Source organism: Leucopleurus acutus (genome assembly GCF_964270905.1).
Source record: "Leucopleurus acutus genome assembly, chromosome: 4".
Taxonomy (NCBI): domain Eukaryota; kingdom Metazoa; phylum Chordata; class Mammalia; order Artiodactyla; family Delphinidae; genus Leucopleurus; species Leucopleurus acutus.
In genome coordinates, this window is record NC_139146.1 from 117556140 (window position 1) to 117678814 (window position 122675).

Here is a 122675-nt window from a genome sequence, read left to right on the forward strand (position 1 = left end):
TTCCTATTTGAATAAGGCTTAAATTAGTGTGTTGCTTGTGTTTATTTCACTGATACAAAATTACAGCCTTAAGTTTGGTGCTTCAGATTTACACATTTTTTTGGCAAAATATGAAGTGTTTTTCTTTAAAAACAAGCAGACCAACTCTGAATAATGATTACAAGCTCATTGGGTGTCAACAATTCCCCTTTATTTTTCAGAACCAAAGTCAAAAGTCATCTCTTTTGTGAGGATTTCCATTCTGGCTTTGCATACTTTTATTAATTGTATTATTTTCTGTAAAATACCTGTACGTGTATGCGTTAGTTTGCTAGGGCTGTTGTAAAAAAGTACAACAGACTGGGTGGCTTAAACAACAGAAGTATATTTTCTCACTATTCTGGAGGCTAGAAGCCCAAGATCAAGGTGTTGACAGTGATGGTTTCTATTGAGGCCTCTCTCCTTGGCTTGTAGACCACTGGCTGTCTTCTCCCTGTGCCTTCAGGTGTCCTTCCCTTTGTATGTCTGTGTCCTAATCTCCTCTTCTTATAAAAACACCATTCATGTTGGATGAAGGTCCATCCTAATGGCCTCATTTTACCTTAATTACCTTTTCAAAGACTCTATCTCCAAATACAGTCATATTCTGAGGAGGAGTTAGGGCTTCAACATTTGAGTTTAGCCGGACACAATTCAGTCCATAACAAATCCTTTGCCAACTAAACTATTTTGCTCTCAGCATTTTTCATACCAAATACGTTTTTTTCCAAATCTAATTTTATTCTTCCATGTAAGGGATAAAACATTTTATGTAGTCAAATATGCCCATCTTTCCTCCAATTCTTCAATTACAGTTTATTTTTTGTTCCGTTTATTTATATAACTTTAAAGTATCTTGAGCTTATTCAAGTGAGAACCTAGTTGTTATTCCTCTAAATTTTTAACTAATTATCCCACCATCACCTTCTGAATATGCCTTCCTTTACTCAGTTGAGTAATAATAACTAAATAAATAATAATAACAAATGAATAGTAAAATAAATAATAAGTAAAGTTGTATTTTTATGTAACTCTGTTGTTTTGCACCCAAGACCTGTATATAGGTTCAAACCTTCACCAGAACGAATGGCAGAATGCTTCTTTATGTTTTCAGTCGGCACATCCCTCAGTCTGTCTGGAGGCAGCTGAGGATGGTCACTTGCAAGTGGCCCTACTTCCCTCCTTGCTCTGGTCTCCTCTGCTGCCCCCCTGGGGTCCAGACTCCACCTCACTTCACTGCTAGCTGCTGGGGTTGGTGGAACCATTTGCTCTTGGCATCTGAGACAGGTAGGATGGATTTTTTCCCCATTGTCCTGGAGGGCAATGCATCCTTACAACCTTCAGAGATCTGATGGGTACGGAGGCTTGAAATAGCCGTTCTGTTGAGTGCAAGAGGGAGTTGATCAGAGAAATGCAGTGTGATTTCTGGGCAGGGCTGAGACCATTTGAGGTTGGTGATCATGAATTTGGAGTGGAAACCAGCAACTCCATCCTGTGCATCTCTTCAGTGGGGACTGGAGAGCTTTGAATTCTTTTGTGTGGGGATTGAAAACAAGCGGAGTGGAGAGGTTGAAATCAGAGGAGAGATGGAGACAGTGGACAAGAGAGAAAATACTTCACCCTCTTTGAGGAGGGAGGAGAGGAAAGGGAGTGTGCATGTACATGTGTGTACGTTTGTGTGTGTGTGTGTGTGTGTGTGTGTGTGTGTGTGTGTGTGTGTGTGTGTGTGTGTGTCGGGCAGGGGGCATGTGCAGAAACTGAGGGAGTCCCTGCCTGACATGTCACAGTGCCCTCCTTCTGACAGGGGCAGCGGAAATGGGAGGATACCTCTCTCCCATCCCTTTGCAACCAGGACCAGGTCATATGTTCCAGGCTCCCTCCATCTGATGCTGACCTGGGACTTTGAATCTGGAACAAGCAGCTGTTCTTTGCAACTGCAGTGATGTTCTGCTGAGGTGGCAACAGTGTCTGGTGTCACAGTGTCTCTCCCAACTGTTGCGGCTAAAAGATTACTTTATATACTTTCTTTTTTGTTCCCCAGAGCTGCCTTGGTTCCAGCTAATTTTCCAAGTCTGGTCCTCAGGCCTGAAGCCAATATCGTAACCCCCCACTATCCTTCTGTTATAATAGTCAGTGTCAGTTTCTGTTACCTGCAACCAAGAACCCTGACTGTTGCTTGGGGGTGGGCTTTGGAACTAAGCACAAGTTTTCATCTCAGCCCTGGTACTAGCTTTGCAGCCTTGAGCAAGACACTTAAGCATTCTAAGCCCCAATTTCTCTCATTTTGTAAAATAAGAATATGTATCTTACAGAGTTGTTGTTAGATCAAATGAAACAATAAGTGTAAAATAGCCTCAAAAATACCTACATTTTGGTAAGGCCTTGATGAAGAACAGTTGTTTTTTCACAACGTGCTTTTATGTGTGTAATCTCACATGACCTTCATACAAGGCACGGTAGAAATCCCCATTTCACAGATTTGGAAACTGAGTTTCAGAGGGGCAAGGTGACACCCTCGAGCTCACACAAGGAGTGAGTGAATCTGGGGTTTGAGTCCAGGTTTTCTGATTTGTGGACCAGCTGTCTAAGAGCCCTGCCTGCAGGCTTGTAGATGGATAGGAGAGTTTCATTGGGTGTTCATGGAGACCTTTGGGCAAAGGTAATTTGGGGCTAGGAATTTGGAACTTAGGACCAGCAAGAGGCATTGTAATCCTACAATTATAGTGAAGAGGGGGAGAGTGAGTTCTATCTGGTGTGCACCAGCTCAGAGGGTAAAAAGTCACAAATAGAAGGTATGGAGTAGCGCACAGAGAAAAGAATTGGCGTCTTTACAAAGCCTGAGAATAAATAAATAAGACCATGGGACTGCTTGACAGAATCAGGCATTTCAAAGAGGTCAAACAGAATGAGGACTGAGAACAGGCCATTTAACGCAGCTACCGAGATGTCACTGGTGTCCAAAGACTCCTCAATGTTCCCTAGTTTACTCACCAGACTTATCTATACCATCAGATCAACAAACGTTTTTTTAAATTGAAGTATAGGTGATTTACGTTTCCAGTGTACAGCAAAGTGATTCAGTCATACATGTATATTTACATATTCTTTTTAAACGGACATTTTAAAACATTTGTTTCATTCACAAAAGTAGACAGAAATAAACAGAATAACATCAGTGACATCTTTCATTAAATATACTGTATTATGGTTTTCATTAATTACCATTAATCTTCTAAATATTAATGTTCCCAGAAATGGAAGAATATAATAATAATAATTTCTAAAATCACTCCATTTGCTGCTTTTCAGTACATTTTTCTATTGGTCCCTGGAAAAAAATGTATAGCTTTTCTGATACATGTAAGTGCACAATGAAAACATTTTAAAAACCAGCTATACAGGTAATGTAAATCTATCTCCTAATATCTAGAAATAAGAAGTATGTAATACCAATGAGCAGTTTGGATTTTTTTTGCAAGGTTCAGGAATACAAATGAGCGCCGAGACTGACAGGTTCACTCAGCTCTAAAGTCATAAGTTAAAGACTGAGTGCAGTATTTGCAATTGAGTTTGGAGGTCAATCAACACAGACAAGCAAGAGGATGTTAAAAAAAAAACCCTTCTCTGGTGCTTCGCATTGTCTCCTCTATATCTTCTGGGGATAATAATGACACTGGTTTCTCTTTATCACTATGAAAAAGACATTATTTGGAGAATATAGTGTTATTCTATTTTCTTTTGCTAGTTTTTGAAAATCTATTTTCAAATATATTTTAATATAAAATATAAATATATTTTTACGAGAATGTATTACTCCCATGTTTGCATCATCAAAATTTACTATCTTTGGGCTTTGTTTAAGGCCAAAAGAGACATTGGCTACTTTGACAGCCTTAAAACAGACTCCAGGAAAGCCATCAAAATCGCGGCCTTTGAGACCAAACACAGCAACCTAACTTCTTCGTTTTCTTCAATACAGTTCAAGCAGCCATCACTGTTAGATCTGGTAGAATTTGGCTGTTTGGCTTCAACCCTACTTTTCCCAGCACCTCCAAAGGGCCTGGCTTTCAGGGCTGTGCCAGACGGTTTTCTTGTACTGTTTACCGTGCCACTTCTGCTCCTGTGGGTGGCTCAGAGCTTCCTAGCAGTGGGAAGACTGCAACACTGGCCCATCCTGCCAGCACTGCAGGCCTGAGCAAAAAGGCGAGGTAACGCAGGCTCTTTTGTGAATTTGAGGGTAAATATTATAAACACTCAGAAAGAACAGAGAGGGCTTCCCTAGTGGCGCAGTGGTTAAGAATCCGCCTGCCAATGCAGGGGACACGGGTTCGAGCCCTGGTCTGGGAAGATCCCACATGCCGCAAAGCAACTAAGCCCGTGTGTCATAATTACTGAGCCTGCGCTCAAGAGCCCGTGCACCACAACGAAGAGTAGCCCCCGCTCACCTCAACTAGAGAAAGCCCGCGTGCAGCAACAAAGACGCAATGCAGCCAAAAATAAATAAATAAATAAATAAATTTTAAAAGAAAAGGGATGGAGAAAAAGAAGAAAAGCCCAGGAAGGTTTAGTGTCCAAATGTGATCTTAGTGTGTGTGTGAGTTATCAAGTTACTGCCCATCAGCTCGAAAGCTACAGTTATCTGTTCTGTGATAATGGGCTCGACCCTTGCATCACTTCTCGTTTGCAGAGTGCGCATTGTTAGGCTTTGTCAAGAAAAGACACACGGGAGGGACGCGCAGGAGGAAGGGGCTGCTCCTGGTTCTGGTTCTTCCATTTTATTTCCCCCAGTTACACATATTTGCTCACTCAGGCAGAAGCTGCCCGGACTGCAAAAGGCTTCCTGTGGTGGAGATGGCTGTGGGACCCAGATCCGCTTTGCCATCAGGTGCGCCCGCCCCCTGCTTGCTGGCAGTGGTGGCCGATAACACCCCACACTTGCTGCCTTCGCCAGAGCATTGCCCTCGGCCACATAGGGCTGCCTCAGCCTGCCCAGGAGGCTCTGCTATCCTCTCACCTGCCCCTGAGCTGTCCAGTGACTGGCTGATGAAGGAGGGTACAAACGGCCTCAAAACGACGAATTCTGTGTTGCCATCTGTGCTCCCGAGCTGCTCTGTGGGATTAGACTGAGCTAGGCTCCAGTGGAGACTACATGCTTGCCTCACTTTATTCCCCTCTCCTGCCTGGCTCCCCTCACTCTGCCTCTCCTGAGAGCGTTGCCCCCATACAGCAATTGTACGTGAATTCGCAACTGAGGTTCTGCTTCTGGAGAACCCAACAAAAGACCCACCTCCAAAGGGAGGTCAGCCCGATACCATTCACAGCCTGCAAGAGCTGAACAGGATGGAGGCTCCCTGAGGGCAGGATCATGCCAAAGAGGAAACTGAGAGAAGACAGATGTGGGATCCCAGCCCTGTTCCTTATGCCAAACTCAGCAGGGGGAAGAGTGAGTAAGGGGTGGAGAAGGCAGGAGTATTCAGGAATGTTAGAATTTCAGTGCTCCCTCCTTCCACGGGAAGAGGAGACCAGGTGTGAGGAAGAAGCATCAACACCAACGTCATCAAACTATTATTTATTATTATTATTATTATTGGCCTCGCCAGGCGGTTTGCGAGATTTTAATTCCCTGACCAGGGATTGAACCCCAGCGTGGCATTGAAAGTGCCGAGCCCTAACTGCTGGACCGCCAGGGAATCCCCAAACTATTATTTTTTAAATGTTACACTGTTGTATTCGTTTCCTAGGGCCGCTGTAACTGAGTACCCCAGACTGCATGGCTTAAACCACCATAAATTTATTCTCACAATTCTGGAGGCTAGAAGTCAGAACTCAAGGTGTAGCAGGGCAATCCTTGGAATTCAGACGCATCACTCCAATCTCTGCCTCTGTCACAGCGTTCTCCCCCTGTGTCTTCACATCGTCTTCTTATGAGGACATCAGTGATACTGGACTTAGGGCCCAGCCTTCTCCACTATGACCTCGTCTTAACTAGTTACTTCTGCAATAACCTATTTCCAGATGAGGTCACATTCTGAAGTACTGCGGTTAGGACTTTAGCATATCTTTTTGGAGGACACAGTTCAACCTGTAACAACTGTATAAGTCAAATAAGATGCACATGAAGGCCAGATTCAGCCAGAAGGCTGACAGCCAGCTGACAGGTGCAGGTGTTCCTCCTCCGTGTTACTACAGCACCTGCCTGTGTGTGCAGGGTACCCGTCTCTAGCACAGCACCTGGTACACTGTACAATAATCTTCACTCTGCTTTGATTTCCTCTTACATTGCAATGCCTTGAAGGCAGGAATAATTTATTATTTGTATCCTCAGCACCAGTATGAAACCTGCCACATAGGATTCACTCACCAAATGTTTGTTGAATAGAAGAATGGTTCTAAGACCCTCTAATATTACACTTTGGCTCAGATCATTGGGCCCATTACTTAACTTCTCTTAGTCTCTAGTTTGCTATTTTGTAAAATGGGATTAATCAAATCCAACCGGGTAGAACTTCTGTGAGTAAAGAACCCAGCCCAGTGCCATGATTCAGAAAGGGTTGGCGTACATCCTTTTGCTGCTTTTCCATTTCTGAAGGTGTGGGGACCCACTCAGAATGCTCAGAGTCGTTCTAAAGATTATTTTAGGTTGAAGACATTTGAGATTTAACAGATGTAGAAAGAAGCCTTCTCCAAGCTTCCCCTTATCTAACTAAAAGAAGAAACTTCTGAGAAATGAGGCTGCCCTAAAATCTCTCTTTGGCTGCATAAACAAACAGCACAAACTTTCTTATCTCCCATTTGATTTTTCTCCTAAAAATCCATTTGTCTGTCCTAAAGAAATATATTTGTTCTTCCCATTGAATCTGTTAGATATGCAAGCCTCTAACTTTAACCACTTAACTAGCCAGCTGCTTCTTTTATTGGCTTCTGTGTGTATACCAATAAACCTTTTTTCTCCTGTTAATTGTCTGTCAGTTTAATTCACAAGCCCCAGGCACTAAACATAAGAGGGTAGTGAAAAAAACTTTTTCCTTCCCTATAAAGGCTTTGGAAAAGAGCTATTTTTTCATTTGTGGCTGTGTGGCTTGACTATGTATAAATGCAAACATCCCAGCATATTATCTTAACAAGGATGGACGATTCTGCCAAAATAAGTGTGATCGTTATTACTCTCATCAGCTTCTAGCAACTGCTAGATAATGTCTGGTTTTTTTTAACATCTTTATTGGAGTATAATTGCTTTAAAATGGTGCGTTAGTTTCTACTTTATAACAAAGTGAATCAGCTATACATATATGTATATCCCCATATCTCCTCCCTCTTGCGTCTCCCTCCCACCCTCCCTATCCCACCCCTCTAGGTGGTCGCAAAGCACGGAACTGATCTCCCTGTGCTATGCGGCTGCTTCCCACTAGCTACCTATTTTACATTTGGTAGTGTATATATGTCCATGCCACTCTCTCACTTCGTCCCAGCTTACCCTTCCCCCTCACCATGTCCTCAAGTCCATTCTCTACGTCTGCATCTTTATTCCTGTCCTGCCCCTAGGTTCTTCAGAACCATTTTTTTTCTTTTTCTTTTAGATTCCATATATATGTGTTAGCATACGGCATTTGTTTTTCCCTTTCTGACTTACTTCACTCTGTATGACAGACTCTAGGTCCATCCACCTCACTACAAATAACTCAATTTTGTTTCTTTTTATGGCTGAGTAATATTGCATTGTATATATGTGCCACATCTTCTTTATCCATTCATCTGTCGATGGACACTTAGGTTGCTTCCATGTCCTGGCCATTGTAAATAGAGCTGCAGTGAACATTGTGGTACATGACTCTTTTTGCATTATGGTTTTCTCAGGGTATATTCCCAGTAGTGGGATTGCTGGGTTGTATGGTAGTTCTATTTTTAGTTTTTTAAGGAAACTCCATACTGTTCTCCATAGTGGCTGTATCAATTTACATTCCCACCAACAGTGCAAGAGGGGTCCCTTTTCTCTACACCCTCTCCAGCATTTATTGTTTCTAGATTTTTTGATGATGGGCTGGACCATGTCTGAACCACAGATGTCCACAGTGACACCTCTCTCCCTTACACAGGACTAATAGGCAGCACATTCACTAACAGTGTTAAAATGTAGATGCTTGCAAGGGAAAAAGAAAAGAATACATACCAGCATGAGTTATTTCTGGATGAGACCATTTTTAAATTTCCTTTTTTGGGCTTTATTTTCTAAATTTTCAGCAATGAATATTAGTATTATAATTTTAAAAAGCTATTTTCTCCACAATAAATATTTAAAAAACAAAAGTAAGTGATCGGGACTTCCCTGGTGGGCCAGTGGTTAAGACTCTGTGATTCCACTGTAGGGGGCACGGGTTCGATCCCTGGTCAGGGAAATAAGATCCCACATGCTTCGTGATGCAGCCAAAAAAAAAATAAATAAAAACAAAATTAAATGATTAAACATGTAAGATAGGCAATGTCCTCTAGATCACTCTTGTTTGCTGGTTTTTTGTTGTTGTTTTGTTTTGTTTTTGTTTTACCTTCTACCCAGATTTGACATTGTTTTTTAAGCATTTACTGCATATTCAGCACTCCTCACTCTTTGGATAGTTACATTAGTAGTAGAAGGTAAAGTCATTTCCTCTGGGATTTTGCAGTCTATGCAGAGGTTCAACATTTGCCTCCCAAATCTGAAACTAGAGCTCATTTAACTTTATTTTATTTTATTTTTGCAAAAAAATACGCCAGCTAATCACTACTTCTTTCTAGAGCTCAGCTATGGGAATTATTTTTATTAAGTATAGTTCCTATTAATAAAGAAAAGGAGAAATTTTAAAAAGAAATGAATAGAATGATTTCTTGGAAAGGAATATGAAACAGTAAAACTTCCTTTTGAAACAAAGGTGATTGTAAGACCACATATAAGTTATTTGAAAATAATACTAACATTATAATTTGGTTAAGGACAGCTTATAAGAACATTTAAACAACAGAGAACTTAATCTTAAATTGAATCAAGATGAAAAGAAAATCACAATGAATTGGTGTGAAATATCCTTATTAGAAAACTACGGAGAAATGTGTACGTCCACATGTCTGAGTTTTAAAGAGTTTGCCCTTTAATCTCACTAATCAATTGGCATTTATTGGGGAAATATAATTAAAAACAAAATATCTTCACAGCCCAGAAAATCCGTCTACAAAGAAAAGAAAGAAAACAATTGTTATTATTGAATAAGCATCAACCAGAATGCAATTCACATGTCGAGCCATCTGCTAAGAGATGGTGGAGACCGAAAGTCACCTCACATTCACAGCAGAGAGGGTGCAGCCCATGCTGTTAGGTTGGGTTTGCAATTTGCAGTCGGCGACAGCTGACGTTAGGCCCACCTCCTCCTGGGAAAGTGGGAGATGGGGTGATATCTTCCTTGATGCAACTTTCTTAGATATGGCTCCCAGGTTCTTGGGAAATACTCCCGAGTTGTGAGACCAAGAAGAGGTTTATCTAGCCATTAAAAGGATTTACATACAAAGTGTAGTGGAAAAACTGAGGACATGGGAAGGAGACGTGACCAATAGACCAGAACCCCTCTGCAAGGCAAGGGGCTGGCACCCCTCGGCAAACCGAGGGTGGGCGAATAAGCCAGGACTGCAGGCAGTCCTGGATACTTTGGGCACTGATCTATGAAATGACCTCAGTATAATCAGAATACAAGGAAACGTCCGTGTGCTACTTTAGTATAATCAGAATGATGGGAACACAAGGAGATGTCCTTGTGCTGCTTATGAGCTCAAGGACGAAGCACCGGCATGTTTTCAAGAAAGCCCATTGTTGCTTGTATAATAAATAAAAGCATATGTTGCTGCTTTGGCATTTCTGGAATGTTAAGAAAACTAAGTCTTAAGATGTAAACATAGATAATGCTTAAATAAAAGCTACCACTGCAGTACAGACGGCGCTGTTTTGCCTGAGCGAGCGGCAGCCCTCTACTGCTGTGCTTCGGCACAATTCATCTCGAGTGATGAGCTTGCTTTCGGAAACCCTGTCATAAGATAAACTGCAACAACAAAGCAAGAAATTTTTAAAGAAAAGGGAAAAGTAGGGGGGTCTTTCCAGCAAGAATTAAGCCTCTTGTTTGCCTTCACACATACTATGGGGTAATTTACCAACTCAATTTACATCCAGTAATGAGCAAAATTAAATAAATAAATAATTCAGTAATTCTGGTTTATAGTTTTTCCTTTCTTGGCAAAACAGAAGAAATACACTCTTTTCTGATTGCCCGGACCAGGGTTTTTAAAGTGTGGCACTACTAACATTTGGGGGGCCAGATAATTTTTTGTGGTAGGAACTGTCCTGTGCACTCTAGAATGTTTAGCAGCATCCATCCGTGGCCTCTACCCACTAGATGCCAGTAGGACATCCCCTCCCCCAACCTATGACAACTAAAAATGTCTCCAGACAGTGGCAAATGTCCCAGGTGGCGTGGGGATGAAAACCATCCTCCATTGAAAAGTCCTGGCCTAGACAAATTATCAAGACACACAGCCCAGATAGTTGAGCCCAGACTGGGCTGGGATGCCAGTTGAAGCCTTCTGCTCTCACTCCATGAGCCACACCTGTCTGATTCATGCTGCAGTAATGTTTGCTGTGGGCTGAGCACTGCAATTCTTAGAGGAACTTAGAGTCAGTCCTCTTAGTGGAAGACATCTCTGACCAGCCCAGAGTCAACCTCTTTTTTTTTTTTATTAAAGTAAAACAACACCTTAATTGTCTTTCTCAGTTAGTCCAGGGAGGGGGGTTATGACCCAAACCATTGTAGCTTTAGGGGTTGTCTCGTATCCAAGGCCTAGTCAATTGCTTATCCTTCTAGCCACCATGAAAAAGTGTGAAAGAGGAATTCTTTTTCTTAGCTGTGAGGATGAGCCTGACTGAGAAAGGAAGCAATTCAGGGGAAAGCAGAATTAAGATAAAAGGAGACAGTATCCTGGGGAGAAAATTTGAGTCCTGGATCTAGCCATGCCTGAAGGCATTTTCTGAATTGTTTGTTTATGTGAGCCATCAAAGACATGGATTCAGTAAGCAAGTGGCACACAGCACTCACAGACTCTCCATGCTTTCCTCTTTTCCCAAATGAATCAGGGAGGTGGAGGTGGAAGAGCTTGGGTTCTTAACATCCTCTTCTAATCTAGCTCAGAAGTGTGCTTCTATCTCTGCTCTGAAGTTCCTCTCCTAATCACTTTTGTAATAGTTATTTACACGGATGGCTTCTCTCTGCTACTGAGCTACATGTTTCTTAAGGACCAGATCCTATCAGATTCACCTTTACATCCCCTGCAGCACACAGCTGCCCCTCAGTAGAAAGTACAGATTGTGTAAAGCAACTTCAGCAGGTACCAAACTCTGTGATCGACATGTATCTTAAATTGATGCCCTTCTGGTTTCCACAGTAAGATTAGAGGGAAATTTTCAGCAGTGTTCAGATTCCAGAAGCTGGGCCTGTTTATTTCCCCTTAGCCCTCTGGACTCCATCTTTCCTTTCTGTCTGTCTTCCTTACTCATAGTTATGGACAGACACAATGGCCAAACAGCTCAGTTGTCACTTTCTTTGCCAGCCAGTCCATGTTTCTTTGCATTTGAGAGACCTCCACCATGCATGAAAACTATCAATATAATTTTATGTTGTTTTATAAGTAACACCAAATTGACGTGCTTAAATAAAATACCCAAATAACACTTGGAAGCCTCTTAACTCACAGTATGGATGTGACAAGTGGCCCCAGAAAAAAGGAATAGAGCTCATTCTTTTCCAAACAATTTGAGTTACCTATGGAACTGTTACCAACCAGGGTTCTTGGCCTTCCCCAATCAATAGAAATTGATAAGAGGCTGGACAAGACATTCAGGCGAGGCTTTAGTGGGGCCCCTGCTGCAGCAGTGGGGAGTGAGAACAAACAACAGTTTCCCTTGCTTGCTAGCTCCCTGGGGGAGGGGTGAGACAAGCTTGTTTCTTATATGGGGTATGGGTAGGGGTGTGTCCAGGGGTCAGGCCAGAGGGGTGGCTTAGGTGTTTTGCCCACCCCTTAGGTGGTGTTGTGTGCAGGGGGCATGAGAAGTACCTTGCTTTTGCTCCCAACACCCTGTTTTTGCTCCAGGCTCTTCAAAAGCGGCAGTTGGGTTTTTTGGTCTCTTTGCATTTTTTGGGTCCAGAATTTGGCATGCATGCGGTTACTTTTTTTTTTTTTTTTTTTTGCATGCGGTTACTTTTAGTCCCATAGAGTTTCTTTGTATTTTGTTGCTCAAGGAGAGGTGTGTCCAGGTCCAAGCACTGCAGCACTGCAGCAAAGGGTCCCAGGTCCCAGGCTGTCTCAGAACAATTTCCCTACAGTTCCAGAGGCCAGTCAGGGCACCCACTTCCAGGAGTAGAATTCAAGCTTCTCATTCAACAGAGATCACTGACGTTCACTATGGAGGAGCAGAAATCTGGGATGGGATGCCTTGATCCTAGCCTGCTTGGTGGCCTGCCTCAGACACAGGAACCCAATTGACCACTGTGTATGAATGAAACCACTAGCCATTATGAATCAGGAACATGCCAAGTATGCATTTGGAATAAATAATGGGAAAGATGCTTTCTCTCTGCTGAATTGACAAGAAAGAGGTTTCAGCAGCATCTGCTAGAATCTGCTCATTTCACAGGAAAAGATAACAAAAAGGTCACCTCACAAGTCAGCCTCCACCGGAAGTACGCACTGCCCTTGGTAACAGAAGGGCAGACGCAGCCACAGCCGAGCTTGTTCTTCTGCATGTAGGACCATTTGGTGAGGCAGCACATCATGCTCACCTTTTTCTATGTGTGGATTCATGTCCTCCTTATGTGCTTCTCTCAAGAAAGAACTTTCAGCTTCTCCTGCAAGAACACATGTTCCTCCAGTGAACATCTTGGCAAAGGTGAGTCTTTTTGGCAGCGGGGCCATTAACGATAGTAGGTGCCGGCGTAAATCTAGGAAGCCAGGGCACAGGGGAAGGCTATGACCCAATTACTGAAAGCTGTTAGAGCCTCGTTTCTCTGCATTTTAGTTTCCCCAGCAGAGTGGCACAGACACCACCATCATTAACATTTAATTTTGATTTAGTACGTCTGCACAGGCTGGAACAACTAAAGTGCAGCCTGTTGCCTATAAAAGTTCAAGCCCCCTTGAGGTCATTCTGGACCACACCTGCTCAAACCCAAGTGGGTGGCAGACAAAGCTTTTCAAGGTCGCTCCAGTTTCTGAAGGCTTCCTTCTGCTGCAGGAGTTCTGAAAGGTGAACTTAAGAGCTAAGTGAAGAGCTGGAATAACTCATGCAAAAACCCCCTTCCTACTCCCCTGTGATCACGCTGAGAAAAAGAACCAAGAACTAATATTAAAGACCAAGGTCTAGGTTTCATAACGTAGATTGAAGGAAACCAAATATCAATCTTAGTGATGGCATGTTTTAAAGTGAGCTAAGTGGTGCATATGGAACAAACCTTGGAAAGTGACAAAGATTCTCTTCTTGACCAAACTTTAAACAGGCTCATCTGAGCCCTCTTTTCAACCAGGACTTAACTCTGGCCTAGAAAAACTGAAGCCTCTCAGCACAAATGATTCCGTCCCCCCACTCCCTGCCCAGTCCCAAGCCCCCACTAAAAGATTTGAACAAACACTAACATAGCTCCTAACAGCTCAAGGCTGCACCCCTAGGATGACTCTACTCCCCCCTTAAACTGTCTGCCTGAGAAAACTGCCAGGAGGATTACTGTTTGTTCCAGCCCAAACCTGGTAATAGACAGGCCTCTGCACAGCCCCCATTCCCGTTTAGTAGGTTCTGGGGGGCTTGCTCTGACTTACACCACTACCTCCTGTCATATAGATACTAGAAGCTTGCTTCTCCTCTGGATAAGCACCAATCAATAAACCCAGTCTCTGCTGGAGGGCCCGCTCTTTCCCCTCCTGTCCCCCATTCTTCCTTGAAAACGCCCATCACCTCTGCACTTAGTACTGAATAAATTCTATCCTTAATGCTTTACCTAGTGTCCAGCTTATGTTTGACAAAGCTCAGATCTACATTTTCTATCTGTCCTCGGTAGCAAGGACTAGACAGAAAGATCACAGTGCTAACAAGGCCAAGCTTATGAACTTGATCTCCATATGGCTCTGTCCATATTGTGGTCACACGTGTCCACCCGTCAGGTGTTTCACCAGGGCCTTTCATTGATCACAAGGTGAACCAGATGAGCATGTAGAGATGGCTCAGCACAAATCATTTGCTGCTGCTTTTTTGGTTCCTCATTACTGCTTTAAGAGTGCAAATATACAGATGGTGCTTGCAGCCTTCATTCTGTATAGCTCAGCTAGAAGAGAACCTTCCTGTTGTCAATCATGTTCTCCCCTCTCCCACCCACCCTTCTCCCTCTGTCTCAGACATTCCCATCACCTCCCACTTCTGTCTCTAGTGCCTATAAGCATTTATCTTTTGTACACTGTGCTTCATGATGTAACCATCAGTGGCTCATGGTTCATGTATTTATGCTTTACTGCTCCTAAAAGCAACAAGAACCAAATATTCCCTCTTGTTTTCCACCAGCATCTAGCATCCGGCTAAGCACATCAAAACTATTCATTAAAATGCATGTAAATATTTTCATTGAGCTTTCAGATGACTTTGACAAATTTCAGCAAAATGATAATGAATTCCTTCATCATTTCTAGGATGGGCAGTAGACTCTCAAAGTGCTTACACATTTATAAAGTAAACTAGTGTTATTGTACTTCATGTAGAGTGAGTAGTCTTGTCTGTAGATTTTTTCCAATTTTCTGTGTGATCATACAGTAATACTATATTTAACTACAAAGAAGGATCGTTTAGCATGCAGCATTACAATAGCTAGTTCTTTATACTTACATTGCAGTTAGCTTACATTTTCCTAGTTTTATACATATCTCTTTATCATGATAACACTTTTATGCCCCTTTGAAGACAGAAAACAAGGTCTGGGGAAATATCATAGACTAGATGGCTCATAAAACTCCTCAGAAGTTAGGGATTCAAACTTCCAATCTCTGTGGTAATTGGATCTTTTTTGTTGTCATTTTGTTTTAGTCAACTAGGGATAGGACTTTTTTACTTAAGTTGTTGAAGGGAAAAATAAAAAGAAATCTTTTTACTGGAGAAAATGCAATTAATAAAAATGGTAGAGGTACTTCCCTGGTGGTGTAGTAGTTAAGAATCCACCTGCCAATGCAGGGGACACAGGTTCAAGCCCTGGGCCGGGAAGATCCCACATGCTGTGGAGCAGCTAAGCCCGTGCGCCACAACTACTGAGCCTGCACTCTAGAGCCCACGAGCCACAACTACTGAGCCTGAGCTCTAGAGCCTTCGTGCCACAACTACTGAAGCCTGCACACCTAGAGCCCGTGCTCTGCAACAAGAGAAGCCACCACAATGAGAAGCCCGTGCACCGCAACAAAGAGTAGCCCCTGCTCGCCGCAACTAGAGAAAGCCCGCACACAGCACCGAAGACCCAACACAGCCAAAAATAAACAACAAATATATTTATTTAAAAAAAAATGTAGGCATTCACCACAGTTAATTTCTATAGTTTTCAGGAACACAAAATAATCCTGTCAATGGGCCTAACACATTTAACTGAGATTGCTCATATGCTAAGATCCAGAAGGGGTCCTGCAGAATGGTAGCTCCCCAATTGTGTTCCAGGCTATTTTCAGATGTGTTCGTTTCCTATTGCTGCTGTGACAAAGTACCACACATTTAGTGGTTAAAAGCAACACAAATTTATGTTACAGTTCTGGAGATCAGAAGTCTCAAAGGGTCTCAACGGGCTAACAGCTGGTGTCAGCAGAGCTGAGTTCCTTTCTGGAGGCTCTAGGAGAGAATCTGTTCCCTTGCGTTCTAGAGGCTGCCTGCATGCCTTGGCTTGAGGCCCCTTCCATCAGTGTATTAACTTGTGCCGCCAGGTTCACATGTTTTAGTGCAGCCCTTAGACTAAAGCTTCTGCTGCCCTCTCTGTGCATATGGATCATTTTGGGGAGGTTTAATCATCTAATACGTTTGGTTCACCTGGAGCAAAATCACTCATTTCCTCTAGAGTGGTAGTTTTAATTCTAATAGCAAATTTTTTATACATTACAAACATCCTGAAAGAGATGTATGTAATTCTCCTGAAAGAGAATTATCACATCTTTAAGTTTTACTCCAAGTGACCACATATCGCTTGGGTAACCACTTACTGAAGAAAAGGATCAAAAGACTATTTTAAAAATGAAAAATGAAGCATGCTAATTCATCACAGCAAATTTGTATTTTTAATCACTTCATAGGATTTTAGGCAGGACGAGGGGCTATTATATTGCTATATGCTGTCTGCCATCTTGATCAACTCCTTTCCAAACACACATAGGGTAGCTTATAATGCAAATAAACACAATCAAAGAAAGAATTATCAGCATGACCTAGGTGTGACCTAGGCTCTGTCTCTTATTAATGGAGTGATCCTGGGCAAGCCACACTTTCTTCATTTGTAACATAGGGTAAAAAACAACATGTACCTCAGATGGCTGTAAGGAAAACAGTGTGGAATTAAAAAGCTGTAGTGATTCTTGTGTGGGAAGGTTCTTACGAATGGAAGCAGAAAGCCCAGGAGAGTCTTACATTAGTCCTTCCTGAAAGGACTGAAGAAATATCAGTTTTGATATTTGTTGAGAGGATAGCTGGGTTTGAAACACTTAAACTTGACCCAAAATTTGATGTACCCAATAGAAAAAAAAATCCTTTTTTCTTTTTTGGTGGTGGTTATTTAAGCTTATAATGCAAATCCAAAGAAGCCAGGACATTATAAAGATGTTGGTGAAATTAAACATTCTAGAAATGGGCAAGCTTGAAAAAAATACAAAAAGGAAATTTTTTTTTCCTTTTTCCTGGACTTGCTGAAATTTTAATGTCTTGAAGCTTGATACAAAGGAACTGTGGGTACACTCCTTGATGCTTCATGCAGTCAGATGATACCATCAAAAATTCCACATTCGGGCTTCCCTGGTGGCGCAGTGGTTGAGAGTCCGCCTGTCGATGCAGGGGACACGGGTTCGTGCCCCGGTCCGGGAAGATCCCACATGCCATGGAGCGCCTGGGCCCGTGAACCATGGCCGCTGAGCCTGCGCGTCCGGAGCCTGTGCTCCGCAACGGGAGAGGCCACAACAGTGAGAGGCCCGCGTACCGCAAAAAAAAAAAAAAAAAAAAAAAGTCCACATTCAAATCTTTTCATTTACCTAGAATTTAACTTGGTTTAGGAACATAGGTAGAGATTCAGCTTAATATTTTCCTAAAACATGAGATAGCCACTGTTTGAATTCCATTCACTGAGTTATCCATCTTCTCCACTGTGACTCAAGTGTCACCTATAGTAGCTACTGATTTCTCTGCCTATCACCCCTCCCCTCCAGCTTCTGAAAAAACTAACACAAAACAAAAACTCTACACCCTGGCCACAGAGGTGGGCAAAGGACCAATTAGACCAATGAGAATCCCTCCCAGCAGCTTCTCTACCTGGAATGGCAGCAGAGAGCTCATTTTGCTTTGATCTTTTTTTTTTTAACATCTTTATTGGGGTATAATTGCTTTACAATGGTGTGTTAGTTTCTGCTTTATAACAAAGTGAATCAGTCATATATAAACATATGTTCCCTTATGTCTTCCCTCTTGCGTCTCCCTCCCTCCCACCCTCCCTATCCCACCCTCCAGGCTGTCACAAAGCATCGAGCCAATATCCCTGTGCCATGCGGCTGCTTCCCACTAGCTATCTACCTTACTATGTTTGTTAGTGTGTATATGTTCATGACTCTCTCTCGCCGTCACAGCTCACCCTTCCCCCTCCCCATAACCTCAAGTCCGTTCTCTAGGAGGTCTGCGTCTTTATTCCTGCCTTACCCCTAGGTTCTTCATGACATTTTTTTTTCTTAAATTCCATATATATGTGTTAGCATATGGTATTTGTCTTTTTCTTTCTGACTTACTTCACTCTGTATGACAGACTCTAGGTCTATCCACCTCATTACAAATAGCTCAATTTCGTTTCTTTTTATGGCTGAGTAATATTCCATTGTATATATGTGCCACATCTTCTTTATCCATTCATCCGATGACGGGCACTTAGGTTGTTTCCATCTCCGGGCTATTGTAAATAGAGCTGCAATGAAAATTTTGGTACATGACTCTTTTTGAATTTTGGTTTTCTCAGGGTATATGCCCAGTAGTGGGATTGCTGGGTCATATGGTAGTTCTATTTGTAGTTTTTTAAGGAACCTCCATACTGTTCTCCATAGTGGCTGAACCAATTCACATTCCCACCAGCAGTGCAAGAGTGTTCCCTTTTCTCCACACCCTCTCCAGCATTTATTGTTTCTAGATTTTTTGATGATGGCCATTCTGACTGGTGTGAGATGATATCTCATTGTAGTTTTGATTTGCATTTCTCTAATGATTAATGATGTTGAGCAGTTTTTCATGTGTTTGTTGGCAGTCTGTATATCTTCTTTGGAGAAATGTCTATTTAGGTCTTCTGCCCATTTTTCGATTGGGTTGTTTGTTTTTTTGTTATTGAGCTGCATGAGCTGCTTGTAAATTTTGGAGATTAATCCTTTGTCAGTTGCTTCATTTGCAAATATTTTCTCCCATTCTGAGGGTTGTCTTTTGGTCTTGTTTATGGTTTCCTTTGCTGTGCAAAAGCTTTGAAGTTTCATTAGGTCCCATTTGTTTATTTCTGTTTTTATTTCCATTACTGTAGGAGGTGGGTCAGAAAGGATCTTGCTGTGATTTATGTCATAGAGTGTTCTGCCTATGTTTTCCTCTAAGAGTTTGATAGTTTCTGGCCTTACATTTAGGTCTTTAATCCATTTTGAGCTTATTTTTGTGTATGGTGTTAGGGAGTGATCTAATCTCATACTTTTATATGTAGCTGTCCAGTTTTCCCAGCACCACTTATTGAAGAGGCTGTCCTTTCTCCACTGTACATTCCTGCCTCCTTTATCAAAGATAAGGTGTCCATATGTGCATGGGTTTATCTCTGGGCTTTCTATCCTGTTCCATTGATCTATCTTTCTGTTTTTGTGCCAGTACCATACCGTCTTGATAACTGTAGCTTTGTAGTATAGTCTGAAGTCAGGGAGCCTGATTCCTCCAGTTCCTTTTTTCGTTCTCAAGATTGCTTTGGCTATTCGGGGTCTTTTGTGTTTCCATACAAATTGCAAAATTTTTTGTTCTAGTTCTGTGAAAAATGCCAGTGGTAGTTTGATAGGGATTGCATTGAATCTATAGATTGCTTTGGGTAGCAGAGTCATTTTCACAATGTTGATTCTTCCAATCCAAGAACATGGTATATCTCTCCATCTATTTGTATCATCTTTAATTTCTTTCATCAGTGTCTTATAATTTTCTGCATACAGGTCTTTTGTCTCCTTAGGTAGGTTTATTCCTAGATATTTTATTCTTTTTGTTGCAATGGTAAATGGAAGTGTTTTCTTGATTTCACTTTCAGATTTTTCATCATTAGTATACAGGAATGCCAGAGAATTCTGTGCATTAATTTTGTATCCTGCCACTTAACCAAATTCATTGATTAGCTCTAGTAGTTTTCTGGTAGCATCTTTAGGATTCTCTATGTATAGGATCATGTCATCTGCAAACAGTGACAGCTTTACTTCTTCTTTTCCGATTTGGATTCCTTTTATTTCCTTTTCTTGCTTTGATCTTGAAGCTCTTGAGTCAGTCTAGAGTTGCCTGACAAAGAAGAGGTGGCAAGTCCTGAGGTGCTGAGTCTCCGGCTCCAGTTGCTCCAAGGCCAGTTCTATGGCTGCTATGGTTTGAGAATGTGGCTACTAAATTTTCTTTTTTGTTTAAGGTAGATATACCTGAGTTTCTATCAATCAAAACTGAAAAACCATGTTTATTATATATAAGTTCTTAAATGTTTTTGAATCTATTTTTACTCTCCACTCTGTTCCCACTAATCTACTTTTCTCTTCTTCTCTACAGCTGAACTGTTTCAATTTCTTTACATTTTAATATCTTTCAGGGCTAATCGCCCATCATTACCCTTGGTTACAGCCTTTCAGTTGGATTGACCTAGAGAGACACTGATTGGGGGAGGGGGAGATGGTCCCAGACTGCAGGTACAGGTTTTCTAGTTTCCGTAAAGGTACCCCTCCAACTTGCCATCTCGAATCTTAAACTAATAAGTTGGGATTATTGATCAGTCTCTTATAAACTGGTTAGCAAGAATCAGGGCTCACTTAGAGACTTGCTCACTTGAGCAAACTAACCATACTGGGGTTTCTAGATTTTAAAACACCGAAGGCTTAACTATGGACCTCTGGGGCACACCTCAGTGGCTGTACCCAAGCAGCCAGTAGATGGGCCAGCTGCTCTTTTATAATCTTTTTAGTTGCAATAAATGGAATATGTGCAGTACAGCCCAGGATTCTACCAGGACATTAGGATGCCATACTGTGCCTCATATGGAGTGGTGAGGTGTGACAATGTGATGTAATGCTAGGGACAAAATCAAGCAACATGAAAGGGACATTCAGGAAGGACAAAATGGGAAAAATTATATGAAAACAATACTGTATATTGGTTAAGTAAAGAGACTTTAGATTGGGATTGGCTGGGTTTGAATCCCTGCTCTGCCACTAACAGTACGTGACCTTGGGCAAGTTACTCTAATTTTATTGGCACCACTTTTCCAACAGCATTTGCCCACTTTGTGTCTTTATGTCACATTTTGGTAATTCTAACAATATTTCAAACTTTTTCATTATTATTATATTTGTTATGATGATCTGTGATCAGTGATCTTTGATGTTACTACTGCAAAAAGATTACAACTCACTAAAGGCTCAGATGACGGTTAGCACTTTTTAGCAATAAAGTATTTTTTATTAAGATATATACATTGTTTTATTTTAGACATAATGCTACTGCAGACCTAACAGACTACAGTAGAGTGTAAACATAACTTTATATGCATGGGAAAACCAAAAAATTCATGTGACTTGCTTTACTGCAATAATTGCTTTTTTGTGGTGGTCTGGAACCGAACCCACAATATTTCTGAGGTGTGCCCATATCATAATGGTCTATAATGGTAAGGCACAAAGAACTTAGACTGTGGATCTATTTGCAAAGTTTCCAATGGATGTCTCTCAGATAGGTGAGGAAAACTTTAACTAAACCAGTTCAGTACTTATAAATATTGCTAGTTATTACTTTTTTTCTAGTTTAACCAGTCATCTACATTTGAACTATTAATCTGAAAAGGGAGGGGGGAGAGCCAATATTTAAGTTGTGTTTAAAGAGAATCTTTAAATTATTAATTTGAGTAGAATTCCGTTTTCACAGAGGTTCTTACTTTGTGCGATAAACTGGGGTAGGTGCTGTGTGGATACAAAGATGGTAACAAAGGTCTTGGCCCTCCAGGAGATTTCAAACTAGTCACATTAAAAAAGACATGGGGAAGGAGGAACCAAGACGGTGGAGAAGGACGTGCTCTCACTCCCTCTTGCGAGAACACCAGAATCACAACTAGCTGCTGAACAATCATCGACAGGAAGACACTGGAACTCACCAGAAAAGATACCCCACATCCAAAGACAAAAGAGAAGCCACAATGAGACGGTAGGAGGGGTGCAATCACAGTAAAATCAAATCCCATAACTGGTGGGTGGGTGACCACAGACTGGAGAACACTTATACCACAGAAGTCCACATGCTGGAGTGAAGGTTCTGAGCCCCACGTCAGGCTTCCCAACCTGGGGGTCTGGCAATAGGAGGAGGAATTCCTAGAGAATCAGACTTTGAAGCCTAGTGGGAATTGATTGCAGGACTTCGACAGGACTGAGGGAAACAGAGACTCCACTCTTGGAGGGCATACACAAAGTAGTGTGCACATCAGGACCCGGGGGAAGGAGCAGTGACCCCAGGGGAGACTGAACCAGACCTACCTGCTAGTGTTGGAGGGTCTCCTGCAGAGGTGGGGGGTGGCTGTGGCTCACCGTGGGGACAAGGAAACTGGCAGCAGACGTTCTGGGAAGTACACCTTGGCATGAGCTCTCCCAGGGTCTGTCATTAGCCCCACCAAAGAGCTGAGGTAGACTCCAGTGTCGGGTTGCCTCAGGCCAAACAACCAACAGGGAGAGAACCCAGCCCCACCCATCAACAGTAAGGTGGATTAAAGTTTTACTGAGTTCTGCCCACCAGAGCAACAGTCAGCTCCACCCACCACCAGTCCCTCCCATCAGGAAACTTGCACAAGCCTCATAGATAGCCTCATCCACCAGAGGGCACACAGCAGAAGCAAGAAGAACTACAATCCTGCAGCCTGTGGAACAAAAACCACATTCACAGAAAGACAGACAAGATGAAAAGGCAGAGCTATGTACCAGATGAAGGAACAAGATAAAACCCCAGAGAAACAACTAAATGAAGTGGAGATAAGCAACCTTCCAGAAAAAGAATTCAGAATAATGAGGGTGAAGATGATCCAGGACCTTGGAAAAAGAATGGAGGCAAAGATCGAGAAGATGCAAGAAATGTTTAACAAAGACCTAGAAGAATTAAAGAATAAACAAACAGAGATGAGCAATACAATAACTGAAATAAAAACTACACTAGAAGGAATCAATAGCAGAATAACTGAGGCAGAAGAATGGATAAGTGACCGGGAAGACAGAATGGTGGAATTCACTGCTGCAGAACAGACTAAAGAAAAAAGAATGAAAAGAAATGAAGACAGCCTAAGAGACCTCTGGGAAAACATTAAACACAACAACATTCGCATTATAGGGGTCCCAGAGTTGAAGAGAGAGAGAAAGGACCCGAGAAAATATTTGAAGAGATTATAGTTGAAAACTTAACTTAATGAAAACATGGGAAAGGAAACAGCCACCCAAGTCCAGGAAGAACAGCGAGTCCCATACAGGATAAACCCAAGGAGAAACATGGCGAGACACACAGTAATCAAATTGGCAAAAATTAAAGACAAAGAAAAATTATTGAAAGCAGCAACGGAAAAATGACAAATAACATACAAGGGAACTCCCATAAGGTTAACAGCTGATTTCTCAGCAGAAACTCTACAAGACAGAAGGGAGTGGCATGATATACTTAAAGTGATGAAATGGCAGAAACTACCACCAAGATTACTCTACCCAGCAAAGATCTCATTCAGATTCGATGGAGAAATCAAAAGCTTTACAGACAAGCAAAAGCTAAGAGAATTCAGCACCACCAAACCAGCTCTACAACAAATGCTAAAGGAACTTCTCTAAGTGGGAAACATAAGAGAGGAAAACCCAAAAAAATTAAGAAAATGGTCACAGGAACATACATATCGATAATTACCTTAAATGTGAATGGATTAAATGCTCCAACCAAAAGATACAGGCTTGCTGAATGGACACAAAAACAAGACCCATATATATGCTGTCTACAAGAGACCCACTTCAGCCTTGGGGACACATACAGACTGAAAGTGAGGGCATGCAAAACGATATTCCATGCAAATGGAAATCAAAAGAAAGCTGGAGTAGCTATACTCATATCAGATAAAATAGACTTTTAAAAAAAACAATGTTACAAGAAAAAAGGAAGGACACTACATAATGATCAAGGGATCATTCCAAGAAGATATAACAATTATAAATATATATGCACCCAACATAGGAGCACCTCAATACATAAGGCAACTGCTAACAGGTATAAAAGATGAAATCTATAGTAACACAATAATAGTGGGGGACTTTAACACCTCACTTACACCAATGGACAGATCATCCAAAATGAAAATAAATAAGGAAACAGAAGCTATAAATGACACAACAGACCAGATGGATTTAACTGATATATATAGGACATTCCATCCCCAAACAGCAGATTACACTCCCTTCTCAAGTGCACACAGAACATTCTCCAGGATAGATTACATCTTGGGTCACAAATCAAGCCTCAGTAAATTTAAGAAAATTGAAATCATATCAAGCATCTTTTGTGACCACAACACTATGAGATTAGAAATGAATTACAGGGAAAAAAACGTAAAAAACACAAACATATGGCGGCTAAACCATATGTTACTAAATAACCAAGAGATCACTGAAGAAATCAAAGAGGAAATCAGAAAATACCTAGAGACAAATGAAAATGAAAACATGACAACACAAAACCTATGGGATGCAGCAAAAGCAGTTCTAAGAAGGAAGTTTATAGCTATACAAGCCTACCTCAAGAAACAGGAAGAATGTCAAATAAACCATCTAACCTTACACCTAAAGGAACTAGAGAAAGAAGAACAAACAAAACCCAAAGTTAGCAGAAGGAAAGAAATCATCAAGATCAGAGCAGAAATAAATGAAATAGAAACAAAGAAAACAATAGCAAAGATCAATAAAACTAAAAGCTGGTTCTTTGAGAAGATAAACAAAATTGATAAACCATTAGCCAGATTCATCAAGAAAAAGAGAGGACTCAAATCAATAAAATTAGAAATGAAAAAGGAGAAGTTACAACAGACACAGAATAAAAAATAGAAATACAAAGAAATACAAAGAAATACACAGAAATACAAAGCATCCTAAGAGACTACTACAAGCAGCTCTATGCCAATAAAATGGACAACCTGGAAGAAACGGACACATTCTTAGAAAGGTATAACCTTCCAAGACTGAACCAGGAAGAAATAGAAAATATGAACAGACCAATCACAAGTCATGAAATTGAAACTGTGATTAAAAATCTTCCAAGAAACAAGAGTCCAGGACCAGATGACTTCACAGGTGAATTCTATCAAACATTTAGAGAAGAGCTAACACCCATCCTTCTCAAACTCTTCCAAAAAATTGTAGAGGAAGGAACCTTCCCAAACTCATTCTATGAGGCCACCATCACCCTGATATCAAAAGCAGACAAAGATACTACAAAAAAAGAAAATTACAGACCAATATCACTGATGAATATAAATGCAAAAATCCTCTACAAAATACTAGCAAACAGAATCCAACAACACATTAAAAGGATCATACACCACGATCAAATGGGATTTATCCCAGGGATGCAAGAATTCTTCAATATATGCAAATCAATCAATGTGATACACCATATTAACAAATTGAAGAATAAAAACCATATGATGATCTCAATAGATGCAGAAAAAGCTTTTGACAAAATTAAATACCCATTTATGATTAAAAACTCTCCAGAAAGTTGGCAGAGAGGGAACCTACCTCAACAAAACAAAGGCCATATACGACAAACCCACAGCAAACATCATTCTCAATGCTGAAAAACTGAAAGCATTTCCTCTAAGATCAGGAATGAGACAAGGCCGTCCACTCTCACCACTATTATTCAACATAGTTTTGGAAGTCCTAGCCATGGCAATCAGAGAAGAAAAAGAAATACAAATTGGAAAAGAAAAAGTAAAACTGTCACTGTTTGCAGATGACATGATACTGTACATAGAGAATCCTAAAAATGCCACCAGAAAACTACTAGAGCTAATCAATGAATCTGGTAAAGTTGCAGGATACAAAATTAATGCACAGAAATCTCTTGCATTCCTATACATTAATGATGAAAAATATGAAAGAGAAATTATGGAAACACTCCCATTTACCATTACAACACAAGGAATAAAATATCTAGGAATAAATCTACCTAGGGAGACAAAAGATCTATATGCAGAAAACTATAAGATACTGATGAAAGAAATTAAAGATGATACCAACAGACGGAGAGATATACCATATTCTTGGATTGGAAGAATCAATACTGTGAAAATGACTATACTACCCAAAGCAATCTACAGATTCAATGCAATTCATATCAAATTATCAATGGCATTTTTTATGGAACTAGAACAAAAAATCTTAAAATCTGTATGGAGACACAGAAGACCCCAAATAGCCAAAGCAGTCTTGAGGGAAAAAAAACGGAGCTGGAGGAATCAGACTCCCTGACTTCAGACTATAGTACAAAGGTACAATAATCAAGACAATATGGTACTGGCACAAAAACAGAAACATAGATCAGTGGAACAAGATAGAAAGCCCAGAGATAAACCCACGAACCTATGGTCAACTAATCTATGACAAAGGAGGCAAAGATATACAATGGAGAAAAGACAGTCTCTTCAATAAGTGGTACTGGGAAAACTGTACAGCTACATGTAAAAGAATGAAATTAGAACACTCCCTGTCACCATACACAAAAATAAACTCAGAATGGATTCAAGACCTAAATGTAAGACCAGACACCATAAAACTCTCAGAGGAAAACATAGGAAGAACACTCTTTGACATAAATCACAGCAAGATCTTTTTTGATCCACCTCCTACAGTAATGGAAATAAAAACAAAAATAAACAAATGGGACCTAATGAAACTTCAAAGCTTTTTCACAGCAAAGGAAACCATAAACAAGACAAAAAGACAACCCTCAGAATGGGAGAAAATATTTGCAAATGAATCAACGGACAAAGAATTAATCTCCAAAATATATAAACAGCTCATGCAGCTCAATATTAAAGATACAAACAACCCAATCCAAAAATGGGCAGAAGACCTAAATAGACATTTCTCCAAAGAAGATATACAGATGGCCAAGAAGCACATGAAAAACTGCTCAACGTCACTAATTATTAGAGAAATGCAAATTAAAACTACAATGAGGTATCACCTCACACCAGTTAGAATGGGCATCATCAGAAAATCTACAAACAACAAATGCTGGAGAGGGTGCGGAGAAAAGGGAACCCTCTGGCACTGTTGGTGGGAATGTAAATGGATACAGCCACTATGGAGAACAGTATGGAGTTCCTTAAAAATCTAAAAATAGAATTACCATATCATCCAGCAATCCCACTACTGGGCATATACCCAGGGAAAACCATAATTCAAAAAGACACATGCACCCCAATATTCACTGCAGCACTATTTACAATAGCCAGGTCATGGAAGCAACCTAAATGCCCATCGACAGACGAATGGATAAAGAAGTTGTGGTACATATATACAATGGAGTATTACTCAGCCATAAAAAGGAATGAAATTGAGTCATTTGTTGAGATGTGGATGGATCTAGAGACTGTCATACATAGTGAAGTAATTCAGAAAGAGAAAAATATCGTATATTAACGCATGTATGTGGAACCTAAAAAATGGTACAGATGAACTGATTTGCAGGGCAGAAGTTGATACACAGATGTAGAGAACAAACGTATGGACGCCAAGGGGGGAAAACCGCGGTGGGGTGGGGATGGTGGTGTGCTGAATTGGGCGATTGGGATTGACATGTATACACTGATGTGTATAAAACTGATGACTAATAAGAACCTGCACTATAAACAAACAAACAAAAAAACAACTAATACTAAACTTTCTTTGGGTTATTTGTATGGAAATATGTTAATATAAATGTTTCAGACAGTACATGAAATTTCTAAAAATCTTATATGTTCTGGTATAATAGTCATAATTCTAGTTATTACTTTAAAATGTACATCTCAGAAATAACTAAATTTCCTTGTCAATTGCATTATTATGAACTTTCATCAAATCTTTAACCGTGGTCATTTTTAAGTCTTTTGTCATTTGCAGACAGTTCTGGGTGTACTCTGATGCTTTTGCAAATATATTCCTATAAAAGGGTTTCATGTTCAAGGAATTCATGGAAAAGACTAACAAGTACAGGTTTCTGGTAACTGACTATACTGCTGAGCTGAATGAATAAGCATTTTCAGAACTCTAATGGAAAGCTGATGAATTCATAAAAGTGCTAACAAAATATCAAGATGAAAAAAAATTAATTACATGGGACTGAGTGAACTGATGAGGATGATTATAATTTTTGTGACTTTCTGTTTGAATTAAAAAAATGGGGATTAAAAGAAAATAAAAATAAAAAAGACATGGGCATAAATGAGGGACTCACAATACTTATAGGAGGGCAAGAACCCATGATGTATGGGGTGGGGAGGAGGTTGAACTTGGACAATTTCTTAGAGGAGATAGTATTCTAGCATTCTTAGTTGAAACTTGAAGTATTTAGTACATTTTAAAGATAATTTCCCATGCAAGGGGAATAGCATAAAGCAGTTAGGAAAGAGAGAGTTTGGAAATCCCAGGGAAAATTCTGGGATTTTAAATAGTCCAGTTTGATGAAAGAAATGGGTAAGAGGATAATGAAAAATCTGGCTACAAGGGTAGGCTGGGGATATGTTGAGAAAGTTGGATTTCATTTTGTGGTAAACCCCAGATTTTTGAGCAAAGAAATAATGCATAATTATGTATGCAATTATGGGTGACAGGAATATTCAAACATCATCCACAGTTCTTTGTAATTAAAATATATTTTTTCACTCATAAATTACAGGGAATCTTTAATAAAACATATGTACAATAAATAATTCACACTTAAAAATGTTCATGTGACAGTTTCATGCCTTTTCAACAGAAGAGGCCACAATACCAGGGAAATCAGAAGGCAGTCTCAATAACTCTTCTACTTCTTCTTGCAAAGCCTCTGCTTTCTCATGCAACAGCAACTACAATAAAAAATCAAGATATGAGGCAAAAACACCAATTTCTAGAGAACTGCTAACATTTTACCACCATCTGTTTGACACCTGAATCCTTACATACCACCCAACTAGACATTAAAACTAATAATGAGATTGAAAAATGGCCACTTAAGAACAAGTGATTACAATTAATGAAGCTAAGACATTTAGTTAAAGCCATTTTAGCTGATCACTGCATTTGGTATACCAAAAATAAGGGAGCTTTAATACTCTCAAAGATTTGTTTTATTGAAGACTCAGCCACTTAAAAATTAACTTTTAATCTATAAAATTTAAGACAATTTTGCAAAAATTTAATTAGTTCTTGAAAATGTTATCCTTTATATATGGATTTTACTATTCCTCAAAGTTTAGTATGCTCTCTTTTAAAAGCTTATCAGTGTTTCAAAGAAAAGTTTTATTCAAGCTCCTAAAATTAATATGGCTAATTTCAAAAGAAGCATAATGAGCAAAGAAAGTATTTCTAAACCCAGCGCATAGTGGATGTCAATGAATATTTGCTGAATAACAATTTCTCCCCTTTCTTTAAAAAAGCCAGAAATAAAATATTCGTATTTGTTGCATCTGGGTTTTGAGTATATTGGTGTGAAATATTTGCACTATTTCTCTTATAACATTTTTATGATAAAAAGGTCAGCAAAATCACACAGAGGAAGAAAACCACTCTCTACCAATTTGATATAAAGCATAGCATTATTTAGCACTATATAAAGTAGTCTAAAATGTAATTAGGATGTATATGTATAACTGACACTTTGCTGTACAGCAGAAATGAATACAACATTGTAAATCAACTATACTCCAATAAAAATTAATTAAAAAAGGAAATTTCAAATATAAAAAAAAATAAAGCAATGAAGTCAAGGAAAAAAAAATGTAATTAGGTAAGCTTTCCAGTAACTGAGGTAATGGTGACCCTGCAAAATGAATCTACCAACACATCCTGTAAGCACTCTACAGATCACAAAGGACAATAAGTAAACCATACAAAACTCACATGTCAACATTATTAGAATACAGAGAACACCACCAACATCAAATGACTTGAAGTGTTCTGTTTACCCCTCAGAGGCCAACTAGTAACCTCTGTACTAATTCTTTTTTTTTTTAATTTATTTTATTTTTATTTTTGGCTGTGTTGAGTCTTCATTGCTGACTAATTCTTTATATTAAGCTTTCCTGTTCAAATTACTGTGTGGTTTCTGTTCCTAATGATTAGACCCTGACAGATACAACCAGAAAGTAAGAAAGTACACCAATAATGACGGGGACACGCCAAAAAGACACAGGAGCCAGTCTGCAGGGGCTCTTCCTGGCCAACTCTGAGACCATTTGAGTATCAAAATAAGTATGAACCCATCATTCACTCTGATATAAATAAATGAATTAAAAGATAAATGAGGAAGGAATAGCCTTTTCCTCATAGTAAAATGCCAATAAAAAATATAGAGGGAACAATGGAGCTAGAAAATCACCACTTGACAAACATCATAGAAATAACTGAGGCAAAAATCATCAATGAATGCTAAAACAAGTGTGTGAAAGTTTAATGAAGAATAGGATATCTACATAGTCTCAAAGTATCCACTCCAAAAATACTAATAAAAAGGGAAAAATAATAATTTTACAGTGGAAAAGCTTGCCAGATGACACCTCCTTAACCAAATGATCAAAGTCATTATCAGTAATGTGATAAAGTGACATCCTGTGGCTCCTGATCTGATGTACTAAGGACACACAACTTTTTTGTGGCATTCCTGCAAAAACCTGTTTAACCTCAGTATAATCCTAACTGTTTTCCTTACTTCCATCCCCTATTTGCAACCTCTAACCCACTCTTCTACTCAAAATCCTGCAAGGAATATCCATTTTACTCTTTCAAGCTTACTGGAAAAGCAGAAGGGATAGTGGGAAGGAGAGCGTGTACCTCAGTCCATAAGATGGAAGCTATATATTAAGACTGGCTGAGCAATGAGACAGGGGCAGTATGGGTCCTTGGACACACAACTGATTCCTCATATCAGCTGTGAACGCTAATAAACCTTTAACATTTAAAGTCACTTATTTTGGCCATCGTTACCGCAGCTCCATTTGTATCCTTAATAACATATAGTGTAACTCTATAGTCCTGCTCTACTACTTACTGACTAGCTGTGTTTCCTTGGGTAAATCAATTTCTTTAAATCTTATTTATTAATAGCTTTAATTAATTAATTAATTAATTAATTTTTGGTTGCGCTGGGTCTTCGTTGCTATGCACGGGCTTTCTCTAGTTGCTGAGAGCGGGCGCTACTCTTTGATGTGGTGCGAAGCCTTCTCATTGCGGTGGTTTCTCTTGTTGCCAAGCATGGGCACTAGGTGTGCGGGCTTCAGTAGCTGTGGCTTGCGGACTCAGTAGCTGTGGCTCGTGGGCTCTAGAGTGTAGGCTCAGTAGTTGTGGCGCACAGGCTTAGATGCTCTGCGGCATGCGGGATCTTCCCGGACCAGGGCTCAAACCCGTGTCCCCTGCATTGGCAGGCAGATTCTTAATGACTGCGCCACCAGGGAAGCCCCAATTTTATTTATTTATTTATTCAAATATTTGCTAAATATCTACTATAGGCTGAATACTGTGCTAGGTGCTACAGAAATGGAAATAACTATAACTTCATCCCTATCAACCCAAAGAACTCCTAAACTAATGGAACAAGTTTTAGTGTCTTCATTTGTAAATTGAATGTAACACCAACTCTGCCCACCTCAGAGGATTGTTGTAAAGATCAATCAAAGCAATACAAACAATGTGAGCACTATTCACAAAGTAAGATGGAAATGTACTTTTCAGCCATTTCTGATCTATATATGACAATAGTATAACGATGAAGTTAAAAAAACAAAAACAAAAAACTATGAGATTTCAGACCACAAGGACAGAACTATAGTTGAGATCAAGAAGGAAATAATCCCAAACTGTTGTGTAATGGATTTACCCACATGGAGCAGGAGGGTAATGACAAACTGGATTGCATCTAGCAAAGGGTAACCAGTATAGTGAATAGCCTAAAACTAGGTTATTTACTACAAGTGAAAGAAACAGAAAAGAGAAGCCCTTGGAGGCAAGAAGAGCCGTTTTCAAGTATGTGAAAAGCTACCAAATGAACAAAGCAACAGTCTAGTTCCACAGGGTAGTACTCTATGATGCCATGGTAGACATTTTAACACAGCCTCATTATATTGGGATGCTCTTTGTAACACTAGGGGTCCAAAAATAGAACTACTTAATTTTTGAGGTTGTAGGCTCCTTGTCAGTGAAGGTGTTGGGGATGCTGAGGAAAGGACTTCTGTGTCAAGAGTAGCGGGAGGCAGAGTTCAGCGAGTTCCAGAGTTCCTCGTACTTCAATGAACTCTTGAAAGCGTCTTTATTTTTTAGGAGATCCTTTTCCTCCTTTTAGCAAACCTTGTATCATAACACGTGTATTATTTTTATCCACATATTGTGAGTATAAACTTTTGCATATATACTTAAACGTTTTTGCTTTTATATCTAAAGTATAAGGAGATTACCCTACAAAATATCATAAAGATTGGGCTTCCCTGGTGGCACAGTCGTTAAGAATCCGCCTGCCAATGCAGGCGACGCGGGTTTGAGCCCTGGTCCATGAAGATCCCACATGCTGTGGGGCAACTAAGCCTGTGTGCCACAACTACTGAGCCTGCGCTCTAGAGCCTGCGAGCCACAACTACTGAAGCCCACGCACCTAGAGCCCGTGCTCCACAACAAGAGAAGCCACCGCAATGAGAAGCCCGCGCACCGCAAAGAAGAGTAGCCCCCACTCGCCGCAACTAGAGAAAGCCTGCGCACAGCAACAAAGACCCAACACAGCCAAAAATTAATTAATTAATTTAAAAAATATATATATATCATAAAGATTAAAAAACAGTTTGCTTACCTTGGCTGATGAAACAATTTGCTTGGCCTGGCGTCTTGATAAATGATCAATTGTTTTTATCAGCACTTCAGGATTTGCATTAGCTAAGTGCATTAGACTTTTATAACCTGCATTGTATAACTGTCTTGCTCGACCCTGAAAAGTATTACAAAAATCATTAGGATCAGAATTTGGGATTAGGAAAAAGTAATTAAGTGTCTTACTGAAGGGAAAAAATTCACTTGCAGAGACAGGAATAAACTAAGATAATAAATATGAAGAGATAACACATCAGAATCCCGAGGAATTTTAAAAGATGCATTTGGGTGGTTCCAATCTGACTGCAAGATAGCTAGTTTTCTGTGCAGCTTAAGTGAGCTGATGTGTGCTGCAATCAGAAATAAGAAACCCATTAGGGCACTTAGGCTAGGGGCATCCCCAATCAAATGTTTTAGTCCAGTACCCCTAAAATGTTCTTACCATCTACTCAGGGGACCTGAGGTAGGGGTGTGTGTCTGCATTCCCAAACAGAACTCCTCTGATTTAAGAACTGAATAACAGAGGATAAACTGAATCAAGGGTTGGTCAAAAATAGAAAGCTAAGAAACCAGCTGAGGATACTTTCTCCTCACTCCCTTAGAAAATGTAAATGACCCTCACTGCCACCAAGTCACCACCACCTTCAACAAGCACTGTTTAAACTGACAGAAGGTGATTCTTCACTGGAGTAGAGGAAGGAAGGGATGTTAAGAATGACACATATACTTGGGAAGAGTCACCCCATCCCTACTGTTATTTTTTCCCATGAATGTGATTTTTCATCAGAACTTTTTCCAGATTAACAGGGATTTCTGGGAGACCATGGCAGCAATTAATTAAAAGATTAATTAAATTAATTAAAAAGATTAATTAATTAAATTAATTAATTAAATTAATTAAAAAGATTCCCATGATAAATGAACAATAAGGCTATTGTCACTTACCCTGTGACATGACAGTAAAACCTGATTTTTCTGTTAGTTGGAATCATCTCAGGTGGGAAACTAGGAGGCTACTAACCTCTAAAACTCCAGTCACTTCCATGAGAGGGATTAGCTCTGCCTTTACACAGTAAGTCAACTTCTTGGTAAGTTCTACCAAAAGGGCTCTATAAACCCAGAACTCCTCAAGTTCCTGCAGAACACAAAGAAATATGCAGAATTTAAATCTGGTAAGTTATTTCAAAATCTAGTTTGCATGGTAGAGGGCTCAGAGAGGACGCTCCCTTCTGTAAATTCTGGAAGTTGGGTTAAGCCAGAGATGAACAATGACTCCAAGCAAAATTATTACAAGGAAACATGGCAGAGACTGAGGAATTTGATGGAATGGTTTTAGGATGAGGAAAAAGATTGAAAATTGAAAAATAAACAACTATACCCCAATTAAAAAAGAAAAAAGAAAAAGAAGTCAATAAGAAGAGTTCTATTCATTTTTATCAAAACATCAGCAAGTGATTGCATAGTTTTTCTTTCCCAAATGATTGAAAACAATTCCTACCTCTGGAAATTTATCCTGAAGACAAAATACTGAATATGGAAGGATTCAAATACAAGATGATGCTCAGTGCAGCAATATTTAAAATAGTATTAGAAACCATGAGTTGGTAATTCTTAAAGCTGGGCGGGTAAATGGGTATTCATTACATTACCTTGTCTTTTTAAATATAGGGTTGAAATTTTCTGTAATAGTAGTTTGGTTTTTTCTTTTTTTTTTTTTTTTAAGTTTCCTTTCTAACCTTTGGGTATCACTGTGAGCATTTGTGATGCATGGAACAACATTAGCTAGCTACTTTGTGACCTACTACTTTCCTACTATTAGGAAAGTAGTCAATGCACTAGTATGGCAGCAAAAAAAGAAGAAAAGAAAACCTTGAATAGAACTACTGAATCAATCAATCCTAAACTGCCTTAGCTCTGGCTTTCCTGCTACATAAGATATTCATTTTTCCTTATTGTTTAAATTTCTATGGAATTTTTCTGTTACTTGCAGTTAAAAGTATCTTAACTAATATGATCAGTGTACTATTTTATTCCACTTACATAACTTTTTTTGTTGTTTTTATTTATTTATTTAATTTATTTATTTTTGGCTGTGTTGGGTCTTTGTTGCTACACGTGGGTTTTCTCTAGTTGCAGCGAGCAGGGGCTACTCTTCACTACAGTGCATGGGCTTCTCAGTGTGGTGGCTTCTACTGTTGCAGAGCACGGGCTCTAGGTGCACGGGCTTCAGTATTTGCAGCACGCAGGCTCAGGAGTTGTGGCTTGTGGGCTCTAGAGCACAGGCTCAGTAGTTGTGGTACACAGGCTTAGTTGCTCCATGGCATGTGGGATCTTCCCAGACCAGGGATTGAACCCATATCCCCTGCATTGGCAGGCAGATTCTCAACCACTGAGCCACCAGGGAAGTCCTACATAACTTTTTATAAAGAAAAAAATGCTTTAAAATATTGAAAATACATTCATGAGAGTTGTCGGGTAGACTGACCCTAGGATCAACCATCAAATTATAGTTGCTTTTGAAGTTCAACCTATAGATTCTTTCACTTGAACAATTCTGTAAGGCTCACATCCTTATAGCTCTAAGTAAAACAAAGGGATAGAATTATCAGGGAACACCTTTTTAAATATGAAGAACAAACACAGTAAACTTAAGAAAATACATTTTAAAGGCCAGCTTCTCCTTATTATCCATAATGTTTGTGTACTGATTAGCTACCATGTAATTAGGGAATATAAGCTAAAATTTAAAAATCAGCATAAATAAAAGGTATTTAAAAGGTAAATTTGCTAAAATAATTATCATTCAATCCAAAGCCAAGTAGTTTTGGATTATTTACTCCATTAGCATATATGATAGAACTAATTGCCCTATACACACAGAATATGGAGGCTTAAGATAGGGCAAATGAAGTAGATTTTAAGTTTAAAAGTAGAATTCATTGTGGAAAAAATTAAAAAAAAATAAGTACAGAAAAAAAAAGTACAGAAACAAATATTACTATGCCACCCCAAAACAATAAATTTCAATGCAGCAAAAATGGCTTATCTTATAAACTCATCAAAAAACTGGGTAGAAAACTCTGGTAAGCTTTGTTGTGTTATTTAAGGAAATTCTGAAAGCTTCTTTTAGTAAAGTCTTAAATAAATCGATCTCAAATGCATATGGCCCAAATTAAGTTTTCTTCTTTATTTTATAAAACACACATTTGATGTAGAAACTGACGTAGCTGCTTGACACTGGAAGCAAAAATGGGAAATTACTGTGGTAATCAAAAGAACATGGTACTGAGTAGTCAGGTATCTGCTGGATATTGGTAACATACCAATCAAACACTTTACACAGTTACCACTCAGGAGAAAGACACTCACACAGAATCTACATCAATGGAGAAAAGTTATTTTAAGAGTTGATTCCAGGGACTTCCCTGGTGGTCCAGTGGTTGGGAATCCACCTTTCAATGCAGGCAACGTGGGTTTGATCCCTGATTGAAGAACTAAGATCCCACATGCCACAGGGCAACTAAGCCCTTATGCCGCAACTACTGAGCCCTCATGCCACAACTAGAGAGAAGCCTGTGTGCCACAACAAAGAGCCCACCTACTGAAATGAAAGATCCCTCATGGTGCAACTAAGACCCAATCCAACCAAAAATAAAGAAAGAAAGAAAAGAAAAAACAACAACAACAAAAAGAAAGAGTAGAAAAAAAAAGAGTTGATTCCAAATACTTGAAACTATTAATGATAGCTCTAAAAGTAGGGATAACTAAGGACTTCCTACTTGTTCATTATGTTTTAGTTGATTCTGTCATTCTGTAATACCTTTATTACATGCATGTATATAGTATTTTTGTAAGTGGATAAAAACAAAGATATATTTTAAACAAATTTTGAGTGCTTTGTAATAACAGAAGAAACAAGAGAACATATTGACTAACTGGCTTTTGAGTTCAGTAATGGTTAAAACAGAAGATGCACACAGCATATATCATCTATTTAATGATATTACCTCACAGAAGTGTAACACACAAGAGGAGAATGCGGCAGCTCCAGAGAGAAGGTTTTGTATATATCCTCGAGGCATACTGAATTTTTCAGACACACTCCAAATGTTGGTCTCTTTGAGCAAGGTATAAAGAACGAAAGACAGGTATACTCTGTTGACAATATTCTTGTCCACCTTCTAGAAAGACACAAGTAAGTTTATGTACTGGACCTGCTAAAAAATGTACATTACATTCAAAATGGACAAAAGGTAAAGAGCATGAAGTTGTACCACAGGAGAGCAAGGATAGAATGGTTCCACAGAAATAAATCTAAGTTCTAACAAACGTACTTTAGATTAGTTCAAATTACCGTTTTTCCGAGTGTAAAAAAAGAGATATGCCAAATTGTTCCCAATTTAAAGTTCCTTCTATAGGGAGTGTAGTGAGTTGAATTGTTCCCCAAAAAAGATATGCTCAAGTCTTAACCCCTGGTACCTTTGAATGTGACCTTGTTTGGAAATAGGATCTCTGCAGATGTAATTAGTTAAGGATCTTGAGATGAAATCATCCTGGATATACAGGGGGCCCTTAAGGGCCCATTATTCAATGAGTGTCATCCCTTACAAGAGAGACGACACAGAACAACACAGAGTAGGCAATGTGAAAATGGAGGCAGACTTTGGAGGGATGCATCTACAAGGATTGCCTGCAACCACCAAAAGCTAGGAGAGAGGCAAGATGGTTTCTTCCTCAGAGCCTCCAGAAGGAACAGCCCTGCCAGCATCTTGATTTCAGATCTCTGGCTTCCTGAACTGTGCCAGAATACATTTCTGTTGTTTTAAGACACCTGGTTTGTGTTAATTTGTTATGGTAGCCTTAGGAAAGAATACAGGAAGGAAAGGAATTGGGGAAACCTTTACATTTACTGTAGTATTTATAGGTGGTATATATATGTGTGACTGTGATTATAAATTAGACAAACACATTTGTTTAGATAAATATGTTAATAAGTCTAAAAAGTAAACACTAGATTCTATGATTTCCACATGGTCATGGTAAATAATTAATGTTTCCAAAGTTAAAACACTGAAAGAAAAATGCTTCCTGTAGTTGACTATTTCTATTCTGTTATGTGCTTTTGCCTGTGGTGCCTAGTGATTATTTTTTGGGTAAAGCATTTCATAGCTAATATTAAGCTAACTCAGAAACTGAGTAACTCATGCTTAAAATCAGAGGAAAAAAAAGATGAATTTTAAAGAGAAAAAGTAGGTTTAAAATATAAAATTATATCCTTTACTACAGTAAAAGAATGTTTAAGATGAGAACTTAGGGTGGCACATTGAAGGATGTAAGAATTACAGATTCTGCATGTTGTACTGGATCACCCTTTTAAAAAGCATTAAGCTGAAAAGCATGATAGCTGAAAAACAAGTAGGAAAAGTTTACCTTTTAATTTCCCAATTAGTGCATCTTCATTATTAACTATAAATTGAGTCAATGTAGATTTTGCTTAGAATGTATTTTCTAAGCCAAGAAAAACGATGTGATTATATTACATGGCAAGACAAGCCACATCATGCCAATTTCAAGATTTTTACAAAAAATGTTTAAAGGTCTTTTTCAATGTGAAGACATCAATTAGATTCTAAGTAAACATCATGTTCTGCAGAAGTTTTTTAAAAAGATACTTCTAAAGCACTGAACTAGTAACTAACCCATTTGTAATTAAGATAAATCCATGCCCATACTATTTTAAATATTTAATTATCAATTGAACAAACATTTATTGACTATATTTCATAAAGTGTAACAAAAATAAATTCTGATTCAAGTTTTAAAAGATACATTCTAATAAGGTTTTATAAATGTTTATTATTTGGTAATGAGTTGCAAACTAATATGATTTTGTTTTTATTTTATATTTTAGAGTTTGATACAAAAGGCTTGTTTTAAGAAATATCTTTAGTCAACATTTTGAAGGCCTAAACAACATAGCCATTTCTGAGGTAAAAGACCCAATTTAAATATTGACAACATGAATACTGAAGTGATATATATTTATAATTTTGAGATACATCAATACAGGGGACAGCTGCACAATTCAATTCAAATATAAGTAAACACCACCTTCCATTTTTCAAAATGAAATCAGTAAAATCTATATAAATTTTAAAGATATAGGGGAAATGGTAGGTAAGATAATTAGGTTTCAAGGAAGATTAGATTACCAAAGAAAATGAAAAATGAAAAAAAGTGTATTATGAGGTGGAAGATTATATGAACTTAAGGATTTTGAATGCATGTTTGCCACAGAATTATTTCCACTTCTCTTAAGGTTAGTGTGTACATTCAACACTTGCTTCATGTTTGTTGACTAAACTTTAAAACACAAAAATATAAGATATCACACAAGAGTATTGGCTTTTCCACTTCAACCTTCTAAAATGCTTTATGTACTTCAAGTACATTGGGAGTTCTTTGGGACAACAGCAACAACAAAAACAAAAATCCCAAACTCATCCTATCTTAGAATCCCTGATACCAAGTAGAATGCTTAATAAAAGGTTTCTAGAAGATTTTTTTCTCCCTTTAACTGCACTTATTTCAGGATTCCATAATACTGTGAAAACCTTTTACAAATATTTTACAATTTATATAATTTAAGCCATAATAAGTAGCCTAAGAAAAATAGATAAAATAAGGTTTACCTTTTCCTATGATACTTACATGTGCATGACTATTTTAGAAATACAAAGGTACACAAAAAAAGGGCCATCACACCACCCAGAAATAAATACTGTTTAAAAAAAATACCTAAATTTCTGGTCCTCAGATGTTTTAAATAGTAAAATGGGAATTATATTAAAGAGAAAAAAAGTGACCCAAAAGGATCAAGTCAACAAAGGAGATGATACAACAGCATTAATTTTGTTTTATGAACTTAAGTTATTTAGGAAGGAAAAAAAGACTATGGTACCTTCCTGATAGCTTGACCTGATGCTTTCTTCCCAATAAAGTTCTCAGAGACTCCAACCAGAACAGCCACATTTTGTTCTGCTGGGCTGAGCTGGCTGAACTACAGAGAAAAAGAGCATAAATATATTGAAAAATTAAATTGTAACTTTAAAAAGTCTGCCATTAATCAAATCCAGTATTTAGTCATATCACACTTTCATTATTATAAAAGATATGAAAAAACCCACATATTTTGTTTACAAATATTGCAAGCTTAAAAGATATAGTATTAAAATATTTGGGTTGGCCAAAAAGTTCGTTCGGGTTTTCCCGTAAGCTGTTACAGAAAAACCCGAACAAACTTTTGGGCCAATCCAATATAACAAACTTTAGTAGAATGACTTAAAGACATAGCCATAAATACTGTGACCATGGACTATGATTTCCATGGACTATGGGCTCATGTTTAATATGGGAGATGTCTGTGGGAAGAGAGAAGAGGGAAAGCTTTTGAAAGTAACTGCATTGTAATAATACCACTTAGAAAAACTTAGAGTAACAATTTTAAAAAACGACATTAAAAAGGAAGTTAATTTCCTGCAATTAAAAGCTGCATATTGCTTCTGCCTAATATGTGTTCATGCATCTAGCCTGTTCACAGTAAAATCATAACAGACTGTACTCTACCACTTGGTTTTGTAACAAGTATGGCCAGTTCCACCTTGCTACTGTTGATAAAGATGATATTCCTTCTCAGGTATTAACATCACCGGGTTTGGTGTGACATGATGTGACATCACGTGTGACTGTAATAGAGCTTTCATGTAATTAAACTATCAATCATCAGGGATGGCTTTCATGGTTTTCTTTATATTCCAGGCATTATAAAATGTAGTGGTCACCAAATCATACGAGTAAACTACCTTTGGGGAAATGGGACCAGGGATGATCTTTTTTTCTTTTTTGCACCTTTCTTTATTTTTTTGATAATGAACATGTTTATATTTAACAGAAAATATTTAAGTGAAACAAACAAAAAATGTTATTGCCATATTACTACTTTAAAAACTCAAAGACAAAGGGCCCAATTTCAAATATATTTTAATAAAGAAAAAATGTGAATAATCACTTGACAAAAATCAAATCCTGATCCATTATTGTAGCCTGTATTGCAGAATCTTATTGTCTCACCTGCCTGAAGTATATCATCCAATCAGGGTGACACTGAGAAGCCATATCATAGGGAGTTGTTAGGTAAATTAGATGAAGAAGGCTTTCAAGCACAAGTCCTTCAAGACCTTTCTTCAAGTCTCTGTAGAGACTGTCACAATAAGCCAAATCTATAGCTCCTAAAAGAAAGACACAAATAGTTCATCTTTCATAATCACCAAAGGGGGAAAGAGGTGACTTTAAAGTAAGTCTAGTTTAGGAGTTAACTACAAAAGTCTTTAAAATCTCTTACTATGTAACTTAACACAACTATTTTGGAGGTCATTTTGATAGTATCCATCAGCATTTAATAAGTACATACCTTCTGACCCAACCCCTTTAATCTTGGGAATCTAACCCAGAGAAACATTTCCACACATTTCCAAAAATACATGAGCAGAGATGCCCAAGCAGCCTTGTTTATAATGGAGAAAAATCAGGAACACAGTAAATGTCCATCAATAGGGGAGTGGTGAAATAAATTATGGTATCCATACTATGGATGACTATTGTAGTAAAAGAAAAATGAGGTAGATTTAAAGGGATTAACATGTGAAGATGCTCATGATATTTTATAAGTGAGAAAAGCAAGCTCTGTGTGTGTGTGTGTGTGTGTGTGTGTGTATATATATACATATACATGTATATGTATATATATACACATATACACGTACACACAAAAATGTTTGGAAGGATATATGTATCAAATTGTTATGAAATTTACAGATAATGTCTGCAAAAATATATACCAAATTGTTATTCTTGGTAAGATATTATGATTTTATGACTGCTGAGGGAGGGGAGCATGAAGGAGGGATGACCACCCTTTTCTCCATATACCTCTACAGTACTCTAAATTACTTGTTTCAAAACACTTTTCAACTTTTTAAAGTTGAAGTAGTCCAACAGTTTGTAAGATAAGATTAATATTATTAATATGAAATTACAAATCCAACTTAACATTACATAATAATTTCTATTTTTTCCAATGCATTTTCTCAGATTAGTAATGAGATTTAGGTAAACTCTTACCCTTAAAAGAAGCTCGTCCCAACTTTGTAATGTGAAAACTATATTGGAACTCTTCTTCCGACCCATGAATAGTGTCTTTTTGTAGAAGTCCTTTTTCTGTCAAAATAGTATCGTTTTGTAGGAGTCCTTTTTCTGTCAAGTATCTAAGTGATTCGACAGTTATTTCCCAGAGACTTCTTTCTTTCAACAAAATCTTCTGCTGAACACCAAAAAATGTACCACTCATAAAGTGATATATGTCACCGAGATTTGTTGCAATCTGAAACAATTCAGGACATCATTAGAGCATCTTCCCTAATTCAAGGCAACATTTTGAATGAATAATTAATCAAGATGATGACTCATTTCCATACCGCAAAGCTATTTAAATAAAAAAACTATTATAAAATCTACATAGTTGCGTAAAGGTAATTTTATAACAACATTTTAAAATCAAAAGAAGAAAACAATTTAAGGGAAAAGATAGTTATCATATTCCTACTTTTTTTTTTTTTTTTTAATTTGCGGTACGCCGGCCTCTCACTGCTGTGGCCTCTCCCATTCCGAGCACAGGCTCCGGACGCGCAGGCGCAGCGGCCATGGCTCACGGGCCCAGCCGCTCCGCGGCATGTGGGATCTTCCCGGACCGGGGCGCAAACCCGTGTCCCCTGCATCAGCAGGCGGACTCTCAACCATATGGGAAGCCCCATATTCATACTTTTAATGAAAACATCTACACATTTCTCATTCAAAAACCCCTCAGGTTTTTGAATAATTTTTCACAATACCTCCAAAGCTGTGCTCTCTGTTTACTCCTCAATTATCACTAATTCCCACTTAGCCTCCTTCAGAAATCCTTCCTCCACCCCTTTCCAGCCACATGTGAAAACATTCTTTAGCTTTAAAAATTGTATTAAAAAAACAAACAAACATGGAAAACACAACTGAAAGCCTCCACTAAAACAGGATCAGGCAATACTTTCCCTGACATATTACCTAAAAATAGACAGCAGTTTTTTACTGCTTTTTGTCTCTCTCATTCCCATCTCCTTTTCCTGTTCTTTTGCTGCCATTTTTTCTCCCCACTTACTCACTATTTAAAACTTATAATGGCAATCATAAGTAATACTTAACTCACCACTTGGTATTCAGATGTAGAGCTCTCTCTGAATTAGAATAATTTATATTAGCCAATTTCAATGAAATCAGCAAGTTATACTAAAATATAGTCAATCAATAAGCATATTTTTCTCTCTCACAACTCTGACGATATTTCAACTGGAAAACTTAACTAGTAATTTCATATTAAACCATTATAAGCGATAACAGAAAATAAAATGGAGCACAGACATTTCCTATTGTTTCTCCTTTTAATAAAAATCATTCTTAATATAGTATTCATTCAGGCCAAATTGTACTTTTAAGATACTCAGTTTGTAGATTATCAACATACTTAGTTTCTATATTGTTTTTTGGTTGGCCGATTACAGTTAACCATGGGAGTAAACAAACAAAATCCTTTACTTGATCCTTCTAGCGACCAACAGGTTACCTTTCTAGCCCTCTGAAAACTTTTAGACATAGTGGTTTAAACCCACTGGTAGAGACTCTGCTTCTGGCTTCTCAAAGCTGGGTTCTTCACTGTTGCCCCAACCTGCAAGTTCAGCCATGACCAACTCCAAAGTCAACCCATTCATTAATTCAAGTGTTTACCAAGTGCCAACCACATGCCAGGCACTGTGCTAGTCACTGGGATTCAGTGATAAATGAGAATACATGTGGATCCTGCTGTCACAGGGCTTACATTCCACTGGGGTAAAGTTATTAGCCAAATAATGGCACTAACAAGAATACGACTACAAACTGATAGGTGCTATTAAAGGAAAGAATGTGTTTCTACAAAGCATACAATAGACTGACTGGACTCAGTGGCAAACAAAGGCTTCCCTGAGGAAGTGGTGGTGAAGTGAAAGTCTGACCGTTAAGTGGGAGTGGGTGAGGGTGAAACTGGAGATGGGGAGGTAAGAAGGGCGAGTCCCAGGCTTACAGAACACTGCAGTAGGAGCAAGTATAGAATGTTTGAGAAATGTAATAGAAGGCCAGTATGTCTGGAGTACAGAGTATACGAAGGCTGGTGAGAGATGAGGATGAAAAGACAGGCAGAGGCCAAATCTACCACAGTAGACCATGATAAGGAATTTGGGCTCAATCCTAACAGCAACGGGAAACAACCAGTGACAAATTTTAAGCAGAAGGGGGTGACACATTCGGATTTTATATTTTGCGAAGATCAGTCTATTGAAGAATTACTTGGAGGGGATGTGGGAAGGCAGGGCAGACAGAGTGAATGCAAAGAGACCAAATGGGAGACCATTACAGTGATCCAGGCAAGACCGCAGTAGTATGCACCAGCGTGTGCAAGCAGCCTACGTAACCTACCTTTTTGCCTTGGATTCTTTTTTTGTGAAAGCACAGTTATATTACTTTATTCAAAGGTATGCAAAGATCAGAGATAAAACATATAAAGTGTCTAGCAGAGCATCTGAAACATAGTTGTGAGAAACAATAATTGGAGGCTCCCTGTATCCCATGGCCCAACAACTGTTATGATCTCTTATTAATTCCTGGAGTTTCCATCTCTTCCACCAAACCCTGGACCTAGTCTCTCCAGGGACGCCCACCTCTACCTCCTGCCTCCTGACCTCACACTGCCCTTCTTGCCTCTCACCCCTATCCCACCTGGTTGTTCCTGTCCAGAGGACTTGACTTCTGCTTCAGTTCTAACTCTAAAGATTTTCCCACTTCTCCACCCGGTCTGTAATTCCGGCCTCCTTCCACAACTAGAGCCCTGTTGTGAAGCCCTACCCCAAGGAGTAGGAGGAACCCTGATGGCCTGTCCTCCTCAGGATGGGGCCCCGTAGTCTCCAATGGGCAGGCTTGAAACAACAGCTGCCTATAGGCTAATCTCCTGAGCCGACTCTGCCTGGACTTCTTGCTGCTGTACTTCAATTGTTAAAACAGAATACAACGGTTGCATTGCCAGGCCCATAAAACCAGACTTTTGTGGCCAAGTCAGTTCCCCCAGGATTCCTGTACCTGAGAGCACTGGTCTCAGTGCACAGGGAGTGCACTGAAGTCCCAACTCCCTCCTAATTCCATTGCCTTTTGTGGAGTCCTCACTCATGACATACTCATATTTGTCAGATGTATAAACATTTTCCTCCGCCTTTTCATTTGTTAAGCAGGGTCTTTTGAAGAGAATTTTAAAATAATGATGAAGCCTATTAAATTGACTTTTTTCTTTCATGGTTTACGGTTTTTGTTTCCCACGTAAGAACTCTTTGCCTACCCCAAGGTAACAAAAATTTTTTCCTAGATTTTCTTCTAGAAGTTTTATTTTAGCTTTTAGGTCTAGGTCTATGATCCATTTTGAGTTAATTTTTTTGGACAGTGGGAGGTAAGAGTTGGGGTTAATTTGTCTGTGGTTGTTCCATATTGGTATCTACTTGTTTCAGCACCATTTATTGAAAAAAAAATCCTTTCTCCATTTAAATACCTTGGCACCTTTGTTGAAAATGAATTGATCATATATGGGCCTAATTCTGGACTTACTGATCTATTGGTCTATATGTCAATCTTTGCACCAATATCACACTGTTTTTATTATTGAAGCTTTACAGTAAGTCTTGAAGTCAAGTTCTTTTACAAAACTATTTTTGGCTATTCTATTCCTTTGCATTTCCAAATAAATTCTAGTATCAGTGTGAAATTTCTACAAAAAAACCTGTTGAGATTTTGATTGGGATTGCACTGAATTTATAGGCCAATTTGGGAAGAAGTAACATCTGAACAAAAGTGAGTGTCCCAATTCATGAACATGCTCTCTCTCTCCATTTATTTAGGCCTTCTTTAATTTCTCTCAGCAGTGTTTTATAGTTTTCAGTATATAGGTCTGACACATATTAGTTAAATTTATCCCTAAGTATTTCATGTTTTTTTTGAATTTACTGTAAATGAAATTGTTTTTCCAATTATTTGCAGTAAGTATATAAAAATATAATTGAGTTTTGTACATTGACCTTGTATCCTGTGACACCACTAATTACACTCTGGTTTTTTGGACATTCCTTTGGATTTTTCTTGAATTCAATGCCATCAGCAAATAAGATAGTTTTACTCTTCCTTTCTAAACTGTTTGCTTTATTTTTTCTTCCTGTCTTATTGTATTGGCTACAAGTTCTGATATATGTTGATTAGTAGGGTGAGAGCAGATTTCTTTTCCTGATCTTAGGGGAAAAAACATTTAGTTTTTCACCATTAAGTGTGATGTTACCTGTAGTTTCTTTTTTTTTTAAATAAACAACCTTTATCAGATTGAAGAAGTTCTTTTCTACTCCTAGTATGTTGAGCTTTTACCATGAATGTTGAGTTCTGTCAAATGGATAATTATCAATACACTGATGAACTTTGAATGTTAAACCAACTTTGCATTATTGGAATAAATTCTGATTGATCATGGTATATTGTTCTAATAATGTATTACTGTATTACTAGTACTTTGATATGGTTTTTTTTTTTTTTTTTTTTTGCAGCACGTGGGCCTCTCACTGCTGTGGCCTCTCCTGCCGCGGAGCACAGGCTCTGGACGCGCAGGCCCAGCGGCCACGGCCCACGGGCCCAGCCACTCCGCGGCATGTGGGATCCTCCCGGACCGGGGCACGAACCCGCGCCCCCTGCATCGGCAGGCGGACTCTCAACCACTGCACCACTAGGTAAGCCCTGATATGGGTTTTTATATGTATGTTTACCAGAGACATTGGCTTGTAGTTTTCTCTTCTTGTAATATCTTCGTCTGGTTTTGGTATCAGCATAATGCTGGTCTCATAAGATAAGATGAGCAGTGTTCCATCTTCCTCTACTTTCTGAAAGAATGTGTGTATGACTGATGTTATTTCTCCTTTAAATGTTTGTTAGAACTCACCAGTGAAGTCAGTTGGGCCTAGAGTTTTCTTTGTGGGAAAGTTCTAAATTATAAATTCAATTTCTTTAATAAATATAGGACTATTCAGATTTTTTATTTCTTCAGTCAATTTCGGGAATTGTGTCTTTCAAGAATTTTCCCCACTGGACTTCCCTGGTGTTGCAGTGGTTAAGAATCTGCCTGCCAATGCAGGGGACGTGGGTTCAAGCCCTGGTTCTGGGAAGATCCCACATGCTGTAGAGCAACTAAGCCCGTGCACCACAACTACTGAGCCTGTGCTCTAGAGCCTGCGAGCCACAACTACTGAACCCACATGCCACAAATACTGAAACATGCATGCCTAGAGCCCGTGCTCCACAAGAGAAGCCACAGCAATGAGAAGCCTGAGCACCTCAATGAAGAGTAGCCTCTGCTCGCCGCAACTAGAGAAAGCCCACGCACAGGAATGAAGACCCAACACAGCCAAAATTAAATAAATAAAATAAGTAAATTTAAAAAAAAAGAATTTCCCCCATTTCATCCAAGTTGTTGAATTCATTTTTCAGTATTCAAGGATACAGCTATTCAAGGGTAATTCCTTACTACCTTTACTATCTCTGGGATATCCAGTGATGACCTTCCTTTCATTCCTGATATTGGTAATTTATGTGACTCTCTTTTCCTTCTGATCAATTCAATCAATAATCTTACTGATCTTTTCAAAGAACTAGCTTATGGTTTCATTAATATTTTCTCTTGTCTATTTTTTGTCATTGATTTCTGCTTTTATCTGTTATCATTTCCTTCCTTCTACTTACTTTGGGGCTTTTTGTTTTGTTTTGTTTTAGCTTCCTAAGGTGAAACTTAGATCACTGACTTTGGATCTTCCTTGAATTTTAATAAGCATTTAAAGCTATAAATGTCCCCTTAAGCACTTCTTTAGCTGCCTGCCACTAATTCTGATATATGTTTTCATCTTCATTCCATTCAAGATATTTTCTAATTTCCCTTGTGATTTCTACTTTGACCATAAAAGTATGCTGTTTAATTTCCAAATATTTGGGTATTTTCCTGATACCTTTCTATTATTTATTCATTTTTAAATATTTATTTATTTATTTGGCTGCATCGGGTCTCAGCTGCAGCGCGAGGGCTTAGCTGCCCTGAGGCATGTGGGATCTTAGTTTCCCGACCAGGGATCGAACCTGTGTCCCTTGCACTGGAAGGTGGATTCTTAACCACTGGACCACCAGAGAAATCCCTACCTTTCTATTATTGATGTATACTATAATTTTGTTGTCATTAGATACCATTCTTTATATGATTTCAATCCTTTAACTTTACTGATACTTATTTTATGGCCCAGAATATGGCCTATTTTGGTGAGTTTTCAAGTGCACTTAGTGAATGTTCCACATTCACAATGGCATACTGGAAAGAGTACAGGCCAGCAAGGCAGGAACCTGAATTATAATCTCATCTAAACAGAACACACTGAATGACCTTAAACTAATCACGAATTCTCTGTTACCTTATTCAATATATAAATGTAATAAGACTCAATGATCTTCATGATCTCTTTCCCTTCTTTATTAATTCCTTGGCAACCCTCCAATTGCAGGTCTTTATTACATTATACATGGATTACTACAGTTGCTTCCAAACTAGCCTTGCAATACTTCTGCATACTATTATTCCCATTTTACAGATAAGACAACTGAGTGAGGTTTAAGAGAGCGTTAGTAATTTACACAGGATAACAAGAGACAGAGCTGTGACCCAGACACAGATATGTGTGATATTAGAGCCCCTGCTCGAAACGACCACAGAACACTTTGACTATTACTCCACTGATAAGTGACTATGTCACAACTCGAGTCTACTATTTAAGCACTCTCTCCTGTCTTCCCCAATCTACAGCACACACTCTGCCCCAACTTTTTCCACCCAACCTTCTACTCTTTGGTATCTTCAGCCCTACTCTACAGCTATAATATCTATTGACTGTTACCCCACATCATCTTAAAGTTTCTCATCTTTAATTCTATTTTAAGTACCTGGAATGGCTCATTCCTTCCCTCTGCTTATCTAAAACCTCTATCTCCTTCAATACCCAGCATTAATTCCTTTTCTTTCTTGCAGCCTTTCACTCTTGTAAATGGCCAGGGGATACTGCAACGTTACACCATTCATCCGCAAGGTAATCAAAACCTGTCTCATATCTTTTATTTATCAATTAAATTTTGGATTTTCCCTTAAACCATTCAGGTTGATGAAGACAGACTACATGATAGGTTAAGAACATTGGTTTTATCATTAAAGAAAGCTGAATTCAAACCCTGGCTTTGCCACTTTCGGGCTGAGTGATTTGGGCACAAAGTTAAAATTTACTTAAGGATAACCCTAAAAAAAAAGGTTTAGCTCAAGAGATATCCTAAAAAAGAGCGCCAATTTCTAATCTTAGGAAAAAAAGAGTGTTTTCCCATTATGCCCCACCCAACTATTTTTTTTATTTTAATTTTCTGCCTGATAAAGGCTATACTGATCTGACAAATGTTTATGGTCACAGGACTACAATGAACCTTATTCTTAACAGTGGCAGAGATGCAGGATTATCCCACATCAGGACCCATGTCTTTAGAGCTCCTTCTATCCCCCATAGTATACACCAAAGTTTCTTACTTGTAATGGATGCCCAGTTATGATTTGTTGATTTTTCACATTCTTTATAATTCAAAGGATTAAAAATGCACATATAAATCCAGACTCAGATTTATCATGTCACAGACTGTTCTTTTCCACATTAGATTAGAAGTTAACATTTTTTTCATACCTTGTAGTTTTCAAAACTTTTTAACTTCCATTATCTCAGGTAACAGCAATAAGATATAAAAATATTAAAAAATACCTTCAAACCAATCAAAGAGAGAAACAAAGTATGGATTCCCTTGGTGAATTCTTGAACAAGTTGGCTATAACAGTTTTCCAATGGTCTGCTTATTAACTCCAATACCTACAAGAGTTAAAGCATTATTATAAAAAATAAATTTATGTTTTGCATTACTATAAAAAATAAATGGTGTTCCATATAAATTTTATATTTTGCATAGATTGTGTGAAGGCTGGGGGAGATAAAAAACATAAAGACAAAAAAATAAGAATTTAGCAGGTGTTCTCATGAAAATGGAAGAAGATAAATAAGGAAAATACTTTTCATTGTTTGCCTGAAATAGAAAAGTATTTGAACTACTCTTTCTAATTCTTAATCATGGGAGAGAAGGAAACATTAGTTAAAGGAATATTAATAATTAATTTTTAAAAGACAATCTCATAAAAAGGCTAGACCAAAGTCCAAGAAAAGACAACAAAATGACCAACCATCCACCAGATTATTACCTGTTGCTTGTCTTTTTCTTGCAATATAAGAATACTCTCCCCAGTAGAATCTATTCCAGCACGGCCAGCCCTGCCAATCATCTGTTTATATTGATTCTTCTTTAAAAATTCTTTAGCAACATAGGGGGCTCTTAAAATAACTCTATGGAATTGATAAAATTAATTAAAAGTGGTATTCCATCTATAGCAATAGCTTCTATTTTTTAAAGTTTTCATTATATTTATGTGATATTAAATTTAGTAACATATTAACTCAAAATAATAGGCAACTACTGTTTACCAAGAATCTATGATGTCCTAGGCTCTTTATGTACATTATTTATAATCTTACAAAACTCTTGGTGATAACATTCTTTCTTACTTATTTATAAAGAAGCTAACTAAAGCATATATATACATGTTAAGTCATTTAGCAAAACTCACAAAATTAGTAATTACCAGAACCATAACTTGAACTTAAGTCTGCTTAGCTGTAAAACATATGGTCAATCCACTAGAGCAATAATCTCAAAATAGTTTTGATTTGATACTCCATAAATGAAAAATCTGACCATGGACCACCAACATATCCATATTCATTTATGAGCTTACAATACTGTCAACATAAAATTGTAGATTTCATCTGATTTTGACCTACAAATATGGTGATTTCAATCCTGTTCACATATACAGAAGTTTGTAGCCAGCTTTCCTATTCAAAGGTGAGAGAAAACCTGTCATTTACCTAAAACAATCAGCCTACCTCTTTATTTATAAATCTCAATGGACAGCCAAGATTACCAAATACATGAAGAAAACCAATGACATAAAAGAAAAACAATGAGAGCATACAGAAAAAATGTCTGACAGAAGCAGATAATATGCAGAACAGAAAAGAACTTTAAAAAATTCTAATTAGTATCCACAGAAAATTCTAAAGGGTACTGTATTCACACTATGAGAGCAGACTCTTATAAAGAAAGGACAATAAAAGAGAGTTCTTAGAAATTAAAAAGAATTAATTAATTTAAACAATTTAATAGAACTGAATAATGAATGAAACACAGTTAACGGAATACAATTAAAAACTGATTTTGTTATATAGAAAGTAAAGATGGGCTTCCTGGTGACGCAGTGGTTGGGAGTCCACCTGCCGATGCAGGGGACGCGGGTTTGTGTCCCGGTCCGGGAGGATCCCACATGCCGCGGAGCGGCTGAGCCCGTGGGCCATGGCCACTGGGCCTGTGCGTCCAGAGCCTGTGCTCTGCAGCGGGAGGGGCCGCAGCGGTGAGGGGCCCGCATACCGCAAAAAAAAAAAAAAAAAAAAAGAAAAAAGAAAGTAAAGGTGAAGAAATCACATATCTCATATAGATTGAAAAATGTGTAAGAACAATTAAGAGATGCAAGCTCAATTTAAGAGGTTTCAACTGTCTAACTGAAGTTACAAAAGCAGACAACAGAGAAAACAGAAGAAAAGGAATAATAAAATAACTGAAAAAAAATTACTCTAAGATGAATAAAGGCATAAAACTTTAGACTGAAAGCATGTACCAAAGGGCTAAGCCTTATGAATAAGAAGTAGCTAAACTGGGAGAGTTAGGATTGCAGAATTAGATTTCTCAGTTTCTTCAGTTTCAAACCTAGGCTTTGAAACTCATTTGTTGGCCGTGAAGTTGGGTAAGTTACTTCATTATTCAGTGCCTCAGTTTTCCCTTCTATAAAATGTGGATAATAAAATACGACCTTTCTCACAGAGCTGTTGTAAGGATCTATTAAGTCAACGCATGTAAAGCTGTTATGACATGAGTGAGGGCGTGTAATAACTGTAATTATTATTATACACTATGACAAAATGTTAAGGTTAAAGAGAAAAGTCTAAAAGCTTCTGGAAAGGGAAAAACAGCAAGCCTATGCAAAAACAAAAATGACCAACACTAGCGCCTAAAAGACATGGAAGAATACTACAAGGGCCCCAAAGAAAAAAAACTGAACCTAGAATTCTGCTCCTAGCAAGGTGTTCAAGTGTGAGGCTAAAATAAAGACATCTTCAGCTATGCAAAGATTCAAAAATTTTTACTCCCAATGCAGCATTTAAAAAATAATTACCCAAGGATGGCAAAATAAAAAATGGATCATAGAAGGAAGATGTGAGACACAAGAGGCAGTGGTAGGCACACACACACACACACAAAGTATAATTTACAGGTAAGTTTAAAGAACTATTGATTATAAGATGAAAGAAAATTTAAAATCTAGAACTAAAATTCCAGGTAAATGCAACAATACATGAGGCAGTGTAGAAAAATACACAAATGCTAAGACTCTTGTTATGTTCAAGCAGAGGATATAGTTATTGATTAATTCTAAAATGACAGAAAAACACAGTTGCGTTTTTTAACAGTTTTACAACTGTTAAAAAATTTAAGAGTAACCATTGAAATAAGAGAAATAGGATACATAACTTCCTTTTTTATTTCAACAATTGTCTGAAAAAATAGAAAACTTAACCAGTGACAGAGTTTGAAAATAAAAGAATAGAAAAAAATATACTTGGCAAAAAATGTAGTCCCAGTATTCAAAATAAAATCACTAAATGAGGAAAACAAGGATGTATTCTATTCATAAAAGGTATAATTCAGCAATAAGATATTTGCAGTAAACCTTTATATACCTAGTTTTGAAATACAAAGCAAGAACTTTTAAAAATGTAAAAAGGAGAAGTTGACAACTCCATAATTACAGTGGGAGACTCTGAAACTGACAAATCAAAGAATCACAAAGAAAAGGGAGGAGCTAATGACTAATAACTGTTATACATTGAGCTATATGAAACTACATACTCAACAGAAAATACATATTTTTTTAAATCTCATGGATGATTTATAAAAACTGACCATTTATTTGAAAAAATGTCACAAATGACAAAGAGTAGAAATCACTTATACTGGTAATAACCAAAAAGATAATCAAGGATCTACTCTTTAAAAAAAGATACTAGACTCAAAAGTCTTTCTGGATGAGTTCTCTAAAGTTTCAAGGAAATCTGTTAAATAAACTCTTTCAGATCATAAAACATGGTCAAAAGCTTGCCAACTGTTTCTACACAACCAGGATAATAAGCCATAACATCAAAACCAGATAGGGAGAGTAACAAAGAAAGAAGGAATTCTAACAGCAAGAAATCTACTAGTGTTATTTTTTATTAAAATATTAAAGTAAATAAACCGAACAAGCAACTAAGCAAATGCTGAAAAAAACATTTGATAAATTCTCACCCACTACTGAGAAAGAATAAAACAACAAAAAAAACTGTTGGCAAGCTAGGGACTGGAAAGTTTTGAGACCAGCCAACAATGACTTATATCTTACCTTCGAGCTGGTAGGTTAACACCTGCTGCTAGGGTGGATGTGCAGGTAAAAAGGCAGAGAACTCCTGCGGAGTAGGCCTCCTCCAAGAGCTTCCTTTCATCACTCGTTAAACCACCATGGTGATAAGCAACTCCAAATGGGATGGTGCGCTTTAAAACAGGACACAGGTTGCCATTGCTGATATTCTTCAAGTTCTTAATCACCTCATGTTTTTCTTTCTCTTTGTGTTTCAGATATTCCCTGGGAAAAAGATGTTAGACGTGAACCCTTGATCTTATAGCGACAAAGTACCTAAAATTTTAATTTCAGTAGGTGCATGTAAACATTCTTTTTTTAAAAGAACTTATTACTTTTATTGATATAAATACATAGAATGTTCTTAGAATTTTGATTTGACTTCATTAGCTATTAGGCAGTTTCTCTGAACCTTTTTGTGGATCACAGAGCCCTGTGAAAATCTGCTTAAAACTAAGGAAAAAAATATTCACATAAACACAACACTTTGCATATACTTTCAAGGATTCATGGACTTCCTGAAGTTCAATCCTGTACCTCCTATGAATACATGAACTCCAGGTGTAGACCCCTGCTCTAGATGTTACAATTATTTTTTCACAAGAACATATATCTTTAGTGAAGATGATTTGTTTTAAGTCATAAATTTTCTTCTCTGAAGATGAAAACATATATTATTAAATCATATGAATTATATGTAAAACTGTCTAAACTCTAGCATTTTAGAAGCCTCAGTAATATCCTACAATGTCTTCTTACCTAGAAGCACCTATTATTTTAAATTCCCTTCTAGAAAAGAAAAAAAGGAAAGAAAGACTAAGTACAACTAACTACTAACTGACTACAAAGCAACAACTTCTGAATACCAGTAGCAAACAAATATAGTCCAAGATATAAATATAATACACACAGCCCTATGTTGTTTTAGCATGCTTCATGGAAAGCATAGAGAGCTCTGGCTGGTGCTAACTGCACAAGGACAGTCATTTCACACGAAGTTGAGAAATGGGAGGCCAGGAGACAGTGAAGAATTGGGAAGAAAGTGGTCAAGATTCATCAGTGCAAGAACTAGAAGTGGCCGCTGAGTAGGGAGCAGCAGACTTTATGTTACTACTTTCCGGCCAGTGTTTGAGGTCCTGAAAGGGACAAATCCTTCTCAAGGAATTAAGACTTATGGATAATCACCTTATAATTTTAGAGAAGGGAGACATTATTTGTAACTGACCAGATAAGACATAATTATATGGAGAAGGGTTTTGTGGGAGAAGTTGAGATGTGAGCTGGGTCTTGAAGACCAGGTGTTAGAGAGGCAGCAATGAGGGGGCAGGAAAGTGCAGTGTTGGCAGAGGGTAAAGCAGGATTGTAGGCATGGAAATGGGAAGTTCAAGAATAAACAAAGAAGACAAGTAGTTCAGTCTGGATGAAGTGCAGGGTGGATAAAGAAAGGAAGAAATAAGGATGGAAAAGTAAGTTGAGTCATTATCTTAGCATGAATTCTAGGCTAAGAAGCACTGTGGTATCATTTTCAGGGACATTTTTAGGGAAAGTGATATGACCAGAGCTCTGGCAGTTGTCAGCAAATAGTGTTTAAAAGACATCCTTAACTTAGAAGTCAAAGGTGGTAATAGCTATAAAAAAGATAATTTTCCTTGAGATTGAGACAATCACTTGGGGAAAAATCTGCTTCAGTCTTTGCACTTAGACATACAAGCATATTCTAGGTGATTTTACTATACCTGCTTCACATGAAATGTCTGATTAGGAGGCAAATCATTAAGACATAGGCTGATATTCCAGGACTCTCATGAAATTACGTTCTAAGGACAATACTGAGATCAGAAACCATTTACCCCCAGATTTTACTTCATCTACATGTAAACTATAGAATAATATGAAAAAGTATGCTCTAAACATGACATTTTAGCCAACAGCCACCAAAAAAGGGGGCTAAGCTATACTCAGAACATTCACCTTATGAAAGCAGCAAGTAATATGGAAAATGTATTTTAGAGGAAGTTTTCCTTCAGAAAGAGTTTAAGAAAGTATCAAGTGTCCATAATAATTCATTAACTAAGGGTTCTGGAGAACCAAATTTTTAAGTAATTCAATATTAAACATCAACATTTATGACCCAAATAAACTGTTATCACCAAAAAGCAAAATAAGTCAAGGATATAACTTGACTAATAATAAACCTCACATCTCCCAGTCAAAAGTTTGTCTCTAAATTTCCCCATCACTTAGTGCTACACTACCTTATTCTACGAAAACAACTGATTTACTGAGAATATCTCAATGATAATTTAATTTCCTTAGGTTTTTATAGTCTACATCACCACTGTAAAGGCAGACTCTGTTACTGAAATGGGAAACTCCTGAGCTTTATCCCGAACATCTGCATCTCTGTACTAGTCAATGAATTTAACTCTATATTAGATCAATCCATGATGACAGCAGGATTGGGAGGGGAGGCGGAGGATGGCTAGATTAGAATCCATAGTACTGGTCTGTGAACAGTGAGATAGCACTGGCTCAGGGGCCAAAAAGAAGTCTGAAAAATATGATAAAAGTACACATGGGACAAAAAGGTACAGAAAAAACTAAACTGTTCATACTTAAGTTCATTTTATACTTATCTCTATGACATAACAGAACCAACATTAACATTTTATAGTATAAAATTACAAACTAATACATTTCTTAATTATTTAGGAAATTCAATTCAAATGTCCACACAACCTAAATGTGAAGTTTACTAAGAAAACAAAGGCAACAGTACTTAATTAAAAAGAAAGTTAAGCTGAAGATATGATTCATCCACACAGTGATTAGTGATCAGTCCTCTGATCATGTAGGCCAGCAGCTGACCTTGGCTGCATGCTGGACTCTGCCTAGGAGCTTTACAAAATAATGGTGCCTGGGTCCCACTCCCATATATTCTGATTTGTCTTGGATGTAGCTTGGGCACTGAAATTTTAAAAAGGCTCCAAGACGATTCACTGTGCAGCCAAGCCATTATATTAGTCAGCGTTCTCTTACAGGTAGAATTTTTCTCTGGCCATTTCACATATGTGAATTTCACAGTTCAACTTTCTTAAAGGTCAGGGCCTTTAGAATCTATTATAACAACTTAGTATAATGTTCTGCAAGAAGTAATTAGTGCTTGCTGAATAAACAGAACATACAGCATGTAAATCATAATAAAAATGAAACAATATTTTTTAAAAGAGTAACATACTTGCTTAAAATTTTGCATATCATTTCTGCTACATTTTCACAGTTCTTCTTAGTGGGACAAAAAACTAAGCAGGAATAATTGGGAATAACTTCTGTCACCAATGCTACCAAGTGATCAGGATCCATCTTTTTCAGAGTATCAGAATACTGCACAACAAGATTTAGGAACAAAGTAGTTAGCAACCATGAAAGCCTTTCATTTTACCAGTGTAAAAGGTAAGTAAAAAAGTAAGCTTTGAAAGGTAAGTAAACCAACCATAATTTTGAACTTCTCATTTAAAATATGATCATTTAAAAGAAAAGATACAACCTATATTAAACAGCAAAATGTTAAGTCCCACTTTTCTCTTGGGTTATTAGGGTTTCGTTAGGTGTATTTAGTTTTAAATAAAGGAAGTGAAAATAGTTAATGTTATTAATAACCCCACTGCACACCCATCTCCACCGAAGCAGAAAAAGTCCACAGAGAGAAACACAGATTGATCCTAATAATAGTCAAAGAACTGCATAAATAAGCTAAACCTCCTGCTTTACTAACAGTTTTCAAAAACATAGATTCAATCATACTACAGGACATATTTTCAGAAATAAAAAATATATTTATCAAGCAGATGCAAAGAACTCAAAGAACATGAAGAAAAATGTAAAGTTATTTAAAATCTCCTCACTTCCTTTGACTTTACTGAAAACTAATTAAGATACAAATTTAGAATAATATACCTTTAGAGAATTCTAAAACTGTTGTAAAATCCCTTTCTTCCTTTTAATGTCCTTCACATAAATCACAGAACATTAACATAGTATACATTAACATTTTCATACACCAGTATCTGAGCTATACAGCTCACAAATATTTCTTCTTGTTTTGCTGTTGTTGCTGAATGAATAAACATTTATGGGAGAGGTCTCCAAACGTTCTTGGTTCCTGGAGCCCCAAGGTCAAAAGAAATAACTAACAGTTCTGATTCTTAGGTAGTTAGGTCCAAACAACTTAATAAGTATGTATTTCCTCACAAATTAGTAGCCATCTAAATAAATAATACACATCAACTGAATAAAATTTTTTTTTATTTCATTCTTAAATAACCATCAGAGCCCACTAACAGGATGTGCACACAACTGGGCCCTGCAGTCTTTCAAATCTTAGAAATCCTCATTTCCTGTTCCACATTGATTTTCACATGGTATTTGCTTACAGTAAGTGCAAAAACAACCCCCAACTTCACAAAGATACAATATCGTAGAAAGTAATGCAGTGTGATCTAATGTTGACATAGGAAACTGCCTATCTTGAACCAGTAGTTTGTGTGGTGTCCAAGAGTTGTCAAGCATCAGCTGTTTCTCTGAAACAACTAAACTACCCCATGGTACCCATGCAACTCTTTTGTGGTGCCCCAGGGAAGCTGGGCACAAAGTCTGGGAACCTCACCTTTAGGGATTATCAAGGTTACCTTATAGTTAAGGAGACGTGAAAAAGTCATGCCATTCTCAGCTTTGCTGTCAACCTCATATATTGTGTCCTTTATTTTCAGATATTCTTTTAATTCAACCTCAAATTAAAAGGACATTTGCAATTAATATCACATGTAAATTCCTTTTTCCAGAGTATCAAATTTTGTAAAATATGTTGTAAAAAGGAAAGATATACAAAAATTTTAGCTTTTCTAAGGTATGTAGAATGCTTCAACTTAAAAGTTACTTCTTTCCCATTTAAGTTTATTTTTCCCTTTAAATCAAAACAGGGATTAATATCCTTGAAGAAATACTTATGAATTGAATAGCCACATACCTAAAAGAAAATCAGATACTTGTATGTGTCACAAGAGGAAGTATAAATGAGTCAAGTGTTCACACTCTATCTTTTATTAAGGAGTTATTTATGGTATTCCTCAAGATTTAAAGCTTCATTAGTCATCAGTTTTAATCTAAAAATGACCAAATTATTAATTTAACTATTTGTAGACAAAAAAAGCTTGTAAATACAGCTCATTGAATTTTTAAAAGAACAGCATCTAATTTGACAATTAAGGTCAGAAAATGTCTCTTGAAAATTCTCATATTTGGTGCAAATGTAAAAACACTAAATTTCAAATTAAAATTTGGTGATTCTAAAAAAAATTATTTTCTGAAAACCCATTTAGACACAGAAACTTCAAACAGAGTATATGTACATTATAAGTTACTTTCGAATAACTATGAACTACATTTATTTACTTTCTTTCTTTTAGGAATACTATTATTGGGGAGTTTAAATTTAAATCCATGTGAAGTCTTAACTTATTTTAAAAAAGCATTAAAACTACCAAAGCATAAATATTTGAAAATATTTTAACTTTTAAGATAAATTTTTTTATGTGCCAATAACTTGAAACATGAGTCACTAAATTCTCACTGAATGAAAAAATTTACCTTACAGAATATAAAGTAGAAAAGCAGAATGGGTCTGAAAAATTCCATTCAATAAATATTCATTGAAGGCCCATGGGTCACGCACTGTTCCAGGTGTTCCCCATACAGTACTGACCCAAGCCACGATCCCTGACCTCTACACACAAACTTGCTACCATTTAGCCATGGTGAGTGGCATTATGTTCCTTCACTACTCTTAGAATTTTTATACAGTACATTTGCTACTTTTCTTTCTAAATAGAAGATGATACATAACAAACCAAACCTTAAGTACATACTGGTCTAAACTGACTCGTGTAATATTCTGCTTGCAGGAACTCTTGTAGGTCTTCAACATTGTTTAATGTTGCACTCATACCGATAATATGAGTTGTTTCTAAAAAAAAAAAACCCAAAGTATTGAGGAAAATGTGTTACTTAGTATATCATAACAATAATTTTAGCAACCTTTTAGTGTTCTTATTCTTCCTGAGTGATTTGAGAAAGAGGGGGCAGGTAAGAAAAATACCAACACAGTTGACCCTTGAACAACACGAGGGTTAGGGGTACCAACCTGCTTCGCAGTTGAAAATCCGTGTAAAACTTATAGTCGGTCCTCCATATCCTCAGTTCTGCATCCCTGGATTCAACCAACCACAGGTCATGTGGTACTGTAGTACTTACTATTGAAAAAAACCCACATATAAGTGGACCCATGCAGTTCAAACCTGTGTTGTTCAACGGTCAACTGTATAATACCAGAGTATTAATCTGGCAGATGATATTACTCAGAAGAGAGGTATAAGCTGGTAACACAGATTGGGAGCCATCAAACACAAGGAGCCCTTGAAGTCATGAGTATGGATGAGAATTAGCAGAAACTGTATGAAGTAAGAAACAAGAGAAGAGTCTAAGATGAATCTATGGTAACACCAATGTACATGATGAATACGCTTAGAAAGCAGTGTCACAAAGGAGAACAAAAGGAGAAACTAAAGAGATTCCTTTCATTCAAATATCTATTAAGTGTAAGGCACTGGTGACAGAAGGACAAATAAGTATACAGCAGTAGCAAACACATGTCCATTATGTGCAGGTACTATGCTAGATGCTGTACAAAGACTGACTCGTGCTATCTTCACAGCAATTCAGTGAGGAAGGTTCTATTACTATCATCCATTTTTGATGCATAAGGAAAAAGAGGCACAGTTACTGTAACTTGCCCAAGGTCACAGACAGTTAAAAGTGAGCCAGGATTTGAATCCAGCTCCAGAGTCTGCCCTTAGCCATTATGCTATGCTCTCTCTCAATGCTAACACATGATCAGTCTTACAGACAGATAGTAGGGAAACCAAGACAGAATGATGTTTCAGCATCCAAAGGAAAAATGAATGATAAATAATCAAATGCTGAAGAGAAATTAAGACAAGGACAGTCAGTGTACACTGGATTTGACAAGTAGATGATCATTTTCCCCTCTTCCTCTGCTTTATATTTTTCCATAGAATTTGTCACCATCTGACACACTGTATGTTTTCTTGTTTATCTGCTTATTATCTGTTCATTTTCACTAAAATATAGGTTTGATAAAGGCAGGGCCTGATGCACAAGGGGTACTAAATAAATATTTTTTTAATAAATGATTACAAAGTGCTACAACCTGCCTAAATACCACTGTTATCAAAATTTTAAAAATAATTCTTAAGATCTGACCTTTATGATTAATAATTTTCCGTATATAAACTATTAACAATATACAACAACTAATAAGCTATTGCAACAGTATATCAAAAAATAATAGAGAAGATATTTAGAATATTTCATATACATTTAAAGACTATCTGATGTTGTAAAATAGCTCCTTAAAGTGACTATTTATATACAATGTTTTCTTGGTATGATGATCATACTGATGGTGGCAACAACAGCAAACCCTTATTGTGCTACGTGCTAGGCATGGCTGAATGCGTCCGTTACATGTGTTAACTCATATAATCCTCACAATAATCCCATTTGGTTGGTACCATTATTATCCCCATTTTACAGATGAAGAAAGAGAGGTTGAGTCACATGCCTAAGCACACATAGCTAGTAAGTGGAGGATACTGATAGGGGACATCCTCAAATGTTAACTTCATTTATCTTCACAATTCTACTCACTCATCCATTCTTCCAACAAAAATTTATAAGCTTACTTTAGACATAAAAAACTACGGCAGAAAGCTTAAGTACCTTACTCTAGGTTACATAATCTAGCTAGTGACAGAATTAAGTCTTTTATAGGTCTCTTAATTATAAATCAATTAGTGACCACATTTGAAAGAATACTTACTGCTAGTGTAGAGGATTTTTGCTAGAGTCATTTCCAGTATAGCCCCACGGCTTCCTTCACCAATCATGTGCAACTTCGAGATTTAAAAAAAAAAAGGGAGAAAAGTAAATCTGCATAAAATACCTAAATAAAATAAAACAAGCATACATTGGATGAAATGAAGAAGCAATCTTTGCTTTATAACTCAAGCATTTTCGTTATGGCAACTAGAGTACATATACATTATTTCACTGGTATTTTAAGTTAATGAGGTTGTCCCGAGTACAACATTCTGGCATCTGGAATTCATAAATACTATTATAAAACTGAACATATATACATATATTCACTCTTCAAGAAACACTTGACACAAAACTGAATTTAAGACTACCATGCATGGGGGCTTCCCCGGTGGCGCAGTGGTTAAGAATCCACTTGCCAATGCAGGGGACACAGGTTCGAGCCCTGGTCCAGGAAGATCCCACATGCCGCGGAGCAACTATGCCTGTGCACCACAACTACTGAGCCTGCGCTCTAGAGCCCGCGAGCCACAACTACTGAGCCCACATGCCACAACTACTGAAACCCACGCACCTAGAGCCCATGCTCCACAACAAGCGAAACCACAGAAATGAGAAGCCCGTGCACCACAATGAAGAGTAGCCCCTACTCGCCGCAAATAGAGAAAGTCCGCACGCAGCAACGAAGACCCAATGCAGCCAAAAATAAATAAAACAGATACAACATTAAAGAAATAAAAAATGTTTAAAAAAAAAAGATTACCATGCATGAAATGTCTTTATCTGTGTTATCTATATATTAAAATAAATTACTTATTTTCATAAAGGTATTAAGCAGATCCACATAATAATAAATATTAGTATAATAAAAATGTTGATAAATTAATAAATGGAGTAACCAACCTCATCTACAACAACCAGACCCAGACTGTTAATCCTTTCGGTTTCAATCAAGGAGTTCACCAGACTATGTCCTTTTTCAATAGTGGCAATATATAGTGATTTCTTTTCCCTTCTTTTAATTGGAGGAAATTTTCCCTTGCTTCCAGCATATTCTTCAACAAAGAAACCCAGTTCTACACCAAAACTTGACAAACCTGAAATCTAGAATATTAGTTAAAATAAACAAAAAATATCAGATAAGAACCCTAATTGTTAAGTGTTCACAGGGATTTAAAAAACCTAAAATAGTGTTTAATACTGACAATGGGAACAAGGTCACAGATAATACATACCTACATATATATAAGAAATGTCATAATTAATGTATTAATCTTTGCAAATAAATGCCACTTTTAAACTAGATAATATAAATATAAATTTTAAGTGTCTCCTCTGATGTTAAAAAAATCAGAATAACTCATTTATTTTGATAAAATAATTGGTTAGTTTCTGCTTGAAAAAGCAGGCTAAATATCAATACAACATGTAAAATGGAGTTTAATCCACAGGTTTAGAAAAAAATAAAACCCCTTCTGAAACAGGTAATTAGAAGAGATTTTCGACTAAGTACTCCACACTGTATTTGCACATCCTAAAAATAATAATTCTCCATTATTGAGATACCTTTTCTCAGTCAATAAAAAGTTGTTACATTTATGCTAGTTTTTATATCTGAATGTCGAAATTACATTAGCAAATACCACTTGTTAAAAAAAAAAATCACACCTTTTCTTGAACAATTGCCACATATGGTAGGATCATTAAAACATCCTTTCGCCGGCAAAGCAGTTCTTGCAGCATTAAAATCTCAGCCACGAGGGTTTTTCCACCACTTGTTGGCAAGGAATATATTAAATTTTTTCTTTCTTGCACAGAATTCAATGTTAAGCAAGCATGTTGCCATTCTGTGGAATTGGAAAAAAAAAAGCCTTATTTTCCCCTTCTATAATCTCAAAAGTTTTCTAAGAAGATAGAATCAAATCTTACCCTGTGTAGCATCTTCTCATAGTGATAAATGTAACTATATATCAGTGTTAATTGTCAAAATCCCCAACGCATGGTGTGCATTCTAGTTCAGGCCTGGTTAGTGAGGTGGGCAACTAGCCCACCTATTTGCCCGCTGCAGGCTGAGGTCTAAGATTCCACAGGGCAGACAGCACCTGCTGGACAAGAGATGTCACCTGGGACATGGAGGGGCTAACGGGCACTTCAAGAAGGATCTGTGTGAATTCTAAGGCCTTCCTCTTATGTTCTGCAAGGATACTGTGTGAGCTTCCCTTCCTCATTCACCCAAATACCATCTTAGAGAGAAACAGGGCGAGGAGGAATAAAATTTATGAGGTTTTACACAAAGTAAGAAAGACTATTCAACCAGCTCTCACAGGGAGATGAAGTTTGAATGGCCTGAATACCACCTTAAACTGATTGATGAGACTGTTTAAACCATAAAAGACTAGGATTATTAACTAGGACATCCAGGATTTCTACAACTTAGCAAGGTGGAATGTATGAAAAGGATCACATCAGATCCGAAACAATGTGAAAACTAGTATAACTACTCTGTAGGAAAATTTGACAATGTGGATCATCAAAAGTCTTCAAACTATGCATCATTTTTATCCCTAGAAAAATGGGCAAAAGATATGACAAGACATTCACACCAGGGAGAAATGCAAATGGCTAATAAATACACGAAAAGATGCTCTATTGTTACCTATTAGGTTGGCAATAAAAAATGTTAAACAGCTACCAAAAAAAAAAGCCCCTACACACAAAATCCAGAGTTTACTAGAGTGGACATGAACAGGCATTTCTGTGTGTGGTTGATGAAAGCATAAACTGCTACAATCTTTTTGGAAAGCAATCTAGCAGCATCAAAAATAAAACTGCACACTGCCTTTGATCTAGCAGTATTGCTTGTAGAACTCTACACCTACAGAAATAAAAGCAAGGGTATATGTGCAAGATGTTCACCATAGCATTGTTTATATATAACAAAGAGCCATCAAGGGGTAAAGACTGAATTATTGCACAATCATATGATGTAATTCTTTGCAGCCTGAAATATTTGCAAATGACTATGTATTTTTACTTTAAAAGTATCTCAATATTTTACAGCACAAGAAAATACAGCCATTATATTGTAATAACTTTATTTACTTATTTTTTTATCTTTTGGTTGTGCTGTGCTGCATGTGGGATCTTAGTTCTCTGACCAGGGATCGAACCTGTGCCCCCTACATTGGAAGCATGGAGTCTTAACTACTGGACTGCCAGGGAAGTCCCCTGTAATAACTTTAAATGGAGTATAATCTATAAAAATACTGAATCACTATGTTGTACACCTGAAACTAATATTGTAAATCAACTATGCTTAAATAAAAAAATTTCAAAAATATTTAAATTGAATGTTTAATACTTAAATATTAAAAAATACTTCAGACTAGTATCACCCACTAGTTATCAAACTGCAGATGTTTCTGTGAAAACACAACTTGACCATATCCACATTTTATCCAACTCAGACTTTTAAAGTATAAAATGACCAAAATAATGAATATTTAGGAATAACATCTATCTTCACATACTAAAAAAAAAAAAAAATTACATTAACTTAGTTCCCAACATTTCTATAAAACAAATTAAGCATAATTCTACACTTAAGAGGCAAAAATAACAGTTTAAGGTTGAAGTTCTCTAGCTCAGTAGCTCTCAAACGTTCCACACATCAGAATAACCTGGAGGACTTACTAAAGCAGATTGCTAGGTCCCACCCCAAGGTTCTGATTCAGGAGGGCTAGGGTGGAGCCTGGGAATGTGCATTTCAACAAATTTCCAGGTGATGCTGCAGTAGGAACTGCACTTTGAGAAGCATTGTTTTAGCTCAATGAAAAGTAGCACACATATTTATGCTTTAACTTGGTCATCCTTAAGCCAGATTTACAAATAAAAAGAGATTTTAAAAAGTTATTTACTGGGACTTCCCTGGTGGTCCAGTGGTTAAGAATCTGCCTTCCAATGCAGCAGACGCGGGTTCGATCCCTGGTCCGGAACTAAGATTCCACATGCCACAGGGCAAACTAAGCCCGCGTGCTGCAACTAGAGAGAAGCCCACATGCCACAACAAAAGATCCCGCATGCTGCAACGAAGATCCTGAGTGCCGCAGATTAAGACCCAACGCAGCCAAAAAAAAATAGTTATTTACTGAAGTTCTTACTTAGAAGCAATCAATATAACTACTGTCATTACCAACGTCTAATTTGGCATGTCCTTGACACAGAACTGGAAAAACAACTATTATTATTATCCCTTTTTAACAGAGCAGGAACTAAGGCTCAGAGTGCAAAACCTGTGTTTAAGTGACATGGCCAGAATTCATAACTAGGCTGACAAACCCCAGCAGTTGAGAACCTACCAGAGTGTACCAGGCACAGTGCTAGTCACATAAGAAAAAGATGAGTTAGATAGAGCCCTGTCCTCAGGGTACTCATTCTGGCAGGAGATGCAGATTAGACAAAAAACAAGGTGCTAGGAGAAAAGCAGAGGGAAAAAAGTTAACATCTACTTCAAGGGCAATATACAACTGTAGCTCTTAAACTGCAAACCTTGCAATTTAGAATTTGTTAGACTCTTGTAGAGCCTTATATTAGACTTTGTTTCCTGTAGTCCTATTTCTCCAACCTGATTGTCTTCTCCCGAGATGCGAACTCATGTTTTCATGTGGTTCATAAGATACTAACTTAGGAGTTTCAGAAATAATTTTGAAGTAATTGGATGATAGGCTGCTCTTCAGGGATGGAAGCAAGTGTCCCTTCTGTCTAAAATGACACATATTTGAAATATATGCAAGGACCCAGGATTTTTGAAAAACGTTACAAGACAAATGAATTATTATTAATACTATTTCTTTGCACTTAAATCCTAACGTTAGCTGTCCTTAAAAATGTTTAGTTTTAATCAAACTAAACAGTTCAGTCAGTTTTACAAATACTGACTTCTTTCACTCAAGACATATTAGTAGTCAATGGAATTTCAGCAACTAAGTTTTGGTAATAAAGTAAGAGCCAGCTAAGGAAGCATTAGCTAAGAAAACTGAGCAGCAGCTAGACAACCAGAGGAAAAAAACCAAGAGTGGAATGTCAAGAAGTCAAGAAATGGGTGTTTCAAGAAGAGTTTGGTCAATTTTGTCAGGTAAGCAACTGTCAAAGAAGGTAAGAACTAAAAGTATCATTGAGTTGCGACACCCTAGTCATTATATCTTAAGTGACAGCACAGAACCCAGAGTTGGAGTGGACTGGGAATTATCTGAAGTGAGCAAAGGGAGGCAGCAAGGATAACACGTTGGGGAAGTGTGACCACGAAGGGAAGGAAAGAAGTTCAATAGTAGCAGGATAGGAATGGAAGGCTCAGAGAGGACTGATGTTTTGATTTGTTTTAAGGGGAGAAATATGACGATGGAAGCATCGGTTTTCTTTTGATTTGCATCAGTATTACAGTGATGATGGTAAATTTTTTTCATTCCAGCAAAAAACATTACCATATAATTTTTCAATTCCCTTGAACTGAACATAAAGGTCTCTCACTTTGCTGGGTAATGAATAAAAAGGACCAAGGTCATCTAATGATGACTCAATTGTTTTCTTAGCAACATTAATTTCTTCAGATAGAAGAGTCTCTTTGAGCTGTTTAGTCCTAGAAAATACTGGTGTTTGAGCCTTGGCATTTCCAGTCATGGTATTTTTTAGATGATCTTTAAGACTTTTTCTCCTATTCGCATCTGAACTAGTTCTGACTTTAGAAGAGGATTCATCAGTTTGCTGTGGTTGCTCTACGTTATTAATGGGCAATTCCTCGTTCACAGTCTTGTGAGAGGATGAGTTCCAATCCCTCTCTTCAGTAGATGGATCACCCAAATCATTTGAAGAGTTATATAAATTTTCAAAGAATAAAACCTGTGAAGAAGGTATATCATACAAAACATCAGCTTCAGGATCAATAGAGACATTTTCATGCCCACTCTGGTTCTTCGTGTGCTCATCTATTTTTAATTCAGTACAGTCGCCTACAGTAGTAATGCTGAGTGTGTTGTGTTTAATGCTTTCTGAACAAAGATCTTCAGTGGCATGGTCTGTAGCATGTTTCCTATGTTCAGGAAGTTGCAAATATTTTTGTTCCAGGTCATCAACTTGAGCTAAAAAAGAGTTTTCAGCAAAGCTATCATAGTCACCAAACATGTCCTCTTCACTGTCAATATTCTGGAAAGAAGACAAAAAGATTTATGGTCAATTCTAGCTTCATTAAGAATAAAAGTTCCAGCTGAGGGCTCTATCAAGCATATAATTATATGGTCACTTATGGATCACAGACCTAAATGTAAATCAGCCTATAAAATAGATACTATCATCCCATTTTACAGATCAAGAAATGGAGGCCCAGAGAGGTTAAGTGACTGGCATAAACTGTCCTCCTAGTGATGCTGGGATCCTAATTCTTAAGCTAGTGCTAAATCCTTTAAAATGGCAGCAAGACCGATAACCATCTACTGGAAGGGGAGAAGTTTCTGATAACCGCAGTGCTGTTTCACCTCCGATACTCCATTCTGCAGAGACTGGCCTGTAATAAAATCATGCTTGTACCACTGGACACTCCAAGGAGATTGTTCTTAGAAATCTGGAATTGAAAGGGAGTGTCTGACTTGGTATGGTCTATAAACAGAAGAGATGGGATTTGGAGGTAGCAATATAGGGGAGTGATTAAGAACCCAAGATTTGGAGTAGGAAATGTAGTTTCTTAACTTCTCAGGGCCCTATTTCTGTTGTAAAATCTAGATAACGTAAATAGTTTAACAAAGTACCCAGCACATAATAGGTCTGCAATAAATGCTAGATTTTTAGTACAAGGAGCAGCAGAAACTTGGAAGTCTAGGTTTGCGTCTGGTCATGCCACTTACTTGCTGCACGTACAACTTCTGTCTCGGGGTTTCATATCTATATAACAATGGGGCTAACAGTGTAACACCTCACAGGTGAGGATTAACAGCGATAACAAAGACGAGGTAAGCCCACGAAGGCTAGTAGATAATTGGTCAATTGTTTGCACCTGGGAAGGGAACTGCCAAACTTCTTGGCGTTCCGACCACGCCTTCTTCAACTGGTCTCCCGCGCCTCTTTCAGTGAGCATGCGCAGTGGGAGACCTGGATTTGTATCATCAACCCACAGGTAGGAAATGGAACATGGAACTCAGGGGAATTTGAGAGGTGACGGGGCTGTACCTCGACCGGCTGCACGTCCATGGTTTTTCGCCGCCGGCTCCCAGCCACCGTCTCCTCGTCCTCGTCCTCCTTCTCCTCATCGCCGGGCTTAAGCTCGGCCGCGGTGACGGCGGCAAAAACGCTGTCCAAGCTACAACGGTTCCTTTTGCGGACCGCCACCCGCCGGCGGATGCGGGAACAACCTTCATCCATGGCAGGGGCTGGGGGCCCTGCCCGGATATCGTTCCGCGTGACCCAGCTGCCAAACCCCAGTGAAGGGGTGCGCGCAGCAACAGGGGGAGGGTAGCAACAGGCGGAAACTGCGCTCGCCTCTCCATCCAACTTTGGGAAGGATCACAAACCAATTGTCAGGGCTTTGGGACCGGAAGCGGAAGCACAGACGTAGGAGCCCGCCCTCTCTTCGTCCAATCTTGCGGCGCGGCAAGAGGGAGAGGAGGAGAACGGGAAGGTACTGCGCAGGTGCATAGAAATCCCCACCTGCTCTTTCCTTGGATTCCCAGCACTCGCCTTCGGAACCTTTGAACCGAGTGCTTGGGCTAACAGGGGAAGCATACCGGAAGTGGCTTGTCCAGACGATTTGGAAAAAGGAAAGGAAGAGGAGGAGCAACGAACCCTGGCAGCTATGGTAGCCCTTTGCAGTGGGCTAGGAAGGAGAGCGTTAAAGCAGTTCGTAACGGCTGCTGTCTGCCTCACAGATTCTGGGGCTCATGCAGGTAAAGTCTCCATATCCTAGGTTCCTTTATAGCATTGCAGCCGTTTGGCTTAGCCCTAATTAGGTCGGTGGAGTCGACACTGTTAGCTAAAGGACTCCGGTGTCTAGGCAGTTTTCTCCAAGGTAAATGGGAATCTGTAGTGGCCCGTGACTAGTATTTTAAAGCTGAAGATGGCGTGAAATATAGCCCAGTACTTTGTTTTTTTTTAAACGTACGAGGAGAGTGATGGGGTGATTCTTAAAAAGAGGCAGGGACTTGCCCAACATCTTCGGGTAGACTTGGTAAGGAAGGAGCATTTTCAGTCACCTAGCAGCAAATTCCAGATGTCTGAGGGCCCAGATCTGGGCGAAATTGTGACATGGGCCCTGGAATCTATCATTTCTGCACTTTTATCTACTTTGTGCTTGTCTGTAAAAATCTTTTCATTTTCCTTTGGTATGACAATGCCTTTCAGTTTGCATTAAAATCTGTCTCTTCCCATGGAGAGAAGGGAATATAAATTTCCGGAACAGGGAGGTTATATGGGTGGAGATATATATGCCCTTTTCCCAAAGCCCCAGAAAGCACATTTATCCTAAGTCTAACTCTGCCTCAAATCTGAAGACTTTTAACCTTCATTTAACCTTGTTAGTATAATGAACATAAAACCTTTCTTTTCTGTTAGGTCCCTTAATTCATCTCGCCTCCACAGAAGCAAAATCTTTCCTTAGCTGCTCAGCTAACAAAAATAATTAGTTCGTTGCTGTTTCTGTTTAATTGCAGTGCTGTGGAGAAGTTGTTCACAATATAAACAGGTAACCAGCAATGAGGACCTGGTAAGAATTTTTTTCTTACTTGTAATAAAGCATTTGCAAATACGACCAAGTTCTTATGTCTTTGCTATTTTAATAGAGTTCAGCTGAAGGACAAAAACAATTGAGTTGATAATCATTAGTCTGTGTTGGAAAATTATAATTTATTGAGTAGTTACTTAAGTGAATTTTGAAGTAAGAGAATCCCTAGATTCCTAGCAAGAAGCATGGCTGCTGTAACACCATATTTTGCTTCCTAGATATGTGCTTTGGGAATTTAAAAAGGTAGTTTTGGTGTATGCAGTAATTGCAGGAAACCTAACAAAGGGATTGTACAAAGTTTACATATACCTTGGCTCTCTTCCTCATTTCAAATTCAATTCTGTCTTCCTCCTATTCATCACTTTGGCTGGGTGGCGGCTGCTTTAATAAATGCAGGATCAAAATTAAAGTTTTATACCAGGACATTAAGTACAGTCTCTTCTAAACTGTAGATGTATTTTTATGGGTTTCAAGTACTATCATTGGGCTTGGGCAGTGTAGGTTTTCTTGCTACATGCAAAGATAATTTGACACTAATCAGACCATATAAAGCACTTTGCACAGTGTAGAGAAGGAACACAGTCATTACAGGTAAGCTGAATGTAAATTGGATTAAGAACATTTGAAGACTTGGAAAGAAACAGAAGAACCCCTCTAGTCCCTCTGAGCGTCCATCTCGGTCATCTAATTCACACCATAGTCAAGAGAGTAAAGGAAATTACTAGAGCTCCTCTTTAGGTCATTAAACCCACTAAGACTAATGAAAGCTATGGGCTCTCCCAGAAAAAGGCACACAGTCCCATTTATTTGAAAATTTGCATACAACTACAGCAGTTCAGGGACTTCCATAGCCATTTCTACATTAAGAATCTATACTGGAGACACCTAAACTGATTTTAGGAGGGAGGCCTTGTGATAGAAGCATTACAGGCAGTAGTGAACAAAGAAAAACGAAAAATGCTGACAGAAACTTACGAAACAGTCTGGGGCCATAAAATTGTAGTCAAAGAACCTCATAGTATTACGCTAAGCCTTGTCTTTTTTTATCTTAATTTATTTATTATTTTTGGCTGCGTTGGCTTTTTTGTTGTTGTTGCGCGCAGGCTTTCTGTAGTTGCTGCTGTTGCGGTGTGCAGGCTTCTCATTGCAGTGGCTTCTCTTGTTGCGGAGCACGGGCACGCGGGCTCAGTAGTTGTGGCTCGCAGGCTCAGTAGTTGTGGCGCACGGGGTAGTTGCTCCACGGCATGTGGGATCTTTCCTGGACCAGGGCTCGAATCCGTGTCCCCTGCCTTGGCAGGCGGATTCTTAACCACTGTGCCACCAGGGAAGTCCTGCATTGTCTTTTTACAAGAAAAATAGCGATAAAACATCTAGAGAAATATGGGGATGGATTTAGGGATTATAATTTAAGAATTGCATATGGTATCTGTTGTGCTTAAGTTTTTCTTGATTTGAATCTGAGAGTTTTTAGTCACCTACAGTCTGGACAAAGCATTTGAGGAGAGAATCATTTATCGAAGATTTGAATTTTTTTTCCTCCTCCCATAAGCCCTTTTCTCTCCAAAGATTGTATTTTATCCCAGAATCCTCCTCCATGACTTAATTCCTCCTTAGCCAAACTTAAACAAGACACTTGCACAAAATATGTTTGACTACACTGAAACCTTTAAAATAGTGAATCTTTTTCTGAAATACTCGATTTTTCCTTTACAAGCCTACCTGTTGTATTCCCTTTCACAGTAAGGAAGGTACAACTAATCCCTTGGAGAGATTTAAATGTGGTAACCTAAGATTTTAAGTTTTTTCGATTCAAAGTTAATACAAACTATATTATCATACATTTTTTTCCTTTAGCCTGTTCCAATGGAAAATCCTTATAAGGAGCCTCTGAAAAAATGTATCTTGTGTGGAAAACGTGTAGATTATAAGAATGTACAGGTGAGATCTGGTTTTACTTCACTATGATACTTGATTTTGGGATTTTGGCTCCTTTATTAATACAATAGAGAAGCAAGTCAGTTTTTATAACAGGCTTTGTGTAGGGTGACTGTTTTAGCGACTTCATAATTTCAGATCTCGTTATACTTCTACGTATTGATACAAGGCATCTCTTTTATTCAAATACGAGCCCCTTGGCTGTCCCTCATTTACTGTTAATTCAGCTTAGCAGTCCTCTTTTTTCTTTGCCCAAAATGTCTTTACAGTAGCTCGCTGTGGCAGTGATTCTCAGTTGGTGGAGTTCAGTAGTTTGGGAAAAGCTCCTCTGGTGAAGTTGATCTCTGTACCTCACCACCAATATCGCTATTTCAAATGTAATTTTATCTGTTGTCGAGCACTCAGCAAATTAAAAGTGGCAAATTTAGGGGAGATAATGGTGCTGGAGCTAAGTATACTGACAGTAGTATAAAGTGATATCTGCCTTGATGAGAGAAAAGCCAAGGAATTTTAAAATGCAACGTATTAGGATTATGCATAGTGCCTAGAACGATGCCTGGTACATAGAAAGTGCTAAAGAATTTAAATTAATAAAACCTAAATAACAGCAAACGGCCTGATGTACCTGTGCATCTTGAAGACCTCATTGTAGTCTGATATTATGTGATAGCCTATCATGATAGATGAAGTGTTTTGTACCTTGTTATAAAAGCAACAGTATTTGAGAAAAGTTATCTGTGGAAAAGTCAAGAGAACAGCTTTAGCACTGAAAGAATACGCTCATTAATCTGTTGTATAGACTTTTTGACACACTGGATAAGAGATGTCAACTTTAGTGATTACTTTAGTTATTTAAAAAGATGACCTATTAATAGAATGAACATAATTCAGTGTTTTTATTCATATTTTTGAAGTTTGTCTGAAATGTATTAATAAACCTTTACATAACTTGAAGGTGTGGCATAAGGTTTTTTTTTTAATTTACCATTCAAGATTGAATAACAAGTGTATTAATGTAAATTTTTTTCTTTTTCAAATATAACTCAAAACAGCTTTTATCCCAGTTTATTTCTCCATTTACTGGATGCATTTATGGAAGGCACATAACAGGTATTTTGTTTTCTATATATTATAGCAACTTAAATGTAGGTAAGACTTATATAAAGCTACTTCTGTTATTTAAGGAAACTGGCAGATTTTCAAATAGTGCTACAAATTACTATGACACCAGATACTATGGCTAGTTTGAGAAAGCCTCTTCTTAGGCCAAAGGATAATTATTTTGCATGTCTTCTTATACTCAGTTAACTATAGGCTGACAATATGTAGAAAACTTGGGCTTAAAAAAAATTGCTTTACTGTTTGGGAGTATACTATAATCATCCCCAGGCTATTATTTAAACCAGGGGCCTGTTGCCTATAGGCCAAATCGGATCTGCCACTTGTTTTTGTAAATAGCTTAGTTTCCATAGTGTCTGAGCTACAACAGCAGAATTGAGTAATGATGAGAGAGACTGTATGGCCCACAAAGCCTAAGATAGTTACTATCTGGCTCTTTACAGGTTTTCCAATCCTTCCATGACATAGACATTTGTTATGCATTTTGATTACTGGCATTTTTTTACGAATAAGAAAGCAATTTCTTTTATAGGTCTTTGTGGGAAGAAACAAAAAGAAATCACAAAAGCAATTAAGAGAGCTCAAATAATGGGTAAGAGCATCTGAAAAACTGAATTATGCTAACCAAAATTTTGCTCATTATCTTTTGTGAAGAACTTTCATTATCTCTTTACAGGGTTTATGCCAGTTACATACAAGGATCCTGCATATCTCAAAGACCCTAAAGTTTGTAACATCAAATACAGGGAATAAATTCTATAAAGTTATCATCAATAAATTTATTTTACAGTTGTGTGGTATTAATACTGGCTCAAACTGTAAGATTTAATAACCTTTGAGTAGAGAACTGATAGGCTAAATCTTATCAAACTATAAAGTATTATGTTTTTAATTAATAATTTGAAATTATATGAGGAAAAAGTGTTTCAAGTGTGAAGTTTCCTCTCCATATCAGAATGTTCATTAAGTAAATCAGATTATTTAAAATGTTAATACTTGTTATATTTTACATACATATGAATTAAAAAAAGGTACTATGGGATTTTCACTTATATCTGGCCCCCAAATAGCTCATACAGCATACCACTGCTAATGAGATGTTAAACATGGAAGGGATGACGTGTATTGGGATTTTACTTTAGGCCCAGATTCTGTGTTGTAAATAGTATTGTAGGGATATGGGTGCGGGAAAGTGGAATGCTTATATAATGTACAAATCCCACATGATAGGGTGTGGATTTGAAACTGCTAAGGAAGATTTTCTAACATGTAAATAATTATGCCTGGCTAGGACTATGGGTCTTCCCTCTGTAGAGATGTTATGTGGGGATGAACAGTGGTGCTGTCTGTCACAGGACCTAACACTTACTCCTGGACTAGTCTATCATGAACTGGTAGTGTCCTGTAAATAAACTGATCCATAGGCAATCTGTTGTATCATCTTCTCTTACTCCAGTGATACAAACTGATCGCCAAAAGATGGAGAATAACTGAGAAAAAATGTCCTACAAGGATTCTTTTCCTCCTTTTCATTTAGTACCCTGAAAGTTGGGACATCAAACTTAATTATTTTAACATTAGGGTTCAGAATGAACCCCATTTCCTCTCCTGCCCTGTGCTTCTTATGTAACTAGTAAAGCAATCCCAACAACAACTCATTATTTGCACAAATCATCCCTGGTATTATGTGGGCTTCATAAACACCCCATGGTAACTAATGCATGTTAACACATAGATAAAAGATGATAGTTTTTGATACTAGCTATGAATTTGCTCTATCATTTAGGAAATAAGTGATGGAAGAGCAGTGGTCAACATGTGGGTTCAGCATTTCACCCAGTGAGTAAAGCATGAAGGCGTCATGTGATGTGTATGCTTCATGGGAAATTCTGTTATGGAAAGGATAAATAGAAAAAACAAACAGTAAAAGCTCTCTTAACCAACCTCCACTTAACCAACTCACTGGATTAAACAGGGGCTTTACATCCTCCTTAAAAATCACACGGAAGCCCATGACTCTTAACCTGTTGAGTTCTACATTACCAAGAGTCATCTATTTTGTTCCCAGACCTTATCAGTTGTATTTTTGTAGTGATGAATATGAGCATTAAAAATAAAGTTTCAGTTGCAGTGAAAACCAAGTAAAGGCTCTGAGAAGACTTGATAAAGATAACTAGCTTTTTAAAAAAAATAGTTGTCAAATTAGGTGTGGTTAGGACAAATAAGATTGGGAATGGAAAATGAAAAAACCTAGTAGCATTTTGTACTTAGGTTGCTTTGCAAATTTCTTTAAAGAAACTAAAATTGGGGATTATATAGGGTAAGTAATGGGTTTGATTTACATAGGAACTCCAACACATTCGTAAAAAAGTTCCTGGCCCTGCAACAAAAGTTTGACGAATGTACACTTCTGCTTTATGTTAAAGTGAAATCTCTGATAGACACCTTATTTATGTATCATTTGAGTCCCACTTAACTGCCCTTTTCACCTAACTAACCAACTGCTGATCCCAAACATTGCATTACCAGGCTTTGTTCTGTACTCAAATTCTGAACTGACTCAATTTAAAGTACTTTATAAAATAAATGAACTAGAACTTACCTATGTGTTATTGCAAAGAGCTGAACATAGTAAAAACAGTAGGCATGTTTGGCTTTACCCTTCATCTGATGAAAAATCTCCTTTCGGCCTAAAAGAATCAAAAGGTAGGAGACTGTGGATATTCACCAGAACCGTTCATTTTCTCAATCTCTTCATCTGTTTCTGGGCTGCTCACTGTGGATGCCTTTTCTTGGTTACTACTATCAGTATCTGTTTTAGATGGTTGGTTCTGTATCTCTAACAGCCGTGACTTCTTGAATTGCCATCCATCATCTGTACCTGAAGCTTTACGCTTAATCATTTGCAGCGCACTACCAGCTGGACTAGCTTCAGGAATGTCAGTATATTCCACCATTAGGGTCAGGTTGTCTACCACATTGAGATGGTGGTTGGTATTACAACTATTTTTAGAAATATGTCTATTTTTCAAGGAGATAACACATGAATGAAGAAATTCACAATCGGGAAAAAAGGTCTGTAAAGCTTGACAAAGAAAAATGTTCTCCTGAGGGTCTTTCTGGACATTCTTCTCTCCTAAAGAAACAAACAAATATTTCAACATACAGTATTTATACTACAAAGGTTTTATAGTTATCTATTTGTTAGTAAAGTCAGAGACTTTAAAGAATCATATTGAATTATCTAAATTAAGAGAAATGATAATCCTAAATTTATATGCCACAATATCCTCAGAGAAAATTAAAGTTGTTATATTTTTTAACATCAAGGTAGTATATCTATAGTAGTACCATGTTCTCTGTTCAGTGGGATTTAAGAGTATTAATGAAAGTTATTTTTAATCCTAAAGTGAACAAATTGATCAGTTAGTGCAAGCAGCTCATCCATAATTCCAATCAGTGAGAATTTTTCTTCAAAGCATAGAAAGTAGTGATATGTGAACTTTTTACTTACGTGTTGCTTGAATCTGTGCTTGCTTTCTTTTTTTAATTTCTCGTTTTAATCTGTTTATATCCTTTAGTAGTTTCTCTACTGCTCTCTCACTGTGTTCTACTTTACTGCATGTACTCTGGAAAATAAAGTAATTTAAGAGCATAGATAAAGTTCCAAATTGTAATACTACAATCTACGTTCACAAATAATATAAAATCCTTCATGGTGTATAACATCAAATATTTTCCTTTATAAAAATTTTATTTTATTTTGCTATTTTCTGGAGGAACTCACCAACAAGCATTTGTATGGTGCTTCATAGGTTACAAAATGCTTTCCAGATATATTAACTTCCTATTTATACAAAGTTTTATCATTCAAATTATTTCCTAGATAATACACAGAAATAAAAAACAAAAATATTTAACTGCTTCAAAACAAAAAATACTGTACTATTTTGAGATGCATACTTATTGCAAACATTTAAGAAACTGCCAATAACAAAGTGACTTTCACTATTACAAAAGAAAACTACTGAAGATTTTAATTCCCGTAAAACTACTTTTGAAAAGCAGAATGGCCTTATGTGTCATCAGTTTTTAAGTACTAATACCCTTTGACTCAGTGATTTCATTTTGGGAATATATCTTGGATCAGTAACAAAAATTTATATAAGATGATTTTTCTTAGAATAGTGTCAAATCAAAAGTAACTAATTTCCAATTATAGTGTAATGGGTTGTTAGAGCCAGTTTTAGTGGATACTTCATGGAACATCTGCCCAGCCTATTTCTCATGAACTTGTTCATCCTGCCATAAGAGTTCACCAGTAACCCTTTCACCAACTTTCACCCTAGCTGACCCAAGCAGAGATAATTACAATAGCCAATTGGCAAATCCTAATCTCTTGAATAGAAGAGATTAAATGCAGAAGCTATAGGTTAGCTCTTTGGTCAGCCAGTGGGTGAATAAACAGCAAGATCTGTAAATACTATGAAGGAAACCAACAGACAGACACAAAGGGAGAGAGTTAGTTCTTTTGTTTGTTTGTTTTTTGGCCACTCGGTGTGGCTTGTGGGATCTCAGTTCCCTGACCAGGGATTGAACCCTGGCCATGGCAGTGAAAGCGCCAAATCCTAACCACCACCAGGGAACTCCCAGGAGTTAAAGTTCTGATGGCATTCAAGCTCCTGGTTCCAGTTCCTTCCTAGAGCTCAGTGGCCTTCTGCCCACAGTTCCTCTCACATACCTCTACATTCCCTAATTTAGCCCAAGTTGGTACTTTTTCTTTAAGTTAATTTATTTATTTTTGGCTGCGTTGGGTCTTCATTACTGCGTGCAGGCTTTCTCTAGTTGCGGCGAGCAGGGGCTACTCTTTGTTGCAGAGCACGGGCTCTAGGTGCGCAGGCTTCAGTAGTTGTGACACGCAGGCAAACTAGTTTTGGCTCGCGGGCTCTAGAGCACAGGCTCAGTAGTTGTGGTACACAGGCTTATCTGCTCTGCGGCATGTGGGATCTTCCTGGACCAGGACTCGAACCCATGTCCCCTGCACTGGCAGTCAGATTCTTAACCACTGTGCCACCAGGAAAGTCCCCAAGTTGGTACTTTTCACATTAGAGTTCTAATATACTGCTCTAAGAAATATACTGCTATTAAAAAGAACTAAAATGTGGAAAGTGTTTAATTGTACATCAAATAAAAATCATGACACAAATTGCTATGTCCCCATCACTGTCAACAATGTAAAAGCTTGTATACATTAGGGGGAAACTGGAGAAAATTGGAAAGTGCAAAGAGTTAAGTTACAATGGTAGGATTCTGGATGTTTTCCTATTTTCTAAAATTCCTGTATTATATTAAAAAACAATGTGCAATATTATCAGTGTGTAAAATGCATTAACCCCATTTCTCTTAGTGTGCTCTATTGGTGAGTATGGTGGCCATGGAATATACTACTCAGATCTCCATTTGCAGGAAGCAGAGTTGACTGACAGTTCCAGGTGCCATCTTTTTGGGTCCACTACTGTGCTTGTGCTTAGGTCATGCTTCCCCTAGGTTGCTCTTAGCCACCGACTGAGCACAGTGAGGATATCAGTATAATTCTATTCCTGTAGGATGCCTTTGCTCAAAGACTCTCCATCAGCCTGGCTGAAATTTTTCAGGCCTTGCAGTCTGAAGCTCTTCCTACCCAATCATTCTCCTTTCCCTGTCTCCTTCCTCAGGTGTCAAACTTACATTGCAAGTCTCCCTGCCACTCCTGCTCCCTCCCCTCAAGGGACCTGAATGGACACAATGAGGTAGAACTTAGTACTGTTGTAGACTTTTTTGTTCCCAAATATTTGCTCCCTTTTTTATCCTGTAAAAGGGTTATATCTCCCTGCCTATTGCCATGACATCCTCTGGCCAATGAAATGTGAGTGGAAGTGACAGGCCAGCTCTGAGCAGAAATTCTAAGAGCTGTTGTGAATTTACACCAGCTTTCCTGCTCTTTTCCCTTTGTCATGAGAAGAGCATGTCCCACAGATGGGCTGGATCCTAGAATGAACATGACATTTAGAACAGGAGCAGAGCTGCAGCCAAGATATAATGTGAGTGAGACAAAACTTTTGTTTTCGTAGCCCACCAAGATGGAGGCCTTTGTTACTGAAGCTAAACTAATAAAAAATTTATGTCTAATCAACTGTCAGGTTATCCATAAACATATATTCAGTGAGCAATGTGATATGAACTCTATAGGTGATCTTTAAATGTTTTTTTAACTTACCTTTAATTCCTCTTGTAAAGAAGCATACAGTTCATTTATCTTATGTACCTCCTTTAAAGATCCATCTTCTTTAAAAAATTTAGAGCTGTAAAATATTATCATTTCCTCAGGCAAATGTACAGAACTCATTTAATGATACAATGAAAAATTTATTTGTAGTTGAGGAACAATAGATGATTCTTTTTACTGGCTTTGTAGGGACCATAATTTTGTCAACCTACTTATTTACAGAATAAGTAAAACCAACCAGAAAACCTAGTTATCTATCTTCACCTCAGCAAACTTTTTAGCCTCTTAAGTACTATTTCCAGGACTCAGAAAAGAGGTTCAATGAAAACAGATAAAGACTGAAGGGGGGGTGGTTCTTTCTTGGCAATAGGATCAATCAATTATTTTACTGAGTTTAAGTCATCATTGATTGAAAGAGGCAACATTATTTTATATACCACGAAGAAAAAAGAAAAACAATTCTAAGGCATGTTTTGTAAAAATCCCAATTTGAGATAAATGTAAAACTGTGTCTTAGTATCAATGAAATGTGGTATTCAATTTCTATAAGACACTGTTAAGCACTGTGGGAACACAAAAATAAATGAAATCTAGTCCATTATTCTCATAAAGTTTACACTTAGTAAGTATCCTGTAGTACCAGTGTTGTTATTTCTGACATTAATTATTCCCTTATTGCCCACAAAAAAGATAGCTCAGCAGTCTACAGTGTGAGTAAGTCTTGGCTAAAGCCTCATTTTTTGTCTTTATTTCATATCCAATCTAATTTCTTGCCTTTAATCTGAACTGCTGCCTTAGAAAATTACTATTTTGAGGCTAGCTCCTTATTCTTAGAATAAATATGTTAAAATATGTAGGCTATACAACAATGCCCCTCTCTTTTGTATTTTATAAATGGACAGGTGCTAGAAGGAAATACTGAGAAATTAAAAGTCTGGTTTACTTGAGTAATGTCATTAGTCAGTTTTCCTTTCATTTTTATTCTTGTGTAATAAAAAAAATTAACTTCAAAAAATGAATAGGAGTTAAGTTTAGTGGGGAAGCAGTTGAGGAATCTCACCTGTGTGTTTTTACTGCTCGACTAAAACCAGTGGACATACAGGAATCAGATACAGTTTTATAACCCAGTTGTTCAGACATGCCCAAATTGGCCACCACTAAAGGTATCCTATGAAAAAGCCTGAAGAAATAAAATTTTTAAAAATAAATTTAAAATAAAGTGAAAGATTAGCATCTACTTATTAGTATATAGACTACCTTTCCCCTACAAGATTAAAAAACAAAACCCCATTCCTTACTACTTATCCATGACAGAATTTACTGACTTGAGGCAAATAGCTTTTAAAAACTGTGAAATGTGCATAGTGTAAGATAACTGTGAAAAAATACTTTAATGGTTATTTTAACTGATCACCACATGTAAAAATAAAGGCAGTATTGTTGCAATTCATCCTATCTTTCGTGAATGATAAAACTACTCTTGGTACTCTTAACTTCATTCTCATACTCCATGAAAATGTTGTCTATATAACCTGCGGGGAGTCCTATTAACTCATTTTGGTGGATCCTCAAGAACCACCCTGCTTCCTGGCAGAGGTTAGAGAAAAGCTGCTCAGGTATGCAGGCTTCAGTTCTACATTATATTCCTTAGCAACCAATACCTAAAGCATGCATATTTTTTCCACCTTATGGTAAATAAGAGCAAATCCTCAGTGCCAGAAACACAAGTCATCATTCCATACTGGGCTTCTAATTTCCTTATCTGACCTTCATTCTCCCATATAAAGAACTGATGGTAAGAAAGGCTAAAAAGGGTTATTGTGACAATCTAATGCAACAATATACGAAAATAGTTGGTAAGCCATAAAAAGTACAATAAAAATATTGAGTACATTTTTCTGTTAGCTGAAAACAGCCAGTGACTGGCCAACATTTACCCTTTCTGAGGTTTATATAAGGCATGCTCCAGCCGATGAGTAGAGCAGCTTTCTGTTATTATACTCGGTGTTAATAACAGAAAAACAAGTTCCTGGCTTGAAAGATGCTGCTGTAAGTTTTTGTGAAGCAGTCTCTCTCTGAATGTCATGATCTGGTCTGAATGACGTCGGAATTTATACCAACCAACCACATCCTGAAAGAAAATATAGAAAAACATCAGGCGAATACCTTAATGGTTACAGTTATTATGTATCTTACTGTCATAATCAAGCAGTAAAACTGGCAACCTTAAAAATGACTTTCTTGGGCTTCCCTAGTGGCGCAGTGGTTGAGAGTCCGCCTGCAAAGCAGGGGACACGGGTTCGTGCCCCGGTCCGGGAAGATCCCACATGCTGCGGAGCAGCTGGGCCCGTGAGCCATGGCCGCTGAGCCTGCACGTCCAGAGCCTGTGCTCCGCAATGGGAGAGGCCACAACAGTGAGAGGCCCGCGTACCGCCAAAAAAATAATAATAATAAAATAAATAAACAAACTTTTAAAAAAATAGCTTTCTTGGGACTTCCCTGGTGGTGCAGTGGTTGGGAATCTGCCTGCCAATGCAGGGGACGGGTTCGAGCCCTGGTCCGGGAAGATCCCACATGCCGCGGAGCAGCTAAGCCCATGCGCCACAACTACTGAGCCTGTGCTCTAGAGCCCGGGAGCCACAACTACTGAGCCCACGTGCCACAAACACTGAAGCCTACGCACCTAGAGCCCATGCTCCTCAACAAGAGAAGCCACCGCAATGAGAAGCCTGCGCACTGCAATGAAGAGTAGCCTCTGCTCGCATCAACTAGAGAAAGCCCCCGTGCAGCGATGAAGACCCAAACAGCCAAAAATAAATAAATAATAAAATTTTTTTAAAAATTAAAAAAAATGGCTTTCTTAATATTTACCAAGATTTGGGGCCTATATTAAACAAAACGTACACTTAAGAATACACTTTACCTTTTATAAAGCATGCAAACTGACTTGCAGTTAAATTACTTTCCATTTACTTACCAGGCTACAATTTTATTCAATACAGATTAAAGAAAATAAATTCTTAACTTCCTCTAGTTTCTCTTAATGGCATTTACTGTCTTAACATTTTTAACCCTTAGTCAAAATTTAAATGAAGAAAACACCAATGAAAACTAGTTAACTTCCTGTATGGATACTTGGTTTGCTAAGTAAGTAAACTGAACCCAATAGCTTTTAATTGAAATTTATATGGGAATGTTATCACCTACCCCACAGAGCTGGTTCCAAGATTAAGATCATATTAAAGGGTTTTGTAAACTATAACACGCTAAACAAATGTGTTGTTAGTATTTTTTATTTATCTTTGGCTGCATTGGGTTTTTGTTGCTGCGCGTGGGCTTTCTCTAGTTGCGGCGAGCGGGGGCTACTCTACGTTAGGGTGCGCGGGCTTCTCATTGCAGTGGCTTCTCTTGTTGCAGAGCACGGGCTCTAGGCACGCGGGCTTCAGTAGTTGCAGCACACGGGCTCAGTAGTTGTGGCTCGCGGGCTCTAGAGCACAGGCTCAGTAGTTGTGGCGCATGGGCTTAGTTGTCCCGCGGCATGTGGGATCTTCCCGGGCAGGGCTCGAACCCGTGTCCCCTGCATTGGCAGGCAGATTCTTAACCACTGTGCCACCAGGGAAGTCCCTCAAAAAGTTTTAAGAGGAAAAAAGTACCAAGAAAAAATGTATTTGGAAAAAAAAACTATTTTGATCATTCAGCAAGTTTTAACTGAACACCAAGTGGGCTACAGAGGATCCAGATTAGGTGCTGTATAGGAAATCATCCCTGCACTAGGAAAAATAGTAACTTGTAGCTAAGTAAAAGAACAGCAATGGATTAAGTTCTAGAGTACGTGAGATCAATGTAAATCAGAGTAGTCAAGAGGATGAGAACAAGATGAAGATTTTTAATGACTAGCTTTGCTTTCAGGGAAACCCCTTTGAGTTTCTGGAAAGAAGCCTTTCCTCACCTGCTTTACATAGGACATTGTGAAGACAAATGCTGCTTTAAAGTTCTGTCAAAGTATTACATGTTTTTACGAGCTGAAAATAATACATATAATACGAAAAAAAGAAAGGTAAATCAGGGAATACCTTTTTGACACTTGATAATATTTTCTTCAGCGCTCGCTCATTTACTTCACCAGAAGAATTATAAAAGCTGTAAAAGCCAAAATTAAAGGCATTTCAAATAAGCTAAAAATATGAATGATTTTATTAGCACTTTTAATTGTAGTTACTCCTAGCCTAACTACCCAACCAAAATCCATATACTTATTGCCTGTTAGATGAAGTTCTAAATTAAATAGGAGAGAAAGTTCTCAAATTAACAGACTTAAAGTGCTAGAAATATGCGGTCTATAAGCAATGAAAAAGGAAAAGGAGTGGAGGAACTTTAAAGGATAAGTTTGTGTAACACATTTTTTTTAACCTAAAACAAAACAAACTCTCCATTAAATACAGGTATTTGTTAAGTTCACATAGCTAGTTCACAATTTATTCATTAAAACTTTTTTTACAATAATGATACATACAAAAGAATGTAATGTGAGTAACGAAGCAGCACAATACCATAAAGACAATTTATTCATTGCTAATTCCAAAAGCTATCCTTTTCTTTTATAAATTTATTCTATGATTTTATTTATTGTTTCTGGCTGCGTTGAGTCTTCATTGCTGCACGCGGTCTTTCTCTAGTTGCGGCGAGTGGGGGCTACTCTTCGTTGCAGTGCGCAGGCTTCTCATTGCAGTGGCTTCTCTTGTTGTGGAGCACGGGCTCTAGGCGCGTGGGCTTCAGTAGTTGTGGCATGTGGGCTCAGTACTTGTGGTTCGTGGGCTCTAGAGCGCAGGCTCAGTAGTTGTGGCTCATGGGCTTAGCTGCTCCATGGCATGTGGGATCTTCCCGGACCAGGGCTCGAACCCGTGTCCCCTGCATTGGCAGGCGGATTCTCAACCACTGCGCCACCAGGGAAGCCCTCCAAAAGCTATTCTTAAATTAAGAGAAGTGCTTTAGGAGTTGGGTTTTTTTTTGTTTTGGGGGCTGGGGGGGTGGAGGATAGGTATTGGTTTAGTTTAGTGACTTCTGTTCTGTAGTTGGAATGTCAAAGATTTAGGGAGAATTGAAAAATAATTCTAAAAGATTCTAAAGCATTTACTTTCAGCTTTCTTTCCCCTCCAGGGATTACAAATAATATTCTCTTTTTTAACATTCATCAAGATCAACAATATTCTTTTCTATGATGTAATATCTATTATGCAAAATCTCTGACAAATACTATTCATTATAATAGGTTTTTACTGGTAATTCTAATCTACACACTGAAAAAATTTAGTTACATAAAACTGGAAAAAACATATCCTAATAGGCAATATATTTTTTCTTTTTAACTTACAAAGTGTTCCACCTACCAAAGGGGGATAATTCAGCTCATCGAACAGATCCTTCCATCTTACCTATTTATTCCAACATGAAAAATCTAAATACAAGAGTTTATTCCTGTGTTTCTCTAGGATGGTCCACTCCTGAGCTCCTCAAACTGGGACATAATGCAATACACCAGGGTATATAAAACAACAGGATAAAAGTGTACGTCTTCTGTGTAAGCACTGATTTTTATGTGAAGCTTCTGGGAAGGGGGGCAGTTTTTTTTTTTTTTGTAGAAATAGATATACTGTACAGTAGAATTCATGTTAAACTGCGCAATTTTTTTAAAGTGACTTTAAGTTTTAGGCTTCAATGGGCTGTTTTCCAAATTCCCCCTAGATTTCTGAGATAAGGGAAACAGTGTATTTCAGTGGCAAACTTTGCAACCAATGTATCAGAGCAGGATTGACAAACTTCTTCTATAAAGGGCCAGATAATAAATACCTTAGGCTTTGCTGGACAGTCTCTGTTACATATTCCTCCATTGTTCTTTTTTTTTTTAACTCTTAAAAAATATATTAACTATTCATAGAGGTCCATATAAAAACAGGCCATGGGGCTGTACTCTGCCACCCTCTGTATCAGAAACATAAAACTGGTTATTAAAGCTTATCCAGCTCGGATTCCATGAAGTATGGTATCAGAAGACTTTGTTTTTAACATGTTCCATCTACATCATTTAAAAGAGTTGCCCCCAACCTTTTTGGCACCAGGGACGGGTTTCGTGGAAGATGGTTTTTCCATGGATGGGGGTGGGGGGTGATGGTTCAGGTGGTAATGCGAGCGATGGGGAGCGGCAGATGAAGCTCTGTTCACTCACCCGCTGCGCACTGGTACCAGTCCAGGGCCCAGGGGTTGGGGACCCCTGATTTAAAACAAGAAAGAAACAGCATAGTATGCTGTTGGATTAGAGCTCAAGAAATCCGGATTCTTCTCATTTTGCCCTACCACTAACCAGTTCTTCCCCCCATCCCCTAATTTTGTAAAGCTAAAAGGCTGAGGGACTTCCCTCAGCAGTGCAGTAGTTAAGAATCCACCTGCTAGTGCAGGGGACACAGGTTCGATCCCTGGTCCGGGAAGATCCCACATGCCGTGGAGCAACTAAGCCCGTGCGCCACACTACTGAGCCTGCGCTCTAGAGCCCGCGAGCCACAACTGCTGAAGCCTGCGTGCCACAACTACTGAGCCTGTGCGCCCTAGAGGCCGCTCACCACAACTACTGAGCCCATGTGCCACAACTACTGAAGCCCGTGTGCCTAGAGCCCGTGCTCTGCAACAAGAGAAGCTGCTGCAGTGAGAAGCTCACGCACTACAGTGAAGAGTAGCCCCCACTCACCGCAACTAGAGAAAGCCCATGTGCAGCAACGAAGACCCAACGCAGCCAATAAATAAATAAATAAATAAATAAATAAATAAATAAATAAATAAATAAATAAATAAAAGGCCTAGGTATGGGTTTCTCATCACTGGATCAGATGGCTTCCTCGGCTCTAAGACTCATATTAAGTTGGTCTAATTATTTAAGGTAGTTGCCAGAAGGTATTGAATCACCTTTTTTTTTTTTACTTTCCCTCCTTAATCCATTGCTGGCCCAGAGTCCCTCAAGAAAGTACTATTTATGAGTCTCCACCAAGAGTCCCTCATTCAAAAGATATTTTTTATACGCATTGTCTATTAGGCAATATAGGAGCTGTGCCCCTTTCTGGTACAGCAGTTTAAGACCACACTAAGCCTTCTGTCACACCTACCAATGGTGTTTCTCACCTTAACACAATGTTCCATGGCAACTCTTACACAACCTTAGAAATGGTACATACAGTGTGACTGTAAGACAGTAATGCTGATTTTTCATGTATGGTTTATATAAATCATAAAGCTATTTCACCAAAACTACACCGTGTTGTTTATGGTTACAGTTGTTTGCTTTATGAAACATCATTGATTTATATACTTTTCTATGTAAATACCTCAATTAAAAGTTTTTAACAATATCATAGCCTATCAGGGCTAAGAGTACTACTACTATCTGTAGGACTATGAGTACAAGTTTCCACCCTGGAAAAGTAATAGGAAGCGGGTTAGATAAAGAACCTAACCAGTTAATAGACAAAAGATAACATTAAAAAATGTAAGTGAAGAAACAGATAATAAAATAAACTGGAATAAAAAGAAAAAAGGGGTGCTGTTAATGTATGAGAACGTGTTGCTGAGTTTATAATATGCGATGAAGTGACTGGGTGGGAGAAGGAAAAGCAATCCTCAAGGTAAACTGGTACCTGGGAGAGGCAGTGAAGACCAGCTAAAGGAAGCAGATAAATACAGAGAAAGAACTATTAGGGTTGAAATGAACAGGTGAATTTCAGGTACTTAAAAAGACTCTTTACATTTTAATCTGTACCACCAGGTATAACTAAGATACTTCGTTAGTTTCAAAAATTCACTTGCAGAGAATAATTTTCACAATGGATCATTTACTTGCTCTTACTACTCACCTAAAAAGCTGATAGCATGAAACGTACTTCTGAATGTCTGGAAAAAAAGAATTTTTAGTTATGATTACATTAAGTATCATTTGAATAACATATATTGAGCACTTCATGCCAGGATGTACTTTACCATTATCTCGTTTATTCCTCACAACAAACCTATGAGACAGATGTTATCACTCCTTCCACTTTAAAGATGAGGTAACAGGCAGAGAGATTAAGTTGGTGGAGGCAAAATTCAAACCCTGAACCTCACTCATAACTACTGATAGAATGCTATACTCCTTCTAAATAGGTTTAGTAATGGCCACACAAAAGATTAAGTCACACTTGCTATAGTCATTGAGTTCTGAAATTGTGATGCTGTAATTTTACCCAACTGATAAAAAACAGCTGCTAAAGGAATTCTTTTGTTATTCCAACTGGTTCTTTCATAAAGGATATGTCAATGTTAATTGTAGACTAAAGAAAAAAAGTCCAACATCTCTGAAGAGGTGAGTTTTATTCTACTGTCAATAGAAATAATACATCTAAATACATCTAACTTCTGGTTGCTGCAGGTGCTGTGCAAACAGATTAAATTCTATCACAAGACATCATTACAAATCATGAAAGTATCAAGATGAATATAATGTTTCCTCTATCATCCCAAACTTTCAGATCCCTCAAGATTCAGTAGGGACGGCTTCCCTGGTGGCGCAGTGGTTGAGAGTCCGCCTGCCGATGCAGGGGACACAGCTTCGTGCCCCAGTCCCGGAGGATCCCACATGCCGCGGAGCAGCTGGGCCCGTGAGCCACGGCCGCTGGGCCTGCACTTCCGGAGCCTGTGGTCTGCAACGGGAGAGGCCACAGCAGTGAGAGGCCCGCGTACCGCCAAAAAAAAAAAAAAAAAAGTCATTTATGGGCTTCCCTGGTGGCGCAGTGGTTGAAAGTCCGCCTGCCAATGCAGGGGACGCAGGTTCGTGCCCCGGTCCGGGAAGATCCCATATGCCGCGGAGCGGCTGGGCCCATGAGCCATGGCCGCTGAGCCTGCACGTCCGGAGCCTGTGCTCTGCAACGGGAGAGGCCACAACAGTGAGAGGCCCGCGTATTGCAAAAAAAAAAAAAAAAAAAAAAAGATTCAGTAGGGAACAGTGAAAGGAGTGAGACATTCACACAGAAAGTCATCAAGACAATACATATTCTTCTAGGCAGCCCATCTTTATGTGTCCCTGTGTCAACAATCAAATTTTGTCAGATACCATTTACAGGATCACTCTAGCAGTAATCACCTATTTCAGATAATTCCTGTGACTATGATGTTCTCTTCCTTGGGGAGATCCTACCCAGAGTACTAGCAATTTCATTTGTCACCTAAACCAAAGACATCAATTTGATTATGGAGAATCTGTGAATCTTCATCTAGGTGAGGAAACCCAATATCAAACTGCTGTTGAAGAATCTTTTCAAGTAAACATCTGAAGAATGCAGACATCTTTGCATCTTTGTACATGCAAAGGCTATCTTTAAGGAGAAAACTACATGAAGTCACCATTTCAATAACTTGATATGTATATAAAGTTATTGGTATTATACTATATATATATATATATATATACACACTACTATAAAAGTAATTCAGCCTATTAAAAAAAATGGAAAAGTTATCATCCTCTTCAGATATTTTCCTTCCAGCAAACATATGTTACCCTCAGATAAATCTCTCTGAACAGAAACAGTCTGTAACTGATAACCGGCCAAACATAATCTGGTGTAGATAAGGCACAGTATAATAAAATGATGAAAATCTCATTAACCAAAGCAATGTAGTAATTTGTAGATCTTGCCACCTGTTTTAAAGTAATCCAACATTTTAAAATAATTTAAGCAAATACTTGAGTGCAACTACAGCACTTGCCAGATACCTTGAAGCTTAGCACTGCTCCTAGCACAGTGGAGTTGCTCGATAAATGGTTGCTTATTTAAACTCCTAAAATATGTCAGATACTTTGGGCAGCACACCAATTACAATTAGGGAAAAAAGACTTCCTAAGGGCTTGCTTTTTACGCTCGTGTGAACAGAAAGAAAAACATTAAGAAAATAAAATTATAAACAATATAAACATGTGTAACACATGACAAAAGGCCAATTTCCTTAAGTTATGATATAGCATTACAAATCAATAAGAAAAAGCAAAACAGCCTAGCAGAAATAATAGTCAAAGCATGGAACAGGTGTGTTCTTTTCAAATAAAAAGGTCTCCCCAAAAGTCAAACACATAACCTCATTTGTAATTTAAAAATGCAAATTAGAAAGGGGGAGGGGCAAGATGGGGCAGGGGATTAAAAGGTACAAACTACTATACATAAAGTAAATAAGCTACAAGGATATATTGTACAGCACAGGGAATATAGTCAATATTTTATAACTTTAAATGAAGTATAATCTATAAAGATATTGAATCACTGCTGTATACTTGAAACTAATATAATACTGTAAATCAACTATACTTCAAAAAAAAAGAAATGCAAATTAAAATTTTTTTTCTTCACTTATCAAGTTGGCAAAGATTAAAAGATTTGATAATACCCAATGGTGATAAGGGTAGGGGGACCCTGGTACTTTCACATATTGTAGAGGAGTCTAAGATGACATGACTCTTCCAAAAGGTAATGGCCTACCTCTAGGAATTTTGCTTTCAGATATACTCAAAGGCACAAAGATATATGCACCATAAAATGTGCATTGTTACATTGTTTTGTATTAATAAAAAAATAAAAAGTCATCCATAGCTGGTTAAGTACGTTATGGTACATTCATACAACGGGAATACGAAGACATCAGAAAGAATGACAAACTATACACATTCATACTACTCTGCACTAATGATATCTTGGAGATATTTATACATGTATATAGTATGATCCCACTTATGAATATAAAAATACACATACATTTATATGTGTGTATTATGTGTAGTATTAATGAGTGAAAAAATACTCATGAAACCGAGTCATTGCCACAGAGGTGACTTTAATGAGTGAGTTTAAATTTATATGTTTACTTTATACATATGTACTAAATTTACATATATACTACAATTTTTACCTTTTTAAAGTAGCAAACAAAAAGTACAGTATGAGTATAAACTGATATAATCTTTCTGGAAAGCAATTTGCTAATACAGATCAAGAACCTTAAAAATGTTCACACCCTTTGACACTGTAACACCATTTCCAGAAATCTACCTATAATAGGTATAGAATATTTATGTACCAAAATGTTCCCTACATAATTATACTACATAAATTATGTAGTATAATTTATGATAATGAAAAACTGGAAACTCTGATTATAATTTATTTATTTAAAGGACAACTAAAATCACATACAGTCATAAGAGTAAGACCATAGAGAATAGAATGCAGTTATAAGAAATAATATTTAGAGGATTATTTACTATGAGAAATTGATCATGACACCAAATTTTTTATAAAGTATACCACCAATTTTGTTTTAAAAAATATATATATATGCTTAGAAAAAAAATGCATGTTAGAGAATCAGAAAACTCCCTATGTATTTTAAAGCTCCGTTTCCCTTTTTCTCTGAAAGAACAGCTGCCACCAGCTGCAGTTGCTTCACCACCCACTTCTCAAACCCTCTGCAGTCTGGCTTTTTCCCCATTACACTTCTGAAATTATGTAAGGTTTCCAATTATTTAATCACTGAGTTTTTTCAGTTCTCATCTTCCAACTTTTCTGCAGCATTTTACATTTCTGTTGAACCTGTTTTATCTTTTTTCTTGGTCTTGCTTATTATTGGTTCTTTCTTTTGCTGGATCACCTTTCTGCCACTCACATATACACAGGAGCTATTTCATCCTTCTTTCCCCCCAGTAATCTTAATCTGCTTCCTATGTCTCATATTGTTTCTTGCTTTAGACTAGGGCATAGCCATAACTTTAACTGAGAAATGAGTGCAATATATTCCTTTAAAATTTGATTTCTGGGACTTCCCTTGTGGTGCAATGGTTAAGAATCCATCTACCAATGCAGGGGACATGGGTTCGAGCCCTGGTCCGGGAAGATCCCACATGCCGCAGAACAACTAAGCCCACGTGCCACAGCTACTGAAGCCGGCGTGCCTAGAGCCCGTGCTCCACAACAAGAGAAGCCACCGCAATGAGAGGGCCATGCACACCAACGAAGAGTAGCCCCTGCCGGCTGCAACTAGAGAAAGCCCACACGCAGCCACGAAGACCCAATGCAGCCAAAAATAAATAAATAAATAAAATTAAAAATTTGATTTTAAAAATTCATACCTATTTCTGGTGTTTTTGTTTCTTTGTTTGTTTTAGTTTTTGGCCGCACCACGCGGCACGTGGGATCCTTAGTTCCCTGACCAGGGATGGAACCCGCACCCCCTGCAGTGGAAGCGCAGAGTCTTAACGCTGGACCCAGGGAAGTTCTGATATCTATTTCTTAATAATTTAAAAAGTAACTTATACTGACCCCTTTCAGCATAAACTATCAAAATAGAAGACACAGAAATAAGTGACTCACCAATTGTATAAATAACTTCAAAATCATCCATTTGAGAATCAGTTATGTTGTTCTTCGCTTCACCTTTCACTTCCCCAAGGAGAAAACCTTCCTATAAGGATAAAAATAAGCAGTATATGGAATACACTGATAGAATTTCCAAGTTCAGTCACTTAACTAACCAGTATTTCCCAAGAATTTTACAACATGTACAAGCGTGTGTTACCAGCTGGAGCACACAGAAAAGAAAGACTAGGTGCATTCCAGTTTACCTGGGCAACATAACCAGGTTAAAAAACACGAGTAGAAGAGATTGTAAATACCACTGTGACTTTAGCACTCTTGGAAGTATAAAAGGCTTAAAGGCAGAAATGAGAACACAATGTTCAAGGAACAGGGAGTAGAGCAGTTAGCCTGAGAATAGAAGCCTCCTATCTGTAACGAAATCTTAGGTTGCTATGAACAGCAACAATAATGGACCATCCTGAATGACTGGCCAAGGAGTCTGGATTAATGGCACATGCTTCTGGGAGTCAGTGGAGGCTTCTGAGCTATGAAATGACACAGGATGGGCTTTTAGATTAAGCATGTGCACAATATCAAAGACCTGTAATTCAATATTAGAGTCTGCTGTATAAAAGAGGAGCTGTGAGCCCCGGTTCTTTTTAAAATGCAGGCATTTTGCCACCATAGTAGTGATCTCTTTGAGTTTCAGAGAATTCACTTATTTCTCTTGGCACATTTAGAAACCCAATGAGCTTGACAATGAATTTTTTACCATCTTTATAACTTCTTTAGTTAAAAATGCTTTAAGAAATGTTTTTTTTCATTAAAAGAAAAACACAAAGTAATGTTTCCACAATGTGAGTCTTTGCTGGAATCAAAGGGGAACAATACGGAACTCTACTCTCTAGTGTTCTATACAAACCCCTGGAAAAGAGACAATGCAAGTACAGCTCTCCATCAAACCACCTTTTAAGGACTTTAGGAAAAAGATCTAAGGAACAGAGTCCTCTCTAACACTACGGTACTTTGCAAGTGCTAATCCTTTAAGCTACAGAGGACTTACAGTCCCACTCTGGTTATGTTTACACTAAGGTATTCCACAGTAATTTCTACAGCCACACACATTTTAAATCATCATATATTTGCTCTTTGCTACGTGTTAATCTACAAGCGTATTTAAAATTGCATACATGAAAGAGAGCAATTCCAGCCTTATTAGGACTACGCCAAAAAACTATTTTGGATAAGGCAAGCCTTTATTATAAAATAAAGGGCACAAAATTTAGCAGAAATCACTAGGTTTTATTCAGCATGATATTCTCTAAACCGTATTAGCAAGTTACTACACACTTACTCTAGGACACTACTTCTCAGACTCAAAGTTTTACAGTGTTTTTTAATTTCATAAAAATGAAAGTTTTTAAAAATAGGTACTGTATTTTTTTTTAAAAAAACTACTTCACCTAGAGGTTTTGAACCTAGGCGAAAGTGTGAAATAAGCATTTAAATATCTAATATTTCAGGATAAACTTAAATGTTTAAATTACAACCGAAAGCATCCGACAAGGAACTAGCTCAGGCCTTACAACCTAATAAATTTGATACCAATGCAAACAAAAGTCAGCTATCCAATATACGAAATTAATCTTCTTCATCTACTAAGATTCCCCCCAAAATAGCCACTGGATGCATCATTTCTCATTCCTTTACAAGTCTTCCATTTCAACAAACGTGCACAGTAGCTGCTCTGAAGGAGAAAATTGAGTTCTTTGCGAAAACCGCTGTCGTTAGTTAGGAGAAAGTTAACCGGCAACCTTCCCAGCGAGCGGTAGCGGGAGAGCGCTATGTGAACCTTCTATTTCTTCACAACCAAAATGAACCAGAAAAGGGGGACTACTGAAAAAGAGAAATGAAGGTGTGCGAGACACTCCGAGCGGGGCGCGGAAATAAACACTGGTTGCGAGAGGGAGGGCTAACTCTGGAAAAGGCTCACCACCGGAGGCACCTCCGGGGCCGCCCGGGAGCGGGAGAAGGCAGCCCCGACTGCACAGAGCCGGCGCGGCGGCGGCGTCGGGAGCCCGCGTGCGGGACCCGGGCAGCGGCGGCCGGGACGGCGCCCGCGCGCGCGCGCGCGCGCGCGCGGGTCCTTTTCTAAGGTGACGCCAGAGCCCGCCCCGGTCCTCGGCTCACCGTGTCCGAGTCGGTGTTGAGGTGCTGGAAGACGAGCGCGCCCAGCACAAAGCCAGAGAGCACCGCCGACGTGCTCTCACCCTCCATGCTTCCGCCGCCGCCGCCGCCGCCGCCCCGCTGCTCGAGCTGACAGGGCTCGGCGCGGGCCGCACCGGGCGGGGTCCTCGGCGGCGCGTTGGCAAGGCGGCGAGGCGGTGAGGCGGGGCCGAGCGAGGAGGCGGGATGTGCGCCGGCGCACTGGCCGCGGCTCGCTCCCCCGAGGGGCGGGGTTGGTGGGGAGTCGCTGGGGCTCTCTGGTGCGGAAATGGCAACTCTGACGAGGGCTCTGGTTCGTCCCTCTCGGTGTTCGGCACCTCTGCCCAGCGCCAGGCCACGGACAGCGCTTTTGGTGGCTAGCTGCTACTGAGGGACCCTGGCATATGTGCAAAAGTGGAATAAATGAACACTTCTGACAGAATAGAGGCATTGCCTAGTGGCATAATATCACAATGGAAATGCCACGTTTGGAGTTTTCAGAGTGTCAGATGCTGCCCATTACCCATTGAAACTTCTGGAATACTAACGACCGTTTCAGAGAATGTCTTTTCTAGATCTCTCCAGCGATGTCCCGTCCCATGCAGTGGGGAGGAGGGGAATGGGTTTCTTTGAGAGTTTGCTTGCTTTTAGAAAATTGAGGACTCAGTTCAAAGAATATACAGACTTTTTAACATTGTTCTGACAATGTAATGATAGGTATAAACGTACTGTGATGGATCATTTGATATAAACGTAAGGGGAGTAGGAAGACCAGGGCTTGCCAATTTTCCACACACTGTATATAAAGCTATGGTTTTTAAATGAAAGCCAGCAAAATATCAGACTGAATTGAATTGATATTACATATTTCTGGGTTTTGTTGTGTAGCAGCCATATTTCACTAACACACTGAAGACATGTGTAGAATTAAAGATTATGTGTTTATTCCCTAAAATTGTTTCGTGCTGTCGTTTCAGCATAATCACTGTTAATATAAAGAGATTTTCACGTAATTTGTGTTTTATGGATAGTAATGATCTAAAGGATTAAAAAATAAAAAACGTTAGTCCAAGAGAGTGGAAGTAAACCCTCACATGTAAGGTCAAAAGTTTTTTGTTTTTTTGTTTTTGCGGTACGTGGGCCTCTCACTGTTGTGTTCTCTCCCTTTGCGGAGCACAGGCTCCGGACGCGCAGGCCCAGCGGCCATGTCTCATCAGACCAGCCGCTCCGCGGCATGTGGGATCTTCCCGGACCGGGGCACGAACCTGTGTCCCCTGCATCGGCAGGCGGACCCTCAGCCACTGTGCCACCAGGGAAGCCCAGGTCAAAAGATTTTTGACATGGTTGCCAAGACAATTCACTGGGGAAGGACAGGCTTTTCAACAAATGCAAAAGAATGAAGTTAGATCCTTAACTTATGCCATATATAACAATCAGCTCAAAATGGATAAAAGAGCTAAATGTAAGACCTAAAACGATAACATTCTTAGAAGAAAACACTGGGGAAAACTTCATGACACTGGATTTGGCAATGATTTCTTGCATGTGACACCAAAAGCAAAGACAAAGGAAAAAATAGACAAATTCTACTTCATCAAATTAAAAACTTTTGTCCATCACAGGACACTATCAAAAGAGTGAAAAGGCAACCTACAGAATGGGAGAAATATTTGCAAACCATATCCAAAATATATATAAAGAGCTACAACTCAACGACAACAGAAAAAAAAAACAGTTAAAAAATGAACAAACATCTTCTTGAATATACATTTCTCTAAAGAAGCTATACAGAAGGCCAATAAGTACATGAAAAGATATCAATACTTAACATCACTAATCATTAGGGAAATGCAAATCAAACCATAATGGCATACCACTTCACACCCATTAGGATAGCAACGGTATAATAAAAAATATATTTGGTCTCTGTCCCTGCATCCAGGAACAGAGTTCCTAAAACCCTTAGAGTCTCCAGAGCGATAATTATGTCTTCTGTATGCTAACGTGACTGTTGGGGAAGGAGGGTGGTGGACTAGATAGCTTAAGGATGGGAGTTAGTTTCCAGAAAGACCAAGCCTTGATCAGAGGATTGAAACTTTTAGCCCCACTCCTGACCTCTTAGGTGAGAGGGGCTGGAGATTGAGTTTAAATTGTTGCCAAAATCTCAGCTTCTCTGTGTACCGATGTGGAACAGAAATACAGAGACAGAGGTTTTGGAGGAAGAGAGAGATGGCTTTATTTTTCTGCCAGGCAGAAGGGAAGACACAGCAGGCTAGAGCCTCAAGAACTGTGCTCCCCACCTTAGGGAATTGGAGAAGATTTGTATATGTGGGGCTCACAGTCCAGGGTATATGATAAGGATCAAAGTAGTGAAGGTCTTACATTCTTCTTCTTCCTGCATTATTTCAGAACAGTTGCAGATGGCTTTGGGCAGCCCGGTAATTGGTAATTGGGTCCGTTTGTCTCTGGGTTATAAAGGCCTGCTACCTTTTTTCTGAAATGCAAATGCTACAAGGGGTGATTTGCTACAAGGGAGTGCAGGATGTAATTCACATAGTGTTAAACAGTAATAGGTTAGTTTTGTGAAGTACAAATCTAGTTACAGACACTACAGATTAGTGACAGTTAAAAAAAAAAAACAGCAAACCTAGGAGTGATTAACTCTTTCAGGCCAGGTTATGTTTCTTCTCTAGCCTGTTCACTGTCCCCTTTATTTTCCTTGTTCTCAGGAGAGGGAAAACTTCATTTCTATATTTGCTGCAACAAAATCACTGATGGCCAGTGATTTAATCAACCATGCCTAAGTAATGAAACCTCCATTAAAACCACTAAAGAATAGGGTTCCAGATTAAAGACTTGAATGTAAGACCTGAAATCATTAAACTCATAGAAGAAAACAAGCAGTGAACTCTTTGACATCAATCTTAGCAATATTTTTCTAGATGGTCTCCTTTGGCAAGGGAAACAAGAGCAAAAATAAACAAATGGGACTACGTCAAACTAAAAAGTCCTGCACAGCAAAGGAAAGCATCAACAAAATGAAAAGACAGCCTATCAAATGGGAAAAAAAAATTGCAAATGATATATCTAATCTATCTAAAGAACTATCTATCTAAAGAACTATCTAAATCTATCTAAAGAACTCACACAACTCAACAACAAAAAAACCCGAACCATCCAATTAAAAAATGGGCAAAGGAGCTAAATAGAAAAATTTCCAAAGAAGACATACAGACAGCTAACAGGCACATGAAAAGATGTTCAACATCACTAATGAATAGGGAAATGCAAATCAAAACCACAATGAGATACCACCTCACACCTGTTAGAATGTCTATTATCAAAAACGCAAGAAATGGGGACTTCCCTCGTGGCACAGTGGTTAAGAATCCGCCTGCCAGTGCAGGGGACACGGGTTCGAGCCCTAGTCTGGGAAGATCCCACACGCCGCGGAGCAACTAAGCCTGTGTGCCACAACTACTGAGCCTGTGCTCTAGAGCCCCCAAGCCACAAATACTGAGCCCAAGTACCACAACTACTGAAGCCCACGTGCCTAGAGCCCGAGCTCCACAACAAAGAGAAGCCACCGCATTGAGAAGCCTGCGCACCGCAACGAAGAGTAGCCCCTGCTCGCCTCGCCGTAACTAGAGGAAGTCCGCGCATAGCAACAAAGACCCAACGCAGCCAAAAATATAAATAAATAAATAAATTTTAAAAAATAATAAAATAAAATGCACCAAACAAGTCTGCTCTATTTACCCCAGTTTGGAAGAATTTTTTAAAAGCTGGAAAGCAAAGAATACAATGAGAAACCTCAACTGGCATGGCCTGGGGCAAGAGTCAAGCATACAAATCAAGATGAAGATTGACTAAACGGGGCCCCTTGACTGAGGACCCAAAATCTAACGCACAAGAGGAGGTAAAACGTGTCTGGGGATGAGGAAGTCTCTGAGATACCTTGACACAGGAGCCTCATGCACTGTGGCACCAACACCACTTGGTGAAGCCCTAACATGGGCTGCAATTAGATTGAGAGAATGCTGTATAGAAATGGAAGAGTTGATATCTTCTTGTTTATATCTTACTGACTTAAAAGTACTTATATGTTAAAGATATTGACCTTATGTCTGTCAAATATTGAAAGTGTTTGCTTTTCCCCAGATGGCTTTTAAATTTTACATGCATTTAAGGTAAATTACTTTTAATACAGAAGCTTTAAAATTTTGTATTTAAAGCTTCTATTCATGCCCTTAATCTTTCTAATGTATCGTGTTTAGGAAGACTTCCCTGTCTTATGATTAGTAACAATTATTTTTGAATTAGCAGGGGACATGTGTTTGAGCCCTGGTCCGGGAAGATCCCACATTCTGCGGAGCAACTAAGCCCGTGCGCCACAACTACTGAGCCTGTGCTCTAGAGCCCGTGAGCCACAACTACTGAGCCCACAAGCCACAACTACTGAAGCCCATGCGCTTAGAGCCCGCGCTCCGCAGCAAGAGAAGCCACTGCAATGAGAAGCCCGCGCACCGCAACTAAGAGTAGTCCCCGCTCGCCACAACTAGAGAAAGCCTGCGCGCGGCCACGGAGACCCAAAGCAGCCAAAAATAAATAAATAATTTTTTTTAAAAAAGAGGCAATTACTAATTAAGACTAATGCCATTTGCAGAATGGAACCTTAACGGAGATCATTTACCAAAAGTCTAAACACCGGATCCATAAAAACAATAGAATTGCTTTAAAACTGTTTTTTTAATGGTAATTTGTTTCTTTCTTCACTAAAAGGAACTAGTACTCCTTAGAGAAAAGGCTGATTTTGAAAGCTGGAGCAAGAGAAAATACAAGATGAGCCTGAAATATTTATTTGGTGTTGGAAAATAAAGATGGACTCAAAAAATGAGGTAAACATGTCAACCTGACATAAGAGTCAGGTGGAAAGGGCTGATACTGATGAAATCTGAGGCAAAATATCAAAATAAATAACAATAGTAATAAATTATGTCCCATTGAATAGAGTAAAAATCTTTGAGTACATAGAGATACAAATGAGAAGATGAATAAATAAATGGGGTAAAAGAAAGCTCTTCCTTACAGTTGAATACCAACTAATAAATGTAGAAGGAATCACAAAATTAGAAATTCCCTTTTGGCAACTCTCATCATCATCATCATAATTGATACGGGCAACAGGTACTAAAACTAAAGGGTAAAGTTTGAGCAACAGCCTATTTATGTAGTGTCCAAGTATTTCCACCAAAGATATTTATGAATGACAGGAGGAAAGATAACTTTACAAACCCCACCTTAATGAAATAATGAAAGTTAACATCACCAGTAAAGAGGCAAATCAACATCAGATGGCTCCTGGTATGAAGCTCTGAGAAGACAACATCAGTTCAGCCATATTCTTGCTAAAAGTGAATTTTCTCATGAGGAAACACCAAACTCAAACCGAAGAACATTTTATAAAATAACTGACCTGTACTTTTTATAAATGTCAATGGCATGAAACACAAAGGATGAGAAAATGTTCTAGATTAAAGAAAACCAGGGGACTTCCGTGGTGGGCAGTTGTTAAGAATCAGCCTGCCAATGCAGGGGACATAGGTTTGATCCCTGGTCTGGGAAGATCCCACATGCCGCGGAGCAACTAAGTCTGTGCGCTACAACTGAGCCTGCGCTCTAGAGCCCATGAGCCACAACTACTGAGCCCACACACCACAACTACTGAAGCCCGCATGCCTAGAGCCCATGCTTCGCAACAAGAGAAGCCACTGCAATGACAAGCCCTCACACCACAACAAAGAGTAGCCCCCGCTCACAGCAACTAGAGAAAGCCCACACGCAGCAATGAAGACCCAACACAGCCATAAATAAATAAATTTATAAAAAATAAAGAAAACCAAAGAAACAGGTAACCAAATGCTGCAAGGAATAACCCAAAATGACAGGGACAAATTGGATCAATTGGTGAATATAATTTTACTAGATTTTATTTTGCCTTCTCTATAATTAACATATGATAACATATGATAACTCAGGAAAACCTGAGTAATAGAGCACCTCTGAAATCTCCACTTCAAGAACTATTTTTAAAAGTTACGAATAGATTTCCTCCAGTTACCCAAATTGCTTAGCTTTGAATACGTTTGAATAAGACTTTGTAAATTTTCTGTCCAGACTGAAACTTTCCCTGCCATACTCGAAATTTTGCTAAAAAGAAAAAAAAAAGCATGGATTTTATTTTTCCAATCTGGGGATTCCTTTAATACATTCTATTAATTTAAAAAAAACACCTCATTTTACAGGTGAAATACTTAAAGAACTATACAAGATACTTTCATGAATCAGTGATGTCATTATCCATGTCGTTCTGAGTCCCCAAACTCAGAAGATAAGGTGAGATAATCTATTATAAAATCCAAATAGTTTAAAATTTCTAGAAAGCATAATCTCCCTTCAGCCCAAGTTTTACCCCAACATAATGATAATACAATCTTTACCTCAAAATCCCCATAAAGTCCCACCATACGAAATTCTTATAGGAAGGCTCATAAAGCTTGGCATGACTCCTACTGTGATTGATTCCTCCTACAATATTCCAATCTTACCAAGTATTTTCAAAGTATCATTTCCACAGTAGATGTCCAACAGGTACAAGATATGTTTCCAAAAAGAACATTATCAGGCATACCCTTACTTGATGTACCACCAGGAGATCTAAGAAAACACACCAAGAGAAGTCAGCCTTAGAACATACTAGAAAAGAACATTTTAGATCCTAATTATGTTTCCTAGCACCAATGCATACTCTTGTGGGAATATGCTTCCCAACTGTATTAGTTTGCTAGGGCTACCATAACAAAATACCACAGACTGGGGGCTTAAACAACAGAAATTATTTCCGGTTCTGGAGGCTAACAGTCCAAGATCTAGGTGCCAGCAGGATTATTTTTTTTTCTGAGGTCTCTCTCCTTAGCTTCCAGATGGAGGCCTTCTTGCTGTGTCTTCTCATGGTCCTTCTTCAGTGCACAAACATCTCTCGTGTATCCAAACTTTCTCTTCTTTTCTAAATACATGTTTTTAAATTTATTTATTAATTAATTATTTATTTATTTTTGGCTGTGTTGGGTCTTCATTGCTGCACACGGGCTTTCTCTAGTTGCAGCGAGCGGGGGCTACTCTTCATTACAGCAAGTGGGCTTCTCATTGTGGTGGCTTCTCTTGTTGCGGAGCATGGGCTCTAGGCCCGTGGGTTTCAGTAGTTGTGGCGCGTGGGCTCAGCAGTTGTGGCTTGCGGGCTCTAGAGCTCAGGTTCAGTAGTTGTGGCATACGGGCTTAGTTGCTCCGCTGCATGTGGGATCTTCCCGGACTAGGGCTCGAACCCGTGTCTCTTGCATTGGCAGGCGGATTCTTAATCACTGCGCCACCAGGGAAGTCCAAACTTTCTCTTCTTGTAAGGACATCAGTCATTTAGATTAGGGCTCACTCTAATGAACTCATTTTAACTTAATTATCTCTTTAAAGACCCTACCTCCAAATAAGGTCACAGTTTGAGGTACTGTTCGTTAGGGCTTCAACATAAGCATTTGGGGGGACACAATTCAATCCATACCGCTAGCCTAATGCAGTTAGAGTTCCAGATATCTAGTTCACTGGAGATCTGATCCTGACGTTCATTAAATGGTCTCCATAAACAGATGACTTCCAGAAGTAGAAAGCTTTCTCCTGTAAAAAATTAGTAAACAGAAACCTCAATTAAATAAAATTGGGAGACCAGAAGGGGGCGCTCTCACACCCTGAGCCGGCAGCAGAGCTCAGCAAGAAGAAAGACCATTCTTTGCTGGCAAGGACTCAGCAAATGAAAAGCCATGGATGCTTTGTTTACTATCGTCCTCCCAATTTCCATTTCCTCTCTATAAAAGTGTGCTCCTTCCCTTGTTGTTTTGGAACTTGCATGTGGCTTGCCATGGCTGCAGACCACCAAATTGTATTTCTCTGCCGATCCCGAATAAACCCATCTTTGCTGGAGAAATCCCTGGCAGTCTGTTTCAGGTCTACATGCCAAACATTTTATGTATCAAGAAGATGGCATCGGATATTGTCAAAGATAAACAAAGTTGGATATTAGTTAAAGTGGTAAAAAAAAAGATTTTATTTAGTAACTACTACCATAGGAGAAAGAGCTGAGCTCCACTCCAATTTGTGCAGAGGTGACTGGGCATTTTCAAGGAAGAATGAGGGAGTAGGAAGGGGGAGTGAGTGGAGGCTTGAGCAGAAGCAGGGAGGTGAAAAATTACCAGAAAAGAGTAAGAGAGTTGGTCAATGTAAATATGATTAAACCTAGACCGTCTGTGCCTGCTAATTGGCATTTCTTCTAGGCTTCTACCCTTCCAAAGAGACTGGGAGACAGAGACACTATCCCTCCCAATGATTACATTTCAAAGGAATAGTTTTCAGGTCCTTGAGAAAGACATTCTTGGAAAAGGGACAAAGGAAGGATTTATAATTGTAAGTACTTTTTAGTAAATGTTCTAAGAAAGGGAAGTCAGGGGCCTATCATCCGGTATTGGCTGGAACAAACAGCAAATTCTTTTGGCAGTCTTCAGCTTTTCAAGACAGAAATTCAACGGGCAGCAGGGTCATCCCAGGGACATGACCTTAATCTGCTAGAAGCCATTTAGTTTGATCAAGTCTCTTAGTGCATGGGTTTGGATGGAGTCTTTTGTGCCAAGAGTTTTTGCAGTTCTCAGTACAAACATCTTTCTCCCACAACCTTTGGATCAAGATCTATGATCTGATGATGGACTTTGATTGTTTGAAAATCATATTTAGGGATTTTAAAGTGACTGCAAATCTTTCTAAGGATTGGACTTTCCAACCATTGGACTTTGCAACTATTGGATTAACTGACCCTGGAACCCTCTGGAATATTATCAACTGCAACATATCTACATGGTCAAGTGTGCTCTAGGCCTCCAATAATTAGCTGCTATTACTATTATCTTCCAGAGCCTTAAAGAAACCCAAGAGACATCAAGAATAGAAAGAGACAAGGGAGTAATAATGGAAGTTGTTATCTAATTATTTTCTCACCAAGGCATATAGAAACGATTATGTGACTTATTTAATACAATTCAGGGCATTTGTCCTCCACAATCAGACCAACAAAATTCAGACAGCAACTGATACTTTAAACTGTACATTTTTGTCTCCTGAATGAGAGAATCCCTGGGACAGTTCTTCCTGTGATTACCTCATCAAAATGCAACTTGTAATTTAGACATGATTCTGGTGAACAAGATTTACTGTTTCAGCTGCCAAGGTTTCTCTTAGCTCCAGGAAGCTACCTTGTCCAAGGACCTGCCCTTTCTAGAGTGGCTGACATCTAACTGATCGTGCAGGGGTATAAAGGCCTGGTCATTTTGGCCCAATGAGGGACAACTCTTGTGAGTCATATATGTCCCAGAGCTTCCTATGGATTTGGTTTGGCTGAGGCTTTGCCAGGCTTGCGTGACTCTTGGATTTCACCTTCTGCCTAATCCTATTCCCCCACACCACTCCCCAGCCTCCCAGGTGTTGGTGTTACTGAACCAAACTTGAGTCCCCTTACCTGACATGCAGTAAATTTAATCTACTGACACTGGCTTATGGTGAAGGAAGGTGCAGCATTTTTTGCAGGGCACCAAGCAGGGATAATGGAAAGCCAGTGTTCAAAAGACCCAAGCTCCCCGATGGCTTTTAGGAAAGATTGGTTTTTTTTAAATTTATTTGTTTATTTTTGACTGTGTCGGGTCTTAGTTGCGGCACGTGGGATATTTCCTTGTGGAGTTCAGGCTTCTCTCTAGTTGTGGCGTGAGGGCTCAGTAGTTGCGGTGCACGGACTTAGTTGCCCCGTGGCACGTGGGACCTTAGTTCCCCCGACCAGGGATCGAACCCACGTCCCCTGCATTGGAAGGCAGATTCTTAACCACTGGACCACCAGGGAAGTCCCAGGAAAGGATTTTTAAAGGCAACAATGGGTCACAGGGTATCTGATCAGCTTGTGGGCATTCTTCTGATTAATTTGTGGTGAAGTAACAGGGTGATGTTTTGGGAATCTTAACCATTAGTCTTCTGCTTTCCACCGGTCTGTGGTCTACGTGCTTGTGGTCAGCTTGTAGTCACCATCCTCCACAGGGTGGGGGGTCTTATTTTCTGCAGAACAACTCAAAGATATGCCTCAGATTATTATGTCTGTCCCTTCAGGAGGAACTAGGAGTCCTGTGACTCTGCTTTATGACTGAATTGTTGTTTCTTGACTGCTTTTCCTTTGTTTCTGTATTTCCTTGCTTCTCTAATTATTAACTGCTTGAGTCTGCTCTTTGGAACTTGGGGAAGTTCTAGGAGGCTAAAAGTTTTCTACAAACAAGAAGTGGGGCACATGGAGGGGCTTTTGTACCCAAGAAGGCCCCGCAGGGTCCTGCTCGGTTTCATTGGTCCTTAATAAATGCCCTACAGGCAAAATTTCATCTCAGTGGCGGCTTTCAAAGAACACAACATGCACCAGTGGTCAGTTGTACTTTCCAAATATTCAAAATAAACCCATCAGTTGCTCATATTTTATTAAGATGATAAATTACCAGGGGAGGTCTAAGACGCTGCATGTCACTGGTTTGTGCAAGAATTTTTGACCTGACTACAAGTTCTTGAACAAAAATCTGTGATACATAATTTAACCCTGACTATGATCCAAATTGGCTAGTCCTAGGCTGGCTAAAGAATTGGATATAAAAAGAGGTTCAGAATATTTCTTATGATATCGGTGATTGTCACTGCACTTTTTGCCTTTCTCCATTGTTTGACATTCAGGCACTTAATGTTGCTATGAAGTCGTTATCCCAAGGCAATTCCAATTAAAAATACTGTGTCAAAAAAGCAGCCCTGGGCTTCGCTGGTGGCGCAGTGGTTGGGAGTCCGCCTGCCGATGCAGGGGACGCGGGTTCGTGCCCCCGTCCGAGGGTCCCACATGCCGCGGAGCAGCTGGGCCCGTGAGCCATGGCTGCTGAGCCTGCGCGTCCAGAGCCTGTGCTCCGCAACGGGAGAAGCCACACAGTGAGAGGCCCATGTACCGCAAAAAAAAAAAAAAAAAAAAGCAGCCCTGGGACTTCCCTGGAGGTCCAGTGGTTAAGAATCTGCCTTCCAATGCAGGGGATGCAGGTTATATCCCTGGTCGGGGAACTAAGATCCCACATGCCACGGGGCAACTAAGCCAGTGCACTGCAACTACTGAGCACGTGAGCCACAACTAGAGCCTGCGTGCCGCAACTACAGAGCCCACACGCTCTGGAGTCTGCTTGCCACAGCTACTGAGCCCGCGCCACAACGAAGAGCCCGTGCACCGCGAAGAAGATCCCACGGGCCGCAACTAAGACCGACGCAGCCAAAAATAAAATAAGTAAATAAATATTAAAAAAAAAAAAAAAAAGCAGCCCTTATGGACAACTTGGTTCCTTTAGGAGCCGACATTGACCAAAAGGGTGGATCTGAGAATCTCTGGTGAGGAAAGGGGTATAATCCTGGTTTAACAAAGATAGAGGTGCCAACAGAAGAACAAAGGCAGACATTACACACTACAGATAACGCTCTCATGACTTTTCAGAGCAATCATTCTCCTAACGTGATTCCTGGAGCAGCAGCATCTGGGAAGCTGTTAGATATGCAAATTCTCCAGCCCCACCCCAAACCTAAGAAATCAGAAATTCAGGTGGTGGAGCACAGCACTCAGTGTCTCAACAACCTCTCCAAGTGCCTGCCCTAACATTTGAGAGCTGCTATTCAAGACAATCTGCAAGTAACTGAAATTGTTTTCCCTCAGGACTCAGTCAGCATGCCCCAGGGTGGACTCCTAGACAGGCCCTCAAGGATGCTTTCCAGTCAATCAGATGACTTAAGTAAAAAAAATAGAGCCCACTATTCCTAGACTATCTTTTTTCCTCCCATCTTGTCTCCTCCTTTATATATTCTCTTTTTACCTTTATTTAATTGTAACCAAGAGTAAACTCCTAATATGCTACCTAAGTGAAAGGTCTCTGAATTAGTCCCAAGAAAAGCCAATTATTTCTTAATTTTTCTGAAAGTACCATTTTGAGTCTGAGAGAGCTAAACTGGGATTGCCAGGCTGATGATTTAATCTGGACCAACATGCAAACTCCCAATGGTGAGTCTAGTGTAACTGACATCTGGAGCAAGTATGTTGTTTTTTTTTTTAACATTCCTTCCTCTATACAACAAAATTATTTTCAGTAATAATCACAAAATGAAGTAAATAATGATAAAGTCCAGAAAAGAATTGCAAACGTTGAAACTTTTTAAAAAATTGAACTGTATGTATAATTATTCTAGGAAAAATAAGTAAATAAACATCAAATTAATAATAAAATAAATATTAGAGTACAGAAAAAGACAAAATAGTAGATTAATACTTTTTAATTCCACTGATGTATTATTCTTTTTTTTTTTTTGCAATGGGAGAAACTCATATCTACACATTGGTCTATGTAATAATCAATAGTAATATTACAGCTTTTCCACCAGGGACATAAGTAATGAGGTATAGTCTCATTCTGTTTGGAATTCCTATGAAACCCAGGGATTTATGTTCACTACAATATAACAATTTTAGGAACAATGTAAGTTATTGACCTAGTAGTCAAATAAAGCCAGCACAAAGAATAACAATAAAAATAGGGAGACACTTTAGCTGTGTTATTAGAATCATGTTAGTTATAGGTTTGATGCTTCAGAGGTATGTGCTTGCTTGCTTACATTGGAATCCAATAGTATTCATCTCTGTTAAATATCTGTGGCATTTTAAATAGATGAGTTAATGAAAACTCAAATCATTTCAAGGAAAGACTTCATTATTTTACCTTTCTATTTGCATTTTTAGACATCTATTTTTCTCATAAAAAGGATCATAGCAGGAAAATGGAAAGCAATGATTGCACTTGTGACATCAAATTTTGAACAAATATGCATAGAAATAAATAAGTATCATAAAGGAAAAAATAAGTTATCTTAACAGCATATCATTATTTATATAGTTTCTTCAAAATGAATGGAGTGTGTGATGGCCATAGATGTGCTCCAGTCAGGTCTTCTTCAAGAGAACCCACTGCGGGAGCACAGTTGGTGGAAAGCCTCCACTTGCAGCCCCTGTGGATTCTGTGGCCATCCTGCCCCCACCCCCATCCTGACTGCTTCGAATCAATCCATGAGATGTTGGAGGAACTAATGTAGGCCCATTCTTAAGAGATACCAGAGTCCTTCAACAGGGGATTGTGGCTCAAGGACTCCCTGTCAGCCTGGTAAAGATTTTCTTAGCTTGCCCTGCAGCCTGAGACTCCTCCTCCACTGTCTTCCTTCCTTCCGTTTCTCTTTCCCAGGTGTCAGAGAGCTGGCATTCTGAAGCCTCTGCCCGCTTACTCTCACTCTCTCTCCCCATTTATCTTTCACGGGCATTTTCCCCAATGTGTCTCTTGCACATTTAATCCTATCTTTGTGTCTGCTTCTCAGCAGAAGGACCCACAAGGACAGAGTACCTGTGTTTTCATACACCTATGAAGGTTTTTCTGAGCCATAAAGATCACAGTTTCAAATTTGTGCCAGTTTAAAAAATAATCTCCAATCACTGATCCAACATGAATATTCATGCTGATCATTTTACAGGTCGAAACAAAATCATTCTCGGGGTTTTTTTTTTTTTTCCAGCTTTATTGAAGTATAATTTAAAAACAAAATTATATAAATTTAAGGTGTACAATGTGATGATTTCATATATATATATATATATATATATAGTGAAATGATTACCACAATAAAGTTAGTTAATACGTCCATCACCTCACATAGTTGTCATTTTCTGTGTGTGGAGTGAGAACATTTAAGGTTTTCTCTCCTACCAATTTCAAGTATACAATACAGTATTATTAACTATAGTTACCATGTTGTACATTAGATCCCCATACTTATTCATCTTGTAACTCAAAATTTGTACCCTTTGACAAACATCTCCCCATTTTCTCCACCCCTCAACCCTTGAAAACCACCATTCTACTCTCTGTTTCTCTGAGTTCAACTTTTTTAGATTCTACATATAAGATTTTATATATAAGATCATACGGTATTTGTCTTTCTCTGGAACAAACAGTAAATCTTTTGGCAGCCTTGAACTTTTTTATATAGTAACTCAGTAGGGGTCTGGATGGCCTCAGGGAGTGGGCTTAGGCTGCTAGAAGCCGTGTAAAAGTTTGGTGGAGTTTCCTACTGCAGGGGATTGAATGGCGTATTCAAGCCAAGAGTTTTTTCAGTTCTCAGAAGTTTTAGTCAACCAAGTCCTTATTTCCTAGAGACGCAATGTTGTAAATTGGAATTTCATTCCTGGGAACCCGTTTCATACTACAAATATATCAGAACTGAGGAAGAAATGAAGTAGGGAGAAAACAAATGTAAATCTTTGCTTTTATCAACATGAATTAACTAAATACAAAATATGATTCATAACCACAGAAAATGTTTTGAAGCACTTATGAGTGAGGTGTACTGCTAATAGGTTCCCACATCAGTGGCTCTCAAATCACTTAAGAATCACCTAAGATTTATATTTATTGTCAAAAGAATGCCATGTAAAGAGACAGATATGCACACAGGGAGTATGCCCTGTGAACATGAAGGCAGGAATGGGGTGATGCAAATACAGGCCAAATAATGTCAGGTTGCAGGCAAACCACTGTTACAGGAATGGGGACCCCTTCCAGGGCCCGAGAGTGGGCTCTTGTCTAACACTCAGAAATAAATTGTCCGAGGAGACACGCGTACTGACAAAGCAAGAGACGTTATTGGGAAGGGGACCCCAGGCGGAGAGCAGCAGGGTAAGGGAACCCAGGAGAACTGCACTGCCACGTGGCTCACAGTCTCGGGTTTTATGGGAATGGGATTAGTTTCTGGGTTGTCTCTGGCCAATCATTCTGAGTCAGGGTCCTTCCTGGTGGTGCACGCATGGCTCAGCCAACATGGATCCCAGCGGGGAGGATTCTGGGAGGTTGGTAGGACATATGGACTGGCGTCTCCTCTCTCCTTTTGGCCTTTTCCGAATTCTTCTGGCTGGTGGTAGCTTGTTAGCTCCGCGTTCCTTACCAGGACCTCCCGTTCTAAGAGAACTCACGTAAGTGGTTACTATTGGGCCTGGCCAGGGCAGGCAGTTTCCGTCAGCGTTTCCCCTGACACCACCAGAAGCCAGGAAAGGGGCACAGGACAGAGTCTCCCTCCTGGCTCTCAGAAGGAACCAGCCCTGCCCTGCTGAGTTTGTACTTTTAGCCTCCAGAACTGTGAGACAGTGAGTTTCTGTTATCTAAGCCAACTGGTTTGAGGTAATTTGTTAAGGCAGTCCTAGCATATTAATTCATTTCCTAAAGCAGAAGATCATCCTCCTGTTTAAAAGCCTCATTGTGTAATACACCTAATCTTCTACCACCCTAAACCACAAACCTCTTCTCCACTCTCCACCAAGATCATGCCCTTTCTCTATAACATTATTTTCTTATATCCCTGCTTTAGTCTGTTTAGGCTGCTATAACAAAAATACAATAAACTAGGGAGTTTATTAACAACATTTATTTCTCACAGTTCCAGAGGCTGGGAAGTCCAAGATTATAGCGCCAGCAGATTTGGTGTCTGATGAGAGCTTCTTCTCACTGTACCCTCCCATGGCAGAAGAGATGTGTTGGCTTTCTGGGGTCTCTTCTGTAAGGACACTAATCTCAGTCTTGAGGGCTCTGCTCTCCTGACTCAATCAGCTCCCAAAGACCCCAATTCTAGTACCATCACCTGGGGGTTAGGACTAAAACTATGAGTGCTGGGGGGACACACACACAAACATTCAGGCCACAGCAATCCCTTTCATGTCTTCTCGCTTTTCTATAAATCTACATTCCACCTATTGGCGTTCTAGTTTTTCCATTGTAGAAAGTTATTTTTGCTCCTATAGATTTTTTTTATCAATATCAACCATTTTTCTAAAATGTGAATGTCATACAAATAGAGATTATTTATCTCTCCCCAAACTCCCCCTTTATTTTCAATCCCTAGAATAGGCCCAGATCAAAGTTGACATTAAATAAATATTTCAGGAATGAGTACAATTTGGTTCTTAATTATTGACTGTTGGGCTAGTTAGGTGTTTCTTGGATTTTTGTCTTCCTTCAGAAAGATTCTAAGTTCTTGGAGGGCAAGAATCTTGCCTTATACTTTCCTTGTATTCATGAATTCACTCCTAATGAATACCTGCTTTAAATCAGGTACCCTGCTAGCTACTGAAGGTACATTGAATAATAAAATAGATATGGTGTCAGCTCCAATGTAATTTATAATCTAGCTGGAGACAGAAACATTATAGACATAATCTTATATGATGACATAATTACAATTCTGATCAACACTTTGTAGGAAAAATATAGAAAGCTAGAGGCAAAGATAGCTAAGGTACCTACTCCCCCTAGTGTTGGGATCAGGAAAAGTCTTCTCAAGGACCTAAAAGTTTGGAAGGAAAGGGGCCGGGGAAAGAACCAGTGCTCAGGCAAAGGAAGTCAGGGGTGTGGAAGTCCTGACCAAAACTTGGCAAAAGGGTTACCTGAGTTGAGAGAGAAAACTAATATATATTTTGGAATCTTATTTTGACTCAACTGTGAAATGTTTCTTTATTCTGGGATATCACCTGAATGAACCCTTTGATTACACAAATGTAAAGCAAGTACTTACCCTTTGCTTTTAGGAGAGAACTGAAAGAAAAACAAGGATGTAGATGTTTTAGACGGAAGTCTTAGTCAGTGCTTGGACTCTAAATAGTTGTAGATAGTTGAATCATTACTGCATACTGAGACTCATCTGCTTCTGTGGTGAGAAATGTTTCTTGATTTTATTTATACCTAGAGTTGATGGTTACAGCAAAGGGGGCTTACCCTTGAGGAGGTGGGTGTGGGCTTATTCAAGAATTGCTTGCAGAAGATCCAGAGCTTTTGTCCCAGGGCCAAAGAGCCAGAGCCTTCACCTTAAGCTAGAGGAGACAGTAATGGGGAAGAGGCCTGGACTTAGTACAACCTTATCTGTGCTGGAATGCTGATACCATACACACGACTCTAAGACTGCATAACCCCAAATATGCTGATGACTGCTTTCAAAATGACTGCTCCAATAGCAGAGCGGAGAACGGATCGGGAGGGACAAAAGTGGATTCATTCTCGCTTATTCTGTACTTATGGACTTTGATAGTTAATTTCTTCGTATGCACTGGACTATTTTATTCCCCCTCAAACTTCCAAGATTTATCATACTATCTGGCATATACATAGTATGTCCTCCATATTTGCTTATTGAATGAATGGACTTTTTCATTAGGAAATTATTTTAAAGGTCATTATGTAGAGTATGGAGTAAGACATCCTCAGATCACCAGAATTTGGAAATAAGAACACCCTTTGAGAATGAAAATAATGTGTATATATATATATATATATATGTATTTCTTTGCTCATCATTTTTTTTCTTGATTTCTTATTCTCACTGTTTTCCAAAAATGATTTGAGGGGATGAATGAAACCATGCATAGTGAGCCATTGGTAGCGGGGGAAAAAAAAAGATAAATCAGAAAAAAGAAAAAAAAAAACAGTCAACGTGTTGCCAAAGAGATGTGGGGAACATCCATGAAGGTGACTAGAGTAAATGTCCTAGAAGAATGACCAGAAAATGACTAATGTGAAAAGAATCTGTGACCTCACTGACTATTGAGAAACAGGTTTAAAGAAGGAAGGCAAGCAGTCCAGGTGAAATCAGGAAAAGAAAAGAAACCAGAGAGGCTGACTTGGTTGTCATCACGTAGCTATCATGCAGCTTGACCAGAGGGGGTACTGGATGGTGGTCACTCATCTTTCAACCCCACAGTAGTGATTCTGCTTCAGGTTTCTCTTGGCCCTGGATGAAAAAGTTTTCTACACTATACTGCTCTCTTGCTCTCATTTCTTTTGATTGTGAGTTTGGCCTTCCATCCCTTTGACACATTGAAGCAAGAGGCACTATATTTTGAAAATGTTCTGGCTACTAGAAAAAAATATATAGGATCGTACATGGCACTTGGCATTCTGATTTGTACCTCAGTCTCCTGTGAATCTGATTATTATGAACTGGCCACAAAGCCCAACCAAATCAAGCTTTTGACTTTAAAACCAAAGGCCATTTTAGCTGTCTCAAAAGGAGATGATCACACTAAGGTCGTGGTGGGTCCCCATTTTTGATATTCTGTCTCATCCTCTCTAACCCCATCGGAGTGCTACGGGAAGAGCCTGCCTCCTCAGGGTAGCTCATTCCCAGACTCTCTTGTTGAATCTCTGCTGTGGAGTCATTGGCGTGGCTTTGGCTTTAGGAAGTCTGGGGAGACTGGGTCATGGTATTTTCCAGGTAGGAGTCATGGAAAAAATCCCCACCAGATGTACTTTTGTAAAGACAGGTCAATAGGAAAATCTAAGAGGCTGACGCTTCAGTCAAAAGTAAGCAAGATGATGTTCTCTTTAACTCATTCAACACACGTGTGTAGGTGAACCATCTACTTTTTAAGGTCTTTAGTGACAGACTCATAGGCTGGGCTTTCCCTGGTTCCAAAGAATACTTCCTCTGGTTTTAAGTTCATCAGACTCAGAACCATATCACCATCTTCTTGGGGTACTCAAACCAGAGAATTCTCAGATCTCTAACATGTTTGTTTAGGCTAATTTAAGAAATGTTGAATAAAAGAGTGGATGGAGGGCTTCCCTGGTGGTGCAGTGGTTAAGAATCCACCTGCCAATGCAGAGGACACGGGTTCGATCCCTGGTCTGGGAAGATCCCACAGGCCGTGGAGCAACTAAGCCCGTTTGCCACAACTACTGAGCCCACATGCCACAGCTACTGAAACCTGCATGCCTAGGGCCCATGCTCCGCAAGGACAAGCCACCGTAATGAGAAGCCCGCGCACCACAACGAAGAGTAACCCCCGCTCGCCGCAACTAGAGAAAGCCCGCAGCAACGAAGACCCAACGCTGCCAAAAATAAATACATAAATAAATTAATTAAAAAAAAAAGTGGATGGCCACTACTTAATCACAGAGGACTTATGGACCCCTGAGAATATGTCTGTGTCCCCTGTGGGTTCCAGGGACTCCATTTTGAGAAGCACTGGGGAGACGATGGTTTTCACCTGATTGTTTACTCATGGACAAAGTTGAGTGACCAGTTTTCTTTGCATTTAGGTTGAAGTTCTGCCCAATGTGTTGTTAGTCTTTTAATGAGAGCAATATGTGACAGACTAAAATGTAAATAAAACAAAAACGTTTTGGTTTGTTAAAATAACAATAAGAATTGTGGAGATTATTGAAGCCTAGAAATCAATCAGGAAGTGCTTGGCACCATTATCTCTATCAAGCTTTGCTCAACTAAACTCTGATTTGATAAGGGTCGTGTTTTTCTTCAGGACTCCAGGGAGGGGACAGATAAAGAGTAGTGGGTGAAGCATTATAAATAATCGGACTGTGTTATAACAGTCATCATGGTAGTTGAAAAGATTTTATTTTTAACAGAGGCCAGAGTGCATTGAAGCTATTAGTTAGTCAGCAGGTTGTTTTCTTTTTTATTGTCTTTGTCAGCCAGTTGCTCTCTGCTCAAAATGCAGAGGTGAACTTTAGCACTATATATTACAGGGTGGTGACAGCCATTCATTAATTAAAGGAAACGTTCCTGATTTGAAAAGATTTTAACTTATGAACATGCAGAATGGAAGACTCCAAGACTAATTCTGGGATAAGATTGACAGTTTAACTACTAACCTACTTATTTTTATTCTGCCTTAGTGAAGGGAAGGTATGTTCCTGAATAATATTTAAAATACTAGTTTCCATTTATTACCACTTGCCCAAATATATAATTCAGAGCTGCCTTTGGTCTTTTAAATTTTTTATTTTTAAAAGTTTTAAAAAATTTCCCTGACATGTGAATACTTTAAGGAAAGAGACAGAAAATCAATCTCTATGACAAGTTTTCCAGTCATGAATGAATTTCAGTGTGGGATTGATTAGACCATTAGAGAATTATACATCATGAAACCATGCCTGGAATCACCAAACAAGCAAGACCTATGTACATGCATATATGTGTGTGCATGTAGATACGGTGCAATACTTTCACCAGAGAGATGAGTACTTTACCCACTCTCTCTAGAGAGTAGCTAGATGATGTATCAGCATCTGAGCAAAATGTTGTTATTATCCAGAAAATTCAAATATAAAGTCAATTTAAAAAATCTGTTAAAGGTTTTAGTGGTTATTATAATAATGTAATGATCCTTACAAAATTGGAGCCATATTTTGGGAAGATTGATAAGTTATGGATACTACTGGGGATAAAAGTGATTACAACTGTCTGAGGAAGAAGACCCTCCCTAAGTGAACCATTTCTTAATGGAAAATTTTGCCAACATTCTTATTATCCTCCACTTTTATTTTCCTTTGTTATCATCTCTCTCCCCTTCCCCAGAGGTGCCAAATTCTATGGTGAGGTCTTCTGTCTTAATATTGTTCTGGAGACACAGGGCACTTGGCCATCAAACTCCTTCTCTAATCTTTCTAACAAAAAATAAAATAAGAAAGGAAGAAAGAAGAGAAAAGAAAAAAAAATAATGAAATCTAAATAATGATGAATAATGAAATCTAAATAATGATGAATACTGAAATCTAAATAATGGAATCTAAAGCTTTGGTGGTGATGGGGTAATAGAATTCCTGGTGGAAGAAATTCTGACTAATCAGGACTAGCTGAAATTTAACTATATTCAAATTTAAATAACTACTGAAAGAAGCTGGGCAGGTAATGAAAATGAGGAAGTAGGCTGGGATTAAGAAAAATTTTGATAAGTACTTAAGTAAAAAGTACATGTCATTTTCTCCTTAAGTCCACTCTACTATAAGAAATACATCAGTGCCATGGTGATGACAAAAGACCACAAGGGGGATGGACATAGAGTACACAGGAGAGGTTATGTCCTATAGGAATGGGAGCTCAGTGCTGCCTGATTCTAAGAGAATCCAGAAATTCTAATCTTAGTGTGAATATTTTAATATGTGGGCAATCAATTCAAATTTTCTAAAAAACATTGTATGGATCATTGTAAAGGCCCTCTGGTTTCTGACTGCTGATTTACATATAACCAGTGAATAAATGGATTGGGAAAAGGAGAGCCTGGGCTTTCTTGTCAGAGACTTTTTTCTGTCAGTGTACATAATCCTTGAAGCCACACTTTTGTCCTTTTGGGGCATCCTGTTCAATTTAGCAAGTGTGCATTGAGTATATCACTATATCATAACAGTGTGCCCTGGGATGAAACATTTTCGTCATTGGTTCTTACTTTGGAGACTTGATCTGAACATTTGTAGGTTCAGATATCACGTCCTATCACAGTGGTTCCCAATCAGACTGTAGATTAGAATTCAGAGGGTCACATCCTGGATCCAAGAATTAGGTTCTAAGGCCATCCATAAAGAAAAAGTTGGGTATGTCAAAATTATCCTTGAAAAGTTACCTGGGAATGCTCCATCATGGAGACTGATAGACTCTATCACCGTGTCAGTTTTTCCTTCAGTATTGGAATAGGTTCATTGTTTCCTGGACTGAGCACAGATGAACTAGTTGCTTGACTTTCAGGGCTAAGCTCTTAAAAACATGCACTCTAGCATTAAACACCAGAATCACAGTCAGTGGAGGAAATGTTCACACTTTTAGAGACCTCCCAGGAACTGAGAACTTCAGAAGGAAAAGCAGATTTATGTTCCTCATCTGAACATGTTACCTACAATTCAATTTTGGCTCTTCTCATTATTTTAGTCATAAAATTTAATTCAAATAAATTAAATGAGACATAAAGTACGGCATGAGGTATTAGGCAGCTTCACTTTAAGTAATGTGCCTCCATGCACTGTCGTGTTTTTGTTGGAGAAATACTTTTATGTAGGTCAGTAATTCTCAAAGGATAGTTCAGGGACTCCAGAAGTCCTTGAATCCCTACAGGGCATGAAGTCACAACTGCTTTTATAGTAATATTTAGAGGTTATTTTACTTTTTTACTCTTATTTTCTCACACGTGTGATTGACGGTCTTTTTGATGTGTATACCTGGTCAGGCTCCTCAGTTACTTAATCAAACACTAATCAAGGTGCTGCTGTGACATTATTTTTTATAAGTGATTAAAGTACATAGTTGACTTTACGTAGGTGAGATTATTCTAGATAACCTGGGTGGGCCTGGTTAAAGAAGAACAGAATCTCAAGAATGAGTTTTCTGGAGTTCATTTTCTAATTTAACTAGTTAAAGACACTAATGCCTCTATTTTCAGTGCTAGAAAGGGCACTGGTAGTCCATTTCATAATATGTAAGAGATACCCAAAATATGGCCATTGGATACTTCTAATCAATAGCAGGAGAAGGCAAAGTTCTGGGTGACCATGTATTAGCTATTTTAGAACATTTTAGTCAAACTGAGGAATATAATGAAATTGGCTAGTTGCTCCTAACTGCCCTACAGCAGGGAAGAGAAAAAGCCTTCAAATTCTCAGGTTGAACTTCACATAAATGGTCTGAAAGCTTCTTATCTGCCCAGAAGGAAATCCTTATCTCCTATAGATATTGGCCAAGATTTCTGAAAACCAAACCTAGAGTCTCATCCTTCAGTGGCTGAACTACAACACAAAAGTGAGGGCATTGATTGGGAAGAAACAGGATCCTGAAAATTGGCATGGGGACATCTATGGGCAGATCTTGATAAAGCTAAGAACACAGAACTCCTCCCCTAAATTCTGCTGAGTCATCTTTGCCAGTAGAAGCAGCTTTCTACCTCTGTCCAAAGAACCTGTAATGGCCTCCCCTGAAGTACTTGCCCTGCAAGACACTGCTGATCCTCCTCAGGACCTAACTCTGTCACTCTTTGCTTCTAGAACTGTAATTAAACTCAAGTCCCGGCAGGCCCTGAAAGGTGAGGTACAAAGTATGAGGTACCTCCATGAGAAGGTGAGCTATGCTCCAAAAGAACTGAATGATTTTTCCAGTTTATACAGGCAGAAATCTAGGGACTCTGCATGGAAATGGATATTAAGGGTGTGAGAGCATGGTGGGAGGAATAGAAAGTTGGATCAGGTGGAATTTATTGAGATGGACCCACTAAGCAGAAATTCTAGGTTTCGCGTTTTAGCTCAAGGGGTTAGAAAGAACTCTAACAGTTTGATTTGTTATTGAAACATGGATCCATAAGTGGTCTGCACTGAATAAGTTCAAATGCCAGAATTGTGTTGGTATACTGTAGAGGAAGCATCCAAAGGCTTAGGGAGATGGAATGTTAGAGTGGGTTTATCATGTAAGACCTGATCATTCACCCTGGGAAGGTCCAAAGACATACCTTTTACCTCAGCTTTGAGAAATGTGTTTGTGAGAGGAGCCCCAGAATCTTTGAAGAGCTCGGTGGTTGCTCTTCTCTGTAGGTCAGAATTTACAGTGGGAACTGCTACTATTCAACTAGTGTCCCTAAATGCAATGAGGATAACAGGACTCCAAGAAGCCAGGTACCAAGTGGCTGTATTTGATTACCAAAGACAAAGTGAGTACGATTGTAATGGGCAGCAGAGTCAAAGTATAGAGTAATCAGAATAGTCTGACTCAAAGAAGCCTGTGGCGTTGAATAACTGATCAAAAGAAATAGATGGCAATCAACTAAATTCTCAGTTGTATAAGTGGAAAAGTTCTAGGTTAGTCAACAGATATCTAACTCAAATCCCCAAAGAGTCACAATCTCTTGATTAATTCACAAACTTTAGCCAGTTTACAGACCCAGAACCACTTGAAAGAAGGGGAGGCCGGGTTCCCTTGAAGACTGCCAAAGTTTTATAATGTTATTCTGTTTCCCAGTCTTCTACAAAGGGACCTAAGGCCATTTATCAGGGTGACTGCTCTTTGAAGAAAGGGAAATAATCAGACTTTTCAGGGATTACTGGACACTATTTCTGAAGTGACACTAACTGCTAGAGACCCAAAATGTCACTCTGGTCTATCAGTGAAAATAGGAGCTTGTGGATGTCAGGTGAACAATGGTGTTTTAGCTCAGGTGCATCTAACACTGGGCCCAATGAATTCCCAAATCCATCCTGTGGCTATTTCCCCAGTTCTGGGATGCATAATTGGAATAGACATACTCAGTAACAGGCAGGATCCCCATGTTGGATCCCAAACTTGTGGAGTGAGAGATTTGGATGAGAGGTCAGGAGAGTGGTGTGCAAAGGGCAGGGTGTGGGAGGATGAGAGTGGGGCTGGGGCACTGTGATGTGATCAAGCAACCAGATAAGAAGCTCTGCAGAAACCAGGGGAAGGTGAGAAAGGTTTTGCTGGAATGTCAGGGAGTTAAAGTTGGAGTGCTTTAAGATCCAGCCTAAGATATTTGATATATTTGGACTTTAATTTGTGACCATTAGGGAGTCACTGCTGGCTTTGAACAAGAGTGTGGCATGAAGTAAAACTCTGTGCAGGTGGAAGGGGCAGAAGAGTGGGAAGGAGCTACAGATAAATGACACAGTTCCTGGTATTAAGCAGTTTACAGTGGGATGATGAAGCAAATACACAAATCAAGGTGGGGTATGATGAAGGCCCAAGAAAGGTGTGAAATGAGAGAAAAGAGAGGTCTCACACAGAGACTGCAGACAAGAAATGCAAGACTTGTCTGTTCAAAAAATGCTTCAGCAATCTGCTACACCCCCAGATTTCTCCTTTGCCAGTGTGGATTCCTCCTTCTTAAATTAAATCAATATCTGCCATTTGGCTCCAACTATGACATCTTATTTGCCATAGGCATCTATTCATGAGAGTATTGACATTTGCTCAAAGCTTTGTAGCCTAAACTCCTCTGTTCACAATTGCTGTCAAAGCAGGGGTATGGAAAAAGATGCAGATAATACAACAAGTCCTCAGGTAAGGAGGAGCTCTTCAGAATCAATTCTTCTTGCGTTGGCTCCTGGAGAATTACCTGGACTCCCACGGTCTTTTCCTGTTTATTTATTTATTTAGTTTATTCATGAAGTAACTAACAATGTTGTGTTAGTTTCAGGTGTAGAGCAAAGTGTTTCAGTAATATATATATATTTTTTCATATTCTTTTCCATTATAGGTTATTACAAGACATTGAATATAGTTCCCTGTGGTATACAGTAGGTCCTTGTTGTTTATCTATTTTATATATAGTAGTGTGTATCTGTTAATCCCAAACTCCTAATATATCCCTCCTCCCACCTTTCTCCTTTGGTAACCGTAGGTTTGTTTTTCCCATGGCCTTTTGTCATTAGTTAAATATAAAACTCCCCTCTTGTCCGAACTCTAAGGGCTTGCTACTCAAGGTGTGTCTGTACATCAACGACATCAGCATCACCTGGGAGCTCTTAGAAAGGCAGAATCTCAGGCCCCATCCCAGCCCTAGGAAGAATCTTCAATCCCAGGAGCCCCAGGGATTCCTACCCACTTTAAAGTTTGAGAAGCTCTGGACTACCTGCTAATCCCTCTTCTTCATTCTCCTATACAACTTCATTTGGCCTCAGATGTTGACAAGGGGTCATGCATGGACTTGACAGTTTTATCAAAAGTCTAATATTTTAAGACTGGAAGGGATCTTAGAAATTATGTAAGAATAAGGGAACCATGTGATTTTTCACTCAAACCAGGACATTTTTGAGAGTGAAAGGAAGTGTCATTAAAAATATATGCCAGGGACTTCTCTGGTGGCTCAGTGATTAAGAATCCGCCTGCTAATGCAGGAGACATGGGTTCGATCCCTGGTCCTGGAAGATCCCACATGCCGTGGAGCACCTAAGCCCGGGCACCACAACTACTGAGCCTGTGCTGTAGAGCCCACGAGCCACAACTGCTGAGTCTGCGAGCCACAACTACTGAGCCTGTGTGCCACAATTACTGAAGCCCATGCGCCTAGAGCCCGTGCTCTGCAACAAGAGAAGCCACTGCAATGAGAAGCCCGCACACAACAACGAAGAGTAGCCCCTGCTCGCTGCAACTAGAGAAAGCCTGCACACAGCAACAAAGACCCAATGTGGCCAAAAAACAAAACAAAACAAAACAAAATATATATATATATATATATATATACACACATATGCCAGGACAACAGGTGAAAAACAGGATTGTCTTGAACAACCTCATTACTGAGTATATACTATCAGCTAAAGTTTAAATGTATAATCTCAAGTCCCAATAACAACCTCTCCAGGTAGGTGTTATTATCCCCAGTTTACAGATATGGTAAGAGTAGGGGGGTTGAACTGTAGCCTCCTAAAAGATATGCCCAACTCCTAACCTGCGAATGTGACCTCATTTGGAAAAGAAAATTCTTTGCAGATTAAGTATAATTAAGTGAAAAATCTCAAGATGAAATCATCCTGCATTAGAATGGGCCCTAAATCCAGGGTGATAAGTGTCTTCAAAAGATAAAGGAAGAAAAGGCCATGTGAAGACTGAGGCAGTGAGTATGCTGCCACAAGCCAAGCAACACTGGTAGCTACCCAAGAAGCTGTAAGAAGCAAGGACAGATTCACCCCTAGAAACTTTGGAGGGAGCTTGGCCCTGTAGGCACCTCCATTTCAGACTTCTGGCTCCTAGAACTGAGAGAATCAATTTGTGTTGCTTAAAGTCACTAAGTTTGTGGTAATTTGTTATGGCAGCCCTAGGAAACTAATATAGTGAAGGGAGTTGTAAGTGCAGGAAGGGAGGGAGGATCCTTCCTAGGTTTAAATGAAAGAGCCTTAAAGTGTGCAAAAAAGGGCAGGTGAGGTGAGTGAAAGGGAGCCTGGGGACCACCACCATTACTTCTTCCCTCTCCCTCCCTCATCACTGCAGAGATGAACCTATCTTGGCTCTCCTGTGTTTTAGGTGAGATAAAGATGGAGAGCTTGGGCTTCTCTGGTGGCGCAGTGGTTCAGGGTCTGCCCGCCAATGCGGGGGACATGGGTTCGAGCCCTGGTCCGGGAAGATCCCACATGCCAAGGAGCAACTAGGCCCGTGTGCCACAGCTGTTGAGCCTGTGATCTAGAGTCTGAAAGCCGCAACTATTGAAGCCCATACACTGCAACTACTGAGGCCCCAGTGGCTGGAGCCTGTGATCTGTGGCGGGGGAGGCCACCGCAGTGAGAGGCCCGCACACGGCAATGAGGAGTGGCCCCTGCTCCCCATAGAGAAAGCCCACATGCAACAATGAAGACTCAATGCAGCCAAAAAAAAAAAAAAAAGGTGGAGAGCTTTTACACTTGCACCAAGCTGCCTTCGATGTTTGCACAGAGCTTTGTCCTTAACAGAGCAATTTCAAACTCATAATCACATTTGACACTAAAAAGAATCCATTTTACTGATGAGAAAGCTGAAGCACAGAAGACTAAACGAATTGTTCAAACTTACAAGTGTCTGTGTCAGTCTAAGACTTCAGACTCCACGTTATTACCATTCCACCATTCCGTTATGGGACAATAATTCTTTTCTTTTTAAAATTTTTATTCATTTATTTATTTTTTGGCTGCATTGGGTCTTCATTGCTGGCGCGACCTTCCTCTACTTGCAGCGAGCAGGGGCTACTCTTCGTTGCGGTGCATGGACTTCTCATTGCAGTGGCTTCTCTTGTTGCGGAGCACGGGCTCTATGCATGCGGGCTTCAGTAGTTGTGGCACATGGGCTCAGTAGCTGTGGCTCACGGGCTCTAGAGCACAGGCTGAGTAGTTGTGGTGCACGGGCTTAGTTGCTCCGCAGCATGTGGGATCTTCCCAGACCAGGGCTGAAACCCGTGTCCCCTGCATTGGCAGGCGGATTCTTAACCACTGTGCCACCAGGGAAGTCCCTTATGGGACAATAATTCTTACATAAAGAATAAACCAAAACCAAAGAAGTAAACCTCGTTCATGAAATTTGGTTATGAGCAACAAGAAATCATTGGAGACTGTGGGCACTCAGCTCCTCTGTCTGGATGGGCAGAAAAAGGCCATCCTTAAACGAAATTACCTGCACTGAGACTTGTTGGGTAAACTTTGGTACAATCATTCAGCATTCCTTAGTCATCTTCCTTTGAGGAAATAAAAGGAGGGTAAGAGCTTTGCCTGAATGTATAGTGTTAAATGAGTCAATATAACCTTTGAAGTTTTGTGCTAAATATTTGTTTGTTTCCAGCAAAGACTTTGGACGAATTTTGGCATGTGTGGTTTTTTGTTGTTGTTGTTTGTTTTCGTAAAATGGCAGACTATGAAGAGGTTTAATTTTGAGAAGCCAAGCGCCTGAAACTTCTTCATTCTCAGCTTGGTTTTTAGGACCAAGTTACAGTTTTTTTCCCTTCCTAGTGGGGTAAGGAGTTGTGATACCTGCCTTGCAGGA

The 122675-nt window shown here is 38.8% G+C and overlaps 3 protein-coding genes across 5 annotated transcripts; 1 reads left to right on the plus strand and 2 right to left on the minus strand.

Moving 5' to 3' along the window:
* Positions 1–28472: 28472 nt before the first annotated feature.
* Positions 28473–68992, minus strand: HELQ (helicase, POLQ like). Of its 2 annotated transcripts, XM_082837803.1 has the most exons (18): positions 68684–68992; positions 66949–67666; positions 63137–63315; positions 62372–62572; positions 61470–61542; positions 59437–59534; positions 58201–58299; positions 56751–56896; positions 53498–53737; positions 50150–50291; positions 49662–49766; positions 41815–42073; positions 40765–40922; positions 39596–39694; positions 36642–36815; positions 33656–33769; positions 32618–32752; positions 28473–28652 (listed from the first exon to the last, which is right to left on the minus strand). In XM_082837803.1, exons 1-18 carry the CDS (start codon positions 68873–68875, stop codon positions 28545–28547), a joined length of 3240 nt encoding a protein of 1079 aa, XP_082693929.1. In that variant the 5' UTR covers positions 68876–68992; the 3' UTR covers positions 28473–28544. The 2 variants fall into 2 exon arrangements, with proteins under 2 accessions (XP_082693929.1, XP_082693930.1); XM_082837804.1 differs by lacking the exons at positions 62372–62572; positions 63137–63315; positions 66949–67666; positions 68684–68992 and having other exon boundaries at positions 59424–59534; positions 61470–61540.
* Positions 68993–69074: 82 nt separating this feature from the next.
* Positions 69075–74207, plus strand: MRPS18C (mitochondrial ribosomal protein S18C; the record flags this gene model as incomplete). Its single annotated transcript, XM_082837675.1, has 6 exons — positions 69075–69396; positions 70159–70211; positions 72084–72167; positions 73217–73274; positions 73816–73875; positions 73960–74207. Coding segments are annotated over 6 exons (654 nt in total), but the record flags the coding sequence as incomplete, so codon positions are not given.
* ABRAXAS1 (abraxas 1, BRCA1 A complex subunit) lies at positions 71548–94303 on the minus strand. Of its 2 annotated transcripts, XM_082837819.1 has the most exons (10): positions 94158–94303; positions 91983–92073; positions 87444–87480; positions 83622–83688; positions 81486–81679; positions 80609–80728; positions 79540–79624; positions 76798–76912; positions 75886–76419; positions 71548–71569 (listed from the first exon to the last, which is right to left on the minus strand). In XM_082837819.1, exons 1-9 carry the CDS (start codon positions 94242–94244, stop codon positions 75983–75985), a joined length of 1233 nt encoding a protein of 410 aa, XP_082693945.1. In that variant the 5' UTR covers positions 94245–94303; the 3' UTR covers positions 71548–71569; positions 75886–75982. The 2 variants fall into 2 exon arrangements, with proteins under 2 accessions (XP_082693945.1, XP_082693944.1); XM_082837818.1 differs by lacking the exon at positions 71548–71569 and having other exon boundaries at positions 74276–76419; positions 94158–94273.
* Positions 94304–122675: the final 28372 nt, after the last annotated feature.

Coding starts and splice junctions, on each gene's coding strand:
- HELQ (XM_082837803.1), bottom strand. CDS start 68,875: ATGGATGAAGGTTGTTCCCGCATCCGCCGGCGGGTGGCGGTCCGCAAA. Junction 62,573..63,136: donor TGGCAATTGTTCAAGAAAAG/GTGTGATTTTTT, acceptor CTAATATTCTAG/ATTTCAGGTTTGTCAAGTTT. Junction 49,767..50,149: donor AAGAAAAAGACAAGCAACAG/GTAATAATCTGG, acceptor TAACTCTTGTAG/GTATTGGAGTTAATAAGCAG.
- ABRAXAS1 (XM_082837819.1), bottom strand. CDS start 94,244: ATGGAGGGTGAGAGCACGTCGGCGGTGCTCTCTGGCTTTGTGCTGGGC. Junction 87,481..91,982: donor TGAAGTTATTTATACAATTG/GTGAGTCACTTA, acceptor CTTTTTTTCCAG/ACATTCAGAAGTACGTTTCA. Junction 76,913..79,539: donor CTTTACAAGAGGAATTAAAG/GTAAGTTAAAAA, acceptor TTTATTTTCCAG/AGTACATGCAGTAAAGTAGA.